This window comes from Eurosta solidaginis, chromosome 3, assembly GCF_040869045.1.
Source record: "Eurosta solidaginis isolate ZX-2024a chromosome 3, ASM4086904v1, whole genome shotgun sequence".
In the NCBI taxonomy this organism is placed as follows: Eukaryota; Metazoa; Arthropoda; class Insecta; order Diptera; family Tephritidae; genus Eurosta; species Eurosta solidaginis.
The window spans coordinates 272,599,633-272,701,503 of record NC_090321.1 but is presented as its reverse complement, the minus strand read 5'-3'; the positions used below and the strand labels follow the sequence as shown (position 1 = coordinate 272,701,503).

The 101,871-nt window shown below is 36.7% G+C and overlaps 1 protein-coding gene across 4 annotated transcripts; it reads right to left on the bottom strand.

Annotated features, from left to right (window-relative positions):
• Positions 1–1,958: 1,958 nt before the first annotated feature.
• On the bottom strand, positions 1,959–76,327 carry Drep2 (DNA fragmentation factor-related protein 2). 4 transcript variants are annotated; one of them, XM_067776515.1, is made up of 6 exons: positions 52,647–53,363; positions 47,179–47,554; positions 35,370–36,537; positions 13,153–13,249; positions 12,912–13,085; positions 1,959–12,836 (listed from the first exon to the last, which is right to left on the bottom strand). In XM_067776515.1, exons 3-6 carry the CDS (start codon positions 35,514–35,516, stop codon positions 11,692–11,694), a joined length of 1,563 nt encoding a protein of 520 aa, XP_067632616.1. In that variant the 5' UTR covers positions 35,517–36,537; positions 47,179–47,554; positions 52,647–53,363; the 3' UTR covers positions 1,959–11,691. The 4 variants fall into 4 exon arrangements, with proteins under 4 accessions (XP_067632616.1, XP_067632618.1, XP_067632619.1 ...); XM_067776517.1 differs by lacking the exons at positions 47,179–47,554; positions 52,647–53,363 and adding an exon at positions 43,032–46,186; XM_067776518.1 differs by lacking the exons at positions 35,370–36,537; positions 47,179–47,554; positions 52,647–53,363 and adding an exon at positions 76,066–76,327.
• Positions 76,328–101,871: the final 25,544 nt, after the last annotated feature.

The following is a 101,871-nucleotide window of genomic DNA, read 5'->3' as shown; positions in this document are numbered from 1 at the left end:
ACCAACACTTTAAAATGTCAAAGAACTGTCAGAGAGACGAATAAACACGTTGAGAAAATGTAGCAAAAAATATTTCAGCTCAGTAATTTGACGTAAAATCCAACCGTTGAGTGGATCATAACTTTTCAACGGTGCGTTCAGAAAATTATCAATCAACGGCTGCTCAACGTTTGTGTTTCCTGAAAGCGTCCAATAATAACTGTTAAGTAAACGGAGCCATATTGGAGCCTGAAAAAAAGTTCAAAAAGTAGGGAAAGTCGGATAAAATTTTAGACTTTTATCAACACGGTCAAAAAATGGCACTGGTTGCGACAGGTTATGTTGCATGGGATTTTATGCATGATAGTTAAAATACTTATTTGGGAACCAGCATCAACATTAGCAACAACATCAGCACTGAAATCCAGCGAAGAATCAATCTTGCCAATAAATGCTACTTTGGACTAGGTAGGCAATTGAAAAGTAAAGTCCTCTCTCGGCTAACGAAAATCATACTCTACAAGTCACTTATCGTACCCGTCCTGCTATATGGGGCAGAAGCATGGACAATGACAACAGCAGATGAAGCGGCTTTGGGAGTGTTCGAGAGAAAAGTTCTTCGAAAGATTTATGGACCTCTACGCGTTGGCGATGGCGAGTACCGAAGAAGATTTAATGATGAGCTGTACGAGCTATACGCAGACATCAACATAGTCCAGCGAATTAAAACGCAGCGGCTGCGCTGGCTAGGCCATGTTATGCGAATGAAAGATGATGCTCCGGCCAAGAAAGTGTTTCTATCGGAACCCGCCTATGGAAGCAGAGGTAGAGGGCGGCCCCCACTCCGTTGGAAGGACCAGGTGGAAAACGATTTAAACTCCCTTGGTGTGACCAATTGGCGCCGGTTGGCGGAGCGAAGGAGCGACTGGCGCGCCTTGTTGGACGGCCATAACCGTTTAGACGGTTAAGCGCCAATTAAGTAAGTAAGTAAGTTAAAATACTTTTTATCCTTATTTCGAAAGTAGAAGTCGTTTTTCCTACCAGCTTTTCTTTCCCAAATAGTTAGTAATATAGCTTTGCATAAAGTTTTCGCCCTGCTCTTAACTGAGATCGCCTTAATTTTCAGGAAAACAGTCCAGATGGCTCTGGAGGGAGTGCATTTCGATACTCATGTTTACACCCAGATGTTAAAAGTGTAGCATTTGTTGGTATATACGCTCGGAGAAGTTCGGTAACTTCCTCTTTTTCAAAAAGCTTTTTCACAACCCAAACGAACTCGTCACATGCAGATTTTTCAAGTGCATTTATGTGGCTAGTGAACTATGGATTACAAACTAGTTTTCTAATCTGTGGACCTTCGAAAATCGCAGTTTTCACCTTTTCAGGACTCAGTTTTAGAAGTGATTGAGAAATGTATTTGAAACATTCACTACTTTTGTCTAAGGCTTAAGAGCAGGCTATATTATACGGTAGCAGTGCGTAGGTTTGGATAAATTCATTTGAGTATTTTTGCAGTTAGTTCCTGTTATATTTACTTCCCAGAAATAACAGTCGCTGTGATGTTCCGACGGTAAACGCCCTATCACACGAGTTTGGTACTTGAAATAACAACTTTTACATACGAAGCTTGGAATCCAGAGTATGTTATTAGTTTCATATGGGGAACTGAATGAGTCCATATAAGGTCGTTTCACTCGGAGTGCTCGCCGAATAACTGCCGAGGGCAGATTCCGCTTAAAAAAATTTCTTCTAATTACAAAAAACTTGTTTTTAAAATTTTGATGTTGCTTTGTTCGGGGCGCGAACCCAGGATATTCGGTGTGGTAGGTGGAGAACGTTACCACAACACCACGGCGGCCGTCTCCTTTATGAACTCATAATAAAAAATCGTTTAAAAACGGTCTCTGATTCAAATCTGTCCTCAAATTTCTTCTAGAAGCTCGAGTTTTTGAAATACGGGTGTCATTTAATAGCAACTACTACACCTACTATGGTAATATGTCACCCGAGAAGTGTTTTTTTGTATGACACCCGTATTTCAAAAACTCGAGCTTCTAGAAGAAATTTGAGGACAGATTTGAAATCAGCGACCCCAAATTTTAAGAGAAACAAAAGAAAAACTCCATGCAACACACAAAAGTGCTATTTTGTCCATTAGTATAATTGATAAAACATAAGGTATAGTCAAAATTAGTGAGTAGTAAAAGGAATCGACACACTGCAATTTTTGGGAAAAAAAATATTTTGAATTAATTTGATAATTAATATTAATGATTATTTTTCTTCTATTCTTAATTTACTGATCTCTCGGAGCAAAACATCGATATTTCTGCCACTTTACTCACATCTCCACTACGCGCTTTCCAACTGTATTACAGAAAAAAGCTATATTAGACAAATCAAATGCATTTCAGAAAAACGTATATTTATTTCCGAAATCTCAATGTTTGCAATATTATGAATGAGTTATTCGACAGGCTTTTTTGAAATACTTTTTCGCTCCGATGAATTACATACATATATTTTAATTATTTCTGAAATGAATTTCAGTTTACCTGAAGTAGAGCTCACCATTTCTCGAAAATTTTCTCGGAAGTATCACGAAAATTTTGACATTTAGTTGAAGAATTGGAAAAATTTGAGAAATCATAAGTTTTAATCTGGGAAACTTTCAGAAAATCTAAAATACATCCGACTTAATATTAAATAATTTTTAAAACTAATTTAACATTATCTGAAATACAATTACTTTTCGTTCGGAAAAAAGTAGAAACAGTTGTTGTTATAAATAAGGAAATAGGGTTTTTAAAAATTATTTTTAATTTAACTATTAAGATTATTATTTATGTATCGATTTTGTATATGAAGATATAAATAATTAATTACTTTAGTAAAATCACATTTCATTGCATTTTTTGTGAGAGAAACTTAATTTGAGTTTTTGATTTAAAAAATTCCATTGGTTCACGTATACGTAAGGTAAATGAGTATCAATTTATGTTACTTATGTATGTATGTAAAAGGACTGCACATTATTTAAAAAAAAAACAAAAAAATGTTACTAGTAGGGCTGTGCCGTTATTCGATTAATCGAGTTGAAAAATCAATTGTTCAATTGATCAAAATTTTTATTTATCAAACCAAAAATGCTTAAAATCGCAAGAAACGAAACAAAAAACATAACATCAAAATAAATTACATTAGAAGAAATATGTTTTAAGTAATAAGAGGGTTGACATCAAGTCAACGGTCATAACGTCAACTGACCTTTTGACCACTTCAAATGGTTATAAGATCAATTTAAGTTGTGGACATATGAAATGGCCAAAGTCAATTTTCAGATCAGCGTCAAGGTAAAATTTCAAATGGTAACAATGTCAACGATATTGACATTAAGACCATTCTGCTTTTTGTAAGTGGTCATAATGTCAAATAATATTTTGTCAAGTGGCAGAACGGTCAGTTTTTATTTCCGCTCCTCCCCTTATTAGTATGTTCTCTTGAGTGCGAATGTTGCCAAATTCAGAAACAAGAAATTTATAGAGTTTATATACATAAGTATATGAGTTCGGAAGAGTAGTATGCGGCTCTGTTTCTTCTAAACTCCGGATTTATTGCAGTGAAAAATCCTATTCGGATAAAAAATTGGTCCAAAGGGGAACTATTTGAAATATATAGCAATTATTCAACTTTAAGTTGAGAAAATATTTTGTATAAAAAATAGAGCGATTTTTGTTCTAAATTTTCGCTTGCGGCATTTATTTTCTTCTATTCTGGTTTCCTTGTAGTGAAAATTCGGACTTACAAATGGTTCGGCGAGGAATTCTTTGAAATAAGAAGATCACTTTGAACTAAACATCCAATTCATTCTGCGGAGCTTTCTTGTTTTTATGGAGGTTACAATTTAATAAAAATATAGCTACGGACCTTTTCCCTTTCTGAGCATGTTGAGAGTGCTTCAGATAAACTGTATAAATAAAGGCAACATTAGCTGTTCTCATATGTAGCCTTTCTAAAAACGACGTTGATGTGGTCCCCATTCAAGAAACTAGGGTGAATAATTTTGAGATTAGCTGTTTTGGGGTCATTGTGGTCAAGCTCATTTGAGTTGTAGAAGAAATATAGTAGCGTTACAGCGGCCAACTTCCCTTACTATGCAGAAAAATCTCCTCCGCAAAGGACGGTGAAGGACCTTGTAACCGATATTAGTAAGGTCAAATTATTCCTGACAAAGTACGCTTAGATATGTATGCCTCTTGCCACATGCAAGCTAGTGCTAAAAGAGCACATTTACCGTCAAGCCGACAAAAGAAGGCTTCTAACTCCGCGGTGCCAGACATCGAAGCAAAACTGGCCAAAATGGGATATGCACCCGTCACGCTTATACGAGTACTAACTGCCTTATAGGTAAGCTAAGTGGTGCAAGACAACGCTTCCTGAGAGCTCCCTTTCCGAATAATCTGCACCATGTAATGGAGCATGATATCAAAGACTTGTTAGCCTTTATCAGGCCCACTGTGTGGTCTGAAGAGGAAAGGTAATGGTGTCTTTTCGTGGTATCGGCCCTAATTTCACTGGCCACTGGAGGCATCCACTTCAATCTGACCCAACCTAACCTTTCCCGAAATGGGAATACGGTCGCACGGAAATTTCCTGAAAGACCTTAAGTCAAATTTGAAAAGGTTGTTGAGTCACCGGCCACCGTGGTGTGATGGTAGCGTGCTCCGCCTACCACACCGTATGCTCTGGGTTCGCACCCCGGGCAAAGCAACATCAAAATTTTAGAAATAAGGTTTTTAAATTAGAAGAAAATTTTTCTAAGCGGGGTCGCCCCTCGGCAGTGTTTGGCAAGCGCTCCGGGTGTATTTCTGCCATGAAAAGCTCTCAGTGAAAACTCATCTGCCTTGCAGATGCCGTTCGGAGTCGGCATAAAACATGTAGGTCCCGTCCGGCCAATTTGTAGGGAAAATGAAGAGGAGCACGACGCAAATTGGAAGAGAAGCTCGGCCTTAGATCTCTTCGGAGGTTATCGCGCCTTACATTTATTTTTTTTTTTTGTTGAGTCAATTGACTTTGGTGGTGATTGTTGGCCATTTGATGAAGTCATAGTAAAATTGACTTATGGCCGTTTACTTTGTGTCACCCCACCTGAATTAACTGCAAAATACATAGCTCTAAAGTTGAAGCTGACTATGTATAGATTATTACTAATGTAAAACAAATGTCACCAATAACATTTTTAATAATGTGATTAAAGAGATGCGAATGTTTAATCCATCTCCAATTTGATCAAACTAAAAAGTTATAAAAATAATGGAAAATTAAAAGAAACGGCTAACTAATTACAAAGAGACGAATGAAAATTATAAGCATTCAGTTAATCGCACAGCCCTCTAGTTCGTAGTTATTTTTGCGGTATAATGTATGTATGTATCTGATGTTTTTATGTATGAGTGTAATTCGCAGTATTAATTTCATATTTCATATTTTTTGCATTTAATATTTTTTTATTATTGTAATTTTTTTTTTAATTTTAAATTTAATTTATAAGTTTATATGTAAAAGTACATACACATAAGTTTTTCTTCGCTGCAATAACCTCAATGCGTGTATTTGGTGCTTTCCGGTACATACATACTTCATGCAAAAATTTCTCACTGTGTATTTAACTTATAGTTACGCGGTATTAATTTCTCCCATTATAATCCAAAAATGTTTGTTTTATGTGAACAATTTTCTGAACAGGTTTTAGCGCCACACTATTTTTTGTGGATTTTCTTTAGTTTTTTGTTTTAACTGTTACTTAAACACTACTGAATTGCATTCTGGTATTTTTTTGTTTTTTTTTTTTTTAATTTTTGTTTTTAACTTTAGTGCTTAAATAATAATTATGGACTATTATCTGGCTCAAGGTAATAAGGAGTAAAACACACGTTTTTAAAAATTTTCCCTAATATATTTCGGTTGCGCAACGGTAACCGTTCTCGAGTGCAACTGCAATTATATTATAAAGAAATTATTTTTTTTGTTGGTTATTTGGCCTTTAGTTTGTAAAAATGTTTGTAAATAAATTGTCGAGCTCGAGGCCATACAATATTAAATAACACACAAAAACTTTTTATTTGTATATGTTATATATTGCCGTTTTTTATTTATCGACATTTCGACTTCAATTAGAAGTCATCTTCGGGAATCGTTGGATGTACCAGGTGGCCTGGAGCTCGACAATTTACAAATATTATAAAGAAATTTAACATAAAATTTACATACAAAATTTAACAGAAACAATTATAAACATTAACATACATTAATTTACATGTCTGGTTGCTTTGACGTGGAGCTTGATACTGTCGGCTGTCGGTTTGTTTGTCACCAAGTGTCTGTAGAAGTGTGCAATGTTATTAGTGTCCGTTTTGTAATTCATTCTTGAATCCCCATCTTATAAGCGGTGTTTTTTTCTAGATGCGTTTTACTCAATCTTATGCATTATGAGTAGATTGCGCGTATTTTTATGTGAAACGGTAGATTGAGCGACACTGGTGCCATCTGACATGAAAAAGTAGCCAACTTGCAAACTTTTGTTGCAAGCAAAGCATAAGAAGAACTCGACATTTGCTTTGACTAAGGGCGCTTTCACACTCTCAAAGTGAAATTATTTTTCCCACTCGTTGGTGACATTTTTAACATTTTTCGCAATTAAAAACTGCAATATAATAAATAAATACGACACAAAATATGTTAGCAAGTATTTTTGTTGTAGGTGTAGAGAGAATGTTTATAATAGTGCAAGGCGAAATAAACTTCAATTTCCAAGTCTGAAGTTCCTTCATATAAACGCAATATCTTAGTTGATTGTGGCTGGAATGCATAAGCTTGTGTTAAACGCATCTATATGAAAAATTGCATTGTGCCGCGGCCTTTATGCTCGGCGGTGTGTTTATTATATGTAAAATTTCCAATGTTAGGCGTTTGGTGTAACATTGTTCGTTTGCTAAAATTGGTGCTCTTTCGAAGTTGGGAAAATCGCCGCTAGATGCCCAGTGGGCCATTAGTGCTGTTTTTTTGATACTTGAATCCTGACAATTTTTGAAGTCAGATTTGTGTTGTGATATTAATTTTGAATCGGCGCTAGATGCACAGTGGGCTATTAGTGCTGTCTTTTGATACTTGAATCCTTAAAATTTTTGAAGTCAGATTTGTGTTGTGATATTAATTTTGACCCTGTTGTTCCAATGTATAATTTGTTACAAATTTCGTGTTTGTTTCCATTACAGGGGATTTGGTAACTTAAGTTGCTTTTTTCCTTTGAAGATTTTGGACTTTGTCTTATTAAATATCTTGTTTAAAGTGTTTATGGGTTTATAGGCGATTTTTATTTTCTCTTTATTGTAAATGTTTAATCTTGTTAGCCGTTCTAATAGATGAGCTACATATGTGACTGATCAATAAATTTTCGGGGTTTCGTTTTTCTGCAGAATTCTCGTAATGTTTGCTCTTTGTATTAAGGTTTTAATGATATTTTCTGGTAAGTCATTTTGTTTTAATAAATACAATATCTCATTTTCTATTTCCCTGTGGCAATATTGGTCCGATATTTTCATATGTATTCATTATAACCCAGCCAGTATTTTTTGAAAATTTGTATCAAAAAATATTAAAATATATAATGAAATACCCCAAGATGATTAAAACCTTTCTAATTTAAAAGCATTTTCTGTTCGAAAATTAATGTATCGTCGGGAGAAAAATGTACCTTAAATGTGATTATTCTTGTATAATCATTTATGATTCCTATTTCGAAATGCTTTTTATTCACATTTGATATCATTGTAAAATTGAGCTTTAATTGTTTTAGTGTAATATTTGACTGCTTTCCACAGCCATTTTCTGATCATATTCGTGACCATATTTCAATCGTTTTGGTTGAGATTTTTGAATAATTTTTAAATGCGATTATGATGCATTTATTCTTCATATCTCATTCAAAATAACGCACTACATAATAATCTTATTTCACCAGGGGAAGAAAGCATGCGGTAGTGAGCTATTTGAACCACAGGTCACTCGCAAACAAACTTGACCGATATACACCTGCGACTACAACATCCAACATCAGATATGATCGTCAATATCTTAAAATACGATACGGTACGGGATGTTGAAGACATATCCAGGTACATACATATGTCAAGAGAGTCACTTACCGGGGGTTCAAATAGCTCACAACCTTGGTATTGTCCAACTATTATGTATATTCTGGGAAGTCGAAGGTGGAGCAATGGTTGGGAAAATCTTTGGTCACGAGCAGCATTTGCATTATATTGTCTTGAAGACTATCTTAATAATAAAATTTTTATATACATATTTTTTCTGAACTTCATGATTGAAAAAATGTGTGTATATGAAAAAAATAAGATTTTCAATGAAAAGTAAAATTTTAACAAGTATAAAATTCATTATTCAGTGAACAAATATCATAATCGAATGAGTTAAGATCCCGGAATTGTTGTATTTGTAATCGAATTTGAAAAAAAAGTTTGATGTCGTAGCGCTTTTGAAGTTTTTCGATTTATTACATTTCTCTCATATTTCGCTACCATGTGTTCGGAGTATTTAAAACTGTTACCTGAGCAAACGACTTCGCCGGAGTAAAAATTAAATTTTCGGAGTATATATTGTCACGGATATTAGCATCACTAAGCTATACCATCACTAAGGCGATGCTAAGCGATGTTTACGTCAATAATCAAATCATGTATACACATATATAAGGCAGCCGAAAGATGTCACGCACAGATGCATTTACTTATACGCCTATGTGTGTGCGAGAGACTCTAAACTACAAACTCACATACATCTGAGAGACGCTGAAAAGTAGAAAATTGTAAACAAGTAGAAACTATATGAGAACTATAAACACTCGAAATAGTTGGTACGTTCTGGAAATAGAAGAGCCTAGATGTATGCAGCGTAAACTATAAAAGCGGCACAAGCGAGTAAAATGGAATTCAGTTTGAGTTGAGCTATCAATCAGTTTGATTAAGCACGCGATCTGGCGGCCAATAGTAGAGTTTCATTTGAGTTATCAATCAGTTTGGTTATTAAGCCAGCGAGTAGCAAAGTATAAGTGTTATTGTGAAGTACGTTAATAAAGGCCATTTTTCCATTATTCAATATTGGAGTTATTTATTCAACAGTTTAGTGATTCGAACTTAGCAGAGGATTGCAAATAAGAGGATTTGCAGCAAATTCGTTACAATATTTTCTTATTTTTTGAAAGCGGGCGAACAAGTAACATCAAATTGATTTTGTGGCTTGGCGAACTATACCCCTGATATTTATCGCGAAAAAATATTATTATTTTCGGTGACCATACATATTTCATGCTCTTTTAATGACAAAAGGTTTCAAGACCGGGACAGATTCCTGTAGGCGATAATGGCGACCTGTTAACTGATGTACAGAGTGTGGGGGAAGACGAACCCCATACCGCGATCGCCGATGATGAAAAACACTCCCCGGCATCCAATATCACGGCTAAAAAATCACAACGTGCCAAGTAATGACGGATACCCGCCGGGCTGTTCAAACATGGAGGCGAAGATAAAGAAGCAAAAAAAGTGGGTCTTGCAGTAGATGTGGACAAGACGAAGTAGTTGCTGTCATTGTGACCTTTGTAGCTACGTCACTGTTGACGGATATAAATTCGAGAATGTGAAAGATTTCGTTCATTTGGGAAGCAGCATTAAAAGCAAAAATAATGTTGGCCTAGAAATCAAACGGAGAATAACTTGCGAACTAGTGTTCCTTTAGGCAATTGAAAAGTAAAGTCCTCTCTCTACGAACAAAATTCTCGCTCTATAAGTCACTCAAAATACCTGTCCTGATGTATGGCTCGGAATCATGGAAGGTGTCGAGAGAAGATGTAATGGCTCTTGGAGTATTCGAGAGAAAAGTTCTCCGGAAGGTTTATAGTTCTATCCGTGATTCGACGGCGAGTGTCGAAGGAGGTATAATGATGAGTTATATGAGATTTACGCAGACTTGACGATAATGCAGCTATTGAAAATCCAAAGGCTTCGCTAGCTAAGGCATGTTATGCGGATGAACGAATACGCTCCGGCAGCTTGTAAACAGAGGAAAGAGAAAACCTGCACTGAGTTGGGAGAGACAGTTGGAGGAAGATTTTACCTCGGTTGGACCCCCAATTGGCAACTGTTATCGCAAACCAGGGTTAGCTGACCTCACTGACTCAACGTACTTCAAGAAGTGCTGTATGTTAAATTTTGCCATGATTTACAGATCACACCCGAACACATTTTTGGCTTACATTTTGCTTCTTCTTTTCTCATTCCGTATGAAAAAAGTACAAAAACTTTGAGTAAAATGTGAACAAACTTGTCTGAAGACATAAACAGAGAATTCACGTCATATCATCCAATCGTGACTTGTAAATTATCTGCTTTTCATACGTATACAATAAAAACTTCAACCAAAAGACATTAGGAAGTAATACTATTTAGTTTTCAACTCGACCCAAAAAATCTTTGAGATACCAAAAATGTAGTAGGAGGTAATAGCGGAGCAAAATACTCCGATTGGAATAAAGTCTGAACACTGCGTCAGTAATGAAACATGTTGTCAAAAGCGTGACGTCACGCCGAGAAAATTTATTTCACGGCTAACTATGATTTTTTGCTCTCTCATTTTTAAATGCGGGATCTGTTTATTGGTTCATGAACAAATATAGTCAGAAAAGATTCAGAAAGCTGAATTAAAAATGATTATAAATTTTTGATCACCTAAAGTAAAAGTTTTTGATCATCAAAGGTAAGCATATTTGATTATTCTTTTTATGGATTTTAAGAATTTAATCATCAAAGGGCTTCAAAAATGATTCCAAATAGTGATCGAAAAATGCTTTTCAGGTTTTTATCATCAAAAGTATTCATATTTGATTATTTCTTTTGTTCAATTGTATGATAACTCATTATTTGGCCAGAAAGAGTAATCAAATTATATTAATATGTAGGGAAATTCAAAATTTAATCATCTAAATGCTGAGTGGGAATATAATTGCAGTTGCCCTTGAGAACGGTTACCGTTGCGTAACCGAAATATATTGGGGAAAATTAAAATAAAAACCTGTGTTTTACACCTTTTGAGCTATGTAGATGCAGCTAATAGTCAATAAATATAATTCAAAGCAAAGGTCGCATAAATATTAATATTTAATGCTTAAAACTATGATCTCACGTTAGCGTATTTGTTTTTGTTTGCTTTTCATTTTTCCGTGCTTTTCTGTCATACCTTCGTTTTCTTGTCATATCTGCTCTCATGCTAACAGCTAATATTACTTATTTTATTTAGTATTATAAGTTAATATTCTACAATTTACTAAAATTGTTTTACTAGTAGTAACTTAAATTAGCTTTTATATACTCTTTTAGCTCTCATGCTTTTTTAATTTTTTCAAACATTTTGTATCGTTAAACCTTCTCTTTCAATTTTTTATACTTTTTAGTTTTGGTTATTATTTAGTTATTTATGTATGTTTTCTATATATAAGTATATTTAATATACATATATATGTGTGTGTATGTTTCTGTGTGTGTGTATGTATGTATTTGTGTTTGTATTTTGTTTCAAAATGCTTAGCGCTCTGCTTTAATTTAATTATTATTATTCATTTAAATTTAATTAATTGCATTTCTATATTCTATCTTCTTCGTCTTCCTCTTCAACTTCCTCACCATTCTCTTCCACCTCCTCTTTATAACCGGGATGTTCCGATATGGCATAATAGTTTCCATTATAGATAACACCCAACTCACGCAGCGCATCACCACGTATTGTCGCCTTTATCGTCCAATTATAACAATCGTCCGATTCTGATTCTCGATCCAGTCGCTCGACGTCGAGTATCTTCGAATTGAGTCGTTCCAATATGATGCCGATATCTTTAATACTAAGATGTCGTTTCTGATCGACAGATAACTGATCGATGAGTAGCAGGAATTTCTCAGTCGTCGTTTTATCATCCTCCATGACGGTATTCTCTGTTTCACTCTCGGAGCTATCACGCTCCGGCGCTATATCCAGAAAGCGTACATGGCCTTTGACACCCGATGAGCGTCGTTGCATACTGCCGCCCATCATAGGATCCACAACCGATGACATTGATAGCGTCGCTTGTTGATGTTGCTGCGGCTGAGGACTCGTCGTACCATCTTGTATGGGTGACGTAGCTACACTTTTGTGTACCGAAATTTTACGCCCCTCTTCGTGCAGCGCACAACAATGAAAATCGCATTCCGTAGTATTGGGACTGCCTGCCCGTGTGGGCGTATGCGCATGATGCGCACATTCGGGTGTATGTACATGTACCGCACCCACAGCGCTATCAAAAGAGCCGCCCTGTTTGGACAAACGCCTACTTATGCCGGGTATTACAACTCCGGGTGGTAGCACTACGCCACCCGGATGATATATGCTCGCTGGTCCCTCATCGCTGATTACGGTTATTTGTGGGCTGGTATAGCGTTGTTGTGATGACTGCGATGATATCGATTTGGTATCCAGCGAACTTTGCGCTGACAGTCCTTTCTTCGATGGTGAATATTTTTCCGATGACATGAGTCCATTACCGCCACTGGTGCCACTACAGCTCGGCCCCAAGCCACCAATGCCACTGGCACCTCCACCCCCTCCACCTCCTCCGCCTCCTTGACGTTGATCCCAATGCAGGACCACCGTGACACGACCCTTATTATCCATAATTTTCCAAGATGGCGTTTCATCGTGTAACTCTAGCGCATGTATCGTCTCACAGACGATTTTCGGTATAGCTGATATCGCTGTCAATGATATCGTAAATAAGTACAAACATAAACATAATATTCTCTCAATAAGTTAAACCAAATCTCTCATACCAGCCTTTATAACATCAACACCAGTTGGATACCAGCGTTCACCTTGCCTTAGCAGTAATAGCACTGTATTATTTGCCAATGTACGAAAATACTCGCCATCTTCGATTTGGGTTCCATCGCACTCCAGAACAACACGCACTGGTTCTGAGGCAGGAACCCCTAATTTATCCTTTCCTGTTGGTGTATTCAATATCATTAGATCAAAATAACAGTTTTTTTTTACAGATTAGGTATCCCTTACCTCTGACTAATAGCTCCTCAAATGTTCCAACAACTACGCCTTTGCGCACATTTCGCCAACTATCCCAAACTTTAAGAGGTCTCTTGCCACGAGATTCCTAAAAACAAATGATGGGATGAGTTTAGTTAGATATAGAGAAATAATATTTAAAGAAATGATTTATTGGAAAGGGAACTTTAAAACTAACCCGCCCTGTAAAAACAAATTTCGTTAGCAACAAGGTTTTCTTGAGAAAACGGCCGGTAGAGTTGTGTAATTCATATAATTTTTGTAAACAAATTCACCCCACATACATACATATATCAAATATGCATACAAGGTAATAAAAAAAATTAAATTTCAATGAAACACAACAATCAAAGATCTTATAATAATAGCTAAGGTCAAACTTATCGGATCAGCTCCTCAACCAACTTCGCAAGCAGAAATGAGGGTGCTTAAACAATCAAGTAAATATGGAATTCGAGCAAGATGAGAGCCTAGCGCACATATCGAATGTCACATGTTTGATTCTTGTGGTATCTATCAATCAGAAAGCGGCCCGCAGCTTTTAGAAACTAGAGGAATATTGGACGGATCCGCTGCGACATAGGGAAGCCTTACTCACGGTAGCCTTCACAAAAAGCATTAATTGCGCTCGATCGTTGATAGTAGTTGATACAGAGCGGTTTTTAGCTCAATGTTTTCCATCTCCTTATAAAGATTAAAATTGATTGACTGAGATGACAAAGTCATATTCTTTGTGTACGCTGGTATTAGAGTAGCCACAGACGAATTTATGTCGTGGGGTGATGAGCTCTGTTGCACGTGTCTGCTTAATCTATATACATCATGAATCTGAAGCGAGGCCTTATGAAGGCACTAGCCTCTGGTAGTCATTCAAATATTAGACACGGATATGTTAAAAAAACAACTCCGAAGAAATGAACTGCAGCCGTACAACATTCTGCAGCATAAACACCACATAAGCTCAGACTATGGGTTGCACGAGGCGAGTAATCTTTTAATGGGATTTGATGCTTACCTCCTAGAGTATGGCAAATTAAATCAGCGATTTCCTGACTAGTTTTTTGGTTACAATCCACGAAAGACAAAAACCATTCCGTTTTCGTCTTTTCGGCTGTGTGGATGTGCAGTGTCATCTTCGGTCCAACTGCAATAATTTTGAACTTTTTCGGTTGAGTTGGAAATTAAAATAAGCCTAAAGGTTGGCTTCTGTGCTCCATGCTGGATTTTGGCGGAGTTGGGAGATGCAATGCTTCCCTGACCTGGAGTTAGGGTGGTTTTTTGCACTCCTAACAGGAATCAGTGAAAATTGAAATCTGGCGTGGTACCAAATAAAGACCAAACGTTTTTTATATAGATACGTAAAGTAACTAACGAGATAGTGAAAAAAGACATGGCTAAAATCCGCATATTGGATTCTGAAATACATATTACTGATTTTGTGCCTGGCGTGGTGCCAAAAAAAACCGAAAAATTTACATTTCGAGAAATAACGGAATTGAATAACGAAGCTACTGTGAATAAAGGAGGAAGAAGTGAAATGAAACGACAAATTGACTTTGAATAAAATTAAGATAACTTGGCATTTTAAGGGCTCTTTTAAGCACCTTGCCATTCGACGCTTGCGAATGCAGTGTCAATTAAAACCAAAAAAAAAAGAAAGCCAAAAACCGTCCTAGAATTGTAAAATTTGTTGCTTTCGAATTGAACTGGAGTGTTAGCGCAAAATGAACGTAGTCAACGTGACTAGCATCAGGCAGAACATTAACGATAATAGCAAAATACTTGGCTTTCTTGCGTTGATCTAATATAGTTTCCCTCACGTGCTTTGCACAAATTTCTATAAACTCGTTCTGATTGTATGGGGAAAGATAGTGAACTTGTAAAAGTTTGTGCTGCTGTTGTGAAATCCTAACTTTCCCCAAATGATCTCTAAGTATCGCATCATAAAGGCTTATGAGTTCTAAGATGCCCAAAAAATTTCCATTCTTTCGTTCACCCAGATATGTATATACTTTCGCCTCTGAAAGCTAGGCCTCTTTCACCCCAAAATAAAATAGTGTCCAAAATTCTATATAAAATTTCTTTCCACTTTTGAGTTTCAGTGATTAGCTGCTCATTGATAAGTGTATCAATTGTAGCCTACTTTTGAATTAGATTTTGTAAAGATCGCCATTGAATATAACATTTAATGTGATCTTGAGTATTTTCGTGTGATGACAGTTTATCGCATCGCTTCTTCCATACCTGGAATTTCGAATATCCGCAAAACAAATTTTAGGTCGATTTAAAGTATTGGTACTTAACAGCCGACATGGTAGGCAAGAAAAAGCATTGCGTGATTGCATGACAATCACGTGGAAAAATAACAGGACACTTTTGATGACCTCGACGAATTATTTCGTTGACTTCTTCAGATCGCAGAAACTCATTATTCACGGTACCGTTATCGAAGTCGTTTAAATAATCTGGACTTTGATACAGAGTTGGTGGTATTGTTCGAAGACTTTTTGAAGCTGAACCTTCATCAGTGTCACCACGAAAACTTTACGATTTCGGATTCATGTAAACATACATTTTGGTTTTATGTTTTTATTGTCTCCTCACTGTTCGAAGGCCCAAAAAATCATTATCAATAGTCGGTAGCTGCCAAATGAAATATTTGTTCTTAAATTTTAAGGAAAAGGATTTTTATACTCAGTTGAGCAGAGCTCACAGAGTATATTAACTTTGATTGGATAACGGTTGGTTGAACAGATATAAAGGAATCGAGATAGATATAGACTTCCATATATCAAAATCATCAGTATCGAAAAAAATTTGATTGAGCCATGTCCGTCCGTCCGTCCGTTAACACGATAACTTGAGTAAATTTTGAGGTATCTTGATGAAATTTGGTATGTAGGTTCCTGGGTACTCATCTGAGATTGCTATTTAAAATGAACGAAATCGGAAATTAACCACGCCCACTTTTTCGATATCGAAAATTTTGAAAAACCCAAAAAGTGCGATAATTCATTACCAAAGATGGATAAAGCGATAACGACTTGGTAGGTGAGTTGAACTTATGACGTAGAATAGAAAATTAGTAAAATTTTGGACAATAGGCGCGGCACCGCCCACTTTTAAAAGAAGGTAATTTAAAAGTTTTGTAAGGCGTAATTTGGCAGTCGTTGAAGATATCATGATGAAATCTGGCAGGAACGTTGCTCTTATTACTATATATATGATTAATAAAAATTAGCAATATCGGAGGACGACCACGCCCACTTTCAAAAAAAATGTTTTTAAGTCAAATTTTAACACAAAATTTAATATCTTTACAGTATATAAGTAAATTATGCCAACATTCAACCCCAGTAATGATATGGTGCAACAAAATACAAAAGTAAAAGAAAATTTCAAAATGGGCGTGGCTTCGCCCTTTTTCATTTAATTTGTCCAGGATACTTTTAATGCCATAAGTCGAACAAAAATGTACCAATCCTTGTGACATTTGGTAGGTGCTTAGATTCTAGGATGATAACTATTTTTTGTGAAAAAGGGCGAAATCGGTTGAAGCCACGCCCAGTTTTTATACACAGTTGGCCGTCTGTCCTTGCGCTCGGCCGTTAACATGCTAAATTGAGCAATAATCGATATATCTTTACTAAACTCAGTTCACGTACTTATCTGAACTCACTTTGTATTGGTATAAAAAATGGCCGAAATCCGACTGCGACCACGCCCACTTTTTCGATATCGAAAATTACGAAAAATGAAAAAAAAGCCATAATTCTATACCAAATACGAAAAAAAGGGATGAAACGTGGTAATTGGATTGGTTTATTGACGCAAAATATAACTTTAGAAAAAACTTTGTAAAATGGGTGTGACGCCTACCATATTAAGTAGAAGAAAATGAAAAATTTCTGCAGCGCGAAATCAAAAGCCCTTGGAATCTTTGCAGGAATACTGTCCGTGGTATTACATATGTAAATACATTAGCGGTACCCGACAGATGATGGTCTGGGTCACCCTGGTCCACATTTTGGTCGTTATCTCGAAAACGCCTTCACATATACAACTACCACCAATCCGTTTTAAAACCCTCATTAATACCTTTAATTTGATACCCATATCGTACAAACACATTATAGAGTCACCCCTGGTCCACATTTATTGCGATATCTCGAAAAGGCGTCCACCTATAGAACTAAGGAATACTCCGTTTTAAAATACTCATTAACACCTTTCGTTTGATACCCATATCGTAGAAACAAATTCTAGAGTCACCACTGGTCCACCTTTATGGCGATATCTTGAAAAGCGTCCACCTATAGAACTAAGCCCCACTCCCTTTTAAAATACCCATTAACACCCTTCATTTGATACCCATATCGTACAAACAAATTCTAGAATCACCCCTGGTCCACCTTTATAGCGATATCTCGAAAAGGCGTCCACCTATAGAACTAAGGCCCACTCCCATTTAAAATACTCATTAACACCCTTCATTTGATACCCATATCGTACAAACAAATTCTAGAGTTACCCCTGCTCCACCTTTATGGCGTTATCTCGAAAAGGCGTCCACCTATAAAACTAAGGCCCACTCCCTCTTAAAATACTCTTTAATACCTTCCATTTGATACACATGTCATACAAACACATTCCAGGGTTACCCTAGGTTCATTTTCCTACATGGTGATTTTCCCTTATTTTGTCTCCATAGCTCTCAGCTGAGTATGTAATGTTCGGTTACACCCAAACTTAGCCTTCCTTACTTGTTCTAATTATTTTTCACACCTCACTATAATATTAAAACGAAATGCAGATATTCGTTGCTTTTGAAATTCGGCTTAAAAATTGCACATGGAACAACTAAAGACTCCTGAATTAAAAAAAAAAATGTCTTAGTACCTCTAAATCGCGGGCCCCCACAGAAACCCCGGGCCGGAGGGAATCCCCATATTCCCCCTCCCCTATCGTCGGGCCTGAGGTAGATCCTCAAAGCAGATATTCCCGTTCATAATGCTTTAAGTTGATGTTCTGCCAATCGCACCTTTGTGGATTTGTTACGAAGAAATTATTTTGGAAAGAAAACGTTGGCTTAGCTTAATCTTAGAATTAAAATTTTTCTAGGATGAATCCGTGTTGAGTAGCAAAGAAATATGCGACTACAGCCTGTTTTGATCTTTTTATATGGGACGGAGTGATCGCTTTTGTTTGAGCATCTCAAATGCAGAGACCAATAGAACCTGTATATGTCTGAACGGGTAGTGTCGTACTGGTCCTCTTTATAGCCCTACTGTCGGAGAGATCCGTTTTCTACTCTCCTTTAAACCCTTACTATTATTGTTCAACAGGTTTTTTTGTACCCCTACCGGTAGTGTCAGACAGGTCCTCTTTGTATAGCTACGGGAACTGTAGCATTTCCTATGGAAAAACCAATAGTACATATATATGACTAGTGTCGAATGGGTCCTCTTTATACCCCTACGGATACTGTTGGATAGATCCGTCTTCTACTCCCCTTTATATCTTAACGGGTATAGTTCAACACGTCCTCTTTGTACACGTACCGATAGTGTTAGACAGGTTCTATTTGTAAAGCTACGGCTACTGTAGAATTTCCTATGGAGAGACCAATAGTACATATATATGTCTGAAGGGGGGTGTCGGACGGGTGCTCTTTATACCCCTACGGATACTGTCGGACAGATCCATTTTCTGCTCTACTTTATACATTTACGGGTATAGTTCAGCACGTCCTCTACGCACCCCTACCGGTAGTGTCAGAAAGGTCCTCATTTTATCGCTATGGGGTATAATCGCGCGATATTTGTTGGTAGGTTAATGTCAGGGTTTAATGCCGAGTTCGCTTACTGTTTGTTAGAGGGTGAATGTATGAGTCTGTTTTACAGATGGATGCCTATTTATATGTATTACAGACCCGCTAGCAGTGGATTGCCAATTTTAGACGCCATCTCAAAGAAATGTACCAACAATATAACTCTTCGGTTTATGCCAAAAATGTACTAAAAATGTTACATATGCGCACAGGTACATACCTGTCTTTTCAGGTGGTACGGATATATTTGGAATTGGTTGGCTTCATGGACACATTCAGTGTATGAGAGGTCTTTATTGACCGGCCAGTTCAACTTAGCTTTAAGTAAAATGACTTGATTATTTAACAACATTTAAAAGATTTTTTCCTAGACAACTAAAATCAAATAAGATTATTAGTTGAAGCAACTATTTATATGAATCAGATCGAGCTATAACCACTATAGTTCAAAGCTCAATATAATTGGCCTAGAAATCTCTATAAGCCCCTTTCACCATTACACCACACGAATAATGCATTATCCTAAAATACAAATATATAATACAGAATCGCACACAAACAAATATATAAAAGAACTCAGAGTTAATATTTGCAGATTTTGTGATTAGAGTAATGTAAAGTGTCCTATGCAGCCGGACCAATAGCGGATTTGCTACAGTTAAAGCATAATTAAAGGATTGTATGGGCCTTGGCGACACACATACATATCTATTCGTAAATATAATATGTAATATGATCCAACTATGTAGATAATCTATCTACATAACATTACATACATTACAAAGTAAACGTGGCTTGTATTAGAGGTTGTGCCAAAGAAGGCGATTCAACAATAGATGCTAAAAGTGGATTAGTGTGTATTTGACAACTGCGAAATTATAAAAAGCGAAAAAGCTTGCATTTCTATAACTTTAATTCGGCAAGAAAGAAAAAAATAAAATAAAAAATTTTTAAGCATTTCCTTTATATAAATAGACAAAAAACAGCAAAAAAAGTGTCCTTATATAAAGACATATTCTTGTAGCGTACATTAATTGGATTGGAAAGTTGGCAGAAAAGGAATCAACTTAGCAATATATGTGACCCGGTCTATGAAAAGGTGGCTTATGACTCAAAATAGAAATTGCGAGAAACAGCTGTTAAAGATAAACAATGCATTTCTTCAGTTTCTTAGTAGTTTTTCTTTTGCATTATGAACAGTCGTGCCCAAAAGGCAAAGCACAAATCAGTTTCTGACCGATATTTTGGCTTCATTGCCATCGAAAAAAATGCTATCAAAAAATCTGAGAATGCTTCACCAGCCACCAAAGTGGCATCGAGGGACCAAAGGCTTCATCGTCTTTCATTTCTGCTCTTCTTTCTCTACATCTCTAGTACACTTCTAAGCGAGTTAGGACTTTCTAGTTTTCACCACGTGAAAGAGCGTCTCAAAAACATCGAGACCAGAAAAAAAGTGGAAACATTTTTTTTGGAGTCATAAGCCACCTTTTCATAGGCCGGGTCACATTTAGGCAATTAATTACGCTTCAGCTTTATATTTTTATTTATCATAAATATTTTTACAATTTCTTTGTCAAAATTTTAAAATCAAAGGTGGTCCAGAATATGGGTTTATATAAGGACACATTTTTCGCTGATTTTTTGCTCATTTATATAAAGGAGATGCTTAACATTTTATTATTTTCTACTTTTTAGTTCTAGGTGGAAAATAGTGGTGCCTTATTAATGACAAGTTGAAAAACTTACATTTATTAATTCACATTAATTAATGCATTCAATACTTGTATGCATACAATGTAGTACATATCACAGAAATATGTCAAGCTACATTAATTTTTAAGCTACTAGAAAATTGTTCATATTTGACAAGCTATTGGATTGCTACAAGTGAGTATGTGGCTTGCTTACTCGTAAAATTATTGATTTCAACTCACAGTCATACTTGCACTATGTTAAACATACGCAAAAGCTCATGTTTGAAATTCTACACATACACCCTTACGAATGCATTTGGAAGCTTAAAAAATTTCATAGCAGTAAGATATAAATATTGTAACGAATGCTAGCAGCACTGAGCGGTGCTATCGTCTCTAAGCCGATGCTAAGCAGTGACGTGAATTCACGTCCATAGATCAATCATTATGTATCTACATAAACGAAACAATAATTGCGTCTACACATATCATCATTACCATGTACGTATACGAGCAGCGGAGAGTTAATGCACAAACACATGCCTATATCTGAGATACTCCTGAAAGTATGCAATGAGAAAAACTATAAAATTATGCAATTGTAGTTACAGCTGAGAAGTTTGAGAGCTGCTGGACTAGTATATTCTGGAAGCGCCTAGAAGATGCGAACGTTGAAATCCGAGAGTATAAAAGGCGGCAGTTGTAGAGGCGCTGGAATTCAGTTTGATTTGAGATTTCGATTAAGACGCTATCTAGCGAGCAAGAGCAGTATTATTTTGAATAGAGGAGTTTCATTTGAGCTATCAATCAGTTTGGTTATTAAGCAAGCTATTCGGTGCAAAGTTTGAGTGTTATTGTGAAGTACTTTAATAAAGGCCATTTTTCCATTATTCAATATTGGAGTTATTTATTCAACAGTTTAGTGATTCGAACTTAGCAGAAGGTTGCAAATAAGAGGATTTGCAAGTAAATTCGTTACAATTGGTGTCAGAAGAGGAATTGTTGAATAAATTCCAGAGGACAACAAGGACATGGCAAAGTTCAGTGAATTGAAGATCCAGCAACTGAAGAAGGAGTTGGAGAGCCGTGGATTGAATACAACCGGCACTAAAATCGAACTTCAGGCACGACTACGAGAGGCAATGGAATTAGAAGGAATTGACGTGGAAGAGTATGACTTTCATCTTGAAGGCGAGGAAACAACAAAAATGGAAGAGACAGTTACGAGCACAGACTTGAACATGATATTGGCTGCAATAACTGCTCAAACATCGACAGTGGCATCTCAAGTGGAATCGCGGGAGACACGCATAACATCGAAGATGGAAGAACAGAAAACGTATACGTCATCACAGATGGAATCGCAAGAAACACGCATAACATCTAAGATTGAAGCACAGGAGACGCATATTTCCGAAATGTCGACACAGATTACATCCAAGATGGAAACTCAACTGGAAGAGCAAAAGACATATATGACATCTCAGTTGGCTGAGCAGTTGAAAGCACAGGAGGCGTTTTATCACAACTGGTCGATGGACAGGAAAAGGTAGTTGCATATTACAGCCGTTCGATTGGAAAACCAGAGATGAACTACGGTGTTAGGAGGAGAGAGCTGTTGGCATTGGTAGAGTGCATTAAACATTTTCACAAATACCTCTACGGCCAGCGATTCCGCGTCAGAACAGATCACGCAGCGTTGAAATGGCTTCTGCAGTTCCGTAATCCGGAAGGACAGTTGGCACGGTGGATCGAGCGACTACAAAGCTATGACTTTTCCATTGAGCATCGAAAAGGTAGCACCCATGGAAATGCTGATGCAATGTCACGAAGACCATGTAGTTTGGAATGCAAGCACTGTTCAAAGGCCGAGGCTAAAGAAGACATTATAGATGTCCGGCTAATGACTAAAACATGTACAGATGAATGGGACAAGGAACAGCTAAGAAAGTGCCAGCTAGAAGATACAGATCTGTTACGTGTTATGCAAGGGCTCGAACGAAACGAAAGACCAAACAGAGAAGAGATGTCAGCAGAGAGTCCCATTGCGAAGTCATATTGGGCACAGTGTAACAGTTTAGAATTGATATCCGGTTGCCTTCATCGAGTATGGGAAAGTGAGGATGGTAAATGCAAGAAGAAACTGATAGTTGTTCCCAGAAAGAGGATTCCTGACGTGCTCAACGAGCTGCATAATGGTCCAAGTGGAGGTCATCTTGGAATCACGAAGACGCTCGAGAAAATTAAGCAGAGATTCTATTGGGTTGGTTGCCGTCAGTCGGTCACCGAGTGGATTGCCAACTGCGAGATATGCAACAGAGCGAAAGGGCCCAAAACACGAAGTTATGGCCAGATGAAGCAGTATATTTCAGGTGCACCATTTGAAAGGATCGCTATGGATGTCGCAGGCCCATTTCCTACTATCAATCGCGGAAACAAGTACGTACTGGTGGTTATGGATTATTTTAGTAAACGGCCAGAGGTATATCCAATCCCAAACCAAGAAGCAGGAACAGTAGCAGAAGTGGTTAAAAACTAATGGGTTGCAAGGTATGGTGTACCGCTGGAGTTACATTCTGACCAAGGCAGGAATTTTGAATCAGCTGTGTTCCAAGAAATGTGTAAATTATTGGGCATTCGAAAAACATGGACAACTGCATTGCATCCTCAGTCCGATGGTATGGTGGAACGTTTCAATAGAACCTTGGAGGAGCCTTTAAGGAAAGTAGTAGACAAGTACCATAAGGAGTGGGATACCCGCATACCATTATTCTTGATGGCTTACCGATCAGCAGTGCATGAGACAACGGGCCAAACTCCTGCAAAAGTAATTTTTGGCAATGACCTTCGACTGAAGTATGGGATAGGTGCCGATGCGGAGAGGAATGTCAAGTAATCCACTGGTGTATTGGAAGAAGAGCTGAGAGAGATACACGATCTTGTAAGGCAACGAGCAAAGATTATGAGTGACAAGATGAAAGCGTGGTACGATAAAGCAATTAATTCGGAAGGGTTTCAGGAAGGAGATTTGGTGCTGCTATACAACCCACAACGAAAAAAAGGTTTGTCCCCGAAATTGCAGTGTAACTGGGAAGGCCCATACAAAGTTGTAAAACGGATCAACGATGTAGTGTACCGCATACAAACCATTGGCAAACTACGAACCAAAATGAAAGTGGTTCATTTGGAGAGGCTAGCAGCGGTTAGATCGAGAGATTTGTCTGATCGGGACGATGAGACTTAGGTGGAGGGTAGTGTAACGAATGCTAGCAGCACTGAGCGATGCTATCGTCTCTAAGCCGATGCTAAGCAGTGACGTGAATTCACATCCATAGATCAATCATTATGTATCTACATAAACGAAACAATAATTGCGTCTACACATATGTACCATGTGCGTATACGAGCAGCGGAGAGTCAATGCACAGACCCATGCATATATCTGAGATACTCCTGAAAGTATGCAATTAGAAAAACTATAAAATTATGCAATTGTAGTTACAGCTGAGAAGTTTGAGAGCTGCTGGACTAGTAGATTCTGGAAGCGCCTAGAAGATGCGAACGTTGAAATCCGAGAGTATGAAAGGCGGCAATTGTAGAGGCGCTGGAATTCAGTTTGATTTGAGATTTCGATTAAGACGCTATCTAGCGAGCAAGAGCAGTATTATTTTGAATAGAGGCGTTTCATTTGAGCTATCAATCAGTTTGGTTATTAAGCAAGCTATTCGGTGCAAAGTTTGAGTGTTATTGTGAAGTACTTTAATAAAGGCCATTTTTCCATTATTCAATATTGGAGTTATTTATTCAACAGTTTAGTGATTCGAACTTAGCAGAAGGTTGCAAATAAGAGGATTTGCAAGTAAATTCGTTACAATTGGTGTCAGAAGAGGAATTGTTGAATAAATTCCAGAGGACAACAAGGACATGGCAAAGTTCAGTGAATTGAAGATCCAGCAACTGAAGAAGGAGTTGGAGAGCCGTGGATTGAATACAACCGGCGTTAAACTCGAACTTCAGGCACAACTACGAGAGGCAATGGAATTAGAAGGAATTGACGTGGAAGAGTATGACTTTCATCTTGAAGGCGAGGAAACAACAAAAATGGAAGAGACAGTTACGCAGACAGTTACGAGCACAGACTTCAACATGACATTGGCTGCAATAACTGCTCAAACATCGACAGTGGCATCTCAAGTGGAATCGCAGGAGACACGCATAACATCGAAGATGGAAGAACAGAAAACGTATAACATCTAAGATTGAAGCACAGGAGACGCGTGTTTCCGAAATGTCGACACAGATTACATCCAAGATGGAAACTTAACTGGAAGAGCAAAAGACATATATGACATCTCAGTTGGCTGAGCAGTTGAAAGCACAGGAGGCGTTTTATCACAACTGGTCGATGGACAGGAGAAGGTAGTTGCATATTACAGCCGTTCGATTGGAAAACCAGAGAGGAACTACTGTGTTACGAGGAGAGAGCTGTTGGCATTGGTAGAGTGCATTAAACATTTTCACAAATACTTCTACGGCCAGCGATTCCGCGTCAGGACAGATCACGCAGCGTTGAAATGGCTTCTGCAGTTCCGTAATCCGGAAGGACAATTGGCACGGTGGATCGAGCCACTACAAAGCTATGACTTTTCCATTGAGCATCGAAAAGGTAGGTCCACCTTTATTGCGATACCTCGAAAAGGCGTCCACCTATAGAACTAAGGCCCACTCCCTTTTAAAATACGCATTAACTCCTTTCGTTTGATACCCGTATTGCACAAACGAATTCTAGAGTCACTCCTGGCCCACCTTTCGATATCTCGAAACGGCGTCCACCTATGGAACTAAGGATTACTCCATTTTAAAATACTCATTAAAACCTTTCTTTTGATACCCATATTGTACAAACAAATTCTAGGGTCACCCCTTGTCCACCTTTATGGCGATATCTCGAAAAGGCGTCCACATATAGAACTAAGGCCCAATCCCTTTTAAAATACTCATTAACTCCTTTCGTTTGATACCCGTATTGCACAAACGAATTCTAGAGTCACCCCTGGCCCACCTTTATGGCGATATCTCGAAACGGCGTCCACCTATGGAACTAATGATTACTCCCTTTTAGAATACTCGTTAACACCTTTCATTTGATACCCATATCGTACAAACGCATTCTAGAGTCACCCCTGGTTCACCTTTATGGCGATATCTCGAAAAGGCGACCACCTATACAACAACCACCACTCCCTTTTAAAACCCTCATTAATACCTTTAATTTGATACCCATATCGTACAAACACATTCTAGAGTCACCCCTGGTTCACCTTTATGGCGATATTTCGAAACGGCATCCATTTATAGAACTAAGGCCTACTCCCTTTTAAAATACTCATTAACACCATTCGTTTGATGCCCATATCGTACAAACGCATTCTAGAGTCACCCCTGGTTCACCTTTATGGCGATATCTCGAAAAGGCGACCACCTATACAACAACCACCACTCCCTTTTAAAACCCTCATTAATATCTTTAATTTGATACCCATATTGTACAAACAAATTCTAGGGTCACCCCTGGTCCACCTTTATGGCGATATTTCGAAACGGCATCCATTTATAGAACTAAGGCCCACTCCCTTTTAAAATACTCATTAACACCATTCGTTTGATGCCCATATTGTACAAACAAATTCTAGGGTCACCCCTGGTCCACCTTTGTGGCAATATCTCGAAACGGCGTCCACCTATGGAACTAAGGATTACTCCCTTTTAAAATACTCATTAACACCTTTCATTTGATACCCATATCGTACAAACGCATTCTAGAGTCAACCATGATCCATCTTTATGGCTATATCCCTAAATGGCGTCCACCTATAGAACTATGGCCCACTCCCTCATAAAATACTTTTTAATGCCTTTCATTTGATACACATGTCATATAAACACATTCCAGGGTTTCCCTCGGTTCATTTTCCTACATGGTTATTTTCCCTTATGTTGTCACCATAGCTCTCAACTGAGTATGTAATGTTCGGTTACACCCGAACTTAACCTTCCTTACTTGTTTATTTTAAATTACAGTTATCACCTGTAACCAGCTCAGCTTGATACATTCGGCAGCGTGTTGCAGTTGGGCCCAATCACCAAAGATTTCACTCGCTTCTGATATTATTAGTAGGTATGTAAGTCAGTTTATGTCGGAAGTTTACAAACCTAAATGCAAGCTCATAATGCACATACTGAAATTGGTAAATTTTTCGTCAGAGATATATAGCTACGATTCAAAATAGATTATGTTGACGGTTGCCTCGTAATGATTAAGGATAATTCTATCTTATGAAAATTCCGTAGAACGACTTATATTCGTTAACTAATATGTATTAAGTATGAATATGTAAAATAAAGGTTTTGTAAGACAAGTGCCAAAATAAGATTAGCAATTATATGGCAGTCCTATTCAACATCACTGTACCTATGGACCAGCATGCAAGTGAATATTTTTTGGGTAAGATTTTAATCAACAAATTCACAATATTGCTGCTGCAGTGATTGGAAGTAGAGGGTAGAATGCGATTGTAACGCAGCAAAGCGGACTGTGGTGGCAACAACAAAAAGCAACAATTTCGCATATGCACTTTTGAGAAAAAAAAATGAAGAAAGTAAAATAAATGTAGAACTAAAACTCAACTGAACTGAGATTAATTTTACACATGCAGATATCGAAATATATAAGTGCAATATATATGTACATATGCACAAATATATATACATATACATATGTACGTATGCGCATATGAGCGAAATCACATGTATTGTTATATTTCAATAACACTTACGTATGGGTATGTGTGTGTGTGTTATTGCACTGTAAAACATGACCACTTTTAAGTAAATATTGCCAAACATGTCCACATAACAATATATGCATCTAAATACATACATACAATTATCTATATATGTATGTATTGCATTGCATTGCAAGGACATCGAGTAAAAGTCCTAGTGACCCAGTAAGCAGCCGAATAGCAGCCACATCCACAACTGCAGTAGCAGCAGCAGCAATGTCAACAACATAAAATGCAACAACAATTTCCAACGAGAAGACCATGACAAACTAGCTAACAACAACTACTTTTACAATTGGCTACACCAATGACAATCACGACAATAACGAAATAAAAAAATCAGTAGTACATTTAATTTCATGTACTTTATTCCAAAGCATTTAGCTGCAAATGTTTTACCTTTCCCAAACGTCATCTTAATAATAAACCCTTCCGCCCATTGGCATTGCCTTCTTTACGCACACACGAACACAGCTTTTCGGCAGTATGTTTGTCCTTTCGTTATAATCACTCGCTGTTAGAGATTGCACTGGTCGTGTACATATGTATTAGTTACAACAACTACAGTACGCCGTTTGCTGCGACCACTACTGGCGCATCCTGCATCCGCCCAGTTCGGTTCAATTCAGTTTCTCTTATATTCTGCGTCTTCAAATGCGACATCTGTCAAGTCTATTTTTTGATCCTGCTTATGTTTCTTTTTCATTTACCATTAGCAATATAAATAACTTTACTGAATATCCGCACCCAATTTGTGGTTTACTATACGCACGCCCTCTACTAAATCACATGCTATGAATACTAACTACTCATATATTGTACATGTGTGTACCTAAACATATGCATTTTGTGTTCTAAACATATGTACAACAACATGTAATTGGCTGTTTTCACTTTTATCATCAGCTATGCTTCAGTTTCTTCGCCTTCCACACATTCACCGGCAACAAAAATTGTATGTTTTTGCTGTGATTTTTTAAGTTGGATCATACAATGTTCGAATTTACCGAGATAGAAAGCTTATGGTATGTAAGATTGTCAATAAATCATGTTAGATGATCGTACAGCTTCCAGTATACGGAATTTGCATCAGGATGAGTAAACTACTCTCAAAATAGGAACCTAAAAAGTTAAGCTATTTCAAGCTTTGTAATTGGTCTCTAAGTAGCAGCGGGGCATTCATGGCGGAAAGGATAAAGGCACATTAGTATGAAGTACGAATGTTGGAGATATCGCGCTGAATACTCAGATCCCGAGAAGCTAGCTGATGAAGAAGTGAAATTCAGAAACATGTCCTATTAACCGTTGCCGTTTGTAAACTTTGCAATTTTTCTCCAATATTAATATAAAGATAAAAAAAAAATGTATTCATCTTGATATAGTTCCATTTGATTTGCAAAAAGTTTAAATGCACAGTGGGTTATTAGTGCTGTTTTTTTGATACTTGAATCCTAACAATTTTCGAAGTCAGATTTGTGTTGTGATATTAATTTTGACCCTGTTGTTCCAACGTATAATTTGTTACAAATTTCGTGTTTGTTTCCGTTACAGGGGATTTGGTAAATTAAGTTGCTTTTTTCCTTTGAGGATTTTGGACTTTGTCTTATTAAATATCTTGTTTAAAGTGTTTATGGGTTTATAGGCGATTTTTATTTTCTCTTTATTGTAAATGTTTAATCTTGTTAGCCGTTCTAATAGATGAGCTACATATGTGACTGATTTATAAATTTTCGGGGTTTCGTTTTTCTGCATAATTCTCGTAATGTTTGCTCTTTGTATTAAGGTTTTAATGATATTTTCTGGTAAGTAATTTTGTTTTAATAAATACAATATCTCATTTTCTATTTCCCTGTGGCAATATTGGTCCGATATTTTCATATGTATTCATTATAACCCAGCCAGTATTTTTTGAAAATTTGTATCAAAAAATATTAAAATATATAATAAAATACCCCAAGATGATTAAAACCTTTCTAATTTAAAAGCATTTTCTGTTCGAAAATTAATGTATCGTCGGGAGAAAAATGATTCCTATTTCGAAATTGTTTTTTTTCACATTTTATATCATTGTAAAATTGAGCTTTAATTGTTTTAGTGTAATATTTGACTGCTTTCCACAGCCATTTTCTGATCATATTCGTGAACATATTTCAATCGTTTTGGTTGAGATTTTTGAATCATTTTTAAATGCGATTATGATGCATTTATTCTTCATATCTCATTCAAAATAAGGTACTACATAATAATCTTATTTCACCAGGGGAAGAAAGTATGCGGTAGTGAGCTATTTGGACCACAGGTCACTCGCAAACAAACTTGACCGATATACACCTGCGACTACAACATCCAACATCAGATATGATCGTCAATATCTTAAAATACGATACGGTACGGGATGTTGAAGACATATCCAGGTACATACATATGTCAAAAGAGTCACTTACCGGGGGTTCAAATAGCTCACAACCTTGGTATTGTCCAACTATTATGTGTATTCTGGGAAGTCGAAGGTGGAGCAATGGTTGGGAAAATCTTCGGTCACGAGCAGCATTTGCATTATATTGTCTTGAAGACTATCTTAATAATAAAATTTTTATATACATATTTTTTCTGAACTTCATGATTGAAAAAATGTGTGTATATGAAAAAAATAAGATTTTCAATGAAAAGTAAAATTTTAACAAGTATAAAATTCATTATTCAGTGAACAAATATCATAATCAAATGAGTCAAGATCCCGGAATTGTTGTATTTGTAATCGAATTTGAAAAAAAAGTTTGATGACGTAGCGCTTTTGAAGTTTTTCGATTTATTACATTTCTCTCATATTTCGCTACCATGTGTTCGGAGTATTTAAAACTGTTACCTGAGCAAACGACTTCGCCGGAGTAAAAATTAAATTTTCGGAGTATATATTTTCTTATTTTTTGAAAGCGGGCGAACAACTAACATCAAATTGATTTGGTGGCTTGGCGAACTATACCCCTGATATTTATCGCGAAAAAATATTATTATTTTCGGTTACCATACATATTTCATGCTCTTTTAATGACAAAAGGTTTCAAGACCGGGACAGATTCCTGTAGGCGATAATGGCGACCTGTTAACTGATGTACAGAGTGTGGGGAAGACGAACCCGATACCGCGATCGCCGATGATGAAAAACACTCCCCGGCATCCAATATCACGGCTAAAAAATCACAACGTGCCAAGTAATGACGGGATACCCGCCGGGCTGTTCAAACATGGAGGCGAAGATAAAGAAGCAAAAAAAAAGTGGGTCTTGCAGTAGATTTGGACAAGACGAAGTAGTTGCTGTCATTGTGACCTTTGTAGCTACGTCACTGTTGACGGATATAAATTCGAAAATGTGAAAGATTTCGTTCATTTGGGAAGCAGCATTAAAAGAAAAAACAATGTTGGCCTAGAAATCAAACGGAGAATAACTTGCCAACTAGTGTTCCTTTAGGCAATTGAAAAGTAAAGTCCTCTCTCTACGAACAAAATTCTCGCTCTATAAGTCACTCAAAATACCTGTCCTGATGTATGTCTCGGAATCATGGAAGGTGTCGAGAGAAGATGTAATGGCTCTTGGAGTATTCGAGAGAAAAGTTCTCCGGAAGGTTTATAGTTCTATCCGTGATTCGACGGCGAGTGTCGAAGGAGGTATAATGATGAATTATATGAGCTTTACGCAGACTTGACGATAATTCAGCCAAGCTGAATATTTAAATAATTTATGAGCATATTGAGGTAGACTAGTAGAATATTTTTTCCCCATTTAATTTAAAGAACAAATATTTGAAATGATTTTTTTAAAATAATATAACCACACTTATTTCATAATTTTTCTGTTTTTGAAAGATAAATCTTTAAAGACTTGTTCATAAAAAATAAAAAATGGTTTATAAAGTACATATAATTAGGAGTTTGTATGGAAGCGTCATTTTAAAAAGCTTTATGAACCATTTTTTTGTGTTGTGTGAGTAAACCAGTCATACCATTTTCAAAAAAAAAAAAAACACCTAATTTTTTAAAGATATAATTTTGTAAATTTTGTTTACAAACAACATCCCAGCCAGCATTTTTTGAAAATTTTGATCAAAAGATATTTAAATATCATACCCCAAGATGATTAAAAACATTCAAATTTAAAAGCATTTTCTGTTCGAAAATTAACGTATCGTCGGGAGAAAAATGTACCATAAATGTGATTATTTTTGAATAATCATTTATGATTCCTACTTCGAAACGCTTTTAATTCATATTTGATATCATTGTAAAATTGAGCTTTAATAATTTTAGAGTAATATTTGACTGCTTTTCACAGTCATTTTCTGATCATATTCGTTAATATATTTCAATCGTTTTGGTTGAGATTTTTGAAACATTTTTGAATGCCATTATAATGCATTTATTTTCATATCTCATTCAAAATAGGATACTACATAATAATCTTATTTCATCAGGGGAAGAAAGCATGCGAAAATGAACTATTCGAACCACAGCTAACTCGCAAACATACTTGACCGAAAAATACGGATACGATACGGGATGTTGAAGCCGTATCCAGGTATGTCAAGATAGTTTCACTTACCTGGGGTTCAAATAGCTCACAACCTATGTATTGACCAATCATTATGTATTTTCTGGGAAGCTGAAGGGGAGAAATGGTTGGGGAAATCTTCGTTCACGAGCGGCATTACATTATTTTTGTCTTGAAGAATATCTTTTGTATAAATAATAAAATTTTTATATATTTTTTCTTGGCTTCATGATTGAGAAAATATGTGTATGTGAAAAAAATAAAATTTTTAATGAAAATTAAAATTTCAACAAGTATAAAATTCATTATTCAGTCAACAAATATATTCATAAAAGATTCAGAAAGCTGAATGAAAAATGATTATAAATTTTTGATCACCTAAAGTAAACACGTTTAATTCAAATATGATTCCAAAATGTGATTGAAAAACTATATCCAGTTTTTGATCATCAAAGGTAAGCATATTTGATTATTCTTTTTGTTGGTTTTTATGAAATATTAAAATTTAGTCATTAAAGGACTTCAAAAAAGATTCCAAAAAGTGATCGAAAAATGCTTTTTAGTTTTTCATCATCAAAAGTATTCATATTTGATTATTTCGTTTGTTCAATTGTATGATAACTCATTATTTGGTCAGAAAGAGTAATCAAATTGTATTGATATGTAGGGAAATTCAAAATTGAATCACCTAAATGCTGAGTGGCTTTACTTTGATTTTAAAGTATTTTTATTTGAACTGGAAAACGTTACATTTGATTTGTAAAATGTTGTGTTTGGTTTGAAAAAAGTTTGATTTGCCTCGAAATTGTTAATCCAATTAAAAATTATAAAATTAGTACTAGTGGAAAGCTAGTGAAGATCATAAAACACTGTTGGTGTTAACAATTTCAAACTACCCAGCAGTCAAACCAACTAGTTGTATACTAGAAGAATACTAGTTTGCCACGAATCCAAACAAGTTAGAGTTCTATCTTTTTTCTATATTAACAACTGGTATTTTTAACACGGCGATGTCCTACGAAGCATCAATTGCCAGTCTCTACATCATCATCACACCTGTTGACAAACTAGTCATATAAATTAACATACCACAATAATAAGCAACTGAATAAAAATCACAAGCGTAACAACGAAATCGCTTATCAGAAGTACGGTTGTTCATACACCAGATACCGATATACCAGACTTTCTGTTTTTTTTTTTCACCTCGCACCATCTGAAACTATTGCCGACCAAGCCCACGGCCACTCTATTTAAGATACTTAAGGAATAGATGACGCAAATATTAGACATTCTTGTCGAGGGCGTTACGCGTATGCCTGTCAGTCATCCAAAGATCTTAGCGGTGGCTTTCAATAACACTATTTCAAGTCGCAAGCCTCCGAAAACGTGTCTAAAGTACAAAGCCAGAACAAAATGCTCAAGTCGCTTGCCGGCAGCACAACTTGCAAGGAAATTGTCGACTGCTCATGTGATAAGCGTCACCGGTTTGGTCGCCTGAATTAAAAATAAAAAATTGAAATGGCTGTAGGCGTGCCAAATACTGCACTCAGAACTGCCACGGCATGCCTTATGACCCCTGAACACCACCTACATAGTGAGGCAAAAGAGCTCAACCTAAAGAGTTTTTGCTGATCTGTCACAAGGTGGCGAATCCGAGCAAATAAATGCCTGACCTAGCCCCGTCTCCCAGAGGGATAAGGAAACATCTCCGTAAGCACTTCGATGAGATACGGCACCTACCAGCTCAGCCGGTTGATCCAGATAAACATAATGAGGCTATAAGCCTAATCCACACTATGTCGGTAAATATCTTCACTTGGTCGCACTCGGTGAAGGCTGTTATCAACAAACTGTTGTATAAACTAACAAGTATGTCAAATGGTATCATATTGGTGTTTATAATAACTCATTTACCATCTGGGATAATGCTTAGGCAGAGGCTGACTACCGCGTTGAATGGTATGATCCTGATGCATATATTTATTAGTATGGCATCTGGTACGATTGTGGTGTATATAATGCTGTGTATATGATGCTGATACAGAGACTGGAAATTGATATTTCGTAGGACATCGCCGTATTAAAAATACCAGTTGCTTATATAGAAAACAACTTTGCGGTAGCAGAATGCTTAGTGCACTGACCATACCTATATAGAATTTATAAATGTTCGCTCAAGTAAACTTTGTGGTTTAGCTGCTCGATAAAAACATTTTTGTGAATAAAATTTGTGTTCATAGAGCAGATAAATTTTAAAGTTTACATGAGAAAACGATCCTTGGTGTGGGTGTGCTGCAAGTGGTTCGTAAAATGATATGATGTATATAATACATAATAAAAAGATGATTAAAAAATTTTAAGGACTACCTTTATATAAATGGACCAAAAAATATAAGGCAATTTTTCCTTTAATACAGACATAGTCTTGTTGAATTTTGACTAAAAAACTTTGACAATAGCTCTTGTAAGAATTTTGGGATTTAAAACTATAAAGGTGGAGCGCAATCTTTCAGTTTAAGGCAAACCATGTACTTGGGATTAACTAATTGATTATTTAAAATTTAAACACGCACTCTACCTTTATAATTTTAAATGCCAAAATTCTTTTACAAGAGCTATTGTTAAAGTTTTTTAGTCAAAATTCAACAAGACTATGTCTGTATGAATGGAAAAATTGCCTTCTATTTTTTGGTCCATTTATATAAAGGTAGTCCTTACAATTTTTTTATCATCTTTTTATTTTCAATTTTTTAGTACTGCCTACAAAAAGGCAATTGCAACTTTGATTAGTAATTTAAGCAATTCCTAAGTGAAAATTCTTATCTTTATTTATTTGCTTAAAATAGCAAGATTTAATAGAATTAGTGGAATTTCGCTGACAACACTGGCGAAAACAACAGAATTCCACCTTGCATCATAACAAGAGAGTTCCACCTCGTTTGTCAGCTACTTAATTTGCACAGCTCAAAATCGTGGTGAAATTCGCATACGCCTGAAATTCTAAAAGAATCGTGGTGAAAATCGCGTACGCCTAAAAGTATGCAAGGACGTGCATTGAGTTGGGCCTCCAACGAGATGGAATTCTACAACGCCTGCAACACTCAGGAGGCTAACCATGACGGTACGGTATAGTCTTTTAAATAGTTCGACTTGTGCGTTAAGTAGCTCAAATTTTTTGATCAAACATTGCACTGTCACCGAGTTTTAAACTATATTTCAGGTTTCAATTCTCTAGATATCCAGGAAGTTAGTCAAAATATATAACAACAAACAAAAAAATATTTAATTACCCCGGCAGTGTTACTGGAAGCTGATGATGGACCGGTGGTGATGGCACCACCTTGACTGGCTGCCGCTGCAGCTGCCACTTGTCGTATACTGAGGCAGTGACATAAGGGTTTAGTGACGCCCAATGTACACAAAGCATTGGACCACATTGTTTCACTTTTGTTAGCCACGTTTGAGGGATTATTAAAACACGCAACTGCTCAAGGTTGTAGGTAGAATTAATGCAGTCTAAGAAGTTACGCTTGCTTGATTAACTTTTTGTTTTCATTTATATTATTTTATTAGCCCTAAAAACTAGTTTTTAGTATTCCACTGTTTCTTTATAGCTAATTTTAGGTAGTTAACAATTTGAAGTAGTTGAGTTTAGCGCGCGCTTGTTTTATGTACGCTTTTCTTTTGTTTTTTTTTTTTTCAGGTTAGTAGCTTTTGTTTTGGTTTGTTAAACATATTAGTTTTTTTTGTATTTTGTTTTTGTTAAAATCATTCTTTTTTTAATTTAGTTTTGTTTAAAAATATATTTTTTTTCTTTTGTATTATTTTGTACATAAATATTACTATATATTACTTTAGTTTTTATTATTAATAGTGATGAACCCGCTTGTGCGAACAGCTTATAATTTTTATTTACTAACTTAGTTTAATTTTTTATTTTTATTTTTGCATTTTTTTTTTTATAGTGAAAAAATAAACTTGATTGCCCTCAAATTTATTAAGCTTGTTTCTGTACTAAATACTATAACCGATTTTGGCTTTATTTCACTTACTCAAAAATCAAGTAACCTGAAAATCTTCCAATCACAAAATTCAGTTTTCTTAAATTTTATTTGACTTAAAAACCGCACTTAATTAAGTATTTCGTTAGAAAATTGTTAACGTTAGTTATAAAAAATAAACACTTAACGAAAAAAGCGTTTATCAAAAAATTTCGTCGTTATAAAATTGCTGCATTACAAAAGTTCAATTTTTTTTTTAATTTAAATATTATTTATTTGTTTTTATGAAGTTCGCTTGTAAAACAATTTTACGCGAAGTTATACACAAAAAAGTATGGAAGTATTCTTTTTTTATGAATGTTTTTAAATTTAAATTCATAAATTTAAGTTCCCTTGTAGAGGCGAGTTCTTGTGCGCCGTAAATGCATTTTCTTTATAAATGCATCGTAAATTGCAACTGTAAAAGAGATGAAGTTGTTAATCGGGAAAGTTTGATCACTGAACGTGAAGGCCAAATAATATTTTTAGTTCATAGCAACTTATTTTTATTTGACACTTTATATATGTACATTTTCTATTATAAAGGACTGGTACAAAATGTTCTGCAGATTCAAAAATGCTCATAAAATGCTAACAGTTACATTGTTTGAATTTTTTTTGTTAGCATGGATATACATTAGACTGGGTCGAAAAAAAGGTGCTAATGTCCAACCCCTAAATTTGAATATTATGTTGAGAGGGTTTCGGAAAAATTTTTTAAAAATTTTTTTTTTATCCTTCGAAATACAGCCGAAACGGTTTTTTTCGTTGTAACTTGGTTATTTGACGTCCGATTTTTAAAATTGATATGTCATTATTTTGGCCTTGAGAAGCTTCATATTTCCGTTTAATGTCCTTTTAAGCTATTAAGTCGTTTTCACATGATTAGGTCAGCTAACAAAATTTTACCTCGTATAACAGCTGTTATACCAAATTTCTCATAAAAAGAATTCAGCCCTTCAAATAAGGGAAAAGAGCGGACCACGACCACATTTGTACTTTTTCAATTTGCTGAACGCGTTAACAAAAAAAAAAATTTAATTCCGAAATGTAGAATTTCGAACTTCGGACTTCGTAAGCCGACATCTATTTTTTGGGGGCTAAGTTCGAAAAACGGAGATAGTACTTTGTTTACTTAAGCCTCAATCTCTACAAAAAAGTGGGTTTTGTCCAATACCCAGGAAAAAGTTGATTTTGTCGCATAGTGTTGTTATTATAAATACGAAACAACAGGTTTGACTCACTTATTTACTTTGACTTCCCCTATTCATGATATTTGGCACATATTTATTGACTTTTCAACGCAAACCCTAATAATAATTTTTCCTCCAAAAATATCATGAGTTTCAGATCTAAGTATAAGAATCAGGTAAAATAACAGTTGCAATAAATATTGAAAGTGCTATAACTTCTTTGTTTATTATTTTAGTAATATGGTTTCAAAGCAACATTTTCTTGAATTTTTAAGTACTTCCGTTTGCTGAGGAAAAAAGGATACATTGGGGGGGTACAACTTTGTTAGCTGACCTAATCGTGTGAAAACGACTTCACAGCTTAAAAGGAATTAAACTGAAATGTTAAACTTTTCAATGCCAAAATAATGACATATCAATTTTAAAAATCGTATCTCAAATAACCAAGTTACAACGAAACCTTTCTGGCAGTATTTCGAGGGATCAAAAAAAATTAAAAACAAGTTAGGAAGGCTAAGTTCGGATGTAACCGAACATTACATACTCAGCTGAGAGCTTTGGAGACAAAATAAGGGAAAATCACCATTTAGCAAAATGAACCTAGGGTAACCGGAATGTGTTTGTATGACATGTGTATCAAATGAAAGGTGTTAATGATTATTTAAGACGTAGTGGGCCTTAGTTCTATAGGTGGACGCCTTTTTGAGACATCGCCACAAGGTTATCGCCAGGGGTGACTATAGAATGTGTTTGTACGATATGGGTATCAAATTAAAGGTATTAATGAGGGTTTTAAAAGGGGTGGCCCTTAGTTGTATATGTGAAGGCGTTTTCGAGATATCGACCAAAATGTGGACCAGGGTGACCCAAAACATCTTCTGTCGGGTACCGCTAATTTGTTTATATATGTCATACCACGAACAGTATTCCTGCCAAGATTCCAAAGGCTTTTGATTTCGCCTTCATTTTCTTCTACTTAATATGGTAGGTGTCACACGAATTCTACAAAGTTTTTTCTAAAGTTATATTTTGCGTCAATAAACCAATCCATTTACCATGTTTCATCTCTTTTTTCATATTTGGTACAGAATTATGGCATTTTTTCATTTTTCGTAATTTTCGATAGTAATTTTCGGAGTTACGCCCATTTTGAAAATTTCATATATCTTTGTATTTTGTTGCACCATATCATCACTGGATTGGAATGTTGACATAATTTACTTTTATACTGTAAAGATATAAAATTTTTTGTTAAAATTTGACTTACAAAAAAAAAATTTTGTAATGGTGCGCGTGTTCGTCATCCGATTTTGCTAATTTTTATTTAGCACACATATAGTAATAGGAGTTACGTGCCTACCAAATTCCATCATGATATCTTCAACGACTGCCAATTTACAGCTTGCAAAACTTTTAAATTACCTTCTTTTAAAAGTGGGCGGGGCCACGCCCGTTGTCTAACACTTTTATAATTTTCTATTTTGCGTCATAAGGTCAACGCACCTACCAACCACCTTTGGTAATGAATTATCGCACTTTTTCGGTTTTTCGAAATTTTCGATATCGAAAAAGTGGGCGTGGTTGTAGTCCGATTTCGTTCATTTTAAATAGCGATCTGGGATGAGCGCCCAGGAACCTACATACCAAATTTCATCAAGATACCTCAAAATTTACTCAAGTTATCGTGTTTACAGACGGACGGACGGACGGACATGGCTAAATGAATTTCTTTTTTCACCCAGATAATTTTGATATATAGAAGTCTATATCTATCTCGATTAGTTTATGCCGTTACGGATTACCGTTATGCGAACTAAGTTAATATACTCTGTGAGCTCTGCTCAGCTGAGTATAAAAAAATTCCGAAATCCTCTCAACATAATCTTTAAATTTAGGGGCGGACATGATCAACTTTTTTTGTATGGGGACCAATCCAGTATAATGTGTAATAACATGATTTTATGTTTTTGTTTTATCAAATTTTATGTAAAAAAATGTATTCTTAATTTTTTTTCTGTTTTTACGTTTTTTCGGTTTGGTTACCATTTTCCACTTTTGGTTACTTTTTGGGAAAATTCTGGTTACTAAAAATTTAAATTAGCGGCAACCCTGCTCATGACCGGATTATGAGGGCAGTCAAATGTTTGTTGTTAACCTGTCTGGCTTTATTACGTCATGATAAAACACCATTTCAGAAATAATTAACACAAAGCCTACTTTGTAATTACAAATAAACTTAAAGGAGCTTTAAATTTGCAGTACTTTCTGTACCAGTCCTTATTAAATCCTCAGTTTGCTGCTTAAAGTGAAATTTGAAAATTAATATACTCTGTGAGCTCGGCTCACAAATATAAATTTAAGGAATAAATTAATAATGCTTGAGAGAATGAATCAATATAATTGCAATCGTGTTCATAGGAGGTGATTCTTCTTGCGGTTATTTTGCATTAAAAAAAATCATTTCACTTTAAGAGCAGGATTTAAATGTTATTTTCTTTTCTTGAGTCGAAAAAGTGCGGCTGAAATAATTATACTAAACGAAAGTGTATGGGATCCCGTGGATACCCATTAGCATTTTCATGACGAATCATCCAATGGACGAAGCAGGAAACATGAATGGAGGCAGTGAATTAAATGTAAAGTTTTGTTTATTTATGTGTTAGATGTTGAAAGTTTCAATGTTATAAATTGAATTCTCCCTGATGAAGATGAAAAAATTTCATCGAAACGCGTAGGAGGAAAAGAGAAACCTTGTGTTTTGTCTTTATTTTATCGGCCGAAAAGCTCCAAATAATTACAAATGCATCCTTTTTATTTTACAGAAATAAATGTAAAATCTCCGAATTTTATTTTTTAGGTCCAAAAATAAGTTTAGTTAAATTCGGATTTTTTTATTAGGGACAAATAAAAGTTCAGCCATATAACTATGGAAGGGCTCATCCAAATGAAGCGAATTTTTCACCAATAAATTCTTCTAAATGTCTAGATTTGCAACTTTTATAGTCATCTGAATGTTTTTATACTCAGTTGAGCAGAGCTCACAGAGTATATAAAATTTGATTGGATAACGGTTGGTTGTACAGGTATAAAGGAATCGAGATAGATATAGACTTCCATATATCAAAATCATCAGTATCGAAAAAAAATTTCATTGAGCCATGTCCGTCCGTATGTCCGTTAACACGATAACTTTTGTAAATTTCGAGGTATCTTGATGAAATTTGGCATGTAGGTTCCTGGGCACTCATCTCAGACCGCTATTTAAAATGAACGATATCGGACTATAACCACGCCCACTTTTTCGATATCGAAAATTTCGAAAAACCGAAAAAGTGCGATAATTCATTACCAAAGACGGATAAAGCAATAAAACTTGGTAGGTGAGTTGAACTTATTACGCAGAATAGAAAATTAGTAAAATTTTGGACAACGGGCGTGACACCGCCCACTTTTAAAGGAAGATAATTTAAAAGTTTTGCAAGCTGTAATTTGGCAGTTGTTGAAGATATCAGGATGAAATTTGGCAGTAACATTGCTCCTATTACTGCATGTATGCTTAAAAAAAATTAGCAAAATCGGACAACGACCACGCCCACTTTAAAAAAATTTTTTTTAAGTCAAATTTTAACAAAAAATTTAATATCTTTACAGTATATAACTAAATTATGTCAACATTCAAGTCCAGGTGCAACAAAATACAAAAATAAAAGAAAATTTCAAAATGGGCGTGGCTCCGCCCTTTTTCATTTAATTTATCTAGGATACTTTAATGCCATAAGTCGAACAAACATTGAAATTTGGTAGGGGCTTGGATTCTAGGACGATAACTGTTTTGTGAGAAAAAGGACGAAATGGGTTGAAGCCACGGCCAGTTTTTATACACTGTCGGCCGTGTGTCCTTCCGCTCGGCCGTTAACACGATAACTTGAGCAAAAATCGATATATCTTTACTAAACTCAGTTCACGTATTTATCTGAACTCACTTTGTATTGGTATAAAAAATGGCCGAAATCCGACTATGACCACGATCACTTTTTCGATATCGAAAATTACGAAAAATGAAAAAAATGCAATAATTCTATACCAAATACGAAAAAGGGATGAAACATCGTAATTGGATTGGTTTATAGACGCAGAATATAACTTTAGAAAAAAACGTTCTGCAGGACGAAATCAAAAGCCCTTGGAATCTCGGCGGAATACTGTACGTGGTATTACATATATAAAAAAATTAGCGGTACCCGACAGATGATGTTCTGGGTAACCCTGGTCCACATTTTGGTCGATAACTCGAAAACGCCTTCACATACACAACTACCACCACTACCTTTTAAAACCCTCGTTAATACCTTTAATTTGATACCCATATCGTACAAACAAATTCTAGAGTCACCTCTGGTCCACCTTTATGGCGATATCCCTAAATGGCGTCCACCTATAGAGGCCCAGTCCCTCTTAAAATACCGTTTAATACCTTCCATTTGATACACATGTCATACAAACATATTCCAGGGTTACCCTAGGTTCATTTTCCTACATGGTGATTTTCCTTTATTTTGTCTCCATAGCTCTCAGCTGAGTATATAATGTTCGGTTACACCCAAACTTAGCCTTCCTTACTTGTTGTTACTAATTCCAGAAATTTGTCATAGAAAAACTACATCCAACTCTAATAGTACCATACTAATTTTTTCCCTAGTAAACTTGTACCTGTTTTTTGGCCATAAAGTTTGATCAACTTAAGATATTGCCTTGAAATTTGATACACTGTTTTCTTTCGAAACAAGAAAGATTCTGTATGCAAACGAGTAAGGACGGGATTGTCTTCGGCTGTGCCGAAGACTTCATACCTTTCATGATTGGGGCTGAACAATAATCTTATCCCGTTTGTAATCTCCAAATAATCGGATGTAAAAGATAAGAAATATATAGTGAACAGATGTACATACCTAAACGATTTTTAAGATAAATATAAAATAAAAAAGTAGCAAAAAAACCTCTTATCTGAACGATCGGTTGTATGGGTTATATATTATATATCGAAATGAATTTTTCATGAAATCTTCTATGATATATTAGAATAAATATCAGCAAGCTTAACGTTTTTATATTGGAAATTCAGGGAGAAATTGCCAAAAATCTTTCTATCTGAACGATCGGTTGTATGGGATATATACTATATATAGCTCCGATCAAAGTGATTTTTTCAGGATATCTTCTATGATATATTAGAATATATATCACCGAGTTTCGCGTTTATACTTTCTAAATTGCGGCAGGAATAACCAAAATCGTCTTATCTGAACGATCGGTTGTATGGGAGATATATGTTATAGTGGTCCGATCCTACCGGATCCGACAAATGTCTAATATAATACAAAAATACATCCTTGTGCCAAATTTCAATGAGATATCTCAAAATTTGAGGGACTAGTTTGCGTTCAAAGGGACAGACGGACGGACGGACAGACGGACATGGCTATATCAACTCAGTTCGTCGCCCTGATCAATTCGGTATACTTAATGGTGAGTCTATCTTCTATATTTCTCAACGTTACAAACATCGGACCAAAGTTAATATACCATTTCATGTTAATGAAAGGTATAAAAATAGTGTCATTTGGATGAGTCGTTCCATAATTATAGAGCCGGACTTTTATTCTGTTCTTAAAAAATAAAAGTACGCATTTAACAATTTCTTTCAGACAAACAAAATTACCGCAAATAATTTTTTCTGAAGGACTTTTATTATAAAAGAAGTAACAGTTTGGGTGCCTGATTTCGTGAAAAAATAGTTAAATCAAATAAAAAAACACAACAAACCACGAAATTCGTTAGTTGTTAAAGATGCGCAACGACTGTTTAAACTTTTTAGCTAGACTAGTTTTTACTTATTTTTTAATCGCACAACACTGTTTTTGTTTTATAATAATAATAACCAATTTTATAAGCGCATGCTTATCTGTTTTTGTGGGCGAGATTGTAGCCACTAGTGGTTTAATTCTTTTTAATAAATATTTTTTTCTGCTGCTCGCTGTTTTATTTATTTTTTTTTTTTTTTTTTTTTGTGCTGCCTAAAATTACTGGAAGCTTTTTATAGTTGGTCTTATATTTTATATAAATATTTTGTTTTGGTACTTACGAGTGTTTTTTCTTTGTTATTTAAATTTCTTCCTTTTTTGTTTTGATTTTTTTTATTTCAATTATTCTCTTGTGTGAAACCACATAAATTCTTTGAAAATCGTGCCAATTTATTATAAATATATATTTTTTTTTTAGTTGAAATTCGATTTCACTTGATTTTGCAAATTTGATTTAAATATCAAGTAAAATGTTTGCAGCCAATATTTTACATACATTTTCATAAAATTTTGATTTGGCAAAATTTTTTAATTTTCAAAATTTTTTGTATATTTTGCGTTTTTTTTTTTTTTTTTTTGCTTTTACACGCACTACAATTTTTAATGACTGACCAACTGCTGTTATGTTTGTTGTTGTGCTAATTGTTGTTTGTTGTTATTATTAGTGCTGCTATGTTTATTGCTCTCGCTGTTATTTTGTTGTTATTGTACTCCTATTGTTAAGCTGCCAGCGTTTGTCAGCGTCACACCCAGTTAGAATTTAATATTTCAGCAACAACAAATTGTGTCGTACGATTTTTCATATTACTTGCCTAAAATTTTTTGGCAATTTAATGATGTATGAAACACGAAGCAGCCATAGAAAATGAAACGAAGATTACAAAAGTAATTCGTTTGCTGGGGATGTTGAAAGTGAGAGTATTTACCACGTTGCTGTTCCTACTGGCAGTGAATTGAGTATTTAGAGCTATGATGAAGATGCTAATTTTTTATGTTGTTGGTATTTTATGCTGTTGGTTTGTTTCAAATTTGTTGTTGTTGCTTTGAAATATGTTGTTGTTGATGTTTAATTGTTGGTTATGTTTAAGACTTATTGTTGTTTTTTTAAATTTTTGCTTGTTTTTTTCTTTTTTTAATTTTGTTGTTGTTTTAAACTTGTATTTGCTGAAAGTGGACATTGGCTCATTTACTTTTATTTACAAAAAAAATAGAAACCGTGTGTTCACCTTCCGTACGCGCTCCCTTTTTCAACTTTGACGCAGTCTATTTTCAGGCGCAAATATTTCAATTAAGCTCTTTAAACAGCAGCAGTGCGTGAAAATTTAATTTAATTCATTACTTAATTCAATACAACACTTAAACTTTCTACTACTTATTTCAGTTCAGCTGTTGTTGCTTTTAACAACAGTGAAAACGTACTTTAAATATTTTTTGGATAATCTGTTTTTTGCAATAATTTGTATTTTTTGTGCAAAAAATTGTGCTACTTTCTCTTTTTAAGTTTTTTTTGCACACACATACATTTTGTTTTTATTATTAGATATTATTAGTTTTTATACTACATCGTTTTTTTTCTTGTTTTTGTTTGATCGTTGTTGGCAGTCGTTACTGTTGGCAGTTGTACGCATAATTCGCGTTACGTCCTATATTTATGTGATATAATCAGGGCAATGTACACAAAAGCATGCAGGCAGGCTGTGTAAAACTTTTATACTCACACAAGCACAATTGCATCTCTGTATTTACGTATGTATGTATGCAATTAAATGCTACTGCGCTTGGGACATATAACAAACCTGCAAAAAATAGTGCGGCTAATTCCTAAAGAGAGCAATTTCCGATTGATCTCTTTTATCTACATTGGGGCATAGTTAATCCCATCTAAGCCCTTATGGGTACAGCTGGGATTAGTCAGGTTGAAATCTACATATGTAGCCCGTTTTAAGAAACATAAGAAAAAACGGCAAGGAAGTGATTTAAATAATAAAATTAAAGAAAAAAAAAAATATTTTTTAAAAATAAGATTTTATTATTGGTTAATAAAATTAACTGAAAAGTAAGAAATAAATTGACTGTAAAGAAATATAACACTTTATAAGTTCATTGTAACCTTTAACGATAATTAGGCTTTTTCGCCTGCGACAAAAAAATTCCATATTGTACATAATTATATATTTATAACATTACAACTTTACACCTAAATTATTAAATGTTACAGTTTATATCACAGTCCTAATTGTTCTAATAAAAAGCTTGTTAAATTTTGATGGCATAATTAAGAACATTTAGGACCTCCTTTTCTTGCTCTCATAGTGTAACACGCTTTAATTAATTTTATTAACCAACTAGCAGACCAGGCAGACGTTGTTCTGCTCTAAATTTGGCCTATGTGCATACATTTTAATAAGCTTTTTCTGTCTAACTCTGCCCTCTCTCTACACTTTTTCCTAATCTTTTTATTCACTCCTCCCTCCGTCTTTTTCGCTTCATCTCCATCTTCGTCTCATTCTATCTCTTTCTCAGTCTCCTTCTCTCTTTTCTTTTCTCTAAAGTTTTTCTCCTTCTTCTTCATCTCTTATTGCCAGTTCCAGAGGGTGGTATGTATTTTGTTCCAGTCCCATTCCGTGTCTCAGTCCCAGTCCCACTCCGAGTCTCAGTCTAACTCAAGAATGGCTAAACCGATTTGGGATTTCAAAATCAACTGACCATCATCTCTCCTTCCTGTATCTTTCCTAAAAATTTCATGTCAAGCTTTCTATCCGTTCTCGAGTTATGGAGTGAGAATCAAAATGTACACTTCTTTTTATATATATAGATAATAAAAGCTTATTTTTAAAAAAGGTTTTTTTTCTTTAATTTTATTTTTTACTTTTTAGTTCGTTTTATTAACAAGTAATAGAAGGTTGTTCTAAGAAAAGCTTTTTTCTTAAATTTAATTTAAACGTGAATTTTTTTTTTTTAATTTTAGTAGGGTAAAATATTGTTTAAATTAGTTATGCAATCTTTACTTAGTTATTTGTAACGTTTCTCATCCTATCAATTTTTTTAATGCATCAACATTACAAGGTTTCTTCGAATTCAACTTTGAACAGTCAAGTTATTCTATTCGAGTGTTAACTAACTTAGAATCATATTTTATTGCGACTTTGCCTATGTCGCGTTAAGTTTACAACTACTCATTGCAGATCTCTGCTCCATCGCCAAAAATCTGTAAAACAAAATCAAGTTCGCAGAAAAGTATGCAACAAAAAGTATGCAACATTTAGTGATAACGGCCTAACTCCTACGTGTGTTGCATACACAAACAAAGCGAAGTTAGCTGCGTTCTTGAGGACTTAGGCTTTTATTCCCTTGTGAATACAAATCTTTACCGATAGCTCTGTTATCGATTAATTTATCGAATTCTCACAAAGTAATATTGCATTGTCATCGGAGTTATACATGTATGCTCAATCGGACACCGGGAAGTGTATCAAATTTAACTTGCAAGATTTGATTACGGACAACAGCCAAGTGAAAGTAGGTAAAAGCTTATAAAAAGGTTATAGGTGATTGATTCGAATTTTTTAAGAAAAATGCGGAGCCCTATATCGTACCTAAATGACTTGGAACATATGTCCCATTATCGTCGACTCATATCTCTTAGAATGAGTAGGTGACTTAATAATTTTTTTACATAAATGTATCTAACAATTTTTTGGAAGTTTTAATATTGCGTGTAAAATGTACATAGCCTTGTATCATACGAAAACTAATACCTTTCGATGAGATAAGAGCTTAGTCTTCATTTGTCCCCATATGAATAAAAAAAGGGTTTGGTCCTATCGTTTCCGTTCTCGTATAAATGGGTACAATTAGTCTCTTCATAGGACATGCTCCCACAAAAGGGAACAGTTCAACGCATACTAAGAGATCAACACTGGCATTAGTCAAATACTCCTTTGCGACTCATCCCGGACTACACCTATACTAAGCGCATTTTTTGCAGGGAAATTGAACACACACAAATCACTGCTGGTTGTTGCTTGTTTTGTTGTTGTTTCTGCTATTGCTTTTGCCTGTTACTTGCCTTAGTTGTTCGATTTTACAAAGTTTCATTCAGAACATTTAGCTTGTTTGTTGTTTTATTTATTTTGTTGCTATTCGCTTGCTGCTCCTGCTGAGTTGTCAATTATTTTTGTTGTAGTTTGCTCATTTTTAGTGTAAAGTTTTAATTTTTGTTGTTGTCATTGCACTTTGTTGTCACTTTTACGTATCACATTAATGACTTTTTTGTGGGTTTCGTTTAGTACACACATACTACTTATGATTGTCCACATGTATATGGGTGTTTGTTCATTTATGTGTTTGCATTAGTGGAATTTTTATTTTTCCAGCTTTCCTTTGTGTATGAAATTAAATGTTTATTTCAATCAGTGTTTGCTTTTTTGACAAAAATCATCTAAAAAGTGCATAGCATACCTTTAGGCGCAAACACTCGCTGCAACTGCAAATCGTAAGCAGTGCTGCCAGAGAAAGTGATTTGAAAATTTCACGGCCGTGATCCGGTTTTCGAGCAAATTTCTCGAACAAATGTTTTGAATGTGATTTAAAAATCTAGTGCATTATTATGCAAATTGATTCGAAATAAATTTCTTCAAAATTTGGAAAAAAAGTATAATAAGAATTGAAAGATTTCGAGTGGCATTTCATTTCAAATCGATACCAGGATACCTTCACAGTAAACTGGAGAGAGTTCCTTGCATTTTTTTCCACGAATTGGACCAAGGCTGATCTATGCGAACAAATTCTGTTCATGATTCGTTTGCCCCAAATTTGGTATATATATGTAGGTAGGCCTTTTTCTAGGATAGCATTTACGACACTTTTTTTTCTATGAAATATACCAGGTACCGACTGCGATTGGGCCTCAGAGCGGGACTTGAGCTGGGACTTGTTATAAGGGATGGAGAAGAATAAAATGAACTAGAGAGAAGAGAAATTAGGGAAAAAGGAAGAGACGGAGAGAGAAATAGAGTTAGGCGAAAATAGAATGATAGGAATAGATGGAGCGGAAAAAAGTGGGGGAAAAGATGGAAAGGGAGAGAGAGATGCAGACAAAGAGAAACACAGCGGAAGTAGTTAATAAAAGGATAGGGAAAAGGGGGAGAGAAGAGAATGGAGAGTAAGAGGTAGAAACTTCTTAAAAGTTATGCAGACGTTAGGGCAAAACAACATCTGCCGGGTCTGCTTTGTGTGTAAAAGGAATAAAAACAAAAATGAAATACCTAGAGGCAAATTAAAAAGCATGCAGCGGGGCATTCATATGGTTGAGGGTATAGCGGCATCTGCATTTACACCACTATTGATATATTATATGCATAACGTGACAGGGGTATAAAGTGCCGTGTTCACTTATCTTAAACAACTTGGCGCAATACTGTAAGAATTACGAATACATTGTCTGGTAGAGTCTTATAACTTGATGAGACAAATCAAAGTTCGGAATACTGAGTCCAACAGAACATAGAGTTCTAGTGACTTAAGTTGATGAAGTGTAGCAAAGACACTAAACCGTTGTTTTCAGAACTCATTCTGGAACTTCCGAAGCCGACAGGCAAAAGAATTGCTTTGGCCTCTTGAAACCTCAATTGTCAACCGCACCTACCCAAGGTGAATCCTGTTTATTTAGCAGACGATGCTCTGGCAACCCCAAATGAATCGCGCAAAGAGGGGTTGGTTAACTTATAGGATTTATCGTGGTTATATCAAATCGTTTCCCAGGTTACCGGGCTGATATCTTAATACAGCTATTTCACGAAACATACCAGATCTCTATCCAGCAATGGACCAACAACATAGATAAACATTCACAAAGCTTTCGAAAAGTCTCCTTATTGTTACAAGAAGAAGTAGAAGGCGAAGGATAGGAATAAGAAGAAAAACAAACAGGATATTTTATGAATTCTATAGGTATTTATTTTACTGTATAACAGAAATTTGTTGTTTTGAACAGCTGAAGCTATCGAAATTCATTACAACGCTAGTTTTCATCGAATAAGCACCGAAAATCGATTTTAATGACACAGTCCGACGAAATTAGAAAAATTAAAGATTCAGAAATGAGCTGATAGTTTTCGAAAGGTCTTTGGCTCGTTAAATCCGAATACTAAATCAGATTTATTATTTTGGGTCCTTCTTTCGAGATATTTCTACATAAAGGTATTAAGATTATGTTTTTCGGTTGCATTCACTTCGTAATTTTGTCTCGAAAACTATCAGCACCGCCAAAGAAGTTGAACTTGCCAAACCACCCAAAGCAGCAGGCCCGGGCAGGATTGCCCTGCCGAAGTTTAGAAGCCTTGGCTATGAGGTTTAAAAATATCTGGTGCTCATCTTCAACCTGCCTCTGTCCACTTGCGTCATCCCTGAAAAATTCAAAAACCGAGGAAGGTACCGCTGCTAAAGCCTTAGAAATCAGTTAGCGTAGGTGACTCATATCTTCCACTTGAAACGTGCGGCTTGCCAATTATCAGCATGACTTCTGAACATAGCCCACCGCTCTAAGTGCCATCAACACACAGGTAAATTGTGGACTCAACCAAAAACACCACCGCTACTCGTAGCGCTAGACTTATCAAAAACCTCTGATTCAGCAACACAGCACTTTACTGCAGTTTGTGCCGGCAGTTATCGGTGCCACAGAGTGGTATCCTATCCTCATTTTTGTTTAAATTTTACATATCGAAAGTCTTTTCATCACCAGAAGGAGTTACTATTTTGTCTTACGCCGCTCAATAATGGCAACAGGTCCCGCCCCATCCATCGATGAACTATGCTATGAAACCATCAACTATCTCCCTTATATTCCCAGTTTTTTGCCTCGCAAAATCTGACATTGTTACCGTCCATATAATTGGTGTGACGTTCTCTTAGGATCTCTATTTTGGTGAGCAGGCAGCCGCAATTTTACCAAAAGTCCAGAGCCGCAATAAAATCCTCAAGGCTCTTGCGGCAGCACTTGGGGCAAAGACAAAAAAAAACGCTTGTATGCTATGCGTCTCCAATATGGTCGCCGAGCTTAAGAGAAACACAATGAAGAAAACAGCAGCCCTGACAAAACATTGCGCTCAAACCTGCCACGGGATGTCTTCTTATGTCTCCAGACCATCATCTACCCAGTGAGTCGAGAATATTCCCCATAAAGGAGAGATATGAAATACTGAACAAACAATCTCTGCTGAATATTCCGAAACCTGGGCATCCGAACAGATATCTGATTAAGAAGGCCCCACCTCGTAGGAATTTAAGAAGTTATCTCCGTAAGTAATTTGAAGTGGTGCGGCACTTAAGCATTCAGCCGTACGAGGAATATGACCATAAAAAGGCCCTCAGAGACATCGATCAAAAGGCGTCGAACTTCTGTGCCAGGGATTGCCCCGTCAAGCCCGTTCTTAAAAACAAATATCCTAAACTCGCAATTGAGGAAAACAACCTCCCAGGTAGACGCGCGTCACTCTAGCTCAGCTTATATTTGGATTATTTTCAATTGCAGTGTGGAACCAACGTCTATGAGACCCGTATCTCTACAACCCTGTTGAAACTGCAAGTTGTCTCGGACTCCCGTTAGAGGACATTGATGACAATTAGTAAGTAGTCGCACCTCTTGCATGGGGCAAAGCACTGCTAAAATAACAATAACAACCATGAAAGCGATTTTTCATAATCAGTCTACATATATTGTTTGAAAGCGTAAAAATTTCTCTCGCAAACGCTTTCTCATTTTTTTGACATTAACTTTTCACTCTACGCCCTTCACCACTGCGAACAAAAGCAATATGTGCAGCGCATTTTCAGGCAGACTTTCGTGTATTGGGTTTGGAGTTGTGTGGCCCATGGAGTAGTCGATATGGTTCTTTTATCTTAAATGTTTCTTTTATTTAATAAAAAATTTCATTATTATGAAAGTCCATGGTTTGCTGAACCCACCTACACACACTTATTAAGTTACTAACGTGCCTGAAAGTAAACTTAAATTTTAGGAAAAAATTGCGAATATAATACAGTTTAAGAACAACATTGCAATTCGCAAAAGATGCCTTCTAAAAATAAATTTAAATTTTCAAAGAAAGTAGTTGCACATTGAAATTTGATATGTTGCTTTGTGATAAATAAAAGAGTTTTTTCCACGAAAAGCGTAGTGGGTACTTGTAACAGTAAAATGTGTTTTTAGCACTTTCGGGTACTGGTACAGTCGTAGGTGGTTTTGAAATAGTCGAAGCCCTTGATTGATTAGTTTAAACATATACAGCTTGGACTTAGGTGTATTGGTCCAAGTGTGGCTGCCAAATATCCCACCCTACAATCGATTAGCCCTGTTCAGTGCTAGCCATTAAACCGCTAGTGCGGAACTGTAGTGTTACGCGACTGTCTTCTATTTGTCTTCTATTTTTCGGTATAATACTGTAATCGAAACCAGAAATCTTGGCACACATGAAGACAATCATTTTGGACATGTCTTCTCCGCGGTCTCATATTAAATTCAAAAAAGTTCAAGTTGAAGTTTTCAAAACAACTCGGAGAAGCATATATCTTATATAATGTGTGGTAGTTAGGTAACGGAGTGAAGTTGGTTTCCTAGAAACGAGTACATTGAAAATTAAAGTCCTCTCTCGGCGAACGAAAATCATACTCTACAATTTACTTATCGTACCCGTCCTGCTATATGTGGCAGAAGCATGGGCCATGACATTAGCAGATGAAGCGGCTTTGGGAGTGTTGGAGAGAAAAGTTCTTCGAAAGATTTATGGACCTCTACGCGTTGGCGATGGCGAGTACCGAAGAAGATTTAATGATGAGCTGTACGAGCTATACGCAGACATCAACATAGTCCAGCGAATTAAAACGCAGCGGCTGCGCTGGCTAGGCCATGTTATGCGAATGAAAGATGATGATCCGGTCAAGAAAGTGTTTCTATCGGAACCCACCTATGGAAGCAGAGGTGGAAGGCGGCCCCCACTCCGTTGGAAGGACCAGGTGGAAAACGATTTAAACTCCCTTGATGTGACCAATTGGCGCCGGTTGGCGGAGCGAAGGAGCGACTGGTGCGCCTTGTTGGACGGCCATAACCATTTAGACGGTTAAGCGTCAATTAACTAAGTAAGTAAGTAGTACACTGAATGGTCCGAATTCTCTCAATTTGAAGGATAACATTAGCAATTAGAAAACCGTTACAAAACCTTTTACAACTGCAACAAAATTTACAAAACGCAGAAAGGTATCTTTTACAAAAACTTTCCAAATATTGAAATAAAAACGGCTTGGCCTTAAACAAAGCACCCTATATGTTTTAGCGAAACTTTTGGAAATGGAAGTAATAACATTTGTTAATTTTAAATATCACTTCTGGCAACACTGCATATGATGAGTTGCAGAAACTCACAATGTTGTTTGTTGTTAACGCAAAATCATTGCATACACTAAGGCGCACTTACACTTATTTTCTTTTTTTCTGGAACACGCAATGCATTTTTCACTAAATTTTTTTTTTTTTTTTTCAAAACATATATTTTCTACATCTCACGCACAAATGTTGCAAAAAGTTTCCCTATAATATATTTATTTTGTTCTGTTCTGTATGAACTTGAGTTTACCTCTCTAATTTTTAGTTCAATTCTCATTTTCAGTTTCATATTAAAAATAAATAATTCACAACCAAGCGCGATAACGTGGTGGCAACTCTTGGAATACAACAGCTGGTGAGGCGGCAGTCTTCTGTACTATATTACGTTTCATGTTGCTAGCAGTTAGTGGTGTATAACCAGCATATGATATAGATGGTGGTGCTGTTACTGAGGTGGGTGCTTTGGATATAGTGGCACCCATAAATGGTATCAACGTAGCATTTCCTGTACCATATGCACTTGCTGCTGATGTTGCAGATGAAGTTGATGATCTATTCGAAGCTGTAGACGCTGCAGAGGATGCGGATGTACTATGACGTTTTTTCGTTGTAATTGGCATTGTAGCGACAGATTTACTTGCATAACCGCCAGCATCTTTGCGCTTTTCCGTGCATAGCATACAAATTACGAACATACACATTTTTGAGTGAGTGAGTGTGTGTGTGTGTGGTGGGTGCGTGGGGACTTGGGAGTGCCCTATTGTACAAATGAGCGATAAAAATTGATTAATATTCAAGATGTTCTAAAATTTTAGAATTTTTACCACTTATTAAATTTTTTTTTTTAATTTTCAGTTTTTTTTTGCGATTTAACTTTGAGTTGTGATTCTTGTGCAACCCGATTTATACAAATTTTATAGGCGTATATGTCTCGAAATAGCGAGCATCCTTTTTGTTATTGCACGTTTTTTTTTCGAACAATTTGTTGCGCTTAAAAGATTGCGTAATATGGCTTTCACCACCCAGCACTGCACTGCTATGCACTCTGCGCTTTGCTGCGCTGCGCTTTGCGCGTTACGCCTTCAATTGCGCTGCGTCAAAATCTGGTATAGCAACTTTTCAATCTAATTGTCAATGCTGCTGCTGTCCTTGTTGTTTTTGTTTTTGCTGCTTTGTTGTTATTGTTGATTCTGCAGCCGCCTGTATAATTGTTCAATTTTTTGCTATTGTTGTTGTCGCCGTTGCTGCTCCATCCACCTTTTATTGTTGTTTCAGCCAACTGTATTATTGTTCTGCTAGTTTCTGTCCTTGTTGTTGTCTTTTATTACTGTTGTCGTTGTTCTCGTCGTCATTGATATATTTCTTCACTTGTCTGCAGTGACAGCAACGTAAAACCCTGAACTTTCACTTCCAAGTTACCGTCTTTATAACATACTTTAAGGCGCTGTCTTAATTTTTTTCGTATTCACTTTTACTTTCGTTGTTGCAACACTTACAGCTCTTCACAAAATCTCTTCTCACTCGCTGGTTTTATTCATTTCCAACACCTTACAGCTGCTTTCATTTCAAACTAAAATTTTCATATTTCTTTTGCAAATGATTACTTTTGCCCCTGCACGCCACTTAACATTCATTTAACATACTTTTGTGCACTATTTTTCACATTACACACCCATCTTGCACATCTGAAGCATACTTTCGTGATTTTCTCAATAATTGTGCTGCTACCTCCATTGCAAGCACTTTTACTTTTTCCCGATCTCCAACTCGCGTTAATGGCAAACATTTTTTTCCCCATTAAAAATATCTTGCATTCTTTAAGGCTCCGGAAAAAAAATTGCTGCAGCTGCTTCACTTTTTTTAAATGCACAATTCTGCTGACGAATTATAAACGTAATTTTTTTTTGTGAGTATTTAATGCGCGTATATGTAATTATTTAAATTTTTTCTCTCTAATTTATTATGATTATAACATCCGAGTTGAATTCCTTAAAATTTCCATTTCATAAACATATATGTATGTTTGTGTACAGCGTTATACAGTATTGCTGGTTGGTGCAGGGGATTTGTATTTTATCTACACTTTTTATTAAAAATTTTTTTCTTGCTATTTATATAAATTTTTGTTTGCTTGTGAAGGTGATGATGCGCGATGTACCGTCCGATACGAATGAGTAACACAAACTGCAATCGCTAGTCTTTGAGCAGTCAGGCGAGAGCAGCAATAGCAGCAGCCAAAAAAGTGTTAGAGCATCCTCGCTAATAATGCAAGATGATACTAGTGCAGTTGCTCCTGTCGCTTTTGCTGCCATTGTTGTTTGCCAGTTGCCATCGTATAAATATCACTAACACATTTACATACAAATGTTTGCAATGTGTTGCTGTTGCACTCGTTTATGCATTCAATCGCTTTCCTACATATGTAAATGCATAGCCACCAAGCAGGGAAGTTCGTTTCGTGGCGCACGAAACAAACCAGCTGTTACTCGCTACTTTCATTCGGCGAAACACTTACTCAAACCTACACGTGCGTACGTACACATGCATTTTACCATTAACCGTATCCAAAAGTGTCGAGTTAAGTATGTTGGTGTTGCATTGATGTCAGTGCTGCCAGGTCGGTAATTTTGTTAATTTGGATTTTGCTCTACTTTATTTACTTTACAGTTGATAAAACTGGAAGTTGAGTATGAAAGTGAGAATAATCGAATGTCTGCGTTGCCCCAAGGCCTTGGGGAGTGTTATCGATTTTGATGGTCTTTTACCGGATGCATATGCGGTACGTTCCGGTAACAAGCGCGATTAAGGTACTAGCCCGACCATCTCGGGAACGATTTAGTATGACCGCATGAAACCTGCTGAATGGTCTCGTTTTAAGCTAGTAATGAACAGACAGATCTTCTACAGGAAATAGTAGAAAATGTTTATTCTAAGAAAGTCCTTCTGCATCTTTCCGGTAATAAAAAGTTTTGAGATATGTTTAACATAAAATAATGGGGAGGGAATAAAGCCATATTTTCATGCATCATTCAAGTATCTCCATTTAAACATTCTGAGCTCTTCTGATGACTGTGCAATAGCACATTTGTAAACAAAGACGAAATACTTAGATTCATGAACAGAAACAAAATAGTACCAAAATACACCTATAAAAATCCTTAAGTTATTTGGAGAGGGCTTGGAAAAAAATGTTTGTGTTAAAACTGCAAGCCACACCTAACTGGTTGTAAAATCATCCTGAAATCGAAGATAGCTCCGATATAGTCCTGTTATGGCTCTTAAAATGCCTTGAAATGAGTTCATCCCAGTTTTAGAGTCAGCACTTCGAAATACAAACCAATTTTTTTTTAGAAACAAGATTCCATTTGATATTTAAGTACATTTATGTATCTCCTGCCGTCAACATTTTAAGAGCGTTGAGGAGAGTTAGAAAAGTTAAGATGGTGCAACCAGCTGGTATAATATGCTAGATAAAACCTCTCTGCAGCAAATCGCACTGCTACCGAAATAGCGCAGACCTATTTTACTAGCAGTGGGAAGCTGGTGCCTTTCGCGACTGTCTTCCATTTTCTCTGCGATATTTATTTCTAAAGACATTTGTTTTTTCTCATCGCCAATAGTATAAAATTTGGTATAAGATTTGTTGCGGCCGCAGTGGTGTGATAGTAGCATGTTCCGCCCACCACACCGAAGTTTTTCAATTAGAAGAACATGTTTTTAAGCAACATCATTTAGAAACACGTTTATTCAATGAAAACAAAGTTTTTCTAGGCGGGGTCGCCCCTCGGTAGTCATTTGGCAAATGCCATGAAGATCTTTTCAGTGAAAACTTATCTGTTTTGCAGATGCCGATGGTAAGGAAGCTCGGTTTAAATCTCTCCGGAGGTATATGTTGTTCTGTATTTTTTTTATCTATGTACCAAAGTGTATCTTAACTGGATAAACCTTTTACTTGTTTGCAGTTCTGGATATTTGCAGATGAAGTGATGAATAGACTTTGCTTCCGTCTTATTGTAACGAATTTACTTACAAATCCTCCTATTTGGAATCCTCTGATAAGTTCGAATCACTAAACTGTTGAATAAATAACTCCAATTTGTAATAATGCAAAATGGCCTTTATTAAAGTACTTCACAATAACACTCAAACTGTGCAACGAATAGCTTGCTTAATAACCAAACTGATTGATAGCTCAAATGAAACTCTACTATTCAAAATAATACTGCTCCTGCTCGCTAGATAGCGTCTTAGTCAAAACTGCTTGACAACTCAAATCAAACTGAATTCCAGCGCCTCTACAATTGCCGCCTTTTATACTCTTTGATTTCAACCTTCGCATCTTCTAGGCGCTTCCAGAATCTACTAGTCCAGCAGCTCTCAAACTTCTCAGCTGTAACTACAATTGCATAATTTTATAGTTTTTCTAATTGCATACTTTCAGGAGTATCTCAGATATATGCATGTGTTTGTGCATGGACTCTCCGCTGCTCGTATACGTACATGGTACATATGTGTAGACGCAATTATTGTTTCGTTTATGTAGATACATAATGATTGATCTATGGATGTGAATTCACGTCACTGCTTAGCATCGGCTTTGAGACGATAGCATCGCTCAGTGCTGCTAACATTCGTTACATTATACTAACAGCTTCTGTGGAGGGAGCCTGTTGATATGTGCCATCGTTGGAGGATATGTACAATGGCATTATGACTTTTGATAGCACCCGAAGGTACTCTCCACTGCAGATTTGTTTAGCCAGAGAAGGAGCCTAGTTTCTTTTCTATCCATACGTTGTTATTAGCACCACGTAATGTCACAATCAATCCGGTTGATCCAAAGCAAGTCCGTTACTTTCCCGACATAGTAGTGGATATATGGATATACAAGAATTGATTGTAGTCAGAGAATAGTGTGGGAACACTGATTGCATCACAACCAAGACGTCGCCGTCTTCATAATCATTGTGGTCGGGGCGGATATTCGATTTGCAATCTGAATTCACTCACCGTAACACCTTCACCTCTGGGTACTGCTCAGCTGCGCGCTCACATGCACTCGTCGAACCTATTCAAATGTACGCATATACAAATTTGTATATATGTATGTATGTGTCTAAACAAACTTTTACAGAGCCATGCATAATATTTAGCATAGTCGTTGTTCGTCGGCAGAATATTAGATTTGACCCAATTTCACTTCGGCTACTAGGTTCGTCGCTGCTGCCCTAGTTCTGCTGCTGCTGATGCTACGCCTCTATAACAGCTCTTTGCCCCACACAGTGTCCTCGTGCACGTTTTTGAAGGCTGTATGAAAGTGAAGTGTGTCTCGTTATGCTCATTTATGTATGTTTATGTTTGAAAAGATGTACACATGGTGTGTATGCGTACGTATGTGTGTGTGTATGGCAGTGCCCTGCTGTTAACGCTATCATGTCACACCTCCCCTTCTCTATTGCTTACCCTCAATCAACAACTGTTACCACTACATATGAATTGGAAAAGCGTTTTCGTAAAATATTTTGTTGGTTGTTAACAAAGTGTTCTTTTTTTGCACCGTGAGATTTTTTGTGGTGTTTGCTGGTGTTTTTGTGTGTCTAATATACAATGCATCAACCTGCCGCTGTCCCTTCACCTTTGCATGTACATTAATATGTTTATAAGGTTATTATTATTTTTTTTATTTCTATTATTTCAATTTATAACTTAAGTACTTTTAGTTTTTGTATGATTTAACATTTCCATGGCCGATCTGTTTTTTGCTCGGTCAATCATCATCGTCATCGGCGCCGTTGTCGTGCATTTGGGAGTGTCAGTTGGTTGTTCTATTCAAGTTCCAATTTTCCAAGCTCGAGCACGAGTCGTAGGCACATCAACAAGCAGCGAAGCCATTGCAATTTTGTTTTGTTTCTGTTATTGTACGTTACTTTCAAAGGATTCATTTTATTTGTGCCAGTTTATAAATACTGTTCAAACATATGTTTTTCTTAGGTCGAGTTTTATTTATCATTAACTGTTTGCATAGTTTTCAAACATGAAAATGTTATTTATCAAACATCAATGAGGACTAGTTAAACTTGTTCCGATGATCTGCTACGCTAGTTACAAAGTGCACAGATGTATGTATATATGAAGATATGTATGTTTTACATTTTCAAGGACAATTGGTTATGTTAACTAACTTGAACACATACCAGTTGGGTTAGATTGGGTTAGATCAGGTTAAGTGGTAGCTACGTACCTCCGCAGGGGAAACTAACACGGACAAAATTAAGGTCCGTTGTGATAGAAAACCATTGCATTTAGCGCTGTAGTTTCGAATAAGACCTACTGTGACCCTGTGTGAGTCTTTGTTGTTGTTGTAGCGATAAGGCACTCCTCGAATGTTTAGGGAGTGCTATCGATGGGGATGATAAATTGCCGGATGCAGATCCGGTGCGTTCCGATAGCAAGCATTATTAAAGCCCTAGCCCGACAACCTCGGGAACGATTTAGTATGACCAAATGAAACCTACTACTAAAGAAACAGGATTCGCTACGGGTAGTTAAGGTTTTCACTTGATTTGGAGAACCTATCAATTGCGCTGACAACCCCTTGAAAGAGTTGCGCAACACAATTTATTGAATAAATTCGGCATTTAGTCGCCTGCCGCGGGCATATTCTAAGCCCTCTAGCCCGCTGGATTTATAAGTCCTTCGAGGACCTTAGTGAACTGCGAGTGAAATACTTTCGCCTTGTTTGTGGCAAAAGCCGACAGTCAGGCTTGAAGCATCCAGCTGATTCTATAGCATCATCCTCCATGCAGCTGTAGCAAGATTGTTTTCCAATATGTTGAGATGTACTTTATGTACTTCAATTGATAAGTTACCAGTCAAAACACCCATCATTATTTATGGATGAGCCTTAGTGAACCTAAAAATTTCACTTCAGGCCAGAAGGATTTGGCTACCCTGCAAGAGATAGTTCCCGCCCAGCGTTTGCTTAGCTGACTTGACGCCAACCTATATAGGAGTAAGCCACAGGACCCAAAAGGTAATAAGACTAGTATAAATCAACGCAACCGCAAGCGAGTTCAATGATCGCACCAGCGCTGACTTAGGGCCCCCTGGCTATCTTAATAGATGTTGACTTCTCTAATCGTAATAGCATTAAAATTTTGGTAATACTCACGACTACCTCCAAGACCAACTAGACTACCGTTTCATAAATCCAGTTTACTACTCTGAGTGTGAGCAGTACAAGGCTTCCTCAGCCCTATCCCCCAAATTTGCTCTCCAGGATAGCTTCCTGCCCAATGTAATCCCAATATACTCCCCAATCCATGGTATTCTGAAATTCTGGATTTTGTATCTCCTCGTTAAAGAACCAGGTCCGTTTTCCAGCGTTTATTAGCAGTCCACATAGAAATTTAACTCTGACAATGACTTCGAGGCAGCTTAGGCAATCGCGATAAGTTACCAACCAGTGAAAGCAACGTAGATCGAATTGGCAAAACCAAGCAGAGGCAATGTTGAGTAAACGACGTCTTGCACTTACACATCGGGAGCTATGTTGTATTTGTAAGCTGTATCTTACTATGCAACATTAAGGATTTCCAAGGAGTATGACCCAATTAAAAATGAATCAGACGACTCTTCGAGGGGACCTGGAAAATTTAACTTAGTGAATGGTGATGATGCGCTCTCTTATGTATGAAGTCTGTTTGTAACGTCGACCCAGTGCAGGGGGCAATTGGTTTTATAAAAAAACGTGTGTAACCCTGCCTTTCATGAACATTTTGCCTAGCTTATCTACCAAGGAAATTGCACATTAGGAAGAAACTCCGAAATCTCGTTGCTCAAGAAGGAAAACAGGTATTTCTTCAGTACAGCAAAAGCCATTTAATCAGAGACAGCTAAAAAATACCAAAACTATCTGAAAGAATACAGCAAAGCAGAATAAAACTCTTCGAAGAGTTCGTATGACGATATAGAACAAAATATCAAGGGCAACCAGATACGTGAGGTTCTTAACGGAATAAATTAAAAAGGCTAGTGACGAATGATCCTACTTCCAAACTTTAATCACTATTCGCCAACTTAATGCTCAACAGATGCAGATAATTTTGCAAGAAAATGTCGGAGGGACTTTAAAATCAATATACCCCTTTAAGCCAGTTGGACTGGATGGCATATTTCCCATTGAATTACCAACAGCAAGCAACAAGCCTATATAGATCTGTGAAATCTTTATTGAATTTCAATCTAATTGCAAAATACTAATTGATCTGGATGCACCAATCAAGAAAATGTAGCCGTTATGCCTTTATGGTGCTAGTATAAGACTGAGAGAAAATGGAGCGGTAAAGAAACCATACAAAAAGCTATTGTAATGACATGAGCAGCCAAATGGATCAAATGGTTTATCTTGCTTTGTGAGCCCACGGGACTAAAGTCCGATGTGCCTGGTTTCCTTCCCTTGAAAATTATAGAGTTGATTAAATTTCGTCTTGCTGGCTGTAAGATTTTAGTCACTCAAATCTCTACGGGGGCCAGAAGCACACAAACCACCAGGCGTGCATGATTGTGATTCTTTTGAGAGAATACAATCTTATAATAAATTAACGCATTAAGCGAACAACAGTCATGCTCACTTGGTGGGTTGTTTGTTACAGATCTATTGGTGGTATCTTGTCATATATACACACTCAGACCTGAATCGTGAAAATGAAGATGGCGAGCCGTAAATAAGGATTGGGGGAGAGGGAAACACGAACTATATTATTGAGGTAAGGGCTTCACGTAAGTAATATTTTGTAACATTTGGGAGCTATGAACTCAGCAACCACCTCGATTAAGGCATCCCTTAACCTCTGCTTATTATGCAGCCAGTCATTTGGTGTTTCTGAATTAAATTAGGTGTGCAATTTGTTGTATTTGCCTGTAACATATGCCATTATCTAATTACGAGAAGCATATGCGCCTATATTTAGGGCGTTGCAATGAGCTATCCGGCTCTTGATCACGATCAAATCCCACTGAAACGATCCGGATCAGTACTAAAAGAGTTGGCAGCAATCATCTAATATGTACACGTAATAGGGTGCCGGTTATTTTCAACATTTTCCCAAATCGATCCAAAACTCGATCAAAATAATAGTTTTTAAAACCATGACTCAAATGCGGCATACTTCCGTATAGAATTGTAACCTAATTATTTGATGGTCTCAATAATAATAACCTAATTATTTTATGGTCTCAATAATTTGTTTCAGACTTTAAGTAAAACTGTATGGGTTGTCGAGTGGAAAAACGTTTGTTAAAAATCGGATGCCCTAGTGCATGTGTCTTTGAGCGCTACCAAGTAAAAAAGGTAAGCTGTCAAAAATTTTCCACAAAATACCAAAATCAACAGAGCCACCTTGTGGATACGAAATTGATCCAAATAAACATCAGTATCACAACCTTCCGCGCATTCCAATGGGCATTGATCCAAATTCCGATAAAAATTGAACATGCAAATGCAACAAAAAAACAAGTAAGGAGGGACTGTCTTCGGCTATGCCGAAGACTTCATACCTTTTATGAATGGGGCTGAACAATAATCTTATCCCGTTCGTAAACTCCAAATAATCGGATGTACAAGGTAAGAAACATATAGTGAACAGATGTACATACCTAAACGATTTTTAAGATAAATATAAAATAAAAAATGGAAAAAACCTCTTATCTGAACGATCGGTTTAATGAGATATATATTATATATAGCTCCGATCGAAATAATTTTTACAGGAAATCTTCTATGATATATTAGAATATATATCACCAAGTTTCACGTTTATACTTTCTAAATTGCGGCAAGAATGACCAAAATCGTCTCATCTGAACGATCGGTTGTATGGGAGATATATGTTATAGTGGTCCGATCCTACCGGATCCGACAAATGTCTAATATAATACAAAGATACATCCTTGTGCCAAATTTCATTGAGATATCTCAAAATTTGAGGGACTAGTTTGCGTTCAAACAGACAGACGGACGGACAGACGGACATGGCTATATCAATTCAGTTCGTCGCGCTGATCAATTCGGTATATTTAATGGTGAGTCTATCTTCTATATTTCTCAACGTTACAAACATCGGACCAAAGTTAATATACCATTTCATGTTCATGAAAGGTATAATTATCCATATGGATCACATTATTTTTTTCAATGTCCATTGCAATGCAGCTATTATTTTAATAAACCCACAAAAAATCTAATGAGTAACGTACAAACATAGAAACGCCCGCTAAGTCATAAGCATAAGTGCGCATAGGTATGTATGTAAATATGTGTGCACATAAATTAAGAACTTAAGAAATGCATTATTAAAGAATTTTCACAGTTTCATATGAATTGTTGTGATATCCAAGCGCCGCTATGCCACTTGGGCACACTTTATTTGTTCATGTAGTATATTGTTGTTTTTGTTGTTGCTCATAGTTATTGCCTTTGCAAAATTCTCAACTATGAAATTATCAACTGAGATTGCCACAGCATTTATGAGAATATGACAACAAAAACAACAAAGCAAGCAATGTAAAAGGACAACATCAAAAGCGAAAGCACTGACAATAATAAACCAACAACAGCAATAACAACAAAGACAGGAGCTAAACAAATAACACCACACATAACTTAATAAAATGACAAACAAACTTAAAGGCTCGGCAGCGCAGCAAAGAATAAGTTTTCAAAAATAGACGGGAAAATTCTTATATAAAGTAAAGCGAACGGAATTAGAATCATAGCTGAAGCAAGACTTAGGACAGGTTTTTCAACCCTTCTGTAATTTCAGAACCTCCAGCGGGTTAGGGGGTCAGAATATACCCGCGGTAGGTATGCCTGTCGTAAGAGGCGACTAAAATACCAGACCCAAGGGGCTGTGTAGCGTAACCCTTCAGGTTGCCAGCGCAATATACAGCTTCTCCAAACCCAATTGTCAACCTCACCTATCCGCGGCGAATCCTGTTTCACTAACAGACGAGGCTCTGGCGACCCGAAGCTCCTCATGGAACTTGGAGGTGGGGAGGTAGGGATGACCTGAAGGTTTAATGTGGCCATACAAATCGTTCCCGATATGGTCGGGCTAACACCTTAATGATGCTGTGTTACCGGAGCGTACCCGATCTGTATCCGGCAAAAGACAATCACATCGATAACACTCCCCAGAGCCTTCGGGGAGCAACCTTATCGCTATAACAACAACCGGTTTTTCAGTACAAGTTCAACTCAGTTTGTCAGTTAAACTACGCTTAAGCTTATTCTATAGTTTTTCAGTCTACTTCAACTGAAATTTAAGCTGAGCTTGAGCTGCTGATCTGGCATGGTTAAACTCTAGTTAACTTATCAGTTATTTGCGTGCGTTCGCACTGGCGTCCAATATACCCAATGAGCATTTGGGCTTGAGTAGCATTAGCGCTCATGTTGATAACTAGGCATACTTCAAAAATCTCAAGAGTTGTTTCGAAACAGTGGCTCAACTAGGGAATCATAGCGTTCTCAAATTCTCGGGAATTTTTTATAAAGCTGAAATGCTGTTATTAAGTTGAAAAAAAGATAGTTCCCAACTTGTATTCAAGTATGGTTATGTAGACTTAAATGTAAGATTCAAATACAAAAGTATTTGCACGAATTTAAAGCTGCAGACATTGGTGCTTTATCGGTAACCGTATAGGTAACCTTATAACAGCTGATTCGACCAACCTTATGGGAATCAATGCAATCGATTGTTGGTGCCGCTAAGGTCGTAACCGTATCGTAGCCAACTCATTGGTTTTTGGTTTACCGTCGTAATGATAAACAGCTGATTACGTTAGGGATACTACTACAACGATACGACATACGACACCAATGACTCCAGCTTAAAATATAACATTTATAAATTATTTTTAATTTATAGCGCTTCATTACCGCTACCAGGTGTTTATTTCTCTCAAAAATACCTGTTGGCCTTGATGGTACCACCTTGGCGAAGATTTTTGAAGTTATACTTCTTTAGGCGCATTATGAAAAAATGATGATAGTGAAAATTTAAAAAATCTAACACAAAATTAACAGGTACAAGATGAATTTCGTGTGTATGTTCGCTGTGCATTGTACGATAAACATGCTTTGAGTGGGACTTTCACCACATCACAATATGCGTCACATATACAAATGTTGAATAATAACAAATGGTGAAAATAGCCACCATTAGTAACGCTAGCTAACTTTGGGAGTGCATTTATATGTATGTATGAATGTAAGTGTATATATGTGTGTATTTTCATTTCATACCAGCTTGGCATACGAATATGTATGAATATTACTATGCGTGCTGCCGTGTTAATGCAACATAAATGGTTAAGAATACATAAATCGCTTGAAAAATACTCTTTTGTTAAAAATATGAAACGTTTCCTTAAACTTCTTAAACAAAGGCTTTATTTTTTTGGTTTTTTTATTTGTATGTACATGTATTACACTGGGTCGATTTATTGACCAATATCGCGCCATCGATTTTTCGATAGGATTTGCGCTCAGGAAAAAAAGTTCCGCTATCATACCCAAAAAAAATAATTTTCGACCCTGCGAAATTTTATTTTTTTGACTTTTTTTCGACTTTGGTTTTTAAGGTTTTTTTCATGACCTACTAATTTCATTTGATTGTAAAATTTTCATGTATACCCTGTCTGACCCAAAAATGTCAGCTAAAAACGTTGTCGATAACAGTTTTCTGAAAAAAAAAAAAAATATTGTTATCGCCAACGTTTTTAGCGGACATTTTTGGGTCGGACAGGGTATACATATGAAAACTTTTTTAGTAGGTCATAAAAAAAACCTTAAAAATCAAAGTCGAAAAAAGTCAAAAAATGAAATTTCGCAGGCTCGAAAATTATTTTTTTTGGGTATGCGTAGCGGAACTTTTTTTCCTGAGCGCAAATCCTATCGAAAAATCGATGGCACGATATCGGTTAACTTTCACCCCTACAAATCAACACACCCTAACATTTATACTAATGTTTGTGCACTAAAGAAATTTAATCTATCATCTATCTACTATCAGACCCGTCAGACGTTGCTCTGCCCTAAATTTGGTCTACCTGCATACATTTTAATAAGCCTTTTCTCTCTAACTCTGCCCTCCCCTCTTCACTTCTTCTTAATCATTTTATTCACTCCTCCCTCCGTCTTTTTCGCTTCATATATCTCTATTTTTGTCTCACTATATTTCTTTCTCAGTCTCCTTATTCTTTCCTCTTTTCTCTTCTCTCAAGTTTTTCCCACTATTCTCCATTCTTATTGCCAGTCCCAGAGGGTGGTATATATTTTGTTCCAGTCCCATTCCGAGTTCCAGTCCCACTCCGAGTCACAGTCCCAATCTTAGTCCTAATCGCATTCCCAGCCCGTCTCTGGCCTACTTCCACGAAAAAAGTATCGTAAATACTAATATAGGCAAATTTATATACCAAATTTCAGACAAATCGAATAGGAAGTATGTAAGTAGGTATGTGGGTATTATCAATTCATGCTTTTTTTCGGCTTTGCATGCATATTTATCAGTTTTGCCAGGTTGATGCGACTAAATCGAATATCACAATGAAAATTACTTTAAAGCTCTGAGCAACATCTTTCATTTGACATCCATATTACACACACATTCTAGGGGTATCCGGGTCCACATGTTGGCCTATATCTGGAGACCCTAGTCACCCAGCGGTATAAATTACTATGTACTAAAGCACACATCAACAGCTTCAATTTGATACCCATAATGTAAAAACACATCCTAGTGTTACCCTGGTCCACGTTTTGGCCTATACCTCAATACCCTAGTCACAAACAGATATGAAAATTACCCTCTCCTAAAACACTCATCAACAGCTTTCATTTGTTATCCTTCTTGTATAAACACTTTCTAGGGGTATCAGGGTCCACGTGTTGGCCTCAATCTCGAGACCCTAGTCACCAATAGGTATGAATACTACCCTGTACTAAAGCACTCATCAACAGCTTTCATTTGTTATCCATATTCTATAAACACATTCTAGGGGTACCCGGGTACACATTTTGGCTTATATTTCGAGACCCTAGTCACGCACGGGTACGAAAAATACCCCGTATCAAAGTTTCCATTTGATGCCCACATTTTACAAACATATCCCAGGATTACCCAGGTCAACGTTGTGATCTCAAGACCCTATCCAGAACGGGATAAAAAGTATCCTATGTCTGTCTCCTGGTTCTATGCTATGCTCCACCAATTTTCAGCCAAATCGGCTCATCCGTTCTTGAGTTATAAATAGTGTAACTAACACTACTTTCTCTTATATATGAACATATATACACCACATTAGAAACTTCAAAAATAACAGTATTTCTCCATTATTTAATGGATGTTATTATACAATCTACAAACTTCAATCACCCTATATATTAAAAAAAGCGCATGAAAATCCGTTGTGTAGTTTTAAAGGTTTAAGCATTCAAAGGGGCATGGGACAGAAAAAGCGACTTTGTCTTATAATATGTAGTGATAGTGATACATGCAAAAATACCAAAAAATAAAACTTTTTTGGAGAATTTTAAGGAAATTTTTAATATTTTTAACGAAAGATAATTTTTCAATAGATGTATGCATTCTTAACCATTTATGTTACATAAATATGTATGTACATACCTATGTATGTCAAGCTGATATGATATGAAAACACATACATATGTACATTCATACATGCCTATAAACCTACGCCCGAAGTTAAATAATGCAGCGAATACTATGTACATATGTACGTATGTGTCGCATCATGTCTAACTCAAAAGCAATTAGCGTGCACAGTTGACACCGAACAATCACACACACGAATTTTTTGGTAAAAATGTTACTTTTGTTTAAACAATTTGGCTGATATAAGAAAGGAATAAAGTATTTTTTTTGATGCAGATCGAAGGTAAATATTTCAAGGTTTTACAGAAAAGTAGAGTTTTTTAAATCCATTCATCCGTTTATGAGTTATAGCTGTGTAAACAAAAATTTTATGATGATATTTACTACATTTTGGCAATTTGCCACGCCCCTATAATATACATCTTCAAATTGTATTAACTGTACCATCTCACGTAGCTAAGTTTTCAAATGCAAAAAACCGTTTTAAAATCGGAGCATTCTGTGTGAAGTTATGTGCATACATGGAATCTAGCGACTTTATTTTATAAGATTTATAGGTATAGATTTACTAGAAGACCCGGCAGACGTTGTCCTGCACTAAATTTGGCCTATCTCCATACAATCTTATTAGAATTTTTCCGTCTAACTCTGCCCTCCCCCCTCTTCACTTTTTCCTAATCCTTTTATTCACTCCTCCCTCCGTCTTTTTCGCTTCATCTATCTCCATCTTCGTCTAATTCTATCTCCTTCTCAATCTCCTTCTCCTTCTCTCTTTTCTCTTCTCTCAATTTCTTCTCATTCTTCCGCATCCCTTATTGCCTGTCCCAGAGGGTGGTATGTATTTTATTCCAGTCCCAGTCCCAGTCCCACTCCGAGTCTCAGTCCCAGTCCTAGTCCTAATTCCAGTCCCAGTCCGTCTCTGGATAATATATTACTCTGTACTAAAGCACTCATCAACAGCTTTCATTTGATATCCATATTGTATAAACACTGTCTAGGCATTCACTGGCGCACCTTTTGGCCTATATCTCGAGACCCTAGTCACCCAGGAGTATGAAAATTACGCTCTACACAACTAAAGACTCTCCTGAATTAAAAAAAATGTCATAGTACCTCCAATTCGCGGTCCCCCTCAGAAACCCCCCACCCTCTGGCGGGCCTGGTGATGTGCTATACTTGATATCTTTCGCTATAATATTTTTTATTGATAAGGAGGTTGTTTAATTAAACACCAAGCAATTACAACGGAAGTATATCCGCACTACCTGAAAATATGAGTGCCTCTGCGTATACGTAACATTTTATTATTACGTATAACCAAATAAAAAAATTTGCAATAAAATAATATTGCGATCATATGTATTTAATTAGCGAGCTTTGCTCATATTGCTTTATAAAAAGGTTTTTGTTATTGATATTAGAGAAAATTTGTAAGTTTACAAACGGCGATGGTTACTAGTACATGTTTCTGAATTTCACTTCTTCATCAGCTAGCTTTTCGGGACCTGAGCGTTGAACTCGAATCTCCAACATTCATATGGTTAAGCAGCTAAAGGCATCTGCCTTTGCACTCATATGAATGTTGGAGATTCGAGTTCAACGCTCAGCTCCCGAAAAGCTAGCTGATGAAGAAGTGAAATTCAGAAACATGTCGTAGTAACCATCGCCGCTTGTAAGCTTACAATTTTTCTCTAATATCACTAATATTGTGACTATAAACTGAGATATAACCTATCCTATCTCTCAAGTTAGATCAAACTACACAAGGGGTGCAAAACAAATCCAAAATCGGTTCGGTAGCTTAGGAGTCCATCGCGGCCAAAAATTTGGTGACACGTGTTTTTTATATATTAAGATATAAAGAAGGGTGTACATATGTTTGTACGCAGCTTATGTACCCCAAAACTACTCCGCCTATTTTATTCAAAATTGCAGAATAGCTTCACAGCGATCAGAATAGTGTTCCTGCGAAGTTTCTTTCCGGAAAGTGGACCTGTGGCTGATCTATTTGAACAAGTTCTACTCACTGTCTGATTTATCTGAAATTTGGTATATATATATCATAAGCTACTGATAACTGATCTTCCGATCAGTGGCGTAGTGAGGTTTTCTTGTGCTCGGGGAAAATATTTTCCCCCTTTCTCAAATACATTTGCCCATTTCTCAAATACAGTTGGAAAAGGTGTCGTTCCCCTTCAAACAGACAGTCAAAGGGACATGGACTAAATTACCCTGAAAATTATCACAAGTTATCCGACTTGTGAGTCCCACTTTTTTACTTCCTGAATACACTTTATTTTTTGATATTATTTGTATCAGACAAAGACATAGACCAGGGCGGAGAATTGCAAAGGTACAGCGAGAAGAGAAAATATTCGACAGAAATTGAGATGGAAGGAAACGGAATTCGATTATATCAAAGCTGACACTTTTCGTTGTTGCTAGGGCATGCCTTCACTTGACTTTGTCAAGAATTAATCAGAGATATTCTGATAAAATAGGATAAACGCAAACTCATTCTAGTGCTTGAACAAGCCTAAAACAGTTAAGAGGTGGGCTAGCGGAGTTACAAAAAGGTGGTTAGCAGTTGACTGATGCTAAAATGCCCAGTAAATAGAACTAATAAAGGGTGCACGATTGACTGGTACCCAAAGCTACAGTGAACAGCCAGCGCATTGGTGAATAGGGACCGACTTACCGCCTATCGATATGCAACGTAATGGCGCATAAACGACCGGGAGAATTGCTAATTGGTGGACGGTTAGCGTTGCCATAGGCATCCGTGATCCGTTAACCCGGTAGAGGGTTAATCAGTGCCAACCCATCACAAGAGGCAACAAAATCTATAGACCTAAAGATTCGAGGGGTAACAAAATCATTTCTGAGGCATTCTGACTAGTACCAGCAAGGGCACAAGGCTGCCCACATCAGCGGCACTCCCATCAATCTTTGGGGAGTTATTTGCGGTAATAGCAACAACATACCAGTATAAGGTGAACTTATAGATGGTTAGTCGACGCTAAATTTACCAATGAGGCAGATTGTTGAAATATACCAATGGATGTAGATCTGTGACTCTTGACAAAGTAACCTGCGGCCTTGCATCATCTTGGAAGAGTTCGGAATCATAAAAGGAGACTTATTTTGGAAACGATATAGTGCGCTAGTAGATTCGTGGAATTTATGATCAAGGGGTTTTGTGCATTCTATAACTAAATACGACTTCATTTCATGCTACTATTCAACACTGCCAATACAATGAATTAACCTCCCGAAATACTCTACTTTTTGTAGGCTGGCGAGCTCGTGTTTATTTCAAGGGGATTGCTACATATACATTTGCTCTTGGTTTCTCAATGTCGTAACACTGTGATCAACTCCCACTAATAAAACTACCCACAGTGTTAACAGAAAAAAGTGCACATCAATGCCTGTGTTTTTATTACATGTATATACATATCCACTTAAATTTTATATGAGCTGCTAAGCGCATAATTTTTCTACACTTATGAAATGTAACGCGGCTGATGTGTACTAAAAGGAAAAGTACGGTGCTAGTGACAACGAATACTATGTGCAGAGGATTGAATGATAACTAGATGACCCAGAATTCGAGAGAGATGTTTAGACTTTCATGTTCGTAAACGGTAGCTTTTCCAAACTGTAAAGGACGCCGTAACATCGAGTGGAGCATTCAATTTAATTTCAAAAGTAATAAGTTACTCTAAAGTGGTTCGTATTTTGTTCGACAGTGTAGTGCTTCAATATAAGGTTAGTGATCGAAAATAGAATATTGCGAAAACCTTTTAAAAGGGCTTTAAGTCGTTCTAAGCCTTAAATCACTTTTGAATGACTATTGCGGAATGCGTTGACGATATCTTTACATTTCAATACCTTATATCGTGAGTTCCGATCAGTCTACAGCTATACGAGGGAATCACCAGCTTCCAACTTTGATGTCGCGATAAGAGTATACTGAATTTCGAAATAATATTTAACTGCATACCTGCATACTAGTACAATCTTATCAGAAGTTACATACGAATTCATGCATATAGTAAAAATGTTCATAATGAGCACATGCCACATACACTTGCACAGTCCAAACCACCACACTCCGCCCCATGTGCAGATATTTAGGTCAAAACTAGTCAGTCACTCGGTGAACGATGCTGTTTGCCCCACAAATGCTCGACTGCCAACGCCAACTAGGCAGTCAACCAGCCAGTTTGTCAGCCAGCCAGCGAAGCTTAAGCCAAAACACACCCACAATCGATCACATGACACCACACCCCGTTATTATTAGGTGCACTGCACGTAAGCTGCTGCACAAACTATGCAACGGGGGAAGTAAGGAGAATACGAAAAAAAAAAACCGATTTTGGTGGCCAAAAGAACTCTGCAACTCATATGTTGTGGCTGAAATAGTCACAATGAATGCACGGAATTTCTTAAAATGTCCTTACGCTCGTAACGCAAAGAAGTATAGTTTGTAAGTATGTAGAGCTCTTAAAAAAAATCGGTGGCCGTTGTCTGTCGTGTGCACATCGTCGAATGGCTGGCTGTTGAATTCGTTGTCAAATAATGTTAATGCACGTAGAGCAACTGTAAATTATCGTTTTCATTGCGGATGCACTTGAAGGCTAGCGAAGATAAATTAATTTGAAGAATATTTAATGAAAATCAAAAGAGCTTAAAGTGTTAGCGCAAGGGATGCAAACAGCTGTGCAACAGATACTCTTTAGGTTATATCTTTTCGTTCGCTGTCTCTCTGTAGTCCAGTACTCGGAAGGCGCAGCTGTGCTTAGGTTTTCATAAAATAAAGAAAAGAAAAACAACAAAAAGTATGATTACAGCGTTACAGAACTGTGTTAGTTTGCAATAACTGTTAGTAGTTGTTGAGACGGTCCATAGAGTAGACAAAAAAAAATCTTGCAAAATTTGGCTAGACTTACATGATTTTAAAGTTAGAATTTTGTTAAGAACATGCTGGTAGTAAACCAAATCAGGGGGACCTCATTCCAAGCCGGTCTTTGATGCCCATCGCGGAATTTCCTAAAGCGCCGTTTCAACGATCAATTACTAGCTACAGGAAACACCTCCAAGTCATCAAATATGCGAATATTTTCGATTTTATACCCAGCTGTACTTGGACACAGGGTATTATAACTTTGATCGAATAACCGTTGGTTGTAAAGGTATAAAGGAATCGATATAGATATAGACTTCCATATATCAAAACCATCAATATCGAAAAAGAAATTGATCAAGCCATTTCCATCCGTCCGTTCATTAACACGATAGGTTGTGCAAATATTGAGATATCTTAACCAAATTTAGTATACGGGCTTATATGGACCCAAAATAAATTGGTATTAAAAATGAGCGAAATCTTAGAATCACCCGCCCCCCCCCCTCCCCCCCCACCCCCCCCCCCGTCCCCCTTTTTCGATACAGAAATTTTAGAATAATGGAAAAAATGAGATAATTCAAAGACGAATACCGCTAAGCTAATGAAATTTTGGTATATGGGCGTGGCATTACCCACATTTAGAAGAAGACAATTTGGAAATCAAAAGTCGTTAAAGATATTACATTGAAATTTGGCAGGGACACTATACTTGCCAAATTATTTATACTGAGTGAAGATAATCAAAATCGGTTAAAGACCACGCCCACTTTTCTTAAAGATCTACCGTTAGCAAGGTTTGCAATAACTCTATGGTATTTAACTATATTTGACTGATATTCCACCTCAGTAGTGGTATGGTTGAACGAAGAACAAAAGTTAAATAAATTTTGAAAATTGGCGTGGCCCGCCCTTTTTTTACCTTTATCTTATTTTACCTTTATATTAAGTCGCTTTCATGTTTGTCCCCTCATTTCCATACAAATTTTTGACCCACGGAAAAATCTTTTTCGGTAATTTCCCGTTGAGCTACACATTTAATACTTAGAACATAGTTCAGATCTGAGAGACATTACAACGTAAATGTGCATGGATCGAGATATTAAGAAAATTAATTTTAATTTTTAATCTTTCAATCCATTTTTAACTAACTTACCGGTTATCTAGAGACTTGTAACTTAGCACATAATTCGAAAACCGGTGACGATACAATTTACGGAAAACAAAATTCCGCTAGGTGGCGCGCTAAGTGAGATAACTACAAATCCTTGAAAAACGAGGGGAATCTTGCAATCGACTTTTGAGTAACTTCCCGGTGAGCTGGAGATATGAAACTTGAGCCGTAAGTCAGAACCCGGTGACAATGCAACATTTGATCAACAAAAATTCGCTAGGTGGAACGCGGATCGAGATGGTAAGAAAAAAAATTTTAATTAGGAAATCTTTCAATCCATTTTTAAGTAACTTCCCGGCTACCTAGAGACTTGAAACTTGGCACTTAGTTAGAGGCCTGGTGACAATACAACTTATTGAAAACAAAGTTCCGCTAGGTGGCGCGCTAGTCAAGATAACTGCAAATCTTTTAAAAACGGGGGGAATCTTGCGATCGATTTTTGAGTAACTCGCCGGTGAACTAGAGACTTGAAACTTGGGCTGTAATTCAGAACCCGGTGACAATGCAATATTTTATAAAAAAAAAATCCGCTAGGTGGCGCATGGATCGATATATAGAGAAAACTAATTTTAAATTGGGAATCTCGCAATCGACTTTTAACTAACTTCCTGTACATCTAGAGACTTGAAACCTGAAATATAGTTTAAAACGCGGTGACAGTGCAATGTTTGATCAACAAATTTGAGCTACGTAACACAAAAGTCGAACTATTTAGAAGGTTAGGCCATATCTTCATGGCTAGCCTCCTGAGTGTTGCAGACGTTGTAGAATTCCACCTCGTTGAAGGCTCAACTCAATGCACGTCCTTGCATAATTATAGGCGTATACGACTTTCAAGCACGATTATTTTAGACCTTCAGGCGTATGCGAATTTCACCACGATTTGCAGCTGTGCAAATAAAGTAGCTGACAAACGAGGTGGAATTGTATTTTATTGTATTGTAAATATTTACAATGACATTAGATGCTCATTCAACGAGCAGAGGAAATGCCATTTCATTCGTTTAGTATTATAAATGCTTGTGGGGCGCATAATAATAACAAATTATAACTAATTGCTTACGATTGAAAAGATATAAATATGTATAAGGAAAAAGTATAACTATTATATGCATGTATATTAAAACAAAAAATTTAAAATTAGAGATGTCAAAATACTTTCATCAAATGGAAAAAGAAAAAAGAAAAAAAACCTCGATGCTAATGGTCACAGGTACTTATATTATAGGTCTCAAAAGAGTTTCAATGCCAAGTAGCAACTGTTTCATTTCCCTCAGAAACGCTGCTACCCTTCTAATGAGTCGTATTTCAGCAGGTAGTTTGTTATATAGATTACGTGATGCGATGGTGTAAAAGTTACGAAAAAGTGTGGTGCGAAAGCTAGGAACTTTTGTTTGAGATAACGTCTTATTTCTCAGATTGTAAAGGTTGTATATTGGGCTTCGCGTATACCCGATCCTTATAAAACATTCTCTTGTTATGATGCGATACGGAATTCTGTTGTTTTCGCCAGTGTTGTCAGCGAAAATTCTTAGATCTTGCTATTTTGAACAAATAAATAAAGATAAGAATTTTCACTTAGGAATTACTTAAATTACTAATGAAAGTTGCAATTAATTGCCTTTTTGTAGGCAGTTCTAAAAAATTGATAATAAAAAGATGATAAAAAAATTTTAAGGACTAATTTTATATTAATTGAACAAAAAATAGAAGGCATAGTCTTGTTGAATTTTGACTAAAAAACTTTAACAAAAGCTCTGGTAAAATAATTTTGGGATTTAAAATTGAAGTTATTTATTTGACAGTTTAGTGAGACGAAATGATAACAAACCTAGTAAGAAAGTCAAAGTTCGGGTGAAACTGAACATTACATACCCAGCTGTGTACTTGAAATGCTGTTGTTGTTTGCTTTGTGTGATTAATAGTGTTATAAGGTTGCGCAATATTACGTACATATTAGGCCGGGTCGATTTGTGGCAAAAAAATCGCGCATTGCTCTGTGAAAATCATATTCTAGGGATCAAAATAAGAAACTTTGCCGAAGGAACCATACCTCTAAAACGAATTCTGATGTCCCCCCCTTTGGGTCGTATGAGCAAATTTTGAAAAATCCCACTTTGAAATGCCTATGTTTTTTCTTTTTGGAGTTTATTTTTATCTTTAGAAATTTATTTAGTCAGAACATATGTAAATGAAAAAATGAATTTAACTTAGTAATAGAAAAGAAATTAAAAAAAATTATTAGAAATCACTGTGACACAATTGCAGATCGTACAATTGCTTGTGTTGTTTTTTTAGGCCACCACAAGGCACAGCAGGTAGAATAGAAATCGCCCCTACCCAAAAGTTCGATCCAAAGGGGGGGGACATCAGAATTCGTTTTAGAGGTATGGTTCCTTCGGCAAAGTTTCTTATTTTGATCCCTAGAATACGATTTTCACAGAGCATTGAGCGATTTTTAAATCGACCCGCCCTAATATATATGTTTATGGTTCTATTCTGAATTCATTTTGGTTGAAAAGAAGCGAAAATGGTACAGAGGCTACCCTTTAATGAACTCGAGCGGGTGAAAATACAGTTTAACAGTTGTAGCTATGGAAAAACTATTTATTCCAAATGTCGTTCGGATTGTGAGATTTTGATTCGACTTATGGCATTAAAAGTATTTTGGAAAGAGTAAAAAAGAGCGGTTCACGCCAATTTTAAAAATATTTTTTTTACATATATATTTAGTATATTTTTAAACTCTTACCTCTCTGGCCATTACGACATGCCTCAAAAGAGCGGCCCACGGGATCGAGGGTCTGTATGATGTGCCATCTGTTAGCGCTACACTGCCGCTCTGCCACCAGTGCCAATTTCCGCATTAAGCCACAATCTCCAAAAATAATGCGAAGTAGTGCAGTGCGTTGTAAAAATTTAAAGCGTTTGAATTATTGAAGTTTTTCTTTTTTTGCAGCTTACTTTTTCATAGTATTCGTATTGCTGACTGTTTGTTTGTATGTTGTTATTGTTGTTTTCTTTAAATTTTGCTTTTTATTTAACTAATTCTTATTGCTTCTAATTGTTTAAATTTATTTGGTGAATGAATTAAATATGAACTAATAATTTGTGCAATTTCTCTCACTGGGAAGACAATGTGTTTGTTGTTGTATTTACTATTTTTTCTTGTTAAGGGAAGTTTATTTTCTATTTTTCTATTTTGCTTAATATTTTTTCATTCAATTTACCCTATTTATTGGTAAATATCCGCTTTTTCTTGTATTAGCACTGTGTGTAAATAAATGTGAAAATATTTTGGTGTTAATTTTTTTTATTCAAATAATTAAATTTAGAAGCTTCTTTGACGTTGAAGGCCCTAGGTTCATGTCTTTGGAAAAACAGCATTGGAATGTTTGAAAAAAAAAGTGTTTCAAAGATAGTCCTCGCTTCTCAGAGGCTTGGCAAACTCTGTGACTTCCATAACAGCTTTTCAGAAAGAATACGCCTGCCTTAAGCACGGCCCCCGGCAATTTGTTGGAAAAGATTAAAAATCAGCCACAATTTCGAAGAGAAGTTCTACCTTAGTTAGGTTAGATTGAACTGGCCGGTCGATGAAGACCCCAGATAGACTAAATTTGTCCATAATGTTACCAAAATTAGTTTGACGACCAAACGGAAGAACCCCAAACAGCTGTCAGGACTCGTCTCAACTCCATCCTCTTGCCAATACGAGGACCTAGCTTAATTGCTGTCTCGAGATTTGGCAACTTTTCCGCCACTAGTAACTGGAGCCTTGACCCTGCGATAGCAGAACATGAACACAGAATGTGCTCAACCGTGTTTTCATGCAGCTCGCATTGCCTACACCTACTGTTGCTGACGAGATCTAATTTAAAAGCATGTGACGCTAAAAGGCAGTGCCCAGTTGATATTCCCATCGTGAGCCTTAGGTCTTTTCTCTTCAGAGATATGAGTCACTTTGTGAGTCTTATATCGTAGGCTTTGCACATGATCTTAGAAATTTTGCTGTCCCGCGCTTTTGTCTACGCCTTTCCTGCTTGATGGATCATATGCAGCCCCTGTCTGCTTTTAAATTCTTCCAAACGGATCGTTTATTGTCGTTTCAGTGAGCGATGAACCCCCTTTTGCCAACTCAACGGCTTTTTCGTTACCTTCTATCCATTTATGACCGCGGTATAGATGTACGGTCCGGCCTGAATGAAGTTTTTTCAATGCTTCTTTGCCTTCCAGAGTACGTATTGATGAAGTACAGTGTGAGATTAGAGATCGCCGCCTGACTATCAATATATAAATTGACACGACTGCAGCTTAAGCAGGCTTCCTGCAGAATTTCTGCTGCTTTTTTCACGGCTTTAATATCCACCTGAAAGACGCTGCAGTAATCTGTCAGCCTGTTGTTTCTACTTGTTTCTAGATCGATACAGTAAACAGCAGACCCGACCCCTTCCATTAATTTGGATTCATCTGTATACACATGTATAATATTTTCTGCCAATTCTGCACCCTGGCACTAACCCTCTGGCACAATTATGGCCTAAGATCTCTTTCGAAGTGATTGATACTCTGGAAGGTCTGCCTAGGTTAGGTTAGGTTAGGTGGTAGGTTAGGTGGGCCCCGAAATCCCTACAGCCATCTTCATCCGGTTCAGTTGTACCGATGCGGGCTAAGAGACCCGCTTGACAGTTACCCGGGATATCACTATGGCCCGGGACCCAGATAATCTTAATTGTAAAATAATTCGATGCAGTCGCAAGCGAGGTGAGGCACTCCCAGACCACCCTCGATCGCACTGTAGTTGAGCTCAAACGCTTGATAACCGCTTGGCTATCAGAGTAGATGTTAAATTCCCTAACCGTAGTAGCACTGGGTAGCATTCCATCCACCGCATCCTTAATCGCAGCAACTTCCGCTTGGAATACACTGCATTGGTCAGCCAACTTGAACTTGCGGCTTACATTTAGCTACTGATAAACAAATAAAAACATTGTGAAGGGCGCTGACGAAATGTGGGTAAGATCAATTGCTGAAACACCGTTATGGACGCTCACTTTACGTAGGCCCCACAAAGGCAACACATATAGTAGAAATAGTGCACACAATGGCACGAGTATTCGATTTTTTAATTTAAGTTTTTTGTACGTTTATTAGTCGAATTGGACTATTCGAATATTTCATTTGTTTAGATTATTCGAATAATCGCAACTCAACGATTATTCCATTGTCAAAACCGAACTTCGATTTGTATGAAGTGTTCATATACAAAATTACGTATACGCCATGCATGTCCCACGTCTTCTGTAGCCGCTTTTTTTTGTAAGCTAGTGGAAATAAAACTCTAGGTAGATAGAAAGCAACAACACAAAGTAAGCTAAAAAAGCAGTTGGCTAAGCGGTTTGAGATGAAATCGCTTAAGCAACAGTCGATCAAAAAAAAGGGGTGACATATATACAAACAAAAACACTCATTCCATGTATTTTGTTTTTGTTATTCTTTGGTTGATTGTCAAAAGTAGTAGAAATGATCAAGCAGCTAAAAAAAGTACCAAACTGGTAAACTTTCCGCCATGATGAAACTGTTTAGCTAGTTAAACCATTTTCTCAAGCTCGCTTGCAAAACAAATCATATTTTTTTGAATTTTTGTTAATTTTATCGATTAGTAGATAATCTTGGAAAGGTATGTAAAAAAACGGTGTGCCTATGTAAAATTTTTCGAACTTTGCGATTCCGGTGAGAAAGACATGAGTAAGCATACAAAGTTCTCGGGAAAAATCAATATTTTAGTAAGAAAGTGGTCATCGCTAATATCTTTAGCTTTAAAAATAAAGAAAACTTCCTGATTTTTCTAACATGTCATGTGAACAAGGAATATGCCCTAGGTGGTTTTCTGGACATTGCTGCAGATTTCAAGAATGTCTCGAAACGAGCAATCATAGGCAGCCTCAACTCGCTGGAAGTACACCTGGCCGTAACAAATTGGATTGGCTACATGTTAAGATGCATAATGATCACGTCGCAATGGGGTCTATGTGGGGCCAAAAAAACTGTAAACAGAGGAGCACCGCCGGTTGGAATATTATCAAAAACGCTGTGGTCACTGGTTTTCAAGGAATTGCTAAGGTGGTTCCCTAATGAACCAGTCAAACTAACGCATATGCAGATGACGTTTCCGTCATCATAGTCAACAGAAGCCTCACAACGGCTTGCCGTAGTATGCTGCACACGCCTCAGCTATGTGAGCTGTATGGAGGACGACGAGGTGAAATCAACCAGTCACTTAATGACCGCGTCATAATAAATTTTCTCGTGTTCATGAGTTTTGATGCTGAAGCGAACATCGTCACATTTGCGCAATATGTTGCGTTTGTATATATAAACTGTCCTTCATACTAAGCAATTGAAACTTATTTCGGGTTACCCATCTACATAAAAACGTTCGCAAAGCACTGTTATAACATTTTCAGCAAAAGCTGAATATTGGCTACTTTTGCATGTCGGATGCCGCTGGTGCTATTTGTCGGCCCCATGCAAATACATACATACATGCAATCTACTCATCTGTCACCGCATGATGCTGCATCAGAAATCATACATATGTGTCAGACCTATAAGGCTTAGCTGTACTACCTCTGCGAGGACGAGGTGTAAATACCTCGCTTAAAACGTATTCGACTATTAACTGTAAGCCAGTTTCACCGTTTGAGTCGGCATTCACACTACGGGAGCAACGTAAAAGAGTCCAAGTGAGCTTCTCCTTCACTGGACAGCTGCCACCCAGTTTAACCTAACTAAACAAAACATTTTTGTAGCAAATATGCATCGAGAAAGGGGCAACTAGTATCGTTTGAAAAGTTATATTTACAAATTTATTCAGAGGAATCCCCGGTGTGAAATAAATTATAGATATTATATTATTTAACAATATTATTTGATTTCCTCTTAGCATGACATTTATTGTTCTTTCTGCTTGAAACACAATAACGTCCACAAACTCGTTCCACTATACCACCGCCTTTCACATACGTTCCACAATAGGAATTCGATGTTGGTTACAGATTTTTATACATTGCTGAATTTTAAAATTTGAATTTTTGATTGCATTTTCTGATTTCATTGATTTCTTTGATTCCTTGAAAGATATTTTTATGAGTTATACAAAGTTATTGCTAGAATTTTTTACTGTTTTTCAATCACTTTCAATAATAACGCCCAAATATTTTAGTACTCCTACACTTTACTTGCGCTCACTTTAAATCTTTCACTCAGCTTCTCTTACACTCTTCCTGTTATTCTCTCAAATTCCGCTCATCACATTCTCGTTCGACGACCTTACACAATTTTTACATATTCGCCGCTTTTTCTGTTATCGCAATGTGGCTAAAAAGCATATATATATGTATGTGTGTGTGTGCTTGCGTCCTTATTATAGTTATATTCCACTTGAAGTTGGCTTCAATTGCAATGTTTTTTCTTTACTTTTAACTTTAGCACTATCTTCGTTTGTCGTATGTTCACATCTTCATCAACACATTTGCTTTATTTTGTATTTCACACTTCTTCTGCAGCAAATTCGCAAACTCTACGTAAAATTTCTCTACTACACTTAGAAGCACACACACACACATACATTGATCCTTATTCATAAAAAATCACAAATTTCTTTTCTTGCTTTTCTGTTCAAGTTTTGGAAGTACACATGTGTAAGCCCACATGCACACACAAACATATACGATAGGTAATTCACTTACATCACATAGGCATATACATGTTTGTATGTATGTATTGACATATATCTGTTTTCCTGGAAAAATCGCTTCAGCTTACTTAAGTAAATGCGACAGCGGCAGCAGCATTAACGGTATCCAACAGCGAATTCTTTTTATTTATTCATATTTGACCTTTGTCTCTTTTCACAGTTACTAATTGAAGGAAAATATTTATCTAAGTTACATATACCGAAGGCTGTCAACATGCTCTTACTATACTGCCAGATATGCTGGTCTATGTAAAGACTAATTAGCTTAGTTAAGCGCAGTGCCTGCAGTATCTATGCCTAAGTACACAGTACATACATTCTAATTGATAAAAGAGTGTAATATCGATATAAGGGACAAGTGGTAAAGAGGATAAATTGCTCGATTTGGATGCCAAAGGTCTTGTCTTCGAAATATAAGTGTCCTGTATTCCAACAAGATCAAAAAGACGCATAAGGAATACAAGGTGAACCGCCACAAAAGAGTCTCCGACTGCATCTTTTAAATCACCATTTTTGACTTGAATGAACTACTTTGGTGGTTACAGTTCTCATCAGTATAACCTCATCTTACTGTATTACATCAACAAAATATCATCAAAATCCTTTAACGGCAATCCAAGGAAGCTGTCAATCTCAAAACGGTTGAACCATAGGGATGCTGGTGCTAGAGGCTACGGTTCCACATTACAGTTAAGATAATTGAGTGGCGACATTGCATGCAGGACGTACACTCCTTATGTCTTGGTAATTTCTGGATCAGTAAGAGTTTAACCTGTTACGAAATCTTGAGCAAAGTCCGGGTAGTCCGCTTTTCTATTCTGCAAGAGTTGGATAACGTATGTTGACAACGAGATTCAGCGGGCGCGTCCCGGCAAACGTATTTAAAATGGTGTAGATTTCTGGACCAAACGGATTATTTGGTAAGTGCCGCATTTCATCGTTGTGCTGAAGAAGACATCTTCTCATCTCCCTTTTTTTCGTATTTCATTATGCCCTTTTATATTGCTCTCTTGCACTATGTCAAAAGTGTTCAGGGGTCATAAGAAGGCATCGCGTGTTATTTCTGAGTGCAGTTTTTCGACTGGCCTGCAGCCTATCTCAGAAGAAAATAGTTTTCTCTCAATTTGTTAAAGAATACCACTACTAACAAAGTCGTCAAAACACTAAGAAACACAACCCAAGAGTGAGGGAAGATTAAGTAAAAGGTAAAGTTGAACTGGCCGGTTCTTGATGATCCCACATATACTGAATGAGTCCATAGTATATCCAGAACTTTGTTTAACTATTTTCTTCCAGTATTTCTACTGCTTTGGTTACGGCTACCTCTTCTACCTGAAAAACGCTACAGTGATTTGGCAGCTTGTAGGATCTATTTATTTCCGGATAAACACAGTATACCCCAGACAATACTCCTTCCACTACTCTGGAACCATAGGAGTTAGGTAGTCTGTGCGTTTTGAAATTGAAGACGCTATTACCATAGCCGTATGGTATGCGCTCCAGCTGCCACGAACACTTAGACTCGATGCAGTTGTTAACGGTATGTTCTTTGCCACAAAGTCTACATGTGGAATGTACAGAATGGCATTCAGTGCTGCCTGCACTCTCCTTAAATGGTTTTAGATAAGTTCTTTTTGTGTGGCTGTCCACCAAGCAGCGACCCTTTAGAATGGAATAGGTTTTATAATAGCTCAAACCACCAAATGAGAGATAGCAATAAGCCTCACAAAGTGTCGTCGCCATGACAACTTACTGTCTAGAATGATTCCTAGATATTTTGTGTAAGGTTTCCTTTGTAGGGTCACTCCTTTTAGCTTAAGCCTGGTCCATTTTGGGACTTTGTACCTCTTAGTAGAAAACACTTTATCCCTCTTCTCCGCGTTGGCGGTCAACCCGACATTAGATTATCAAGTATGTATATCCCGAAGCTCCCGATACGTCAAAGAGCTAGTGTTGGAAGGCGCTTTCCACTTGTAACAATGGCAACAATGGTCAATGGTTGATGACCAGCGTCCACGGCAGAGGTGCTAACACCTCGCCTTGCGGAATGCCTCTGTCCTATGTTTTCGTGGCATCATACTACCCGCATTGTGAAGTAATCAAGAGTGAGGGTAACACTGGAGTAAAATTTTTTCTACAAATTAAAACGACATAAATTCTGTGGTCACAAGCAATAATCGCTCAAGTCCTATCCTTTTACACGGGACTAAGGCGTTTATAGCTTATGACCACAGAATTATTTGTATGGTCTAGGAAAACATGAGAGCACTACACTGCGTATGAGTAACTAAACTAGGCAAAAATGTTTCATAAACAATGTGCATATAACAGTAAAGAGGACCCACGGCGCTGTTTTCCATGTTTTAGACAACGTGTAAAAAAGGTGATTTCATAACCTTTCTATTGGGCAAAATTAAAGGAGTTGAGACTTAGGACTTTGACTTGGTAGAAGTATCTTGACATAGTATCTTGGCAACGGCACCTCAACACAAAACCCCTACTCACAGCTAAGTGCAATTAGAATGTGCCCGCAATCCGCATGCAGCTGGGCCTTCGAATAGCTGAGTGGATAGCGGCAGGTGAGCTTCAGCTCAAGGTTCAGCACCCGAAATGCTAGCTAATGAAGAAATTAAATTCAGAAATCCTTCCTAGTAACCATCGCCATTTGGAAAGTTTTGTAATTCTTCTCGAATATCAATGACGTAAAAAAAGAAATTTTATGAGGCAATATGAGCCTCACTCGCATATAAAATACATACATATAACTGGTTGTGCCTTTATAACTATGCAATCTACAGAAAGCTGAGATGTTCGTCCACCACCTTTAATTACACTATTTCTAACTGCAATTAGCGTTCTGTGAGTTCCACCGGATTTAAACTTCATAAAAAACTTACGACTTGACCTCGGACTACCTTTTAACTATAGCCAGGCTACCAAGGAACCTTGATAGAAATTAGCTGGTGGTGGTACTACGTCTTTTACTTGCTGAGTAATTTCCTTTATTCTACTACCTCTGATCCCTTCGGGGCTGGAAAATGCTTGACAGTTTTCCTTTTCTAATGATCCTCGCTATGTCTCCATACTTAGCCAGTATCCTTGATGGTGTCAGCATCTTATATTTGAACGTACACAATCTGTCTGCCAGCTACGAAAATATAAAAAAGTTCTCTAAAGGCTTAGGTTTTCAAAATATTCTGGGGATCGTGTAAACGGCGCCAGCTATCGAGGAATCAGATTTCTTAATATCGATTTAAAGGTACCGTCAAGTGTATTGTGCGAAATATTGAACCCCGCTGTGAGTCAGATTATTGGCCCTTATCATTCCGAAAAGCATGAAAAGGAACTGCCTTGTTTGACGCTATGGCTGAATTTGGTTTCCCGCAAAACTTAAACAGTTGTGCAAAATAACGTTGAGCAAGAACTTCTCCGAGCCGTTCGAAATTAAACGAGATTTCTCGAAAGGTGACCCCTATCGTGCGACTTTTTTGATTTGATGCTACTGATCTTAACCGCAACCGCTCTGGAAAAATACTCTCTAAAAGTGTGCAATTACTGGCGTGCAGGAAGGATGGGTTCGATTGTGAGAGAAGTTTGCTTACACAAAACTGGATAAAGAAGCGAAAAGGATGAGCTTGATGGTGCATGAAGGCAAAACGAAGTACCTGCTACCATCAAGCCAAGATTCAGCGCATTTACCCCTTGGTGACCACGCCACGGTTGGCAGCCATAATATCGAAATAGTAAAAGACTACGTTTATTTGGGAACCAGCATCAACACTAGCAACAACATCGGCACTGAAATCCAGCGAAGAATCACCTTTGCCAATAAATGCTTCTTTGGGCTACGTGGGAAATTGAAGAGTAAAGTCTTATCTCGGCAAACGAAAACCGTGCTCTACAAGTCACTCATCGTAACCGTTCAGCCATATGGTGCAGAAGCATGGACCATGACAACATCAGATAAGGCGGCTGTGGGAGTATAAGAGAGAAAAGATCCTCGAAATATTTACGGATCTCTACCCGTTGGCGAAGGCGCGAAGAGGATTTAATCATAAGCTGTACGAGCTTTACGCAGACATCAACATAGTCCAGCGAATTAAAACAAAGCGGCTACGCCGGCTAGAAGTTATGTGAACGAAAGATGATGCTCCGGCTAAGAAATTATTTTTATGGAAACAGAGGAAGAAAGCGGCTCCCACTCCGCTGGAAGGACCAGATGGAAAACGATTGAATTCCCCTGGTGTGAGCAATTGGTGCCAGTTTATTCAACGAGCTTACTTACGCCTTTTTGGACTGCCATAACCATTTAAGTAGTTCAGCGCCAATTAATTAAGTTGACGATATCTAGAAGCAATTACTTTATGAAACAAAACAAAATGTTTCTGAAACATGCACCTTTTGACGTTGTACTTTTAAATGAGAAAAGCCGTAACTATAAGCAGATAAAGTGATTTACTTATATTTAGAGGGTCTCCTATTCTATTGATTCGCAACAAGTAAGCAATATTGTGGTATTTAAAGACAAAAATATCCAAAAATTAAACTTCATTATATTTCTAAAATATCTATGCTAAACAAGTAAGGAAGGCTAAGTTCGGGTGTAACCGAATATTACATAATAAGCTGAGAGCTATGGAGACAAAATAAGGGAAAATCACCATGTAGGAAAATGAAGCTTGGGTAACCCTGGCATGTGATTGTATGACATTTTTATCAAATGGAAGGTATTAAAGAGTATTTTAAGATGGAGTGGGCCATAGTTCTCTAGGTGGACGCCATTTAGGGATATCGCCATAAAGGTGAACCAGGGGTGACTCTAGAATTTGTTTGTACGATATGGGTATCAAATGAAAGGTGTTAATGAGTATTTTAAAAGGGACTGGGCCTTAGTTCTATAGGTGGACGCCTTTTCGAGATATCGCCACAAAGGTGAACCAGGGGTGACTCTAGAATTTGTTTGTACGATATGGGTATCAAATGAAAGTGTTAATGAGTATTTTAAAAGGGACTGGGCCTTAGTTCTATAGGTGGACGCCTTTTCGAGATATCGCCATAAAGGTGAACCAGGGGTGACTCTAGAATTTGTTTGTACGATATGGGCATCAAATGAAAGGTGTTAATGAGTATTTTAAAAGGGAGTGGGCCTTAGTTCTATAGGTGGACGCCATTTCGGGGTGTCGCCATAAAGGTTGACCAGGGATGACTCTAGAATATGTTTGTACGATATGGGTATCAAATGAAAGGTGTTAATGAGTATTTTAAAAGGGAGTGGGCCTTAGTTCTATAGGTGGACGCCATTTCGGGGTGTCGCCATAAAGGTTGACCAGGGATGACTCTAGAATATGTTTGTACGATATGGGTATCAAATGAAAGGTGGTAATGAGTATTTTAAAAGGGAGTGGGCCTTAGTTCTATAGGTGGACGCCTTTTCGAGATATCGCCATAAAGGTGGACCGGGGGTGACTCTAGAATTTGTTTGTACGATATGGGTATCAAATGAAAGGTGTTATTGAGTATTTTAAAAGGGAGTGGTCCTTAGTTCTATAGGTGGACGCCATTTCGGGGTGTCGCCATAAAGGTTGACCAGGGATGACTCTAGAATATGTTTGTACGATATGGGTATCAAATGAAAGGTGGTAATGAGTATTTTAAAAGGGAGTGGGCCTTAGTTCTATAGGTGGACGCCTTTTCGAGATATCGCCATAAAGGTGGACCGGGGGTGACTCTAGAATTTGTTTGTACGATATGGGTATCAAATGAAAGGTGTTATTGAGTATTTTAAAAGGGAGTGGGCCTTAGTTCTATAGGTGGACGCCTTTTCGAGATATCGCCATAAAGGTGAACCAGGGGTGACTCTAGAATTTGTTTGTACGATATGGGTATCAAACGAAGGGTGTTAATGAGTATTTTAAAAGGGAGTGGGCCTCAGTTCTATAGGTGGAAGCCTTTTTGAGATATCGCCATAAAGGTGGACCAGGGGTGACTCTAGAATTTGTTTGTACGATATGGGCATCAAATGAAAGGTGTTAATGAGTATTTTAAAAGGGAGTGGGCCTTAGTTCTATAGGTGGACGCCTTTTCGAGATATCGCCATAAAGGTGGACCAGGGGTGACTATAGAATTTGTTTGTACGATATGGGCATCAAATGAAAGGTGTTAATGAGTATTTTAAAAGGGAGTGGGCCTTAGTTCTATAGGTGGACGCCTTTTCGAGATATCGCCATAAAGGTGGACCAGGGGTGATTCTAGAATATGTTTGTACGATATGGGTATCAAATGAAAGGTGGTAATGAGTATTTTAAAAGGGAGTGGGCCTTAGTTCTATAGGTGGACTCCTTTTCGAGATATCGCCATAAAGGTGGACCAAGGGTGACTCTAGAATGTGTTTGTACGATATGGGTATAAAATTAAAGGTATTAATGAGGGTTTTAAAAGGGAGAGGTAGTAGTTGTATATGTGTAGGCGTTTTCGAGATATCGACCAAAAAGTGGACCAGGGTGACCCTGAACATCATTTGTCGGGTACCGCTATATATGCAATACCACGAACAGTATTCCTGATATGATTCCAAGGGCTTTTGATTTCGCCCTACAGAACTTTTTCATTTTCTTCTACTTAATATGGTAGGTGTCACACCCATTTTACAACGTTTTTTTCTAAAGTTATATTTTGCGTCAATAAACCAATACAATTACCATGTTTCATCCCTTTTTTCGTATTTGGTATAGAATTAGGGCATTTTTTTTAATTTATCGTAATTTTCGAAATCGAAAAAGTGGGCGTGGTCATAGTCGGATTTCGGTCATTTTTTGCACCAATACAAAGTGAGTTCAAATAAGTACGTGATCTGAGCTTAGTAAAGATATATAGATTTTTGCTCAGGTTATCGTGTTAAGGGCCGAGGGGAAGGAAAAACGGTCGACTGTGTATAAAAACTGGGCGTGGCTTCAACCGATTTCGCCCTTTTTCACAGAAAACAGTTAACGTCATAAAATCTATGCCCCTACCAAAGTTCAAAAGGATTGGTAAATTTTTGTTCGACTTATGACATTAAAAGTATCCTAGACAAATTAAACGAAAAAGGGCGGAGCCGCGCCCATTTTGAAATATTCTTTTATTTTTGTATTTTGTTGCACCATATCATTATTGGAGTTGAATGTTGACTTAATTTACTTATATACTGCAAAGATATTAAATTTTTTGTTAAAATTTGACTTTGACCCCAATTATCCAAAATTTTACTAATTTTCTATTTTGCGTCATAAGTTCAACTCACCTACCAAGTTTCATCGCTTTATCCGTCTTTGGTAATGAATTATCGCACTTTTCGTGTTTTTCGAAATTTTCGATATCGAAAAAGTGGGCGTGGTTATAGTCCGATTTCTTTCATTTTAAATAGCGATTTGAGATGAGTGCCCAGGAACCTACATACCAAATTTCATCAAGATACCTCAAAATTTACTCAAGTTATCGTGTTAACGGACGGACGGACATGGCTCAATAAAATTTTTTTTCGATACTGATTTTGATATATGGAAGTATAAATCTGTCTCCATTCCTTTATACCTGTACAACCAACCGTTATCAAATCAAAGTTATTATACTCTGTGAGCTCTGCTCAACTGAGTATAAAAATAGGACTACACTGCGTATGAGTTATTAATTTACTGATATGCAAAACAAAGCAATTCGCTTACATCTTATGAATTTTAACCCAGAGTGACAGATAACAGACTTGGACTGTAGATTTATGGTGGCTCAAAAGACCTACTCAAGATGTTTTGCGGTATACTAATCATTTTTTTTATTTATCCACCACGCAATCGGCGGTGCTTCTAAAATTCACTCCAAAATCTACCTGAGGCACAGTATATTTTTTAGCTGCAGTGCTTCTTCTTGTTCTAAAACAATTCCTATTTGATCAGGTTTTTCTTTTAATTAGTTATGCGAGGACGATATTTATGAAATAAGGTTACACGTGATCAATTGAAATATCTTTTCGTTAATATCAAATTAACCACAGTTGGATGGAGCGAGGAAGAGTAGGAGGAAAGAGAATAACAACAGAAAGAGGAATTTAGAGTAAGAGTAATATAAGAATAGGAAAGAAAACAAGAAGAAGGAGAGACACAGAAGGAAAAAGAAGAAGAATTAGGAGGAGGAAGAAAACGAAGATGTAGATGGAAGGGCAGAGGTAGTTGTAGCCAGAAATGGTGATCTCCGATTATAAATTTTAAAATATTTTGAGAACTTATGGAGTTAGTTTTGTTAATTTTGTTGGAGTTGGCAAGGTTTACTTATATTAGGTTTTAGCTGTTTTGGACATTAAACACACATCGGTAGAAGTGCCGATAATCTCTCCCATATAGAAGAAATACACAAGATGTCCTACAGGGTGGGTCGTCTCATATATGTATTCACTTTTGTATTCTTTGCTTATAAATATAGAGACCCCTTTTCGTACCAAGAGGAAAAGGAGTCACCTACATAGACAACTCTGCAATAACTGTAACAGGCCCGAGTCCTTCCGTAGTTCAGCTATGACCAAACGTTAATAGCTTACTTTTTAATATTCCGTTTTTATACTCAGCTGAGCAGAGCTCACAGAGTATATTAAGTTTGTTCGCATAACGGTAATCCGTAACGGCATAAACTAATCGAGATAGATATGGACTTCTATATATTAAAATGATCTGGACGAAAAAAGAAATTCATTTAGACATGTCCGTCCCTCCGTACCTAAACACAATAACTTGAGTAAATTTCGAGGTATCTTAATTAAATTTGGCATGTAAGTTTCTGGGCACTTATCTCAGATCGCTATTTAAAATGAACGAAATCGTACTATAACCACGCCCACTTTTTTGATATCGAAAATTTCGAAAAACCGGAAAAGTACGATAATTCATTACCATAGACGGATAAAGCGATAAAACTTGGTACGTGGGTTGACATTATGACGCAGAATAGATAATTAGTAAAATTTTGGACAATGGGGGTGGCAACGCCCACTGTGAACATAACGTAATTTAATAGTTTTGCAAGCTGTAATTTGTCAGCTGAGTATGTAATGTGCGGTTACGGCCCAACTTTGCCTGCCTTACTTATTTTTATTATAATGACCATCGTACCCAGAACGAGAATTCTTGCCAGCGTGAAATATTTGATGTGAGGTATGCGAAAACTCGCTTCTGCCAGAATCCCAGAGGGCCACGCAGTATTATAATAATATCAGGGCACAATTAATAACTCTATCTGCAGAAACATGAGTAGGACCGCAATTACTTCCATACTGAGTTAGTAGAGTCCTTTGTAGACCCTCATCACGTAAGCGCCATCAGTACTGAAATATTTTTTCCCATTAGAGAAGCAAAATCTTACATACAAACGAAACTTTGCTCTCCGGCATTATAGTCAAATCCTGTTGACACTGCAAGCTTCCTTTCACTGTTGAAGCGAGGGCTAATCTACTTGTAGAACGCCTTTCAATGAATAAATTCCTCCCGAAGTAGGCGGGCTAATATGTATCTACTAGTATGTAACTTTTCGATAATAACTCGATGAATATTTTTTAATAATTCTATAACTTCTTGAGAACAAATCGATAAATTTGCAATTATATATCGAGCGCTAGTATTTGATAAATTGGCGACACTCCGCTAATAAATCGATAACTTTTTGATTGCATATTGAAGAATTTTCGATTAATAATCGAACGATTATCTATAGTTGGTAAAAAATCGTGAACTCTTGTTATCGCAAGCAAATTTATAACATTTCGATAGCTCTTCGATACCTCTGCGACAGCGCCTGATAATAAGCCGATAGCCCGTCGACAAGAAATGGATAGCACGCCCAAATCTTGCCGATAAAACACCCAAATAATAAATTGAAAATTGGTTTCGGCTAGGTTGCGAATTTTAATCTCCACGTTACTTTCCTCCCTTATCCCTTTCCTTTCATGTTCTTTTCTTTCGTTTCCTTACCATTCTTTGTTGTTATTATATGTACTGCTATTTTTCTTCCTCCTCTTCTGCTACCTTTCGTTTACTTCATATTTACTTATTTTCCTTTTCATCATTCAGCAAATCCATTCCGCATACTACGCTTACCTTCACTTTACGCTTGCACTCTGCTTTCTACATATCGTTAAAAAAGAATTTTGTTCCGAGACTCTCTCAACATAAGCTTAAATTTTTTTCAAATGGTATAGAACCGACCCACTTTAGCTCTTATGCTTGCTTAAATGAGTCTGGTTATGTACCTATTATAAAAGAAGCTTTACAATATGCTAAACAATAGCACAAAAAACATTCCAGCCATTGAATGGACCACAATAACAATAGATTTTCAAAATTCAAGGTCATTTGAATGCTAACCAAACAAAATTATCTTATCATCTTATTGTTTACAACTGAAACCAGCGATGGCTATATTATTATGCGTACTAATAGTTGTATTTAAAATATTCTATTATTACATGCTCTGATAATTTCTTTTCTATTTTATATCCAGCGCTCGTACAACACACATAACGAACGCACACACAATATTGTTTTTTTTTCGCTGCCCCTAACCGTTGCTGTTGCGGTTGTTACTGCGCTGCTTGCTGCCCACCGTACAGCATCATTTGGTGCTTTTCAATGAAAGTTTAGTATTATTTTATTAATCCCTTCAAGCATATTTCACACTTCACTTCCATGACTTTTACAATTTTGGCAAGATATTCTTTGTTTATATGCTTCACTTTTTTCTATACGCATGAAAAAACACTGTCACTGCTGGCGTCGCTGTAGGTGCCGTTGTTGCTCCTATAGCGGCACAGCGTTCGTCAAACATATTTACTTGTTTTAGATTGTGGAAATCGTTGTTGGCTTCATCGCTGCCGCTGTTTGCTGCATCGCTGTCGTTTGCCAATTCTCTATTTCGACTGCAGCCAAAGGCGTAAAACAAAATTTATATTCGCGTTCACATCGCATATCCGAAATACAAAAACAAAGAAGTGAGAAACGACAAAAAAAGCACGAACTGATATACACACACGCACACTCACTAAACACAGAAATTTTTTTGTACGAATTTTTCTAATCGATTTCTATGCATTGCTCGTTTTGTATGATTTTTATAAATTTTCCACTTAAGTTTTTAACTAAGAATTCGCAAATCCTTTGCTTATTGTGTGTAGGAGCATTTGAATATTAACAACTTTGTACAAATTTTGTTCGTTTAAAAGTAAAAACACCCTTCGCGCTGAGTCGAGATGAAAAATTGACTTTTCCATCTGCGTATGAACCAACACAGATAGTGAAAACTGGCAGCAGCCAAGCATACAGTTCGTTGGCAGTAACTGAGAGTATTCTTAGGGCAGTTAAAGCAATATTTGCTTATACAGCATCCGTCGGAGTTCCAGATGAGAGCGGATCGTTGGTAGAAGCATGGAATTGTGATAAGCGAGAACATTGCCGAGCATATTCGTATGCGGTTGTGGTAAATAGTGGGAAATTTCAAGGGCGGCACAAACAATTTGGGTGTACAATGGCATCGTGAGCACAGTCAATATAACCCACATATTCCATATGTTACGCGTTTTAGGCACATTTTCACATTTATACATAATGAGTTTATTGTCGGTAAAGTAGTTCCACTAGATTTAAAACAGTTTGCGATATGTATTTAGAAACTTGTTTTGAAATTTCATATAAAGTGCATTTAAGTTATTACAAATCAGCCAAACTACCATTCTTTCTCATTCATCTAGGAGTACACATACTACAAACTTTACCGTTGGTTATACGTACAAATCCGCTCATCTATACAAAATCTTATTAAAGCTGACCCACTTCCCATATGACAGCATTTTCCGCTATAATGGTTTAATATTTATTTTTTCAAAGATATTTCGATTTTCATTTGTGTTAGATGCGGTCTGTATAGGATGCCCACAAAAATTAATTGGGTTTGTATGCAGATTAGAGTTATTAACTATTTCCATTCCTACCTTACTAGTTATATGTAAGCTTGTAATTACTGTTGAAGTACATAATAGCATGGTATTTCATTGAGAATCCCTACAGTAGTCATACATGCGCAGTATTACAAATGTTTGCTCTCTTACTAGAGTTTTTACTTCTCTTTTTCTGAGGGAATTTCCTTCAGTAAAATGTGTTTACGATAACGGGATATTTAGTATGACTTTTCAATAAGTTCCGCGCAAGAAAAATTTCGTAGATTTTTTATGCATGGGCTGCGAAAGATATCGCAGGGTCTCAATAGAGCCGCGGGTTAGCGCAAGGATGCAGAAATGGCAGATAATACTACACGTTAATACCGATAGTTCCAAATTAAAGAAACCTGCCAGGTCTGCAGTTTACTGTGACCATCCAGATATAAGAAGATCATATAGGCTGCCAGATCACTATAGTGTCTTTACGGTGGAAATTATAGCCGTGAAGAAAGCAGAAAAAATTCTGGAGGAAGCGTGCTTAAGCTATAGTCGCGTTAATATATATATTGATAGTCAGGCGACGGTTTAGGTAATAATCTCATGAAGTACTTTATCAAGAAGTGACCTGGAATGCAAAGAAGCATTGGAGAGACTTAGCGATTCAGGTCGTACTACACCTATTTTGAGTTCCCGGTCGTAACGAAAAGGCAAGGTGCAGCACTCGATGAATCGACGCTAGACGTCTCAGTTCGTTTTGGAGATATCAAAAGGAAATAGGGATGCTTGAGATCTATTAAGTTGTTAAAGGCGCGTAGCTGCTAAATTTCTGAGATTATGAGCAAATTCTGCGACTTACAATGTTGCTCATATCTCTAAAGAGAGGAGACGTAAGGATCATGATGGGTATACTAAGTGGGTACTGCCTTCTGGCATCAAATGCGTCAGTGACAGCAGATGTGGGAAGTATCAGCACGTGTTGTTTGAAGTTAGTCGAGGCAGGCAGAGCTTCCAGAAAACTTCTGTTATTCAACAAAAGAACAGACTTGTTTTTTAACGTAAGCCCTGGTACCTCATTAAGTTTTTCCGTTTGGTCGTCAGACAAATTCTGGTAACACTATGAACACATTTAGTCTATGCGAGGTCTTTATTAAAGACATTGCTGCACAGTGCAAGTTTATTCCCATTCAACCAAGAGATTCAATTAAAGTTCGGCACTGGCACCCACCAATACTCTTTTTGTTTTTTTACCAATGTTTCAGTACATCCACTGCGAGTGACCGTGAAATGCCCGTAGAAACTCTGAACCAGTGCGCGGGAAAGGATTCCTCTAGGGTTACTGTCGTCACCACAGCATACATTTGCCAGACGGGAATGACTATCCATTCGATTGTACAGGAGAAGAAGGAATCATTTGCTCTGGGTGCCTTTGTAGACGTCGAACACGTAAAGCGACAGTTTTGCACTACAGTTTTAAAGACTTCCTCCGAATTGGTGGCAAGCCGCGACTAAGGATACAGTGGATGGGATGTTGTGTACTACTTTATTTACAGAATTAATCACCTGCTCATATAACCAAATGTATATTAAAGCCCTAAGCTTGCTGTTGTGCGATTGAGGGTGATATGGGAATACTTGACTACGTTTGCAACTGAGCAGAACTATTTTAAGAATAAGAGTCAGATTAGTAAGCCCTTGGTGAACACTGCCATTTCAGGGTGGCGAAATCCTGCTGACTGGCAGTGGATAGCTGACAGAGAGCCGCAGTTCTTGGGTTCACTAAGGGTTATATATGAATAGTGATTGGCCATTGTCCAATCGGAATTCATGTGGTACGTCTTAACAAACAGGGAAACCCCATCTTCTGCAGCTGAATGGAGTATGCTAAGAGGGAATTATCGAGTGGCTTTAATCTTTAATGTTCAGCTATTGCCGGTACTAGGCAAAAGTATTTCAGTGTTGGCGCACTAGGATCTCCAGAATAATTCATGGTTTTATTAGGGGTCATATCTACTCAGCAAGCTAAAGATATGTCGCCGTTACCTTATTTGGTATCATAGCGCACTTTTATCACTTTTGAATTGTCATCAAACCCCTGTGTCGAAAGTCCAAGAATACTTACAGTTTCCAAAAGATGGTTTTTTTGGGAAGTTGTTATTACATTTGTTGGTTTCATATTACAATGGAAAAGATGTGTACTATTATATGGGAACACACTGCATGCAGATTATACATCACGTGAGCTGGGGGAGACAGTGAATAAGAATGAGTTTAACCTGTTATAATATCCGGAGCGAAGTTGAGTTAGTGGTACGCGCGTCTACCTGGGAAAGCTCTTTTGCCAGATTTTGTGCAGATCTAGCATCAAGCAAAAGAAAAAATAAATGAAATTCAATGAAATTGGGCCATAAGCGCCATCAAGCGTAATAATAATAATATTTTGAACCCATACACCTACGTGCATATTTAGCCAAAGCTTAGCCCTGTTTTTAACTATTGACGCCTAACCTATCAATATTAATTGGTTTCACCCAATACAGATTTTGCTCTTCGCCCAGAGGAAGGAAAAAGTCAACCATTGCAGCTTTTAACAGCTTTGTTTACATATTTCCTTATTTAAAAGCTTACGTAAGTTCTAGAAGATAACATAAAGCTCTTTCTGATAAATAATTGCAAAAACTGCACTTAAAAGCTTGTACATTCATTTTGCTGCTAAACTATTATAGTAATAATATAACTGTAAATAAAGCTTGATTTGTCAGAGATAACAGTTGAAATTAGAAAAAACATGAGTCTCTTCCAGTCGAGTTTCGTTGTTACCTCATTTTGCTCTTTACATGCGGCAAAAGTTCTGATTTTAATGGACACAAATATTTTTCTACACTAAAAAAAAATCCTGAAAAAGCAATATATGGGATTGATTCTGCGCCATTGAAACGCTTTCCTTAATCTATACAAGTAATTTGCTCAAAAACTAAGTTGTTATTTCCTTTCGGATTTCTAGTCAAGGTCCGCAACTTTACAGTCGAGTGCTCTTATTCACTGAGCTAACGCACTGAGCTATGTTAATATTGTGAGAAATATTCAATCAAGTATTCCTGATTGAAAAAAATAATGGAAACAAATGTTTCCTCAAATCGTAGACAAGTTTTAAGCAAAAACCGAAGTAGGACAGCAGACTTTGTTTTGCCCGAAAATTGGTTTGCTTACATTTCAAAAGCAAGCCTTGCTTCCTCTCTTCATTCTCTAACCCATTTTTTTCTATTTCTTCATCCATTTTTCTTCCTATTCTTGGTCATCCCTTATATTTATTTTCCTCCCACTCCCGAACTCATTCCCTCTCTAATTAACGCACTCACTCTCCCTGCCACTCTCACTCTTATTTCCACTACCACCCCAATTCCTGTTCCCACACCCACACACACTTCATCTAACACTAGCACTCTCATTCCGGCATCATCTTTACATATAACATATAGATGACTGGCAAAGACGTTCTTCGGCCCGATTATAATCCTCTCTGTGACATATCTGCATTCTCAGTAGAGGTATTTGTCGTACTGTAGCTTCAGCAAAAAAAAAATAAAGTTTTGTTTATCTTTTTTGTTAATTTTTATAGCCTTATACGTTTATGTTATGTTATTTTATGTAACTAAACACAAATATATAAAAGGGGATATTAATTTTGGATATATGGTCATTAAAATTTACTTTATGCAACTAGGTATACATATAAAAGAAACACAACTTACACATGTGATAATTTGTTTCTCTTAATTCTCCTATCACTTTCTCGATATTTCTCTTTACTTCTCCCACTATGCTCCTCTTCCTCAACCTCTCTCTATTTTACTTCATTTACTCCCCGTCTCAAGATTTCTTTAATTCCTACCTTGATACCTTCTCCGCTATTATTTCCATTTTCTACTTCCACTTTATTTTCTCTTCCTCATCCTCTCACCATTCTCTTTCCCTCCGTCTGCAATTCCCACTCGTATCTCTTATTTTTCTATTTTTATTGGTTCTTCTTGTCTTGAGCTATAAAGTTACCAACAGAGTTTGCATTTGAGTCACGTGTATTATTAAGCTATTGCATAGATTTTATTATTATCAAAATCGGTCTAGGCCTTTAGGAAAAATTCAGTCACAAACACACGCACAGAAGGGATTTATATGGAATCTTGTCCTGGAATCATGAAACGACTCTATTATGCGAAAATACCGTTCTTCACTTTTTGAGTGATTCTTATAGGAAATTTTAATGGAACAAATCGCATTTAAAGCCAAATCGGATCACATATACGATTTTTTGAAATATTTCGATCCATGCGCCACCTATGGGAGTTTTTTTCTTATTATTGCATTGTCATCGGGTTCTGAACTACATTCCAAGTTTCAAGCTTGTATCCTATCGGGAAGCTACTTAAATTTCAATTACAAAATTCGTTCAAAACGGCCGGCCGCTACACAGAGTCAAGCTAAACAAAAACTTGAAACGCGTTTTTCTCGAAAACTTCTTTTCGCACAATAGGGTGCCAGGTGATTCCAGGTCACATATCTTCAAATAACTCGGCAAACATTCGTAGACAAAAACGAGTCAGAAAATAGTCCTAATTCGGTTCGTTTACGCTCATTATGAGCTCACTTATGAGTCCGAAATGAATGTATTTCCCTTCTTGACATGGTCGACCGATATGAGCTTAATTTCATACATTACATGAGCCTAAACAAGAGTCCAATATGATTCCTAATATACTCATAAACCCCTGCTGATTCGCTTCTTATATGGCTCTTTTCAGAGTCATCTATGTGCTTCATATAATGGATTAGATCGGCTAGTTCAGGGTGGATTTTGGACGCATGGCATTAAAAACGGGGAAACATATCCTCAATATTGGTTGAAAAGCAGGAATTTCGGAGGAAACCCATAAATGCAGGGCATAAAGATATCAGCTGTGTTTAAAGGCAGTCTCGACACGGTGTACCACGAAAGCAGTTTTGGTCGAAATACTTACATTGTTAAAATACCGATCATTACGGATATGATTAGGTACAAGCATCCATAGCATGGTAAATGTTTTCTGAGTGTAGATAATTTTATCTGCATTGAATTGGCTTTTCATGATGATGTTAAAATATTTAAACAACTAAGTACATATATTAATATGCTTGACTATATTTTGGCTAAGTTTGCTTTAAAACAACAATTGAAAACATTTTTAAACGGTTTTATTTAGCTTGAGTTGACAGGCTGCACGGCCGCATGCACGGCCGTTGTGAACGAATCTTCTAATTGAAATTTAAGTAACTTCCCGATAAGCTACAAGCTTGAAACTTGGAATATAGTTCAGAACCCGATGACAATGCAATAATAAGAAAAAAATCGCCGCTAGGTGGCGCATGGATCGAGATATTCGCAAAATTCGCATTTGAGGTCCGATTTAGCTCATATTTGGAACACATAATACATGCAAGAATAGAAACCGACCTGTGAAAAAAAAATCGCCACTAGGTGGCGCATGGATCGAGATATTCGAAAAATTCGCATTTGTGATCCGATTTGGCTCATATTTGGAACACATAGTACATGCAAGAATAAAAAGCGACTTATGAAAAAAATCGGCGCTAGGTGGCGCAAGGATCGAGATATTCACAAAAATCGTATTTGTGGTCCGACTTGGCTCATGCTTGGAACACATAATACATGCAAGAATAAAAAGCGACTTATGAAAAAAAAATCGCCACTAGGTGGCGCAAGGATCGAGATATTCACAAAAATCGTATTTGTGGTCCGACTTGGCTCATGCTTGGAACACATAATACATACAAGAATAGAAAGCGACCTATCAAAAAAAAAACGCCGCTAGGTGGCGCATGGATCGAGATATTCGCAAAATTCGCATTTGTGGTCCGATTTAGCTCATATTTGGAACACATAATACATGCAAGAATAGAAATTGACTTATGAAAAAAAATCTCCGCTAGGTGGCGCATGGATCGAGATATTCACAAAAATCGTATTTATGGTCCGACTTGGCTCATGCTTGGAACACATAATACATACAAGAATAGAAAGCGACCTATCAAAAAAATCGCGTTGGACGTGTAATATTTCTATTGATAGTCATATATAAGACCAACTAAACTTTAATCAGGTTATACTACGCCTCACATTTTTAGAAATTTCACGCGCCCAACGCTTTTATTTAATTGTCTGATCAACGCCCTAGATTGATGAGGAGTGTGATGACTAGTACCTAGGACCTACCTAATTATTTTCTAGCTTTTCGTATTATTATTATTTCATGTAAGTATTGTTTTCAATAAAACCGTTTAACTTAAAATTTTTATTTTTTTATTTTTTTAGTTTGAGAGTCAATAGCGACCAATGTTACGAATGGCTCATTTTAGTTTATTGCTTAGCTTAGCGTTCAACAAACTGTCGTGAGAAAGATGCTGCTCATGGAATACTTTTATCTCATCTGTATAAAAAAAATTATGATTATTAATTTATGTGTCAACATTTTTATTAAGTAATTTCGTTTTCTGGAGTGAGGCGACCCCACTTCGCACACAGAGTATATATATACCTATGAGCACTGATAACATAACGGTTGGTTGTCCAGGTATAAAAGAATCGAGATAGATATAGACTTCCATATATCAAAATCATCAGTATTTGATTAAGACATGTTCGTCCGTCCGTCCGTGCGTCTGTCCGTCTGTCCGTTAACACGATAACCTGAGCAAATATTGCGATATCTTCACCAAATTCGGTATACGGGCTTATCTGGACCCGTTTGGATTGGTATTGAAAATAAGTGTAATCGGATGATAACAACGCCCACTTTTTATATATAACATTTTGGAAAAAAACCTGATTATTAATAAATAAAACACCTATAATGTGAAATTATATGGGTGGACTGATACTGAGACTCTTGATAAAAATGTGGAAACAATTGGGAAAATGGGTGTTGTTGTTGTTGTTGTTGTAGCGAAAAGGTTGCTCCCCGAAGGCTTTGGGGAGTGTTATCGATGTGATGGTCCTTTGCCGGATATATATCCGGTACGCTCCGGTACCACAGCACCATTGAGGTGCTGGCCCGACCATCTCGTTAACGATTTATGTGGCCACATTAAACCTTCAGGCCAATCCTTCCCTCCGTATCTCCAAGTTCCATGAGGAGCTTGGGGTCGCCAGAGCCTCGTTTGTTAGTGAAACTGGATTCGCCGCGGATAGGTGAGGTTGACAATTGGGTTTGGAGAAGCTATATATTGCGCTGGCAACCTGAAGGGTTGCGCTACACAGCCCCTTGAATCTGGTATTTTAGTCGCCTCTTATGACAGGCATACCTACCGCGGGTATATTCTGATCCGCTAATCCGCTGGGGGTGAAAATATGCGCGGCAACGCCCACTTGTGATAAAACCAATTTTACAAACATTATCAATCAAAAATCATAAGCCCTTAAACCTATCATAACAAAATTTAGCAGAGAGCTTGTCTTTACTCTAAGGAATGCTTCGAAGAAAAACTAACGAAATCGGCTAAGGACCACGCCCACTTTAATATAAATGATTTTTAGAGAGGTCGTGAGTTATATTATACTTGGTTATAAATAATACTGTATCATTTTGTTATGTATTTGAAAATTGTTAGACTTGTTAAGTAATATTTGAAAATGTTATAAAATGAATATTCAAGATTGTCATATTTTTTCAGTTTTTGAAAAATTCTTAATAAAGAAAGATTTCCACATTGTTGAAATCTACAATTTATATAAAATAAAATCTTTTCAAGAGGATCAATTTATTTTAGTGGCGACGAGGATGGGGTATGTATGGTGAAAAAAACATATCCAGCGATCGAACAATTTAAGCGAATACATCAAATTAAAACAACCTTACCAACAAAAAAGGAGTGAATACACCAACTTCACCAACAACTAATTTGGAAAATTACCTCTATTTGGTAAAACAGTGATTTATGTGAAAAATAATATATGGAAAACACTAAAAAAAAAAAAAAATTGTGTGAAAAGAAAAAACTTTTAAATATTGAAAACTATTTAAAGACATTTATATAATATATATTAACAAATAATAAAAGGAATTAATGAAAGACTGTTTCGTTAAAATAATGTAAAAATGTAGTAAACAATTAGATTTACCAATTAAATAAACCGAAAGATCATCAATAAAATATATTAAAAAGAACAATGAAATTGCAGCATAATTTTCCAGATTTTCACAACGACTCAAGTTCATAATATTAAACATGGCTCTGACTTTAGCTGAATGTCTTCGTGAAGCAAGAAGTCTACCTGCATTCAACGGAAGTAATGATTATACATTATCAAATTATTTAAGGGACGTTACAACCGTTTTACAGTTGACACCGGCAGAACATCAAGGTACTCTTCAAACTGTTTTAGGTAATCGATGGCAGGGTAAAGCATTGAGAGTAGTTGAGACATTAGTTAACCCTACTTGGGAGAGTGTAATTATAAAGTTAAAAGAAGAGTTTGGTATTAAAAGGACATTTTTTAATTTGAGAAGCTCTAAATGTAAAAGCAAAAAATATTGAGGAGCTACATTTTAAATTAAGAAATATTTTAAGTCAAATGAACACAAAATTTAGTTTAGAACCAGATAATTTATATACTCCTGAGAATAATGAAAAATTAATATTTGATATATATGTTAATTATTTGCCCATTCATATTAAATCATTATTGTTGCAAAATCATATAAGATCTATTAACACTGCATATAGTTTCTACTTAGAAAATAATATTTTGAATGATATAAAGCTGGTAAATTATAAGTATGGTTATAGTTTTCCAAATAATTTTA

What these genes read in the sequence shown, in the direction of transcription:
- Drep2 (XM_067776515.1), bottom strand. Translation starts at nt 35,516, where the DNA reads ATGTGGTCCAATGCTTTGTGTACATTGGGCGTCACTAAACCCTTATGT. An exon ending in CTTCCAGTAACACTGCCGGG is followed by an intron (nt 13,250 to 35,369) that starts GTAATTAAATAT and finishes ATTTGTTTTTAG; the next exon opens with GAATCTCGTGGCAAGAGACC. An exon ending in TGAGGAGCTATTAGTCAGAG is followed by an intron (nt 13,086 to 13,152) that starts GTAAGGGATACC and finishes ATACACCAACAG; the next exon opens with GAAAGGATAAATTAGGGGTT.